The sequence below is a fragment of the Podarcis melisellensis genome (assembly GCF_964234715.1).
Source record: "Podarcis melisellensis genome assembly, chromosome: 10".
Taxonomy (NCBI): Eukaryota; Metazoa; Chordata; class Lepidosauria; order Squamata; family Lacertidae; genus Podarcis; species Podarcis melisellensis.
Genome location: NC_138542.1, coordinates 11,473,070 through 11,617,248, shown reverse-complemented (window position 1 = coordinate 11,617,248; position 144,179 = coordinate 11,473,070). Strand labels below are relative to the sequence as shown.

General features: G+C 45.8%; 1 protein-coding gene and 2 long non-coding RNA genes across 3 annotated transcripts; 1 reads left to right on the top strand and 2 right to left on the bottom strand.

Moving 5' to 3' along the window:
- Nucleotides 1-42,932: 42,932 nt before the first annotated feature.
- PIM3 (Pim-3 proto-oncogene, serine/threonine kinase) lies at nucleotides 42,933-49,081 on the bottom strand. Its single transcript, XM_081929084.1, has 6 exons — nucleotides 48,347-49,081; nucleotides 47,612-47,721; nucleotides 47,393-47,443; nucleotides 46,535-46,898; nucleotides 45,048-45,224; nucleotides 42,933-44,718 (listed from the first exon to the last, which is right to left on the bottom strand). The coding sequence occupies exons 1-6, from the start codon at nucleotides 48,429-48,431 to the stop codon at nucleotides 44,534-44,536; spliced, it is 972 nt and encodes a 323-aa protein (XP_081785210.1). The 5' UTR covers nucleotides 48,432-49,081; the 3' UTR covers nucleotides 42,933-44,533.
- Nucleotides 49,082-49,596: 515 nt separating this feature from the next.
- Nucleotides 49,597-74,601, top strand: LOC309379702. The gene is made up of 3 exons (XR_014172609.1): nucleotides 49,597-49,668; nucleotides 65,085-65,273; nucleotides 73,548-74,601. It is a non-coding gene; the product is annotated as an uncharacterized lncRNA (long non-coding RNA).
- A 25,895-nt stretch (nucleotides 74,602-100,496) lies between these two features.
- Nucleotides 100,497-105,266, bottom strand: LOC309379703. Its single transcript, XR_014172610.1, has 2 exons — nucleotides 105,083-105,266; nucleotides 100,497-101,165 (listed from the first exon to the last, which is right to left on the bottom strand). It is a non-coding gene; the product is annotated as an uncharacterized lncRNA (long non-coding RNA).
- Between the last annotated feature and the right edge of the window lie 38,913 nt (nucleotides 105,267-144,179).

Genomic DNA, 144,179 nt, shown 5'->3' with positions numbered 1-144,179 from the left:
TGCAAAAACAGCTCTCTGTATTGATGTTTATTGGCACAGGTAGTTTGATCCATGTGAGATGTCCCCCTCCCTTTATATTGTCATACAACAGACTGTTCAATAACTCTAATTTGGTCATTAAATTCTTGCCATCGTTGCCCTTTTCTAATGATTCTGACAAAATGCTGTCTGCAATCAGCAGGGCTCGGTCGTTGTGGGAATAATTTGAATAAATAATCAAGTCTGCAGCTCATCCATCACTTTGAATGATTTCTCTGCTCTCCGTTCCCCTCGTCATGGCACTTGGCAGGTCACTTGGTATATAAAAAATGCAAACGGCGGTCGGAGGCAGCCCAAAGTTGCTGAAATGGCCAAGTGAACTGTACGCCTTTGTGCAGTCTGCTAGGCTTCACTTAGCAGTTCACCACTTGCAATGGTCTAGGCCTGCAGTCTCTGCATCCAACTGATTTTTAAGTGGGAACATCAAGCAAAGGCCTCACTAGCATCTTGGTCATTTTGCTTCATGTTCAAGGGAATTATAAGCCACAAGGAACAATCCAGGGTGACCTAATGGGACTGTTTAGACCCATATATATCCATTGCTTGGCAATGGAACTCCTCAGATGGGACGCTGTCTTGGCTATACAAGGGAATGGGCTTTTAGTCTTGCAGCTCCAGCACTCTGGGATCAACTGAAACTGATTCACCTACTGAATCAATTAAAATTAGGCAAGAACTTAGACATTGGAGACTAGTCCATTAGGACAAATGGGACCCTGCTCTACTCACCTCAATCTGCCCTCAGTCAGTCCCTCACCTGACTGCATTTTTCTTACAACTAGGGAGTTTCTTACAACTAGGGACTGACCACCAGCTTTCTCCTCCTTAATCTCAGTTGCCCTTGTAGGGAGAGAGAATGGGGACAAAATTAGAATGAGTTATCTCTGCCTATCACTGGGCTCTCTTATCTTTGACCCTTCTGCATCGAGCATCTGGATATTTAGGTGACCACCGAAGACATTTTTGTTTAGGAAGTCTTTTCTTGAAATTTGACACAGACATTTGATTGAACCATAACTGCGCAGTCATATAAATGGTTTTAGGATCTGTAAAAGGGTAAAAGAGTATTGGGAAATGATTTATAATGAATTGAAAAAATGTTTTAAAGTACTTTTAAAAAAAACAAAACCAAACCAGAATCCTTTTTGTTGGGGATAATTCAGATGGAAATTCCTAGGTGTCAATAAAGGCTATTTATGTATGCCACTACTGCGGCCCATGTTTTGTTAGCTTAAAAATGGAAAACGAACAAGGTCCCAACTAAAAAAGAATGGCAACTTAAACTGATGGAATATGCGCAGCTTGTGGACCTAACATATTGAATAAGAGAACAAGAAGAACATACGTTTAAAGAAGATTTATTGAATATATGGGGGGGCTGTGTACACTTAAAAGGTTGGCAGCATTAAGATAAATTCAACAGTGTAAACAAGTTTTGACAGATGCAATAATGGAATACTGAATGGTTTACTTTATGTAAAATATGCTGGGATTTACGATATGCAAAATGAACCATGGAAAGAGAAGAAGGGAAGTCATTGGCATTTTAAGGTTGCTTAACGAATATTTTAAATTGTAAAATAGAAAACGTAATAAAAATTATACACACACAAAAAAGAAATGGTTTTATCAGGTGTTATCGAAAGCTACCCATACTCAGAGTAGACTCACTGAAGTTCATGGATGTGGATTTCAGCACTTGTTACTTATTATTGCATGCAAATGAAGAGAGGAGGGATGGGAAGAGACAGCACATGGAATCATTTTTTTATTCTTGGTCCTATAAACTGCAGTTTGTTAGATCAAGATCATAACAGATGAATTCAGCTGGTGAGTAACCATCAATGCATGCCAAGCTGGTTGTGTAGTTTTTGCTTTAATCAACTTAGGCCTTGAGTCAAGCCAAAATGCATTTCTGTGCCAGTATGTCAAAGAGTATTTTCTCTCTGTGATTCTAATTGAAGCAGAAGCAATATAATAAAGATTTGAACTATTAATCCAGAAGGTATTGAAGCCTCTTGTCAAACCAGTGTGTAATTTGCTAGGAGACACACATCCTTGTTTAGCCTTTGTTAGGAGACAGTGATGTATTTCAAATCTCAGCGTATCAAAAATGCCAATACCTGAAATAGGTGTATTATTCAATGTAATGTTCTACAAAGCGTGTTCTCCATAACAGAGAGCACGTGTTGCGGTTGGGGAAAACAGGCCACACCATAGTGACTAGGCAAAATTTGGATTGGAGAACCCAAGCCTGTAAATGGTTAATTGGGTTGCTGGGGATTTTTGACTGTTGCAAATTTGGAGGAGGGGTCAGAGTCTTTAAATACAAGGGACGGACGTGGGACGTCCGCTTGGCCATTTTGCACCGGATCAAGGAGCAGCTACGCTCGAGACGGTTGTATTCGTGCCTCATTATTCCCTGATTTTCTCCCTCCTTCTTCCTTCTGTTCTCACTTTCTTCTTCTTACCCGTTATTTTAAAAACCCATTCTTGGGGGGGGGGCAGGGCTGTATCGGGCAACTTCCCCCTTTAGTCGGGGGGGGGGCTTTGCCTTTCGGCTTCTAGGCCCGAAGCTCAGGCCGCGGCCTCCGCGTTCGCCGAGCGCGGCCGGGCCTTTTCTCCTCCCTGCCGTCGGGCTGCGCCGCTGCTGCGGAGCGCGGCCGGGCCCTTCTTTTACCGTCTTCCCCCCACCCCCTCTGTTGGTTCCGGGGCCTCCGCTGCTGCGGAGCGCGGCTGGGGCCTTCTCCCTCTCGCCTTTCCCCCACCCCCTGTCTGATACCGCGGCCTCCGCCGCGGAGCGCGGCTTGGCCCCTTATTCCTTCCCGCCTTCCCCCCAACCCAGGTGGGTGCCGCAGCCTCCGATTCTCCCGGTTTCGCTGCTGCAGAGCGTGGCCGGGCCCTTCTCCCTTCCCACCTTCTCCCGGCGGGTGCCGCGGCCTCCGCTGCTCTGCGGCCTCCGTTGCTGCGGAGCGCGGCTGGGCCTCATTTTTCCCTCCCGCCTGCCCCCCAACCCAGGTGGGTGCCGCGGCCTCCGCTGCTCCGCGGTCTTCGCCGCTGCGGTGCGCGGCCGGGACCTCCTCCCTTCCTACCTTTCCCAGCGGGTGCTGCGGCCTCCTCTGCTCCGCGGACTCCGCTGCTGCGGAGCGCGGCTGGGCCTCTTTCCTCTCCCGCCTCCCGCTCTCGGGCCGCGGCCTTGGCTGCTTCGGAGCGCGGCCGGGCTCCCCCCCCCCCGCGCGCTTGCCGCGGGGCGCTTGACCCCTTTGTCTGGCCGGGGGGGAAAGAAGGAAAAAGAAGGGGAGGTTCTCCCCAGCGCTCCTCAGACCTCCGTTTAGACACGCTTGGAGTGTCTTGGAGCGACTTCATTGGAGCTGGCCCCGTAGGCCCTCCAGTGGCTGCTGTGAGCCAGTGCGGCTGCCTGCTCACGAGCTCCCCCGGTGGCCAAGCCTGTATTGCAACTTCTCTTGTTAGTTGGCTAGGCCTAATAGCACCACCTGCTGGTTGGCCTGTTTTAGTGCACCAACTGGCTGTTTTGATTTACCGGTGGCCTAATCAAAGAGGTGCCTTCGCTACGTGTCATTTCGTTACTTAATTTTGTTTTATTAAGTCGAATTTGTAATTGTTGGTGCACCGTGGGCTCTGATTCGGTAGTGGTTATTTGGTCATTAGGTACCTGTGTGTGTCTCGAAATAATACCAGGCTTCTGTCCGGGGGGTGTTTGGCCTATTATCTCCAATCATCCATCGCAGGGTCATAACTTTCACTACCCCAGTGATCCCGGAGTGGTTATTTGATTTCATTTGTCTCCAATCTAGCAGGTATGGCTCCAAAGAAGGCGTCAGCCCGTCCGGGCGCGTCTTCCACCGCAAAACGGCCTATTAGAGGCCCTTCTCAGGCGCTTCGCTCACCAGCTCCCAGTCAGCCAGTGGGACGAATGCAGTCCTTGATGGCTAGCATGGCCGGCGACCCAGCGGCCCTGTCACGTTTTGCGGAGGACTTGGATGGCTTTCTTCAACAACGTGCCAGTCAGCCTTCCACGTCTGCAAGGCATTTTCACCCAGTGGGGGCGTCCTCCCCTGTTTCCTCAGCATCCAGCGAAGATGAGAGAGAAGGGTTATTGCCTGGGGGTGCGGGGGCGGAGTCACAGTCGTCTCAGCCTCATTGCTTACCTGTTGCTCGTGGCCGTTCGCGTAGGTCGAGCCTGGCCTCTAGAAGGGCCTTGGGGAGGGGGAACCCCCCGGTATCTTCCAACCGCCGGGGTAGGATTGCCCAACCTCCCGCGGAGCTCATGTCGGCTCCTGGCACCTCACGTGTTGTTTCTTCTCCATCTGCTTCAACAGCAGTCCAGCCGAATCTTGATTCTGAGTCTTCTATTGAAGATAACTTACCTGTCCCTGCCAAGAGGTCCTCAGGTGGAAAGCGTCACCGCAAGAGGTCTTCCCGGAAGCATGCAAAGCGAAGGAGGGACGATACTTCTTCGTCATATACCGGTACGTCATCTTCGGGTTCTGACGAGGAGTCAGGCACCTCGAAGGAACTTTATTGGGGTTTTGGAGAGGCGGCCTCTGGGCTTCCTCGGTGGGCTTGGGAACGGAGGGCCAACACACACAGGGCAAAGTATGGTGCGGTGCAGGAGTGCAGGGATGGTGTCTTGGTACCTGATGTTAAGGTATCTACCAACTCTGCCAGAGACATCATCCCGGGTACACACCTGGCATCAAAACTGCGGTCCAGGATATTGAATGGTCGTTACGTTGACATGTTTAAGCTGGCCCCACCTTCAGAAGATCAGGAGAAAGGGAACTCTTCCAAAAAGCGATCTGCTTCTGTCTCGATAGACAGGACATTCGAACACTGGCTTGATGGTTTCCAGGTGTTCGCTGGCGTAGTCACGGCGGCTTATCCTCGGAGATCTCTTCATTTAATTGTTTATCTATTGTTCGCTCCGCTTTCACCAAAGCTGGTGAGAAAGCCGCGATCAAATATGATGAGAACTTCAGACGCCGCGCAGCCAAGATTCCCTCGGCCCGTTGGGACCGTAAAGATCTTGATGTGTGGACCACTTACGTGGCCCCACTCATTGATAAAAAGACGCAGGAGCAGCCTAAGGCGAGTCCAGGGGGTTTCAAGCCTGGCCGTCGCTTGTATTGCTGGGATTTTAATAAAGGGTCCTGTCAGCGCCAGGGGTGCAAGTACGCGCACCGGTGTGACAGATGCAATGGTGCGCATGCCGCCTCTTCTTGCTTTGGAGGGCGGCGGCCCTTTCGAGGGGGAAAGGGGGGATCTCAACAACCCCCCAAGCCTGCTCCCTCGGCAGCTTCCGGCACAGGGAAATAGTGTACTCACTTCTCTGGCTTACACCCCTGTTCGGCTACAGGCCCTTAAGTTGTGGTTACAGTCTTACCCTGATAGGGCCGCTGCAGGCTATTTGAGTGATGGTTTTTCTTTTGGTTTTCGGATTCCGGTAGCCATGCCACCCGTGGCACGGAACCCGGCTAATCAGAAATCTGTTCGAGAGCTACCTTTGGTCGCTCGTAAGAAGATAGCGAAGGAAGTGGCCTTGCAACGCATGGCTGGTCCTTTCGCTACTCCCCCATTTCCGAATTTGCATGTATCCCCATTGGGTATCGTGCCAAAAAAGGCCCCTGGTGAGTTCCGTTTGATTCATAATTTGTCCCATCCTAGGGATACATCAGTCAATGATGTTATTCCTCCTGAGCTTTGCTCGGTAAGGTACGCCTCTCTTGATCAGGCGATCAAGATGATTCGACGTTTCGGCCAGGCGGCTTTATTGGCTAAATGTGATGTCGAATCGGCATTTCGCCTTTTGCCAATTCATCCCGAAGATTTTTGGCTGTTAGGTTTCCAGTTCGAGGGCAATTATTATTTTGACAAAGCTATGCCTATGGGCTGTTCAATAGCGTGTGCCGCTTTTGAATCCTTTAGCACCTTTTTGGAATGGGCCCTCAAGTCTAAGACTGGACTGGGTGGGGTCACTCATTATTTGGATGATTTTTTATTGGCCTCGGCTCATGACGCCGGCGATTGCTCGGTGCTATTGCAAGCCTTTGCTGACCTTACTCAGGAATTGGGGGTTCCGCTTGCCGCGGACAAGACGGAAGGGCCGTCGACTCAGCTCACATACTTGGGTATCCTGTTGGATACGGTTTCTCAAACCTCCAGCTTGCCAAGTGACAAGCTGGCGGCCCTCAAAAGGATAATAGAAGAGATGCTTCCTTTGAAGAAGGTATCTCTCAGGCAGCTACAATCGCTCTTGGGACACCTGAATTTTGCGTGCAGGGTGGTAGCTCCTGGGCGACCTTTTTGTTCACGCCTGGCCCGGCTTACGGCGGGGTTGAAGGCCCCTCATCATCGGGTGCGCCTCTCTAAAGGGGTAAAGGTCGATCTGGGTATCTGGTTGGAATTCCTGGAGGAATTCAATGGGGTATCGTTATGGCAAGATACGTTGAACTTGCACAATGACTTCCAAGTGCAGTCAGATGCTGCAGGCTCCCTAGGCTTTGGCCTCTATTGGAAGGGCCGATGGTGTGCTCAGCGTTGGCCGATGGAGTGGCAAGGTGGAGAGATTACGCGGGACTTAACTTTTCTCGAGTTTTTTCCCATTGCAGTGGCAGTGCATTTGTGGGTCGAGGAGTTCAGGAACCGTCGTGTCTGCTTCTGGACTGATAACCAGGCGGTGGTGACCGTGCTGGCCAAATTGTCATCACGTTCTTCCAGGGTGTCGGCCCTCTTGCGGTCCTTCGTATTGCATTGCTTACGTTTTAATATAGTATTTTCAGCGCGTTTTATTCCTGGGGTGTCTAACGAAATTGCTGATGCTCTGTCCCGTTTTCAGATGGAGCGGTTCAGACTTCTGGTTCCAGAGGCGCGGATACGTCCGGAATATTTCCCGGATCATCTCTGGAACCTTGGCAGCAATTAGTTTTGCAGGGAGTAGCGGCATCAGTTTCCCCTTCTACTATTAGATCTTATACGAAAGCTTGGGATGATTTTTTGACATTTACGCGTCAATCTGATGGCGTGTTTGAGGGGGTCTCACCCTCTTCTTCGCAGGTTTTACGATATTTGGCACACTTGTTTCAGTTGGGGCGTGCAGCCAGGACAATTAGGATGCAGGCGGCTGCTATAGCATTTTTCTGTAAGACATTTTACGATAAGGATCCTTGTGCCAAGTTTGTCGTTCGCAAAGCCTTAGAGGGATGGGGTAGACTTTGTCCCACCCGGCCAAGAAACAGGCAGCCCATTTCATTTGATCTATTGTGCAATATGCGCAGTAAGTTGCGGGTGGTGTGTTGGTCCCGGTATGAGGCTCGCCTTTTCTCGGCTGCCTTTTCTATTGCATTTTTTGGAGCATTGCGGGTGGGGGAACTGGTAGTGGAGGACTGCAAAGGTAGTAATCCTAGGGGCCTTTTCATTCAGGACGTGCTGCTATCCCCTGTGGAATTGCGTATCACTATCCGGCATTCAAAGACGGATCAAAGGGGAAAGGGGGCCCTCATCCGTCTTCCAGCTTCGGGTAAAGCAGGCCCTTGCCCTGTAAAAGATCTCACTAAATACTTGGCGGTACGCACCCCAGGGGAGGGGCCTTTGCTTAGGCATGAGAATGGTTCGCCCCTGTCTAGACACCAGTTTTCAAAGGTAATGCGTAAGGCGATTCTGGCTTGTGGCGGCACAGCCCGAGATTTTGCCCCCCATTCCTTTAGGATAGGGGCCGCCACGACAGCGGCCCACTGGGGCTTGTCAGCAGGCAGGATAAAGGACTTGGGCCGTTGGAAATCGGATGCGTTCAGAAGTTATGTTCGCTGATCGTGGTGTCTTACACCCCTTTTATTTTACATTTCATTTAGGTTTAGCGGTGGTTCGCATTTGGATGGTGGGGCACAGTATCGTCCATTGGGCTGGCATCGCTGCACGGCAATCTGGATGGGGTCCAGATCTCGGCCTTCCTCCGCACGTGCGATTGTCCTGGCTGTCTAGACGAGGAATGCGTTGGTCGGAGTTCCTGCCTAGTATTCGGAGGCAGTTGCTCCTGGAGGGGCCGCCAGCTGCTATTGTGGTACAGTTGGGAGAGAACGATATGGTGTCCATGGACTGTTTGTCGCTACGTGCGGCAATTTTGGGTGACTTGGAGACGCTGCGGGCAATGGTGCCAACAGCAATGATTTTTTGGTCGAAGCTTTTGCCACGCTGCGTCTGGAGGGGCAGTCGTTGCCCGGCCGCCACTGAAAGGGCCAGAAGACGCATCAATTTTGCTGTGGCCAGAAAGGTTGTGGAGCTTGGGGGTGATGTAATTTCCCACCCCGAGATTATTTTTCAGAGGCCATCCTTTTTTAGAGATGATGGCGTGCACCTTTCCGCTTCAGGGAATGAGGCTTGGATTGGTGCGGTGGCGACCAAGCTGAGGTCTTGGTTGGGGTTGTGAGTGGTTTGGCGGTGAGCTGAGGGCTCCATGGCGGTTAGGCATTGGTTAAATTGGTGCTTGGAGGGGTAAGTGCCTATCCCTCCAAATGATGCGAAGGGAATTCCGTTAAAGGAATCCAGGGGCTTGCCATTCATTTCGTCCTTGTCCCCAGAGTCGGACTTGGGCCGTGCAAGCCCCACCGGAACATGAGGGTGAGAGGTGATGGACTGTTTCCCGGACTCATTTTCTCACCCAATACTTGTTTCCCACGCTGGCTTCCGTTGGTGACCGGAAGGGCCAGCTCTGTCCTTGAGGGCAAGGACAGATAGTCATAACCAATGCCTAAGCAACCACTCACATTTTTGTATTTCAATAAAGTTGTGGCCAAAATTATGCCAAAAACCTTAAACAAAAATTCTTGTGTGAAGTGTGAATTTTTGGTGGGTGGCACTGTGGGACTCAACACGCAAAGCGTGTTCTCCATAACAGAGAGCACGTGTTGCGGTTGGGGAAAACAGGCCACACCATAGTGACTAGGCAAAATTTGGATTGGAGAACCCAAGCCTGTAAATGGTTAATTGGGTTGCTGGGGATTTTTGACTGTTGCAAATTTGGAGGAGGGGTCAGAGTCTTTAAATACAAGGGACGGACGTGGGACGTCCGCTTGGCCATTTTGCACCGGATCACCCGCCCTCCCTCCCTTTTATAGGGTGGTTTTTTCTGATCGTTTGACCTTGCTATGCCTGTCATGGGGTCGTTCGCCTTGGTGCGGGGGCCTGGTAGGAATTTTGCCATCTGGCTGATTGGCTGGTGCCATTTGGTTTTCGCCTACTGCGTAGCAAATCGTCACAACTTGTAAGGTTGGCGGTTAGGCATTGGTTAAATTGGTGCTTGGAGGGGTAAGTGCCTATCCCTCCAAATGATGCGAAGGGAATTCCGTTAAAGGAATCCAGGGGCTTGCCATTCATTTCGTCCTTGTCCCCGGAGTCGGACTTGGGCCGTGCAAGCCCCACCGGAACATGAGGGTGAGAGGTGATGGACTGTTTCCCGGACTCATTTTCTCACCCAATACTTGTTTCCCACGCTGGCTTCCGTTGGTGACCGGAAGGGCCAGCTCTGTCCTTGAGGGCAAGGACAGATAGTCATAACCAATGCCTAAGCAACCACTCACATTTTTGTATTTCAATAAAGTTGTGGCCAAAATTATGCCAAAAACCTTAAACAAAAATTCTTGTGTGAAGTGTGAATTTTTGGTGGGTGGCACTGTGGGACTCAACACGCAAATTGATAACATACAACCCAGCAAATGATTTAAAATACCTGTGCTGCCAACCCTCTCCAGACTTCTTTTGGCAGGTGTTTTACAATGAATTGCCATAAAATAATAAAAAAGACAGAAAATGCTATTTCCTTAGAGTCTGTAAGTTCATAAAAAACAAACTAATAAGCCAGCAAGGTATGAAGTATATCACAGAATGGCTGATAGCTACAGATGGAAAATCATCATAAAAATGACATACTTTTTTGTTTGCTCAATATTTCACTTTACGTCTCATTGCTATTAAATAATTCCCAGCTTAATTTTCCTACTGTCCTAAACCCAGACACCGATAGGGGGGGAATGATTCCCACATTTATTGCATTTCTCTGCTTACACCCTTAAACAAAACTTTCAGCCACTTTTCTGGAAATATTCCCTGTTTCGTTTGCCTTGCAGGACATGGGAACCCAATAGACATATTTCAGGCACTTGGAGCCGAATCTATTTTTGTGGCAGTGTAGCTCATAAAACTTGCTAATTTTAGCACACTAAGCAATGGGACAGCATGCAGAGAAACCCAAAATGGCATAACTCCATGCAATGATGGATTTCTATGCAAACGTACTAGATTTCACCGTATTGAACTCGTTCAACCCAACTGGCTATGGCCAATTTTGCAAATTGGGGCTGCAACCCCGCATATACTTACTTGTGAGTATTTTCAACTCATTGGACCTCTGAGTAAACACGCTGAGTAAACATTGGATGTTCAGAGAGCACAACTAAATAAAACCACAAAATCTTGCATCCTAGTTGTTACAAAAGTTGGGTACCACCCATACTCTCTGCCAAGTGGTAGCAAGATTCCATGGGGTTCCAGGCACTCACCCAGGGCCCACAATCCTTTGGAGAATTGAGGCATGGCAGAGACTGTCGTAGCTTTAAGAAATATAGTTTACTCACCTATTTACACCTTCAGTCTGCATGGAGGGAGTCCAGGTTTTACAGTATGATCGTTTCAAGAAGAGCTTGTCTCCCACAGCATCACAGCCATGGAGTCCAAGGCATCTCTCCCAGCCTGCCTTCAGCCAGCCTGCCCAAGATGGACCCCAGTCTTTTCTCTCCCTTCTTCCCAGAATACCTTGCTTAAAAAACAAACCAGCAACACCTCTTTTCCGGTCAAACATACACACTATCGCCTTGGCAACAGCTGTCTCCCCAGACCAAGGGATTCCTTCCTGGTAGCCCCATCAATCCCTTTTGTCACGTTAACAGATTTGCTCTTTGCTAGGCCAGCCAGGCTGCTTTGCAGAAGCCTGCCCAGGGATTCCTTGTTTGGCACAGTTCTTCAGCATGTACTTCCATCCATAGCCCAATTAATCAAAATCCTACCATTTATTAATTTCTAGGGTTTTGTGTGTGTGTGTGTGTTCTTCCTGAATCTATAACAATATTTTGGGAGGGGGGATTCTGAGGATGTTTTTGTTAGGAGCGCTCTACTCTCGTGTAGGACCCTGGTAGAGACACATGCCCAACTGGTCGATCGTTTGGGAGCTTCAAAAGCTTTCTTCTGCCTGAACAACACAGCAACTAATGCCAAAAGGCATTAGCACACTTAGGGATCCGCAGAGGCTCCGCAGTTTTCGTAACAAAACCAATAGCACAGCATTTAGGCTAATCTACATTTATTTACATATAATACACTCGGAGCATTCTGCCTTAGCTCCTTCCTCTTTCTCATCAGACAGCAAAGAGAAAGAACAAAGGACAATAGTCCCACTTCACAGAACACAGTAACACAAACATCCTGTCTCCATCACGTCCCACACTGTGGAATGAAAACATACACTGTCATGTGATAGACAACAATCCCATGACTAGAGACACGGAGAAGGCATCTCAACAGTTTTGTGTTTTTCCCCACTTTTGGTGGGGTGGGATAACGAAAATGGAAACTTTCACCCATGTGAATCAAATGGGATGGCGTGTGGCTAACAGCTCTACAGAGCCGTGCCACTGCATAATTATCGGGCAGTGGTTTCTTAAGTCTTTCACTGCAATAGATTACTGCAATGCATTATACGTAGGGCTGCCTCTGAAGATGGTTCAGAAATTTGAGTTGATGCAGAATTCAGGTTGCAAGACGGTTTGAGCATATTACACTGATCCTGGTCTGACTGCACTGGCTACTAATTAGTTTCTGGGCCCAATTCAAAGTGCTGGTTTTAACCTATAAAGCCTTAAATCACTCAGGACTGCAATACCTAAAGGACTGCCTCTTTCCATGTGTACCTATGTGGACCCTGAGATCGTCTTCTGAGGCCATCCTTCGTGTGCCTCCTCCTCGAGAGGTCCGGAGGGTAGCAACACGAGAACAGGGCCTACTTACTTACTTTATCAAACCTTTATTAGGCATTATGGAAATAAAACCTTAAAAGAGAAAATAACATATAAAAGCCTTGAAATATATATAAAAAAGGCAGCAGTTTGCTAAGTACATATATATATATATACATATAGAGTCAGTGGTTTTCCTTGTTAACCTGCTCCTTGGAGGACTGCTGCCAAAAACTCGGCTACCCCCGCCGTTACCCTTTGGTCAACGTCGGATAGGTAGAATCCCACACATTCACCTTGCTGCGGTTCCAGACCACCCAAAAGAGGGGACAGCACGCGTTGACGGAGCGTACTGTACAATGGGCAATGAAGGAGAATATGCTCTACAGTGTCCGGGACATTCATAGAGCATCTGCAGAGTCTCTTGTTTCTAGGAATGTTTTGATATCTTCCCCTGACAAATGCTGAGGGAAAAACATTCAAGCGGGCCAGCATAAAAGCCCTACGTTGGGCTGGGATTATTAGTTTAGTGACGTAATTGGCTCTGCTATCTAAGATATTTAATTCATAGAATATGGGGGAGCAAATTTTGTTTACAGCTGCCATAATATTTTGTCTCTCGACATCCTTTAGTCTAGTTAGGATATTATGGGAAATATATTGCTCATTAGAATTGTACAGGGACTCCAGCTCGACGCCTAAAGATTCAATCTTTTTTTCGAGGTGCTGATACCATCTTGATTTATAGGAGTCTTTGAGCAAATCAGCGAGCAGACTTGATGGAGGGCAGCGGAAGTGGCAGCGTAACCAATACTTTATTGAGGTGGACCATGCCCAATATTCCATTGTGTGTATGCCTATTTCTGCACACATTGTTTCATATTTGATCATAGCTGGGAGTCCAAGAATACGTCTCAGAAAGCTAGAGTGAATCTTTTTTAAATCATTGTTATATGCTTGGACCCATAGCGGGATTCCATAGAATATCTGGGATTGCACTTTTGTTTGAAATATCTGATTTGCCGCAGGAATAAATTGATTACCTTTCTGATAATGAAAACGGGCAACTGCTGATGAGATGCACTTTGCCTGTTTTATGGCATTTGTGCGATGGGTTGCCCACCCTAAATTGCTCTGGAATAAGATTCCCAGATACCTATAGATTTTCACTTGTTGGATTTCTTGCCCTCTTATTTTCCATTTCTCTAATTTCCAACCATTCGAGAAGACCGAAATTTTTGTCTTCTCATAGTTTATAGAGAGTTTGTTACATTCGCAATAGAGGATCAGTGAAGATATAAGACGTTTTAGACCCAAGCTCGTTAAGGATAGTAGGACAGCATCGTCTGCGTATAGTAAGAGAGGAACTGGTTTCTGATTAAGTTTAGGGGCATGTGATTCTATTTTTTGAAGGTAATCTGGCAAGTCTGATAAAAATAAATTAAATAGAAAGGGGGCAAGAATGCACCCTTGTTTTACCCCTTTCGAGATTGGGATGTCTGATGAAAGGTGACCTTTGTTGTTAAGTTTGACTTGACAGGTATTGGAAGAGTGTAGATTTTGCATTAGAATCAATAGGCGCTGATCAATTTTTAATTCTGCGAGTTTCCTCCACAACTTTGGGCGGTCAATTGAGTCGAATGCACCACGAAAATCTACAAAAGCAGCGTATATCTTAGATTGCCTTTGGGATCTGTATTTTCCAACCAGATGCATAAGAATAAGACAGTGGTCTAGTGTAGAGCAACCTTTGGAGAAACCTATTTGTTCTTTCCCTGGTAAATTTAGATTTTTCATCCAGGTAAGGAGTTTAGATAAGAGGTGCTTAGCGTAGATTTTCCCTATCACTGATAGAAGGCTTATCGGTCTATAATTCCTTGGTTCTTTTGGGTCGCCATTTTTAAAGATTGGAATAATTATTGATCTTAGCCATATCTCAGGTATGATCCCATATTTATCTATAAGCGTAAACAGTTGGGCTAAGGGTTCTGCCCACCAATCTATATAGGTCTTAAATAATTCTATTGGTAGACCGTCTGGCCCAGGAGATTTCCCCGATTTGAAATTTTTAACTATCTCTCTAATTTCCTCTTCCTCTACCCTTGGCCACTCCTGGAGTTTAATAATTTTATTTTTAGTGGTTTCATTTCCTTTAAGTTCACTATGTAGATTGTTAAATACAGATGTAAAGTATTGGGACCATTTGGATTCTGCAATTGGTGGTAGAGTTAGTTGATTTTCGGCTTTCAATCCTCCATACACTAAGTTCCAGAACGCTTTGTTGTTTTTACTCTGAATTGAGTCAAATAATTGTAGCCATTTTTGGGTTGCGTATTTCTGCTTCTTTTCGGCCAGAATGTAATGATATTTTCTTTTTTCGTCAAGATAAGAGGGCTCTAGTTTAGTGCGATTATTTTTAAATGTTTGGCGCAGTTTTCTTTTTAGCTGGAAACATTCATCATCAAACCAAGGGCTAGCGGTATGTTTAAGTACCCAAACTTTAGGTGGAGTACTAAGCTCTACAAACATTTGGAAGATTTCATTATAAATTTTCGGAATATCACTGTAGAAATTAGTGATCTTTAAGTTGGATAATACTTGTTTTCTCAAGTTGGCTGTAAGTTTTTGCCCCACTGCTACACTCATTTCCTGGGACCATTTTAATTGGGTCATTTGTTTGTATTGAGAAGGTTCTATGGTATTGTACTTAGTGATTTTGGTTTCGTCCTTTAAGTTAATAGACAACGATAATGGCTGATGGTCGCTTTCAGTGCGCGTTCCAATTTTGAAGTCCATGATCAAGTTTATAATATTATAAGGGACAAGAATATAGTCGATGACGCTGCATCCTCGGGGGGAGAAGTATGTAAACTCCCCGCTTCTATCGCCTTTTGTTGAACCATTTACAATCTGCAAATTAAAGTTGTTACATAATTCAAGTAGGCGTAAGCCTTCGTTGTTAACAACCCTGTCTCTGGAGAATCGTCCTATTTTCAGGGCATGTGCGATATCATTATCAGTATTCCAATTTAGTTTGCTACATAGTTGTTCATTGTTGGTTCCTACTCTGGCATTAAAATCACCTGCTATTATCAGTGAGGCATTTGGGTATTTATCGGTCAAGTTTTCTATATAAGAGGTTAGTTGTGACCAGTTTTCACTGCTGCTGTTATTTTTGGTTGGGGGGATATAGACATTTACAAGTAGCAAAGAATCTTTGTTTTGGGTTAAAAGTAGAGCTTGTGCAAGTGGTAAGCATTCTTCTAGTTGCTTGATTTCAAACCCTAAGTTGTCTTTGATCATACAACAGAACCCTGCTTTCGGCCGGCCCTTCGTGTTTGTTTTCGATGCGGGTTTCGTATAGGAGGTGAATCCGTTGATTTTGATATCTCTAGTTGACCATGTTTCTTGTAGAAGTATTAATTCAAAATCTTTAAAGAAGTTCATTAGGTCTGGGTCTCCGCCTTTGTTTCCCCATCCTGCGATATTCCAGGACAGCAAGCGTAGGGTCCGTTTTTGAGTTGGTGGCTGGTTGACAGCATTTAGTCATTCTAGTTCTGTTATTAAGTCTAGCGAGGGATTTTGTCTTGTGCAGATACAGCCATTTGTCGCTGCTTTCGGTGGGGAACATGGTGGTGGATCTCTTAGATTTTTTTTTAAAGTGCGGGAAATTAAAGTTTCCTCCCTTTCTTGATTTTCTTCCTTAACTGTTCCTTGTTCCTGAGAAATTTCTGTGGCTGGTGGGCTGTTATGGACAGTTGGACTGTTTTCAGTCTCTACTTCCATTTCTTTGGCCTCATTTGGTGTTGAGCTCAGTGTGTCAGGTCTGTTGGAGGTCATCTTTTGTTCGGCAATGTTAAGGTCCTTTGTAGTACTTAAAGTAGAGGTACCTATTTCGTTTGGAGCTAATATTTGATATCTCAGCCAGGAATTTGTGGTTTCATTACTGGAGTTTTTCCTTGCCATTTCATATTCTAAAGGCGGCTGGATTTGAAGCTCTGCATCTATACATTTGAAAGTTCCATTAGTAGCTCTCTTTTTGACTATGCATTTTGGGGAAAAAGCTGGTAAGTGTAAGGTTTGATTGTGTGTTGTTTCTACTGCATTTTGTTGACCCTGTTGGTGAATTTCGGTCAACCTGGCCTGTAGTTTCGTCAATTTACTGAGTATGTTTATTTGGAGAACAGGGCCTTCTCTGCAGTGGCTCCCCGTCCACCGTCCATGGAATGCTCTAACCAGGGCAACTCGCCTGGCGCCTTCATTATATACCTTTAGGCGCCAGGCAAAAATCTTTCTTTTCAACCAGGCCTTTGATTGATTGGAATTACATCTTATGCCCTTTTATTTTTATTTTTTAAATTATTATTATTATTATTATTATTATTATTATTATTATTATTATTATTATTATTTCCTTCGAATTCCTATGCCCCACAAATAACCCAGAGATGCATTTTAAATAAAGGCACACATTCTACTCATGTAAAAATATGCTGATTCCCGGACCGTCCGTGGGAAGGATTGAGAAGGCGATTGGGCCACATCCGATCCCCGGGCTATAGGTTGCCTACTCCTAATCTAAGGGCCCAACCGACATGAAGAAAGTGTGCCTGTTCACACAGAATTATTCAATAATAATAATAATAATATAATTTATTATTTATACCCCGCCCATCTGGCTGGACTTCCCCAGCCACTCTGGGCGGCTTCCAAAAATTTTTAAAATACAGTAATCTATCAAACATTGAAAGCTTCCATAAACAATTCAAGAGCTGTGTTGGACTTATATTCCAAAAATGTTGTTGACTAACTCTCGGAAAGGCTTTGAGCTGGTGTGACGTTAGCAATGAGTCACCTGCTTCAGGATCCAGCACATTTGAGTCACCCTCCTCCTTTGTCCAGCTACCCAGGCTAATAGCGACAGATGTGATTTTTCCTGCTTTGATCACAATGAAATGTTCCGGTGAGCCCAAGTCTTTTGAATGTCAGACATTTGAGACTAATATATGGTCTTTGTTTGACAACGCTTGGGCTGATCCGCATCCCGTTGAATGGAAAATAATGACGCAGACAATATTTATGAGATGTGGTAGCATTTATTGGCCTCTTCTGTGATAAAAGAGCATTAGTTTAGCCTGACAATACTTGCATAGTTATTATATAGATTTCCCCACCCCCAAATAAATAGTAATAGGATATCTGATTCTTTCAGGTGATCATCTGGATTGATTGACCAAAGATATAAATATTGACTGAGGTAATGCTTGAGGTCGATATCACCTTGAAGAGCAACAAATCTCGATCTCCAACGATAGACAGTCGATTCAATGCAGAAACCTATATGAGCGAAAGGTTACTATTGTTGGCTAGTTACGTATGTGAAGGCTGGGCCACTGAGAGCATGTTGCTCCCCCCACTTATTGTTTAGGTGAAAACGCAAAATGGAAAGTAGTTATGGGAACTTGGTCACAAAGATGAGAAGCAGGGGTGGATTCAGGAAGAAAGCACATGTTTCAGATGTTTGAAACAGTGAGCTTTTGAGTGCACCAGGCAAAAGTATCCACAGCAACAATATATCATCATCATACAAGTCAATGGGGTGACCACACTCGCAGTTCTAGTAAATTCACCTCAAAAGTGTAGTTTCAGAGCTGTGAAAGAAGCTGAAAAGGACTCCCAGAATGAAGGAGCAGGTTCATAGCTTGGGAGTCCTCCTGGATCCTCAGGTGGCCTCAGTGGCTCAGAGTGCCTTCCATCAGCTTCAGCTGGTGGCCCATCTATGCCCCTATCTGGACAGGGATAGCCTAACTACTGTTGTCTATGCTCTGGTAACCTCAAGGTTAGATTAGTGCAATGTGTTATATGTAGGGCTGCCTCTGAAGATGGTTCAGAAACTTCAGCTGGTGCAGAATTCAGTGGCCAGGTTGCAAGACGGTTTGAGCATATTGTCAGCATCGCCCTTGAGCCAGTGCACCAACTGGACTCATGCACCTCAACCCCAACTGGGCTAGGCGAGCTGGGTAGCACTGCCAGAGACCACCTTTCTCACAGGAACAGGTCACAGTGCTGTGGACTCACAGCTTAGAGCTGAGAGCACCGGATTCACTGTCTCAATAATACAGTCGTTGTGCAGCAGAGTTTTGCAGAGTCTTGCAGAGTATAAACCACTCGGAGAGCAGCTGTGTAGAATATCTTCCTTTTATTCTGTAACTACAACTATGATACAAAACTATATACAGAGCTGAATATTCTAAGCATAAATCAATGCTACACTGAGAGTCTGCAGCTGCTCTTAGCAGCAACCTTATCTCTAGACACGATCTCTAACACTCACTCTCTCTCTGATACACTGACAGACTGACTGACTCTCACACACACATTGATGTGGTGCTGGGGCAGAATAAGTAGATAGCAGAACACGCCTCCTCCTCTCTGGAGAGTCAGCAGAGACCATAAGGAGATTCTTGGGTATGGGAGGGGTGAAATCTCCTATCCTGGTCTGACTGTACTGGCTACCAATTAGTTTCTGGGCCCAATTCAAAGTGCTGGTTTTGACCTATAAAGCCTTAAGTGGCTCAGGACCGCAATAACTCAAGTACCGCCTCTTCCCATATGAACCTACCCGGACCCTGAGATCATCTTCTGAGGCCCTCTTTTGTGTGTCTCCTCCCTGAGAGGTACGGAGGGTTGCAACACGAGAACGGGGCCTTCTTTGCAGTGGCTCCCTGTCTGTGGAATGCTCTCCCCAGGGAAGTTCGCCTGGCACTTTTATTATACAACTTTAGATGCCAGGCAAAAACATTCCTTTTTAACCATGCCTTTGGTTGATCTTATTGACATCCAACACCCTTTTAGAATATGGTTCCTTTTTGGGGGGTTTTATTGGGTTATGTTTTGGGATTGATTTTATATGTTGTGATCTTGTTTGTGCCTTGCCTTGAGACTTCCACGTATAGGGCTGTGTATAATTTAAATTCATCATCATCAACATCATCAAAAGGCTGGAGTAGGTTGCAATGTTTGGCCAGTGTGGTGTAGTGGTTAAGAGCGGTGGACTCGTAATCTGGTGAACCGGGTTCGCTTCCCCGCTCCTCCACATGCAGCTGCTGGGTGACCTTGGGCCAGTCACACTTCTGTGAAGTCTCTCAGCCCCACTCACCTCACAGAGTGTTTGTTGTGGGGAAGGAAGGGAAAGGAGAATGTTAGCCGCTTTGAGACTCCTTCCGGTAGTGATAAAGCGGGATATCAAATCCAAACTCTTCTTCTTATTATTCTTTGGGGCTTTCAGCTTGTGGTGTGGGGAAAGTTAGCTACATGGGGACATTTACCACACCATGAAGGTGCGGAGCTAGGGAGAGGCAGGCAGCTAGGGACGCTTCTTGCACAGGCAGCTAGCAACTTCGCCCCCCCCCCCACGCTCACTGCGCGGCAGGCAAGCAACCAAGGATGCTCCCCACACAGGCACCTAGCCCCACCCCCATGGGCTAGCTAGCCCCGCCCCCGCAGCGCTCCGGGGGCTTTGCCCTGACAATGCCGATCCTGAATGTATTGGATTTGTGACCATTATGCTCATTTGCCTTCAGTAGCAGTAAAGCTCTGCTGCATGAAATACCAATTGCCTCTGGTCTATTTTTGGGGAACTCTACAACGTGTTTAAGATTGCTAACTATACGTTGGAATCTGCTCTGGATCAATATTGAATAGAATTTCATAACATAATTTCCTTGTCCCACCTTGCTATTATTATTATTATTATTATTATTATTATTATTATTATTATTATAGCAGAGACATCACCTTGCCAACAAAGGCCCGTATAGTTAAAGCGATGGTTTTCCCAGTAGTGATGTACGGAGGTGAGAGCTGGATCATAAAGATGGCTGATCGCTGAAGAATTGATGCTTTTGAATTATGGTGCTGGAGGAGACTCTTGAGAGTCCCATGGACTGCAAGAAGATCAAACCTATCCATTCTGAAGGAAATCAGCCCTGAGTGCTCACTGGAAGGACAGATCCTGAAGCTGAGACTCCAATACTTTGGCCACCTCATGAGAAGAGAAGACTCCCTGGAAAAGACCCTGATATTGGGAAAGATGGAGGGCACAAGGAGAAGGGGATGACACAGAACGAGGTGGTTGGATAGTGTTCTCGAAGCTACCAGCATGAGTTGGACTAAACTGCGGGAGGCAATGGAAGACAGGAGTACCTGGCGTGGTCTGGTCCATGGGGTCACGAAGAGTCGGACATGACTAAACGACTAAAAGACAACAACAACAATTATTATTATTTGAAGTTCATTCCTCCTGCTTGACACAACCACTGGTGAACCAGGAGGCCACAGCCTTGCATCTGGTCCCGCGCAACAGAGCATGGTGGAACGAAATCCGCCGAGATGGTCATGGCAGCGCCAGCTATTCTTAGCCAGTCAGCACTACCTGCAGACAGAGACCGTTTTGCTCTGACTGCCACTCTGCAGGACTGAAGTTGGAAGTCACATGTAAATAGATGGGCTGGAAATGGATTCATTAATTTTTCATTAGACTCAATCTCAAAATTACCCAAAGATTTTACAAGGACTTTTCAAACTCTCATTTGGCCCTTGGCTTTTAAACAAAATGAAAGCTATTGATTGATGTTCTGGCCGGATGCAAATGTACCCATCAGCCCTGAATCAGTTTTATTGGTAGAGATGCACTTTCGGATGGCTGATGAAGGAAGCTACTAAAACAGAAGGCTGCTCTAAAGCTCCGTTGTAAGGTTAATTCTGTGTTAATTGGAGCAAGCAAACAAGAATTTTGAGACGTGTGTAAAGCACTTGGCATATTCACTTGGACCTAAATAGCACTGACTTACTTATATACTTATTTAAAACGCCCTCCCCTTTATAGGATAAAGCAGCTTACAACCTCCTCCCCCCAAAAAATACTTAAATCCAGTGATTTTTTCGGGGGGGGGGTGTGTGTGCAGGGATACACACACCCCTAAACATCTTGTGAATCTTTGTATTTTTCTCCATTTACTGTACAGTGGTACCTCAGGTTACATACGCTTCAGGTTACAGACTCCACTAACCCATAAATAGTGCTTCAGGTTAAGAACTTTGCTTCAGGATGAGAACAGAAATCATGCTCCGGCGGCACGGCGGCAGCAGGAGGCCCCATTAGCTAAAGTGGTGATTCAGGTTAAAAACAGTTTCAGGGTAAGAACAGACCTCCGAAACAAATTAAGTACTTAACCTGAGGTACCACTGTATTTATTCTTCCCGATCTGAACTATAAAATGGTGATTTTCTTGAGTCAAAATGAGAGTACCCCTAAACATTTCTTTTTTAGAAAAATAAGCACTGCATAAATCACAATTATAAGTTAACCTTGCAACAAAACAGTTAATTTTGCAGAAATAAAAGCAAAGAGTAGGAATGAAAGATGACCTCTTAACCGAGGATACATTTGCTTGCGTAAAACTAACATGGTTAGGTTCTATTTGGTCTTTATTCAGCGTTTATTCTGACTTGCTTGCAGATGGGTTAGATGACAATTAGTGTTCATCCTGATTTGTTTGCAGGGTGTTTACATTATTATTACCATCATTTCCCATTTATATTCCACTCTTCCTGCCAAAGTAGCCCAAGGGCGGCAAACACATCAATAATATCCCCCCCTCCCCAGCATTCTAAAAACATTTTGAAAACATCTGAAAGCAGGAACACTATCTCTAAGCCACTAAATGCCTGGGTAAACAGTGATGTTTTTAAGTTCCTCCTGGAAATCAACAGTGAAGGAGAGAGATGCATCTCATGGAGGAGGAGATTTTGCAAACAGGGAAACATCATTGTACAAACCCTTCTCATTGATCATTTCTTCAGTTTCCACTTTCCCATTCATTTCTATGCTACTTTCCTAATGGCAAATTATATATATATATATATATATATATATATATATATATATATATATATTCTGTTTTTATTACACAAACATACATTTTTCCAGTATGTGCTGGAGCAGTACCTATTTATCTACTTGCACTTTGACATGCTTTTGATCTGCTAGATTGGCAGGAGCAGGGACCGAGCAACGAGAGCTCCCCCCACCCCCGTCGCAGGGATTTGAACCGCCAACCTTCTGAACAGCAAGTCCTAGGCTCTGTGGTTTAAACCACAGCGCCACCCGCGTCCCTATAGCTTAGTGTATATAGGGTCAAATAAATTCATCTCCTTTACAGTTGGTGGCTATCTTGGCTACATAGTTTACTCTAATTTTCTTAGCGGCAGTTGCAAAGAGTGCTACACGCCAGGTCACATACTTATTAAGCAATAAAATAGCCAGAAATGTGAATATTATTGCATCTATTAGCTTACAAACATGAGCTGCAGCCTCTCTAGGAAAAAGGACAGTACTATCCAGAAGTGTAGAGCCTCTTATTTATGATGGACTGCATTTAGATCTATTGATCCTGCTCAGGTAGACTAGAAGCAATTAGGTTTGTTACTGCTCTATATACTGCAGGCCTATGATGCTGTCCTTTTTTCCCCACAAGTCAGTATAGGAAAAGCAGAACATTAGTGGGCGCGAGGGAAAGCAAACAGTGGCTAATGTGGAGAGATAATGGAACCGCTCACATTCTGGGGACTTGGATAGGTGAAATAAATAAACAAGACAAATCTTGAACATGTTCAATATATTTTTGCTCTTAAAAAACGTGATTTAGGTCAGAATAACATGTTGGGAGCAGAAGTGACTCGCCCTGGGGTGGCCTGGGAGAGAACCACAATACAGTGGAACCTCGGTTTACATACGCTTCAGGTTACATACGCTTCAGGTTACAGACTCCGCTAACCCAGAAATAGTACCTCGGGTTAAGAACTTTGCTTCAAGATGAGAACAGAAATGGTGCTCCTATGGCACGGCAGCAGCAGGAGACCCCATTAGCTAAAGTGGTGCTTCAGGTTAAGAACAGTTTCAGGTTAAGTACGGACCTCCGGATGGTAAGAGCATTAAACAGATGCAGTCGTATGAAGTGATATTGCCAAAGTTGCAAATCCTGGGTGTCTCAGAATCCAAAGTGCCCTGGATGCAGCGGCGGAGCAAGCCGATCGGGCATGTGGGGCGGCGCATGTGCCTGATGCTCGGGGGTGGGGCCAGCTGCCTGTGGGGCGGGGCCAGCTGGAGCAGGATGCCTTGTGGGGCCTCCGAGGGGTCTGCCTGCCTCCTCCCACTCAGGCACCCTACAGCTGGGGGGAGGCGGCTAGCAGATCGTTTGGGGCAGCGAGGAGCCTGTGGGCGCCCAAGCCACCGTGTCACTCCCAGGAGAGACACATGGCATGCTGCAGGTCCCGCGGTGAGTGCCACCTGGCATTTTGTCACCCCCCTCAGTGGTGACATCTGGGGCCGCTCGCCCCCACCGCACCCCCTTCCTCCGCCCCTGCCTTGAAGTTCTTGAAATTTAGGTTGGGTTTTTTTCTGGATTCCAAACCTGCGACACACATAAATGCACGTCTGCAATTCAGAATCATCTCTCTGTGTGAGTAGTGATTAAATTACTTGGTAAGAACTATTGTTTTGTTTATCTGCTTCTTGGCTGCCCCCGTGGGAGGGATCGGAGACAAAGGAATGCAGTCTGTCTAGGATAATGGTGTTGTTCCGAGTAAAGTCCAACACACTCTTTCTCTCCTATACTATGTCACCCCTGCATTAGCCAATCTGAGCTTTCTGATTCTCAGCTTTCTGTTCCACCACGCTGAATGCCCGCCTGGTCCTGGAGCCAGTGTGGTGTAGTGGTTAAGAGCAGTAGTCTTGTAATCTGGTGAACCGGGTTCGCTTCCCCGCTCCTCCACATGCAGCTGCTGGGTGACCTTGGGCCAGTCACACTTCTGTGAAGTCTCTCAGCCCCACTCACCTCACAGAGTGTTTGTTATGGGGGAGGAAGGGAAAGGAGAATGTTAGCCGCTTTGAGACTCCTTTGGGTAATGATAAAGCAGGATATAAAATCCAAACTCTTCTTCTTCTTCTTCCTGGGAGAGGTGAGGTCAGGAATGCTTTCCAAGGTCACTGAATCTGTCAGCTGTTGCTTTCCTGGTGCTGCTGCTTCTTCCCACTGTTCCTCTTCTAATATTTCCCTTAAAAAAAATTAACAATTTCAACATATCAAAATATCAAAACATCTCATATTCATTATTCCCCCCCTTCTCCTCCACCTCCCCATCAAACCCTCCTTCCCTCCCCCTCTTCCCTCAGCTCCTCTCTCTGATTTTTTAACACATATTATTCTCTGCATACTCTGAAATTGTATAAATCCGTATATTATCTGTCTGCTATGTTAACAATCAATAAATTTGTGCATGTTTATTCAAAACCTGCCAAGGAATCCAGTTCATTTTGTTGTCTTTTTAAGTAAGTTGTGAAAAGTTCCTATTCTTCTTTGAAGTCACAGTTGTCCTTATCTCGCAGTTTATATGTTAAGTTTAGCCAGCTCTGCATAGTTCATCAATTTCTCTTGCCACTGTTCTTTTGGCGGGGTTTCCTCATTCTTCCATCCTTGTGCTATCAAGACTCTTGCCGCTATTGCTACATACATAAATAAATTCTTTATTTTCCTTGGCAGGTCTTGTCCTACAGTCCCTAACAGAAATGCTTCTGGTTCTTTTAAACAAATGTCATTTTAAACATTTTCTTCAATACATTATATATCATTTCCCAATTTTTTTTAATTTCTCTACATTCCCACCACATATGATAAAAAGTCCCTTCCTTTTCTTTACATTTCCAACATTTGTTTGATTCGGTGTTATACATTTTTGCTATCATATAATTTTCTTTCAAAAGAGCACAATCTGTAAATTTTAAATCTGTTTTCCACAGTTTTCCCCAATCCTCAGATTGTATAAAGGTAAAGAGACCCCTGACCATTAGGTCCAGTTGTGACCGATTCTGGGGTTGTGGTGCTCATCTCGCTTTATTGGCCGAGGGAGCTGGCGTACAGCTTCCGGGTCATGTGGCCAGCATGACTAAGCCGCTTCTGGTGAACCAGAGCAGCGCACAGAAACGCTGTTTACCTTCCCACCAGAGCGGTACCTATTTATCTACTTGCACTTTGACATGCTTTCGAACTGCTAGGGCGGAAGGGCCGGGAACAAGCAACGGGAGCTCACCCCATCGCGGGGGTTCGAACTGCTGACCTTCTGATCGGCAAGCCCTAGGCTCTGTGGTTTAACCCACAGCGCCACCAACGTCCCGCTTCAGATTATATATTATGTTGTAAATCTACACTGTCCTACTGTTCTTGGGAAGGTTCAGGAGAAGGGAGGGGATCCCCACCATTCCTGCTCAGCCCAGCCTCTGACACCCAGTGATCCAATTGTGCAGCTGTACTGAGGCAGCACCAGGTGTTGAAATTTTGCACCCCTAACAATTTTGCGCCCTGTGCCTCCCCGCTACACCACTGAGCAGGTGTTTCACCCCGGTCTGTGGCCTTTTCCAACCTTTGCCTGATGATATCCCAATGTCCAGACTGGATATTTCATTCGGAACCTTCCAGCAATTGATATAAGGAGACAAAGCTACCAAAAAATAAAAATAAAAAATGGGTGCATTTTCCTTATCCCACAGTTGTCTAAAAACAAGTTAACGTATTCCTTGAGACCATCTGCCACATTTTTATCATCCACTCGTCCAAACTTGGAAGCAAGCTGTTCTCCCAATATTTTGCCAATAATAATCTAGCTGTCAATAACAAGATGCCAATTAATACATCCTTTATAGGATGCTTTATATATTGCCCAACAGAATTACCGGCAGACTTGACGTGGTCTCGTTACAAACTACTTCTCTGATAATTCCTAAAATACACTCCCAATACATTTTCACTCCAGTACATGAAATAAGTTGCCGCTCAGAAATCTCCAGCCGTGCAGAGTTCAGATGTCATCTATTTTATTTCAACTGGCAGGTGTGTCGTACAAATAAAACAAAAAAGGCAGGTGTTTTCTTTCAGCGAGACATTAAAACTGATAATTATATCCATCCCAATCTATGCACATGACTAATTCCCAGACTTCTGTCCTATAATTTTGCATTTCATATTTCTTACCTCTTTTTTTATCGGGCTTGCATGCATTTCAGAGAACAGACTCTTATAACGCTTCGTACTTACTGACATAGTGTTCAAAATCAGTCAAGAACCTCATATAAATTTTGCTGTTGGGGCAAAAGTCTTCACTGCTTCCCCTTCCCTGATTTTGAGCTTAAGGGGCAAATTTTATGCAATAAATTCCATGTCACAATTCACAGATGCGAAAGATTTGCTTATCCCAATCTTATCAACAGATAACCACACTTTCCACCTTGACCTCACCAATTATTACCAAGTGGCTTCTGTAAAGCAGCTGCCTATTAAACATACATTGAAGCTCATATTGCCAACAGTATTATTTTGAATATCATTGCCCTTCAACTCCCACCTCATGATTTTCTCCTTTACATACCCACAGACTAAGAGCTCACAAGCAAGTGGGCTTCACTCTGTGAAAACTTCTGCCATTATAAATTTGTTCGTTTCAAATGTGCCGTCGTTTTTACCTGGGATTAGAAATTCTAGCCTCACCAAATTTATTTTAACCAGGGATGAAACCAAGTTCAGAGTCCTTCTACACTAAAATCCACTCCAGGTTCGCCAAAGCGTTTGCCATTTCAACAGCGTAAATTTGGAATAAAAAGAAAGTCATTTCATTGCTTCTGTTGCATGTCGAAGCCCCAAGCCACCCCCATGAGAATAAAGACACAAGGACACAGAATTTTAGGTTAATGTTAATGGGCAAAATTTAGGCCCCAACTTTAGTGTTTATAGAATGTGAACGGTACAGTGGTACCTCGGGTTAAGAACTTACTTCGTTCTGGAGATCCGTTCTTAACCTGAAACTGTTCTTAGCCTGAAGCACCACTTTAGCTAATGGGGCCTCCTGCTGCTGCCACGTCGCCGTGATTTCTGTTCTCATCCTGAAGCAAAGTTCTTAATCTGAAGCACTATTTCTGGGTTAGCAGAGTCTGTAACCTGAAGCGTCTGTAACCTGTGGTACCACTGTATTGGCTTAGGCATTGGCATCAACAGACTATATCTGACTCGTGCCCGCCTTGCAGGGAGTCTGGTAAGGCGAAACCACCAGTAGGGGGAGCCCTGCCAATGTGGATCGACTCGAGCACCCCCTGGGTTTCCGCTGGGGTTGTGGCATGGACCTAGCCCCTCTCCGTGCTTCAGACAAGATCCACAACCCCAGATTCCTTTAATGGAATACCCTTAAGTGTGGAGGGGCAGGTGATGACCGTCCCTCCTGTCCCCCACATCGCTATTGCAATGCCTAACCGCCAAACCTTACAAAATTGTGAAGATTGCTACAAAGTAGGTGAAAACCAAGTGGCCGGTGCCACTTTACCAAGTGGAAAAAATCCTGCCAGGCCCCTCAACAGCGACCAACCACAGTCCATAACAAGGCCAATGATGCAACCTGGGAAAAGGGTGGGAGGTCGGGAGATCCGCGGCGCACGGCTGAAAAGGGTCGATTCAGCGTTGCTCTGTGGTTTAAATTGCCCCGGCCATGCCCCCCAGCCGCCTGATTGGCTGCTTGGCTAACTGGAGTGTCTGGGCCTCCCCAGCGTAAGGTGGGACACAGTCCCACCCCCCACGCTGAGGGGGGAGGCTTGGCGGCTCGCCCGCAACACGCCCCCACAAAGAGGTGGAGCTGTTTTTTTTTACACTATCGGGGGTCAAAAATTTCACTCGGAGCAATCTCTTTGAATACTAGGGTTGCCATATTTGAAAAAGTTAAAATCAGAACACTTTTTTTAAGAAGGAAAACCCAAAAGTTGTTGATGCAGCAGTGATTTGTTTTTATTTAAAAAAGATAATGATAAACATGCATGCTTTTGAGTTGGCAGAAGAGGTAAAGCCACAGCACTCTTAGAAAAAGGATTATGGTAGCCAAAAAATATTCTATTCACTTTGGGAGGTAGGCAATAATTTGGTTGCTCACCAGAGAGTCAGCCACTTTAACCAGAAATTAAAGATGCTGTGTTGTTGTTGTTGTTGTTTTGTTTTGTTTTGTTTTAATAATTAATCTCTATTCCTTAATGTTTTCTTGATCCAGCAAAGCTAATTCAGAACAATCACAGCACTGAGGAGGAAACCAGGTGTCTAAACAGGTAATTTGTTTTTTCCTAAAGCCAAATTGTTAGGTCATGCAACTTCTCCTCTTTAAAGCAGCTTAGGGCAATTTGCTGCAGAAACCTCTCCCTTTTTTCGGTGTTTGTGTGTGGGGGATGCTTTCATACAAGCAGAAAAACTTACCAAGATGATTTCTAAGCACTTCAGAAAGGCATGTGTCCCAGAGGAAGCAGAAAGGGAAAGAAAAGTTGGGAAAAGCAACAGCAAACCTTCTTGTTCTCCAATTTCAAAATTAATGTTAGAAATTCTTCAAGAGGGGTGTAGGAGAGGGCAAACCAGAAAGGGAGAAATTTGATTTTCTCACTTCCTGTTAATATCAGGCTATAGCCTGATGTTGTGTTCTTCCCTTATTTTGCCAGAAGAAATAGGAAATTGTTTATTGGGGTGTCCCTCCCCTCCCCCTGCAGAAGGGGATATTTTGAGTGGAAAACACCTGGCTTTCCTGCTCTGCAATCCAATCATAACAATTATGATCTCCCAAGAAGGTCATTTATTTGCTCGCATTCCACCTGTTGCGGAGTGTGAGCCTATGAGAAACGGCCCTTTGAAATCAATACTGCCTGACGATGGTGCTCCAAAATATTTATTTCTCTCTGCTGATCCATCAAATGTGTCAGCTCTAGGGAGGATGCCAAAAAAGAAAAGGGGGGCGAATAGCCCCCCCCCTTGAGCAGCCGATAGCAGCTTTTGCCATTGCTAAAGAGAAAAGCAAGCATTTGTGGGGGGGTTTTCTTGACACAATAGACTTAATTTCTTGTTTGAAGATGCTCTGCCTTCAGGGAGGTCTGCCTAACAGTGTCTTTGGAATATAAATGATTTGGGAGGATATAAAGATAGCAGCAGCAATGTGGCGTTGGACTGTGTCTAGACAATATGCATCATCAAATTTGCAAAGATCACACAATGGGCCAGGGCAATTCTGTATCGGGAGGGAGGAAAGAGAGAACTCAAGGGGGGGGGAAGCAGTCCGGGTAATTTTCCTAACTCAATTACTCCTGGGGGGAAAACACCCCTCTTCAATAATTAAGAAGTATTGATTTAAATTTCAGGGGAGTATATTTTCTCTGCTTACCAAATTCCAGAGGAATTGGGAGGAACTGAGTGTGCCTTTTCTTTTCGTAAAATAAAATTGGTGCATGTGTATTTGGTCACATGTCGCATTGGCAACTATGCCAAGAAGTGCTGTGCTGTCAACCTGCCAGTCATCTGAACAGGGCAGTAATAGGACACTCTGCAGAGAGCTCCCATGTGAGAAAATTCCTACAGAGCTACTGGGACACAAACAAGACTTTCTTCTTGATTTTAAATAGCAGGGGGTAACTTCTGGAGTTGTAGGACTGGGCGCTGTGGTGGAGGAAAGAGCTGTAGCTCGTTGGTAGTCGAATGCGTTGCATGCAGACAATCGCAGGTTCAATGTCTGGCATCTCTAGGTAGGACTGGGAATGACTCCAGACTGAATCTCTGGGGGGCTTTTGCTGCTGAATGTAGACAGAATTGAGCAAAATGGACCAATGGTTTGACTCAGGGTAAGGCAGGATCCATGGGACACGGATGGCGCTGTGGGTTAAACCGCAGAGCCTAGGACTTGCCGATCAGAAGGTTGGCAGTTTGAATCCCTGCAACGGGGTGAGCTCCCGTTGCTTGGTCCCTGCTCCTGCCAACCTAGCAGTTTGAAAGCACGTGAAAGTGCAATAGAGAAATAGGTACTGCTCCGGTGGGAAGGTAAACGGCGTTTACCTTCTGGGTCCCCAGATGTTGTTGAACTACAACTCCCTTCATTCCTAGCTAGCAAGGCCAGAGCTCAGGGATTATGGGAGTTGTAGTCCAACAACATCTGGGGACCCACAGGTTGAGAACTGCTGTGTTAAAGGGATCTGGGGGTGTGGATTCTGTCCGATGCACAGATGTGGGCTAGGGCCATGTCACAACCCCTACAGGGACCCCCTGGGGGCCCCCATTTGATGTAAGCCATAGGGCTCCCCCTAGTTTACCCTTAGATGGACTCCCTGCAGACAGGCAGGAGCCAAAATCTAGCCTGGCTTCACCCCAATGCCTAAGTCAAACCACTCACATCTGTAACCAATAAAGCTGTGGCCTATTTGAACCCATAAACCAACATACTCGTGTCTGTGTGTTTATTGTTCATCACAGGGGCCTTGGCATTCAATAGGTGGCACTAGAACCAATGACTAAGTCTAGTTTTGTCTCCATCCTTCTCTCTACTGAGTTATGCAGGGATGGTAGAAGAGGAAGCTGACAGACATTGTCACCCCCTGAAATGGACACATGTTGACTTCACAACAAGCTGAGCTACTTGTTTGAAGAGGCCCCGGAGCCTGCATGGAGTAGTGGAATTAGGGAGACACCACCTTGCCCCAATGCCTCAATGCCTGGAGCTAGCTCTGGGCATTTGGCTGGCCCTGAGACGACACCTCTTGTTCCATGTGCAATTTTGGCTCCCAGTCCTACGATTTCAGTGCTTATCTTTCTCATGGTAATGAGACGTCGCCCCATTGCCTTTAGCCATCCTGCCTGGAGCTCCTGTCCTTGTTCTTCCCAGCACATAGCCATTCCTGAACTTCAGCATTTTCTCCTCTTCTCTATTGCTCAGCTCCTGACTGTCGGTTCATCGAACCTTTCGTTCAGTCGCCTTCCCTTGGAGCTACCTGCCTCAACCTCCTGGTTCTCAGCCTCCTCCATAAAGCTTTAATCCCAGCCAAACTGACAACATTTCTTTCCTTCAAAGAAACTGATCATCATGCATCAGGAAAGTCTGTTCCCTGAATCGCTGGAATGTGTGAGAAGAGGATTCTATGCCATCACACCCGCTCAGCCAATTGGTGTCGAAGTCTTCAGCACCGCGAGCACAATACCTGATAGAGTCGGTGTAATTATACATGAAAGAATGTAACTCTCCTGCATGTGTGACATATGCGAGGAACTAATTTAATTTTCTAATGAAATCTCTGCTAGGATTGTACGTGTCTGCAGTTTTTGCATGAGCAACATGTAATCATTTGAAAATAATTCCTCCCCCCCCCCCCCAGTTTCAGGTTTCTAATTACGAGACTCAGCTGCTTGATGATCTGCTTATGTCTTTGGAAAGTACATTGCCTTGCCAGGCTATCATTTACCCTAATTTGGGAGCAAGGACGTGGTAGCATAAGGACGAAACTCTCCCTTGTCTCTTTAAATGGAATGTTTATGAATCAATCAAGAAGTATTTTCAATCTGTTCAAATTGGAGTTCCAGGCTAACTTCCTGGACCTAATTTAAGCTGGAGATGGGGTGAAGGAGAGACAAACAACCAAATTCTAAACAACCAAATTCTTGTGATTCTTCTTTCCTTAAGAAAAAGTGCAGGATGCCAGGAAACAGGGAATTACCTTCACATGTGGTGGAGGCGTAAATATGTACAATTTTTCTGCCAAAGGGTGTTTAAGGAGATAACAGAAATCACTGGGTAAAAGCTGACCAAAAGTCCAGAGGTAGCATTATTATCAATTTATGGTGGGCTGGAAGGTTTGCAGGCCATGAAGGACTTGATCACCAATTTATTCACAGCTGCACGAATTATTATAGCAAGGAAGCAGAAGGTGTCAGCAGAATATAAAATGGAAGAATGGTCTAAAGAGGTGTGGGATATAGCTATTAATGATAAATTAACATGTGACATTAAGGTAAGATGGCGAATATGCAGAAGAAATGGTTTTGAGGAGATAAGGAGGGTGTTTGTAGAATTTGTACTGTTAAAACGGAAAGGGGTCAAACCATCGCAAGAGGTTTTGAAATTTTGGGAGGTTGGATAGTTACAATGGAATGGTCTCGGAGGTGGGGTGCACATTTTTATTCTTATTTATTTATTAGTATTACTTTGTCACAAAATAGAGTGCGTATTACCTTGTCCAGCAAGGAAGCTACACATCTCCAACTTAATAGATACATCTGCTAAGGGAAGTGGAAGGGGTCACATTCTTAATTGGAGACACTACTTATCTCCAATGGGACATGGGTGGCGCTGTGGGTTAAACCACAGAGCCTAGGGCTTGCTGATCAGAAGGTTGGCGGTTTGAATCCCCGCAACGGGGTGAGCTCCAGTTGCTCGGTCCCAGCTCCTGCCAACCTAGCAATTCGAAAGCACAAAGTACAGGTAGATAAATAGGTTCAGCGGGAAGGTAAATGGCGTTTCCATGTGCTGCCCTGGTTCGCCAGAAGCGGCTTAGTCATGCTGGCCACATGACCCAGAAGCTGTACGCCAGCTCCCTCTGCCAGTAAAGCGAGATTAGTGCCATAACCCCAGAGTCATCCGTGACTGGACCTAATGGTCAGGGGTCCCTTTACTTTAACCTTTACATATCTCCAAGATGCACAACTAGACCTGGTTATTAGTTTTATCACTCTGATTTCTCCCCCATCCCCCACCCTCTCCAAAGATTTGAGTGTGAGAAAATGAAGAACATTCAGGGACAAAGTTGTGAAATTTGTGGATATGACTGGAAGTGTTATTTTTTTTAAAAAAAAACAACAACTGAGGAGTGCAATTATATGAAAGTAGGAGTGCTTTCTAAGCTTCTGTTGGACTGGTATTGCTAGACTTGGAAGGAGGACATTGGAAACTCCTTGGGGGATGCTTATGTCCGTGTTCAGAAAATACAAGACTTTCAAAGAGAGGCTAATAGCAATGATTGTGCTTCAGGTCTACTTGCATCCTGGTTGGCAGAGGACAGATCTATAAGGCCTGCTCCCATTTACTTTCTACAGTGCTACATTGTTCGTAGCAGCCATTGCTCACCTGGCTTCCTAATGCTGGTTGCTGAGATGGAGAAGGACAGGAAGCTTGGTGGTGGGAGCATCAGGTGGGCAAGCTAACTTCCTACAACTCCTACAGTCAAGTTAGTGCCAAATGTTTCCTTTGGGCCACATCAGTGAGCCTTGTCGTCTTGGCAGTCCAGGACCTCCATACATGCTTCCTAAGCTTGTGCCCAAGGGAGTTACTGGTTTCTACAGCCACAGCAGGCACTGTGATTCTCCAGTGGTTTGGCTTCACCTCCGGAGGTGCTTTCAGTTAACTCCTGAGACAGATGGATGCCAGGGCAGCTGTCCACCAGCTCCATCTGGTATGCAGGCTGAGAACCTACCTGCCCGCAGACTGTCTCGCCAGAGTGGTGCATGCTCTGGTTATCTCTTGCTTGGACTACTGCAATGCGCTCTATGTGGGGCCACCTTTGAAGGTGACCTGAAAACTACAAGTAATCCAGAATGCGGCAGCTAGACTGGCGACTGGGAGTGGCTGCCGAGATCATATAACACCAGTCCTGAAAGACCTACATTGGCTCCCAGTACGTTTCCGAGCACAATTCAAAGTGTTGGTGCTGACCTTGAAAGCCCTAAACGGCCTCGGCCCAGTATACTTGAAGGAGTGTCTCCACCCACATCATCCAGCCCGGACACTGAGGTCCAGTGCTGACGGCCTTCTGGCGGTTCCCTCACTGCAGGAAGTGAGGTTACAGGGGACCAGGCAGAGGGCCTTCTTGGTAGTAGTGGTGCCTACCCTGTGGAACACCCTCCCATCAGATGTCAAGGAAATCAACAACTACCAGACTTTTAGAAGACATCTGAAGGCAGTCCTATATTGGGAATTTTTAACATCTAATGTTTTTAGAATTTTTTATGTGCTGTAAGCTGCCCAGAGTGGCTGGGGAAGCCCAGTCAGATGGGTAGGGTATAAACAATAAATTATTATTATTATTATTATTATTATTATTCCAACAACTTTGAAAAAAATGCAGAATGTCCCAGGTTTATTTCCTGGCATCTGAAAGAAGGGCTGGGAATGTCCTCTGTCTCACAAACTGCTGCCAGCACCTTGATCTTTATCACAGAAGAGTTTCAAATAAAAAAGCTCCCTATCAGCAAGCTTGCCTTTCATTTGGACTTGGCATTCGTAACATGCAAACTTTCTCCCCTCTCCTGATAGAGGCAGCCCCTCAAGTGTGCCTTTAACTTGTTCTATAATTGGCATGCAAAAAAGGCACAGGAGCAAAAAAAAAAAGGGGGGGAGCTCATTGATCTGAGACTTGGTTAAATTAAGAGGTGCCATCAGTTTGCCCTGATTTAACTAGATCCATTGGAAAATCAATTAATTTTATTTGATCGGGGTAATTTTAATGCGGACAAGTGCTGAATAAGGATTTATGGATGATGTGTCTAGTTTGACAGGAATTTAGGAATCCGCTATCAATTGCCAGCATTGATCTGGGATTATGTAGCCTCGAAGCTTTGGAGACGGTGGGAAATTTTGAAACTAAGCAGTCATTTTATGGCACTATTGCTGGGCGCAGTCCACAAAGCTGCTCTCTGTGGCCTTCTCAAACTTCTCTGCAACCTGTGCAGATATTAATGCAACCATCCTGTATGATAACTTTCACAAACTTGAATAATAAAACCATAGAATTATAGGGTTGGAAGAGACCACAAGGAACATCTGTTCCTATCGCCTGCTTTGCAGGAATCTTTTGCCCAATGTGGCGCTTGAACCCACGAGATTAAGGGTCTCACACTGAGCTATCTGAGGTTCGAGTTCACTGGTTTGGACTACAACTTTCATCAGCCAACCCAGCTCTGCTGACTGGGGTTGATGGGAGTTGTAGTCCGAGACAGCTAGAGAGGACCAAGAACCTTAGGAGCTGTAGTTCCAAAACAACTGGCTGGGGCTGATAAAAGTTGTTATCCAAAACCACTGGGGGGGGGGTACCTGGATGGTGTCAGCTGCTCCATGCCGTCCCCTGAAAGCAGATAGTTTTGGAATATTTGGAATATTGTTTACGATAAGATGGGGGGGGGGGGAGTTCAAATTAACATTTTTAAAGAAACCAGAACCCTTTCTGTTAGGAATCTTAGGTAGAGACATTCCGAAAAATATAAGAGAAATATTTTTATATGCAACAGCTGCTGCCCATTTATCAATAGCATCTAATTGGAAAGGGGGAAAGATACCAACGCTAACAGAATGGCAAAATAAATTATTAGACTATGTGGAAATGGCTCAACTAACAAATAGGTTAAGAGGTAACACCAAACAAGCTGATTTCTAAGTGGAATTAGAAGGTCAAATTAACATTCTAAGTTAAACTAATTTAAGAAAATATATATATATATATATATATATATATATATATATATATATATATATATATATTGTATGTGTATGTGTGAAGTTAAATCTATAATGACATTTTAAAAAAGAAAGCAGAGATGGGGAAGAAATTTGTTTCGGCTTGCACTGAAATGCGAGCTTGCCATTTGCACTTCCCGATACAACTGAAATTTGTATTTCTCTGAATTTGGCCGTACTGGTCTCCAGCCAAGCAATAGGTGCAAAAACGCACATATGAGGATAAAGCGTGCATATTAATATTAGTGAAAGGAAAACACAAAAATGCATCTTCGGGGGAGTTGCTTTACGATAATGTGCATTTTGATAATTGCATCGGAAATGTGTAGATTGGGAGAAATGCACACTAAAATGTTTGACACATTTCCTTGAGGATTTCCCCCCCCAAAAAATAAAAATGGAAAACTGACGTGGAAGTATGGAGAACTCACTGGAAAAATGAAAAATTGACTGATTTGGTCATCCGACCTGAAAGCAATCTCTACCGAACTCAGTGGGACATACTTCTAAGTTGACAAGCCTAGGACTGTGTTGTTAGTCACTGAAGCTTTGCTATATGCCAGCAAACTTATCAGTTTCAGCACCACTAAAAAGTGGCCATCCCTAATCCAAATACAAAGGAGTACAGTGGTACCTTGGTTCTCAAATGCCTTGGTACTCAAATGCCTTGGTTCTCAAATGCCCCAAACCCGGAAGTAAGTGTTCCGGTTTTTGAACATTTTTCAGAAGCCGAACGTCCGATGCAGCTGTCGGCTATTGTTTCCGGGGCGCCTGCACCAAACAGAAACTGCCCCTTGGTTTTTTTATTTCAGAAGTCAAACGGACTTCCAGAACAGATTAAGTTTGGTGCTTTTGTTTTTGCTATTTATTTTGCATTTTTGTTTTTGAAGCTTTTTCAGTTCATTTGTTTTTGTGACTGTGTGGAACCCAGTTCAGCTACTGAATGTTTGATTGATTGTGTGACTGCAGAAATGGATAACAGCCCCCCATCCAAACAATGACTACCATCAGTGCAGGTAAGGAAATAATACTAATTTTATTTTTTATCTTATTTATTTTATAGTATAGTACATTGATTACTGCTTTCATTTTATGGATCAATGGTCTCTGTTTTAGGGGTTGTTTTTAAAAGTCTGGAATGGATTAATCCATTTTGCATTACATTCTATGGGAAAACACGCCTTGGTTTTGGAACGCTTTTGATTTGGAACAGACTTCCGGAACGGATTAAGTTTGAGAACCAAGGTACCACTGTATGGTAGAATTTTTCTCAGTTGCATCCAAAATTCCCTCTTCTACACTATTAAAATACAGGAACATTACCTTCTTTTGTTTCTCCTCTCCCTGCTCCTAAGGCTGGGTAATAAATATAACTCAAATAAAACACATTTGCTTTTGTTTTCTAAAAAAAAAAGGGCGGGGGGAATCCCGAGCTGCTTCCAGGAACCCGGAAGTATTTCCCTTACTGGTTGTGATGGTATTGTTACCCAGCTGATCAGAATAATACTGAGCACCGTGCAACTCAAGTGAAGCATATATCTCATTCAACTTAAGCCGAAGACGTAAGCAGGGAGGCAACTCTGAACTCCTGTTGAATTCAGACGCACTGAAACATGTGCTCACCACAAGGTTTCTAGGTCAAATATTCCAGGGTGACGAATGTCTGTGGGTGACCGCACACATTACCGTAGCCGGAACGTCTGCTACGAAGCTAACTCATTCGTCAAATTCCTTTTTGCAAACATGATGTACTGATTGTGGAAAGGCAGCCAGGCTCTTTGTTTTTGAACTCAGGACAGAAGCGTCGCAGGTAAATAGATGTTGTCTACTCAGTTTCCGCTGTGCCCTAGAAGATGTTTAAAAAGAAAATTGCAGCATTGTTGTCTATCATTTATTCATAATGGAATCCTTTCCTACCTGGTGGAACATTTCAGAAGCCGGCCTACGCTGCTTTTTCCATTCTTAAAGACACCTGTCTACAGGTGTCTGCAAAACAACCGTGGCTTCCAAAGTCAATGTGCTTCGGTTGGACCAACAGAGGGCGCTAAACTACCATGTGGAAGGCAGTTTAGTTGCTTCGTTATGGCATTATTTTGTCGAAGTAAACATTATTATTATGTAAACGCACTAGGAAGAAGAAGAATGAAGAGACATGGCTTTGGAGATGTATTTGTGGCAAGGGGAGACGGGGACGACGAAACCCTGTGCTTGACAGCTTTTCGTAGTGGAAGCAAAAGTTTGTCCCAGTGAATAGCTCAGTTGGTTAGAGCGTGGTGCAGACAATGCCAAGGTTGCAGGTTCGAACCCTGTATGAGACAGCTGCGTTGCGGGGAGTTGATCCTCAGGGTCTGTTCCAATTCTGCAATTCTCTGATCCTAAAGACTGAAATTGACTATATCGAAGCTGTTAAACTGACTGGTGGCAACTGTCGAAGCCAACAGTCCTTGGACAGATTAGACAAGTGTGGGAGTGATTCCAATGTAAAACCCACATTTCAATAGGAACAGCACAGGGGGCTGTGAGGTCCTTGCAAAATTGGTTGGACGGCAGAGCTTTTCCGTTCGGGTTGCTGTTTCTTTCCCTCAACCAGCTCTGGTGCCTTTTGAAGCAGTTTAGCAGGTGATGCTGAAATGATATAAGCCTAAGCTGCTAAATTGCTAAGTGTCAAGATGCTGTGGAAGGTGCCGGAGCAGGTTGCTCAGCAAAAACCGAACAAATGTGGGGGAAAAGAGAAACTGGAATAGGATTGGCCAGTAAGAGGTTTCACCTGCTAAATCCCATCAGGCACATAGCTTCTTGAACTGGCACAATAGTCATCATCATCATCATCATCATCATCATAAAAATTGTTATTTATACCCCGCCCATCTGGCTAGGTTTCCACAACCACTCTGGGCAACTCCCAACAGAATATTAAAAACACGATAAAACACCAAACATTAAAACCTTCCCTAAACAGGGCTGCCTTCAGATGCCTTCTAAAAGTCAGATAGTTGTTTATTTCTTTGATATCTGATGGGAGGGCATTCCACAGGGCAGGTGCCACTACCAAGAAGGCCCTCAGCCTGGTTCCCTGTAACCTCACTTCTTGCAGTGAAGGAACTGCCAGAAGGCCCTCAGAGCTGGACCTCAGTGTCCAGGCTGAACAAAGGGGGTGGAAATGCTCCTTCAGATATACTGAGCTGAGGCCTTTAAAGGTCAGTACCAACACAAAATGCCAGGGTGTGGAAGGCACCCCGCTTGTCTTTCCTCCTGAGATCCAGGGTGGTTCCCTTTTGAAGGAGGACACAGCTGTGTATGCCACACAGCCTGCATTGTGCCCCCTTATCCAGGTTCCCCCTCTCTGGTGAAGTGCAGGATACTGTCCCGTGTTGCAGCAAGATTTAAACGCCGGGGAAGCAATCTTCACTGCTTGATCACCTGCATCTCAGTTTCCGTGGGCAAAAACTAAATAAAAAGGGCCCCTGGACGGTTAAGTCCAGTCAAAGGTGACTATGGGATGCAGACCTCATTTCGCTTTCAGGCTGAGGGAGCCGGTGTTTGTCCACAGACAGCTTTCCAGGTCATGTGGCCAGCATGACTAAACCACTTCTGGGACAACAGGACACCGTGACAGAAGTCAGAGCGCATGGAAACGCCATTTACCTTCCCGCTAGAGCGGTACCTATTTATCTACTTGCACTGGTGTGCTTTCGAACTGCTAGGTTGGCAGAAAGTGGGAGCGAGCAACTGGAGCTCACCCCGTCCTTCTGATCGGCAAGCCCAAGAGCCTCAGTGGTTTAGACCCCAGCGCAACCTGCGTCCCTCTTTTCCATGGGCAACTGGTGATGCACTCACATGACGTCCCCGTCCTTTCCAACTTAACATTCGGAAATGGGAGAAGTCTGGGTTGAGAAGGGATGCTCAAGGTTTGAAAGTGGGAGAGATGCGGCTGTTACAGTATGCGCTTCGAGGTAGATTTGTGTGTGCCAACTTAGCCGCCATGTAATTTAACACTGACCTAGAAAAGCTTGATGCACATATATAATGACGTTGGCTTTCCACAGAGCACAACTAGGAGGGAAGATCAACCTCCACAGTGAAACTGCTTGGAGGGGATTTCTGCTTATCTCCCTCATCTACCACACCTTTCCTTACCAGCTACATTATAGGAGTGGTTTTTGTTACAGGTAGGCAGCCGTGTTGGTCTGCCGTAGTCGAAGCAAAAAAAAAAAAAAATCCTTCCGGTAGCACCTTAGAGACCAACTAAGTTTGTTATTGGTATGAGCTTTCGTGTGTTTTTGACATCTTCATTCTCATACCTTTAGCTGACAGGGGGAAACTGCATACAGAAAACTAAAAAAGAGAGAGTAGATGCCCATTTAAGTTAGTTCCTGATATTCAGCAATTTTTGAAAGCTTGAAATGGTTGGCATTCAGTGTGTTTCGATGGTTGGCATACAGTGTGTCCATAAATTGAGCTGGAAGATGACAACCTTCCCTTCCAAGAGCAAACGGGAGAAGGGATTATTTCAGGATTTGAATTGGGGCAGGGCTGCTAAGGTAATCGAGACAGGATTTGCTCTGTCAAAATAAAGCCCTCCTTTCCCTGTAAATCAGCAATACAAAACTTGTCGGGCCATTTAGTTTTGTAAGAAATAAAAGGAAGAACTCCAGTGTTTCAAAGCCTCATGAAGGTATCAACAGTTCTGCTGGATTAGCACTAATAATTCCAACTGAGAGCTATTCTATGAGGGCATCGAGGAGTTTCCAAGACTTTTAAGTGCTTAAAGGTAAAGATAAAGGGGACCCCTGACCATTAGGTCCAGTCGTGACCGACTCGGGTTGCGGCGCTCATCACGCTTTATTGGCCGAGGGAGCCAGCGTATAACTTTCGGGTCATGTGGCCAGCATGACTAAGCCACTTCTGGCGAACCAGAGCAGCGCACAGAAACGCCGTTTACCTTCCCGCTGGAGTGGTACCTATTTATCTACTTGAACTTTCAAACTGCTAGGTTGGCAGGAGCAGGGACCGAGCAAAGGGAACTCACCCCGTCACGGGGATTTGAACCGCTGACCTTCTGATCAGCAAGTCCTAGGCTCTGTGGTTTAACCCACAGTGCCACCACCAATATGAGCATCTCTTCAGGAGCACTGCAAATGTACTGGAAAGGCACGTGCTACCTGTCCTATCTCTCCGCCCAGATAGACAAACAAACTTTGCATATGGAAAGCTTGCGTGACAAGGAAGGGTTTTAAGGAGACTTCTCCCTGTCGTGCAAGGTGGTTGTTTGAAAAAGGGAAAGCGTTTATAAACGTTTGCAGCCCACTAACTGGAGTAGCCCCTCTGAAATTGACAACCCCATGTGTGTCATGTCCGCCAATTTCAACGCATTGACCGAAATTACTGGGCGACTTGAAACCTCCAGACACAGTGCCAAGACAGGTCTCCTCAGAGCTGGTACCCCAGAGGTTCGACTTTGGATGAAACCTACCAACCCTTGAGGGGCCATATGGCGTTTCCCCTCCTAGGTGACATCATGCTGGGTCACAAGGAAAGGGTTAAATGAGTGTGAAGTGATTGGCAAGTGGGAACCCACGGGGAGGAGTTGGAGTTAGAGTTGTGAAGAAGTCAGTCAGGTGTTAGAGAAGAGAGAGGGAGGATAAGTCTGTGGGTTGGGATAGTTTGATGTGAGAGAGTGAGAGAATCTGTTAAGAGGAGTCAAATAGACTGTTGGGATAATCAGTTAGAAGTTATTAGGAAGGTATACGCCGGTAAAGGTCTGTATAGTAAAAGCTATGGTTTTCCCAGTAGTGATGTATGGAAGTGAGAGCTGGACCATAAAGAAGGCTGATCGCCGAAGAATTGATGCTTTTGAATTATGGTGCTGGAGGAGACTCTTGAGAGTCCCATGGACTGCAAGGACAAACCTCTCCATTCTGAAGGAAATCAGCCCTGAGTGCTCACTGGAAGGACAGAACCTGAAGCTGAGACTCCAATACTTTGGCCAATAGCGCAATATTTCAGAGTATATAATATGTAAGGGAAAAAGAAGGGGTTTGAGTCCGCTGGTTTATAATGTGCAGAGGGAGGTGGGAAGAAATGGGAAGTGACAATGACACGTACAGTTTGAAGTGTCATAAAATGAGCAAGAACAGTGTCTGTTTTGAAAGAATACTAGGTTTAAAAAACGAAGAAGTAAGGAGGAATGGTTACAGCTGGCATGAGAAGAGAAGACTCCCTGGAAAAGACCCTGACGTTGGGAAAGATGGAGAGCACAAGGAGAAGGGAATGACAGAGGACAAGATGGTTGGATAGTGTTCTTGAAGCTACCAGCATGAGTTTGACCAAACTGCGGGAGGCAGTGGAAGACAGAAGTCCCTGGCGTGTTCTGGTCCATGGGGTCATGAAGAGTTGGACACGACTAAACAACAAGGCCGGTAAAGAAACTAGATTAAGAAACAGACAAGAAAAATTATCTGAAACCATAAACTTGTTAAAGCTTCTAAAATAAACTTGTTTGTTTGGTTTAATGTTAACAACTGTCTGGACTCTGTGTGTACCCAAGAGAAACGGGTTGGTGACAGTGGGGAAGCAATCACAGTGGTGGCACAGGGGTCAATAGACCGTCAAACGTCCGGGGACGCTGTGTGATCCTCACAGGCCAGTGTCCAGGAACTCTTCCTCTGTTCATTTTTGAGGGCAACCACCCCAAAAAAGCATCTGCGTTTGGAAAAAGTACTAACAGACCCATTCTGTTTGTGTGGGAAGTTTTTAAGACCCCTGCTTTTCCTTTGTGGGAGCGAGGTGGGGCAAATACCACCAGCTGTCTTGACTCTGTGTAAAGCTAGATTCTCTGTAGGAGCAAGCGTGGGAACAACTTATGGGATTTAACCAAGTGGCCATGGTTAGGACCATGGGCTACCAAGCTGCCCCAATGGGCTTCCCACTAGGGAGAAGTATGGCAACCTTGCGTTGGAGAAGTATTTATGCGCAGCCCAGTGAGTGTGTATTGATTTCAGGTGACATCACACTTGTGAAGGCAAAGGCACACGAGGATCTCATGCCGTTGCTTGAAATCATGCGAGGATAGAGTAATCTGGCCTGCAGTGCTGGCGGCCGCCATTGTGAAAGAGTAACATCAGGCCAAGCTATTTGCTTGCGGCCATTTGTGAGGTGGCCCAGTTCCCATTACTCTCTAGGAGATGTGGCAAACTTTTCTGGCCCTCCAGATGTTGTGAAACTACAGCTCCCAACACCCCAGGCTCTTGGCCCTGTTTGCTAAGGCTAATGGGAGCTGTAGTTCAGCAGGGACCGTAGATAGCTCAGTTGGTAGAGCATGAGACTCAATCTCAGGGACATTGGGCAAGATTCCTAGGTTATCCTCGTGTTCTGCTATTCTATTATTCTAGGATATGGAGGGGCAAAGGTTCCCTTGCAGTCCCTTTACAAGTATTGTACCGAGAACTCTGGACAGCTGAGTTCAAAAGGAAGAAGCCACACGGGTTATCTACAAAAAAGTTTAATTGAAATACCTGTATAAAAAAATATGATCTCCATACATTTCACACTGTTAAACAGAAGAGAGAGAGTGAAAATTCATATCCAAGTTGCATAAAAGCAACCAGATCACAGAACACACGGCTATTAAAATAAATTAAGGTTTATGACTCTGCCACGCTTCCTTCCAGAGCCAATGCACAAAGACTGTATAATGTCAATAATTTAAAACCCTTCCAAACAGCATTACTTTACAGTTCTGGTATGTAAATAATACCAGACAAAAAGGCATACTGACTAACTTTTAAAGTCACTCTAGTTCCCTTAAATTAGACTTTGTACAATTTTCCATCTTCCAACCCGAAATGAAAAAAACAAAAAACCCAAAAAACAGGTATGGTCAGACTTTTTAATTCTTCTTCTTCTTCTTGAAACAAAAAAACAAACAAAAAATGGAGAAAGAGACAAGAGAGGAATGCAAAAAACTAGTTGTGGACCAACCACTCCTGTCACAGGAGCAAGAGAGATAAAAAGCACAGTGTTGGAATAATTCTACACAAATAAATTAGCTAAAATAAATATAGTCACAGATTGAGACTGTGAGAGGTCTTCTAAACTCCAGACAATAAATAAAACCGTATAATACATGGGGAGGAGGAACAAAAATTTACAGAAACACATTATACAGGTATGGAAAAAAAAACCACACACAAAGTCCTTGAATATTGCATTGATTGTGCATTTAACATGCCCATACATACATTTTTTTTTTAAGACTTGCAGGTTGGGGGGAGTTGAGAAGGGGCCTTTTTGTGTGTGTTTGTGTGCCCAGTGGAAGAGATGATGAAATGAAGTTTTGAGTGAGTGTTCCTGATAAAATAGCTGAGAACATGTGCAGCCTATTGGAAACAGAGTGGGGAGAAGCAGAGGTCGTCCTGGAGGGGGGAGTCGGGGGAATGGGGAAAAGCGTGGGGCGGGGGGGGGAACAGGGGACCGGGAAGGAGTGAAATGTCTGTGTTCAAGTATTCCATCGCCAGAGGACGGGACTACTTCATTCAATCACTGAACATGTTTTCCCAGGGCATCATAGAAGTTGCTCTCCGCAAGCACCTTTTGCAGCGGTGCTCGAGGGAACAGGATCCTATCATGCGCGGGGTCCTCTTTGGACATACACAGCTCAAAAAAGAAAGTCCCACTGAAGCAGCTTTCAAAAAGGCACTCAAAAAAGCAAATAAAATCTAGTCCAGGCTCTATGAGAGCAAAAAGGTTTTCACCGTGTTATTTTTAAAGAGGTCACTGCTTTTGCCTTAAGGGAAAAAAAACAAAAAGAGGGCAGTCTTTGACTAAGTACTGGCCCCGCAAACTCCCAAACAACAGCGTTTCCAAAGGAAATTTCTCGTTCCAAAGCAGAAACCGGCAAAAAGGGGGGGGGGAATAAAAAAATCAAGTCCCTCCGACAAAGATTCAGACTACAGGATAATGAATGCAATTTTTTCCCCTAGCCCCTCCTACATATGGCAGCAGCAGTAGCAGCACTCTGGTCTCTGCCCCTCCCGCCCCGCCCCTCTCGTGGCTCCGCCCCTCCCACCGCAAGGTCCTCGGCAATTTCACAGGCTCTCGTTGCTCGAACTTGTGCTGGAAACATCCGTGTCAATGGTCCGTAGCCGGATGTCGCAATCCTCTGACTTGGCGACATCCGACTTGTGCATCCAAGGGTGGTCAAAGATCTGGTCGAGGGTCGGCCGGTCCGAAGGCCTCAGCGAAAGGCACCATTTGATCAGCTGTTGACATTCTGAAATGCAAAAAAGGAAGGCGAATGAGGAGGAGAAAGGGGTTAAGGTCCTATGCGGTTGTTTTCAGATTACAAAAAGGCCAAGAATTCGCAATGGCCTATGGGAGAGGGCCCCCCCTCTATGCCTTTTAGGGGCCCCATGATAACAGATCAAAACAATATTGATTTAATCTCGGTTGACAACGTGATCAGTGGTCAACGTCTGTTTTGGCTGGTGATAAAATTGGCTAGTTAAAACGGTTTGCCGGTAAAATTAAAAACGTATTGGGAGATAATTTTGTGATTTCGACTACCAGGGGGGGGGGGCGTTCCTCCGACACCTCACTTACCAGGTGAAATTCTTCTCCTGAAGTATAGCCTCCCCCTCAAGATTTCTTCGTCTTGCTCGAAGGGGATGTCGCCGCAGACCATATCGTATAGGAGGACGCCCAAAGACCACACAGTGGCGGATCTCCCATGGTACCGGTGGTACCGGATCCATTCCGGAGGGCTGTATACTCGTGTCCCTGCGAGAAAAGACGGCAAGATTTGTTTTACGTTGGGCTGAACTTTCCTTCGAGATCGTACAACAACCTGGGCGCATGTGCGTATATTTTTAAAAAACGAGCCCTGTTTTTGTTTTTAAAAATCCACACCACGCACGCCACACGTAGGCTGGAAAATTCTAGAGCTTATATCATGCCTAGTATTAGGTCACATTTTAATCTGGCCCCCGAGGTGGTTCTATTCCCTCACAGCGGATAGCGCAGATCTCCCATCAGCTGACTGTTTACTAACATAAAGCTCGCTTTCCCAGAGCACGTGGCGTCTGCTGCACCGCACCAAAAATAGACACAAAGGACAAAGGGAGAGAAGAGAAAGGGGAGGGAAGGGAAACAGAGAGAAAAAAAGGTGAAACTCGGGTCTCGCTTGCTATATATAGCTAATCAGCTTTGATCGGTTCCGAAAGCCCGTTCAAACCGGCCACTTTCCTTGTGAAAATAAATCAATGGGGATAATTCTCTCCTTTTTTTTAAGCAGCAGAGAAATCTGCCTCTCTGCGTAAGAGGTTGCTAGCAACTGCCCTCCCTCTGCACTGAGCTGTTACTTGGATACCAAATAAAAAAAAAACCCTCAGTTCGTGATGATGAAGGTCACATGACCAGGAGGCTCCGGTTTCACAACAAACAGATGCTAAATGCTGCAGCTGACTAGAGAGAGAGGCGGGTAGGGAAGGAGCCCCAATTGATATCTCTCTCCCTTTCGCCCCAGGGAGGAGGGGGGAAAACAAAACCCCTTTCCCCACCCATAAGGGAAAAACAGCAACAGTAAGTTTGAGAAGCCAAGTCTCCTTTTAACTTGAAAGAAGGGAGGGAGAACTCCCTCTCTCTCCTCCTCAATCTGCAATGCAGGGTTTTTCTAAAGCATCGTCTGGGAAAGAGGAATGGGGAAGGGTGGATGGGTTTGGAAGGGGGGGATATAAACCCAAGAGGGTCACAGATGGAAAGGTTGGCAGAGGCAACGCCTGAGTCAACCGTAAACACGCCGCCCTCTAGGAAAATGCCTTTTTTATCCTTCCGAAGGCAGGGGAGGAAAAAATATAATTATATATAAAGTGCTGCGTCACAGCCTGGAATCGCTTCTCTTCCTACGCAACTCGCCGCCCCCCCACAAACCGCCTCTGGTGCGAAGGATTTAATTGCCAGATCTGTTACTGGCTGCTACAGCAGAAATATCTCGTTGGTGGTAGGTGGCAAAAATGTGACTAAGAGAGAGGAGGGAGAGAGAGAGAGGAATGAGAGAGATTGAGAGGTTCTGGGTGGGAGGGGGAACCTACCATCGAAATCTGTGTAGACGGTGTCCTTGAGGAGGGCTCCGGAGCCGAAATCGATCAGCTTTAGCTCCCCTGTCCTCAGATCCACCAAGAGGTTCTCATCCTTGATGTCTCTGTGGACCACGCCACAGCTGTAGCAATGGCGAACAGCCTCCAGGACCTGTCGGAAGAAGCCCCTGGCCGTCTCCTCGTCCAGGGCTCCCTTCTCGGTGATGAAGTCAAAGAGGTCCTTCACCAACTCGGGCCGCTCCATGATGATCAAGTAGCCGTCGGGCCGCTCGTACCAGTCCAGTAGCTTGATGACCCCGCGGAACCCGGACCCAACTTTCTTGAGGAGAACGATCTCTAAGGGTACCATAACTCCACCCTGAAAGCAGCGGCAGGAGGAGGGAAGAGAGAGAGAGGGGAAAAAAAAGGAAGACATGATGAAGCTTTTGGAATATCAAGAAGGGGAGGCGGGGAAGCAAGGGAAACCCCCCCTTTCTTGGCCATCTGAAAAAACCAATCGCGGGGCTTCCTGCAAATGGAAACTCCAGCAGAGCAGGGAGGCTGGAGCGAAGGGGAAGCCCAAAGACTGCTCTCTCTCCTGCCGCAGTCAAAAGGGGAGGGTGGGAGGGGGGGCGGGAGGAGGAGAAACCCCGCCAAATCTCCCCCCTCCCCGGAAAAAACGTAAACAATAACAGAGGCCGGAGAGGAGGAGGTGGTGGCGGCGGCGGCAGCAGCCTGGAGGGAGGGGAAAGGGGACCCCCACAAAACAATAGCTAGCCCTCCATGATAAATGCAGTTGAGGGGGGGCAGAGAGGGGGAGAAGCAGAGCAAGGGATATAACAAGGGTTTTTTTTTGCGATTCGGGATACTTACAATCGTGCCCCATTCCGTCACCCTCTCCCTCACGACGTGTTTGACGGCAACCTGGGGGCGAGGAGAAAAAGAGGGGGTTAGGGGGAGGTCGGGTGGCAAGGGGACATTGCCTCGCTGTGGGGGGGCCGTGGCTGGGATTTCCAGCTACGCACGGTGGGAGGGGGGGCTGCGGGGGTGGAAGCAGCAACAAAAGCCTCGTGGTCGGGAGTCTCGTCTTACCGGCAAGCCATCGGAGATGCGATTCCCTGCATAGACGGTGCCAAATCCCCCGCTGCCCAAGACGGAGCCCACTTGATAGATCTTATCGAACGGCTCCTTCTCCACTTTCACTAAGAGGCGGGAAGGAAACAAGAAGGGGGGTTAGAAAGGGGGCGACGTCTGGATGTATCGACGAGGGCACCTTAGGGAGAAGGGGAGCCGTCTCACTCCAGGGAGAAAACACACACACACAACAGACCGAAACCGTCCTGGTAACAAGAGCCACCCATGAAAAGGTCGCAAGTGGAAATCACCCAAACCACAAACTCCAGCAGGGAGGAAAGCCAGTTGCAAACAAGCCCGTTTGACGTGGGGAAGGGGTTTTCACGTGCCCTTCGCCTCTGCCATCCTCGGGAGGAATTCTCTCCAAACGCCACCACTCCCAGGCATGTTGATAGGTAAGGATGCCCCCAACCCAATCCCCCGACGTGGGGTGGGGTGAAATAAAAACCACACAAAACCCAACCGCGAAAACTGGGTTATCCGGAATCGGGTGTGTTTCTATACCCGCAAAATAGCAGAAAATCTAGCCCCACTGCCGAGATCCTGGTCAAAAAAGCTGCCGCAGCCCCAGCGACGCAGAAGGCTTACAGAGCACATACATCTCTCTCTCTTCCCGCGCAGGGAAAAAAATAAAAATAAAACCGACCCCCCCCCTCGGGGAAAAAGGAGAAGCAAATGTCACGGGTTGTTTACCTGGTTGGAGGATCTTGACGGGCAAGTGGTCCATGCTGGTTGGGTTGCAGAGGTGAGCGAGGGATCCGAACTTGGAGAGTAACATCTTCCAAAAAAAGGGGGGGACGGCTGGAAGGGTGGGGTGGGGGCAGGAAAAAAGGGGGGAACCACCACCGCGATGCGGAGATCCGACGCCCCCCGCTCCCCCTCGAGGTTGTCAAAAGTCAATGGGCAGAAAACGGAGAAGGGGAGGGAAAAAAGGGGGGAGGACGATGAACAACACCCCCTTCCCCCAAAAAAACAGCTGATGAGCGCAGTTGAGAAAGGCCAGCGACGGAGGATCTCCCAAGACGGAGATCGCGACTTGGAAGCAGCTGTCGAGGGTGGTGGGGGATCTTGCAGATCTCTTTTTCCCCCCCTCTCTGATGGAAGAAAACACCCTCTCCAAAAATTTATTGGTTCCCGGAGACGAGCAGAGAATCCCAGACGAAAACAGAGGAGGAGAAAAGAAACAAAAAACCCCTATATATGTATATATTTATTATAAATATAGAAAGAAAAACAATGATCTCTGTTGCTTGGTCCAGGAGCCACGAATTGTTGTTGGTTTTTTGGGGGTGGGGGAAAAAAAGGATCCCACGCGAGACGAAAATCCACTCGGCTGGAGCCCGCGCGGCTCCGAAGTCAATCCAGCGCCGCAAGGGAGGCGCGCAGTCCCGAAGCAGCAGAAGCAGCAGAAGCAGCAGCTATTCAGCCTCTTCCCGGCAGCGCTCGCCTCTGTTCTGAACCCTTCGCTCCGCGGCGCCGCCTCTTCTTAACTCTCGATATTTCGTTGCGCACCCGCACATTACGGTAATATCCCTCCGCGGGGGAACTGGCTGGCGGTAGGGACGCGCGGTGTCCTCCCCCGCCCCCACCCTCTAACCCAAGATCTCCGCCGCTAGGAGTAGATCCAAGAGGTGGGGTGGGGGGTTGCGGCTGGCTTCTCTCTCTCTTTTTTTCTCGGCGAGCTGGGGCCGCTGCGGCTTTCGGGGCGGCCGCCGCCCCCGGTGCTCCCCGGAACTATTTGCTGATAGTAAGAGAGACGCGGAAAGTTACACCGTCTGAAAAATTCTCATCACCGGAGGCGGGGCGAGGGCGAGAAAAAGGGAAGGTTCTCATCTCATCTGCATGCGCTGGAGCGCGGCGCCCAATGAGAAGGGCGGCTTTTCTCGCCGCAGCCAGTGGAGGGGAGCTGGATTTGCATATGCATGAGCGGGAAGAGGGCGGCTTACGAGCGCAAGGGCGGGAATTCCTCGGCGCGCCTTTTCTCGGGCGGCGATGGGGAAGGTCATTCTCCGCGGGTTAGAGACGCTGCGTCTGCAGCGGGGCGGGGCGGGGGGAGGGCAGGCGGGCATGTGTGTGTGGGGGGGGGAATAGACAGCCAGCCGCCATCATCACCAGGCTGGGATAACGCGCAGTGGGCTGGGTCCTTTGCATTATATTATTATTATTATTATTATTATTATTATTATTATTATTATTATTAGTGCTGCTTTTGCAATTTGCAACCCCAACTTCCACCCCTCCCCCCCCCAAAAAAAGCAACCCGCGCCATTTAGCAGCTCCCTTCCACGGATCGCGAGCCTTGCTGCCGCAGCACTTGACTCCTGCCAGGCTCTACAGTCGCACCTTAGAGATGCATTGCACTCGGAGCGCTCATCTCCCCTCCTAGGAAACTTGCAGCCAGGCGCGTCGTGGTGCGATGCCCAAAGCGCCAGGAATGTTATTGCCCGCGCACATGCGCGCGCTGTTTTGCAACCCGTAAGCAATGTTGTGATTTAAGGCTTGGGAGGCGGGGGGAGAGAAGTCTGCATCGTGCTTTTTCTCCAGGGCGGTGCATCTCTCCTTTCAGTTTGTCCCCGTTTTATTCAGAGGACCCCATGTGCGAAGATTTGCAACATGTGCCAAAATGGAGCTGCCTGTCTTGATGTTGCACATACCAGCTCCACAGGAAAAGAAAAAAAAAGATGCAACCTTGTTTGAGAGCTTTTTAAAAAAGGCTCTTGTGCATTGATAGCTGCACTGCTCTCATTGCCAGCACCGTATTAAATTCTGCACATTATATCTGCGCTTGCATTTTTAGACGGGGGGGGGGAGCGCCTGGCACGTTCCCTCCCCCCAGCAGATTTGGGACCGAAATATACCAACTGTTTAAAAAGCACGGTTATTTTGCCTGGCAGCGCCCGCCGCTGAAACTGTACCCGGAGCCACCCACCCACAAAGAGTCTCAGAGATAGCCAGCAACATGCACGCGCCGCAGCGTCTCACGTTTGAATTCTTGCTTGTCCTTAATAGGCGTCTCATTGACGTCTGGGGCAGAGCCCGTGCACTTTCCTTCCTCTTCCGCAGGGGGCGCCAAGGCTACGAGGAAAGGCTCGCCCGCCTCCCGACGGGCCAAAGGAAAGCCACATGGCTGCGTATTATATATCATGAGCTGCCAAGGCTCACGCGTTTGGAAAAGCAGTTTACACATTCCGGTTTAATTTCTAAAGCACTGGGGACAAAAGTCGGGGGGAAACCCTCCAGTTTTTATGCAGAATGCTTTTGCAGCCTGCTTCTGCAAGAGATTTGGAGAGCTGGACTGGCAGAACCCAGTAGTTCCCTTGCAAAGAAGAGGAGGGAGTCTTAAGGGATGGTCATTTTGTACCTCGGGTTACATACGCTTCAGGTTACAGACGCTTCAGGTTACAGACTCCACTAACCCAGAAATAGTGCTTCAGGTTAAGAACTGTGCTTCAGGATGAGAACAGAAATCGTGCCCCGGTGGCGCGGCAGCAGCAGGAGGCCCCATTAGCTACAGTGGTGCTTCAGGTTAAGAACAGTTTCAGGTTAAGAACGGACCTCCGGAACGAATTAAGTACTTAACCCGAGGTACCACTGTAATTCATTCCAGAGGTCCGACTCTGGCCTTTCTCCCTCCTCTGGTGCCCTCTCACATCTCTGCCTCCCAAAGGTTTGTCAAGAATGTCTAGGCAACACAACGACCATATACATACATAATAGGCAATCTTTATTATAGAATTCCTTCAAACCATAAAAAGTTCAAAATGAAATCTTTAGTCTCAAAGTCTCTGAAAATCTTTAAATAAAGCAAGGTACCAAACTTTGTACAGTGAAAGACAAGCTGTGAAGCTTTGTGCATTCAACAATTATGATGTCCAACACTGGACAGTGATTCAGGATATTGACTACTGTTTCGTAGAATTCTTCATCAGCGTGGTGGGTGGATATAGAATGCTTCGTAAAGGTAAAGGGATCTCTGACCATTAGGTCCAGTCGTGGCCGACGGGTTGCGGTGCTCATCTCGCTTTATTGGCCGAGGGAGCTTCCAGGTCATGTGGCCAGCATGACTAAGCCGCTTCTGGCGGACCAGAGCAGCGCACGGAAACGCCGTTTACCTTCCCGCTGGAGCTGTACCTATTTATCTACTTGCACTTTGAGGTGCTTTCGAACTGCTAGGTTGGCAGGAGCAGGGACCGAGCAATGGGAGCTCACCCCGTCGCGGGGATTCGAACCACCAACCTTCGGATTGGCAAGTCCTAGGCTCTGTGGTTTAACCCACAATGCCACCCACGTCCCTTAGAATGCTTCATAAACCCATCTTATTTTGAATGAATGTATATAAATGAAAATATCAAATGCTGTGGCACAGTGTTCATGTAATAATGTAGTCACTGCTTTGGCTACAAGCTCCGCAGGAGAATGGTGCCTCTGGGGCTGGCCAGGCCCCTGTGGGGCAGTGTGAAGAGGCATCTCTCATTGGGGTGGGGAGGAGGAGGCAACTCAGGGCAGCAGTTGCTGCTGCCCAGAGGACAGGGGTGAAGAGAGGAGGCTGGGGGAACCCTCCACAAGGGAGGAGTGAGGAGCTGCTGGCCCTGCAGGCAAGGGGTGACATGACTGGGCTCCTGAGCCCCACAACGGTGCCACAGAAAGCATGCAGTTGGTCAAGGGAGCCATGGACCCCCAAAGCTTGAAAACCTCTGCAGTATTGGTTTCATCTGCTGAATCTGCTGGAGCCTATCTTCACACGCATGGGAAGTCCCTAAGAAGAAGAAGAAGAGTATGGATTTGATATCCCGCTTTACCACTACCTGAAGGAGTCTCAAAGCAGCTAACATTCTCCTTTCCCTTCCTCCCCCACAACAAACACTCTGTGAGGTAAGTGGGGCTGAGAGACTTCAGAGAAGTGTGAGCAGCCCAAGATCACCCAGCAGCTGCATGTGGAGGAGCGGAGATGCGAACCCGGTTCACCAGATTACAAGTCTACTGCTCTTAACCACTACACCACACTGGCTCCAGGGTTTGAGACCCATCAGCTACCCTCACCTGGTTTAGTTGGCCAGTCAAAGCTCTTCTCCAGATCCCGCCACTGTTGCATGCTGACAGCTTCTGACCGTAGAAGGAGCATGATGTGTCTCCCACCAGAGGATCTACCCCTCACGTAAGACTCCATACAGGTACCTACCAAGCATAGGTATCTAACAGGAAAATAAAGTAGGAAGCCTAGCTAACGTATATTCGGCTTGGGAACTTTTCATGCTCCTCATTCTGAAGTAAAAAGGTAAAGGACCCCTGGATGGTTAAGTCCAGTCAAACGCGACTATGGGGTTGCCACGCTCATCTCACCTTCAGGCCAAAGGAGCTGGCGTTTGTCTGCAGGCAGCTTTCCGGGTCATGTGGCCAGCATGACTAAACCGCTTCTGGCTCAACGGAACACCGTGACGGAAACCAGAGCGCACAGAAACGCCGTTTACCTTCCCGCTGCAGCGGTACCTATTTATCTACTTGCACTGGTGTGCTTTCGAACTGCTAGGTTGGCAGGAGCTGGGCCAGAGCAATGGGAGCTCATCCCATTGTGGGGATTTGAGCTGCTGACCTTCTGATTGGCAAGCCCAAGAGGCTCAGTGGTTTAGACCACAGCGCCACCTGTGTCCCTTTTCATTCTTTATGTCCCTAAACAAGAGACAACTGGTGGCATTGGTATATTTTTGTATGCCGTATGGCTCCATATGGGTTAAGGTTATTCTTCCCAGTGATTTCCCAAACTTGCTGATAGCATTAGCTAGCAGCATTTTATATAATGCTGATAGTATTGTATCAAATTTAAACCAGCCAAATCATATAGCAGATGGGGCGTCCTCGGCTGCAGCCATGGCAGATCAGCCACCCCAAAGGCCCGGGTGAAGAGGCACGACTTCAGCTGATGCAAAGCCCATGCGCCGATTGTGCCATCTGTCATAAGCAAGCTTGCATGAAGCCATGTGCTCAGTTAGCTCCAGGCAAGCAAACAGAAAAGTTATTGTAAACTGAGTGAAAGAAACAAAAAAATTTCCCTCCCCCATACCTTCCAGGTTGCTAGATGTGCCTTTCTATTGTTGTTCGTGGGCAGTGGGGTAGTAAAAGTGCTTTTATGGGCTAGTGTGTTTTTAAAAGGTGTTATTTGCAGTGCTGGGTATCACAACAACAGGGACATTCTGTAGGGCATCCATTGCCCTTTTTATAATGTGTTGGGGTGTGTGTGTGCTTATTGGGTTGCTTTTGTTTTGATTGCGTATTTCGTGTTTGCATGTTGCGATTTTATCCTGCAAACTTCCTGAGAGCTGCAGGTATAGGGTGGTATAATGATGATGATAATAATAATAATAATAATAATAATAATAATAATAATAATGGCAAAGTTAAAGAAATAGAAATATGGATTGGTTGAGAGCCAAATGGGTATGAAGCTAATCTCATCATTAGAAAACTTGACTGTATTTTTAATATTAATAATTAATATTCACATAAGAGGGGAATTATACTGCAGCATGCAGAGGGAAATACGGGATTAAATGTCTCCTCTGTGTTGGATCAGATGAGTGGCCAATCTAGGCCAGCATCCTTTTCTGACAATGGCCAACCAGGTGCAGGATGGGATCACGAAAGCACTCTCCCCATCTGCGGTTCGCAGCAACTGGTTTCTAGAAGCAAACTGCCTCTGGACAGCAGATATTGTGCATAGCCATCAGGGTTTGTTGCAGCTGGTAGAATTTTCCTCCCATGAATCTGTCTCCTCCTCCAGGTCATCCCTGCCTCTCAAAACATTGCTGCTGGCATTTCCTTTCTAAAAGTGCAGGTAAAGGTAAAGGGACCCCTGACCATTAGGTCCAGTCTTGACCGACTCTGGGGTTGCGGTACTCATCTCGCTTTATTGGCCGAGGGATCCGGCGAACAGCTTCCGGGTCATGTGGCCAGCATGACTAAGCAACTTCTGGCGAACCAGAGCAGTGCACGGAAACGCTGTTTACCTTCCCTCCAGAGCGGTACCTATTTATGTATTTGCACTGGTGTGCTTTCAAACTGCTAGGTTGGCACGAGCTGGGACCGAGCAACGGGAGCTCACGCCGTTGCGGGGATTTGAACCACCGACCTTCTGATCAGCAAGTCCTAGGCTCTGTTGTTTAACCCACAGCACCACCCGCGTCCCTTTAAAGTGCAAACAATGTTTCAAACGATACGTTTAAGGTGGCATCCTATTTGCCCAGGATCCCGAGGAGAGAAAGACAAGACTCTGTGCCGTCTTGAGAAAGAACGAGTGGAGCTAGGGCACATTCACGCACACACAGGTTTTAACGTAGGAATCTGAGCCAAGTGGAGAAAAGAGCGACGGAATCATCTCGGACTGTGACCCGGGGTTGCTGCGACCGCAAGACAATGTACTTGTTCCTTGCTAGTAGCCGAGCACAAATGATTAACTGGCAAAACCGGGAACGGACTTTGCCAGTGGTGCAGAGGCAAATGCCATAGTCAACCCTCATGACTTAACACTAATTTCGCTCTTGATAACGAACCGTATCAGAATTGGGCACACAGTACACCTTGATAATGTGGTCTTTGATAACAGGCACCATCAAATTCCCTAAAGATTATAACTAAGGGTTTGGGAGCCCTATAGTAGGAATCTGTTTTCTTTAGTGGATGCCTAACCCTCCGATCGAATTAGCACACGCTGAAAAAACACATAAACAAAGACCAGTGCTGTTTTTCTAGAGAAACAGGTGTCGGAACTCACCATGAACACCTCCATTGTACTCTTACAATGACGCCCACCTGAGAGGTGTGGGAACAGTTCCGGCAAGTTCCGGCTGAAAAAAATGCCATACCAAATCGCATCATTGTGCAGTTGGAAAAACCAATGTTTGTCCTACTTGGAACAGACCCATTAAGATCAACAGATCTGTGTCTATTTAGATCTGTGACTCTATTCTGAGCAGTACTCACATTGGATAGTATGGACGCAACTGGTGTTGTGGTCTAAACCACCGAGCCTCTTGGGCTTGCTGAATGGAAGGTTGGTGGTTCGAATCCGAGCAATGGGGTGAGCTCCCTTTGCTCTGTCCCAGCTCCTGCCAACCTAGCAGTTTGAAAGCACACCAGTGCAAGTAGATAAACAGGTACCCCTGCGGCAGGAAGGTAAATGGCATTTCCATGCTCTCTGACTTCTGTCACAGTGTCCCGTTGCACCAAAAGTTGTTTAGTCCTGCTGGCCACATGACCCAGAAAGCTGTTTGTGGACAAATGCCGGCTCCCTTGGCCTGAAAGCGAGATGAGCGCAGCAATCCCATAATCGCCTTTGACTGGACTTAACCGTCCAGGGGTCCTTTACCTTACTTTCACATTGAATAGTGAAAGTATATAACACCCATTTTCTGCATCGACAGAACGCTCAGTGCATAGCACAACACTAGGGTTGCCTTATTTTAAAAAGTGAGAATTCGGATGCAAAAGTTGTCGACCTTTTTTTGCAAAATCTCCAAAAGGATTATTGACATTTTTGAGGTATTTTTAATGGAGATTTCCCCCAAGCCCCAATGGGTTGTCATATGCCTGGTTTCCCCTGGACTCTTTTACCAGTTTTCGGAAATTCTGCCCTGACGCTATTTCTGACGGATGAATCCCGGGCAGCCCTGGACAACACTGCTCTCTTCACAAAGAGATAAAGTGATGCTTATTAGGACTATTCTTCTGCAAATGGAAGGTTGATATTGATGGAAGGTGAGCAGAGACAAAATCTTCAAGAAAGGATTTTTAAAAGTTTGAGACCTTCTGTTCTATGTGCAACCCCGGAGGCCTGATCTTGTTTTACAAACCTTATTGTAGATCGCTTTTAAAGGAAAGTGTGTGAAACGGTCATGTTCTGCTTGATGATCTGATTGCAGGTCACCTGAGTGTGTTTCAACCTTATGCCACCTTTCCTTTAGATGGCATGGCCGGTTGTTGCTTAATGTTTTATCCATAGATAACTAAGGTATGCTGCCTTTGCACATAAGCAGCGCATGACATCTACTTACATAACTTTCCGTGGTGCTTTTATTTACTGCTCGTGACATGGCTTGCAGCTTCATTTTATAATATCTGTGCTTGTTTCACAACCATGGTTGAAACTGCCTTCTTTATACTGCATTCCTCGTGGCATTGATATCTAGAGAAGAAGCTGGGCACATGGCTGGATAAGCATTCGGGAAGCTGTAGCATGTGCCACAGCCTTTATTTTTCTAAATAAGCTTTATGTAAAACTTGCCCAAAACTAGTCAGTCCCTCAGACCACATGCTAGGGCTGCAACCCCATACACACTTAGTTGAGATTAAGGCTGCAGTTCGATACCCACTTCCCTGGGTGTAAACAGCTATCACAGTGATTCAGAGGCACAGAACTTGCGACTGGATGCCTGATTCCCGAGAGACGCCACTCTTGGAAGAGACATATCCTGTGACACTGGGTGTTAACCAAAAGGTTGGTGGATCGAGCCCACGCAGCAGCAGGATTCCCGCACTGCAGGGCGTTGGACCAAATGACCCTCAGGCTGTCTTCCATCTCTAGGATTCTGCAATTCTATCTAGCATCTGAATCGGGTCATCAAAACCTGGTAGCTCTCCGACAGTGAACTAGCCTTTGTCAGGCTTGTTGCCAAATAAATGACACCCAAGGGAGTTGCCCCTTCAGGAATCCTGTGGTTAAGGGCACTACCCAATTTAATTTTGATTTTTTACTAGCAGGAGGACGGATGTTAGGGTGCACGTGTTTCTTAACACCGGCTGAAAAACCAGTGCAGTCAAATTGTAGGAGAGGAGGAAGTCGCCAGATGCCTTCAGAGTGAGAGCATGGACCTGGCGGAAGACTGGAATGGCCTTCCCTAGATGCGAGACAGGATGTTTTCTTGTGTGGCAGCAACTGGGTCATGCATTTTTAAGAAAACCACTGGTTCTCATGTTGGTCAGATACCTTCTGGGATAATTAGCTGCAGATTTTATCAGGATGTGTTAGTGTTCTGTCACTGTGTATATAGTTTTTACAGTGGGGTGTATTGTTTTACTGTTTACATCGGAGGTGAGGCACCTCAGGCCTGGGAGCCCAAGGTGAATTTTCTGTTGCACCACCAGGACTCTCCCCAGACCTTCCACCCCCAAGCAACATGCTTCTCAGAAGAAGGTAAAGGACCCCTGGATGGTTAAGTCCAGTCAAAGGCGACTATGGGGTGTGGCGCTCATCTCACTATAGGCCGAGGGAGCCAGTGTTTGCCCACAGACAGCTTTCTGGGTCATGTGGCCAGCATGACTAAATGATTCTGGTGCATTGGAACACCGTGACGGAAGTCAGAGCGCATGGAAACGCCATTTACCTTCCCTATTTATTTACTTGCACTGATGTGCTTTCGAGCTGCTAGGTTGGCAAAAGCTGGGACAGAACCGCCAACCTTCTGATCAGCAAGCCCAAGAGGCTTAGTGGTTTAGACCACAGTGCCACCCGCTTCCTCAGAAGACAAGGGGTTGCGGCCCTTGGGATTAGAAAGGTTTCCCACTCCTGTTATAGAATATATCCTATTGCACAAAGGTGAGAGTCATATCCATTGCTCCTTCTACTTTTGTAGAACCCATCACTGATATGTGAACTCTGGAAGGCTGCTCATGAGGGAATGTGGCCTTCAAGGCCACCCCACGATGTGTTTGGTGGGAAATATTTGCGGAAGGAGGAACATCCCCATTTCAGTGATCATCGGATCAAGGCCTTGTTCTACACCAGGCTTCCTCAACCTCGGCCCTCCAGATGTTTTTGGCCTACAACTCCCATGATCCCTAGCTAGCAGGACCAGTGGTCAGGGATGATGGGAATTGTAGTCTCAAAACATCTGGAGGGTTGAAGTTGAGGAAGCCTGTTCTACACTGTCATCCTTTTTGGTTGCTCATCTGCATAGGTGCTGCTGTTCATGGCTAGTCTGGTAAGTCATAAGACCCCACTCATCCATACTCTGATCGTGAATGGGAGTGCAGATATTGTGTGTATTTTGGAGACTTGGGGGGGGCAAGCTTGGGAGGAGTTGATCTGGCCAAGGTGTGCCTGCCCAGATTCTCTGAGCATCACCATCACAGGCTGCAGAGATTGGGGTGGTTCACAAGAATTACCGACGAAAGAAGAATGGAGGATGAAATTGAGGGATTATGCAGAATTAGGTAAACTAACAGGAAGGATTTGAAACCTGCGGGATCAGAGATTCTTAGAGGACTGGAGTAAATATATGAACTATTTGAAAAGTAATTGTGATGAACAGGTCACGTTAGTAGGACTGCAATAAGTTTTGTAAGGTGGATAATTTGAAATATTACAAGAAAGACTATGAAAAGAATTATTAGTTAAGGACAATTAAACGCAATATAGAAATTAAGAAATGCAGAATAAGTGATGAAGAATGGAAAATCATCAGAGGTGTTGACGGAAGTGTAAAACATTGTATAAGATGAGAAGATATGTTGTATGACTGTTGGAACTGATATGTTAAAAAATCAATAAAAATGTATTTTTTTAAAAAAGAGAGATTGGGGTGGTTGACAGGACTTCCAGCTCCACCGCTAGGAAACATTTAGAGTTGACTGCGAGGGACTGCACCTGTCAAGGAGACAGTAAAATTGGTTTGGTGCTGCCCTGCCAATTCTCTGAGCACATGGAGGTGGTGCCAGGCATGATGTTCAAGGAATACAGATGTGATTTTAGTATCCGTGATGATGTTCCTTAGTTATGCCTTCGTGTACAGTATCCAGTACACAGGGGTACGCATACCACGGTGTTTCCTGAGTTCTAGATGGAAGCGAGCGTTTAATATGTGAAGTAGGAGTTGGAATCTAGCATGGTGATTGGTCAGTATTTATTTATTTATTTCCCCCGATTCGAATTATTAAATGGTGATTTTCTGGAGTCAAAGTGAGAGTACCTCTAAACTTTTTTTTTTTTTTAAAAAAAAAAGCACTGTCAGTATCATATTGCCATTGGTCTGGCACAACAAGGCAGACCCTAGATTTGATATTTGCTTTAGATGGTGGGAAAAGACGGTGTGAAAATAAGGTGGATGGATATCACCCAGTTGCCATGGTCAGGTCACTTCCTGGTGAAATCTGGACTCCCCCTCTGCCAGTCGTTTGGTTCTGTCCTCCACAGCAGGTGACTAATGGAATCCAAAGGATTCCTGAGTACTCTTGGTCCCCCCCCCAATGCATAGAGCAGATGATGCTCTCCTCTCACTGAGCAGTGGCAAGACATGTCAAGCTCTTGTCCTGTTCACCCCTGAATGCCCTCTCCAGCCTGTTTTGCACCTCGGCATACCATGGGACTAAATGTGATGAAACAGACTTGAAGGCGACGCTGGTGGCAATGTGGTCTAAACCACTGAGCCCAGGGCTTGCTGACCAGAAGGTTGGCGGTTCGAATCTCCACGACAGGGTGAGCTCCCGTTATTCGGTCCCTGCTCCTGCCAACCTAGCAGTCCAAAAGCACGTCAAAGTGCAAGTAGATAAATAGGTACTGCTCCAGTGGGAAGGTAAACGGAGTTTCTGTGCGCTGCTCTGGTTCGCCAGAAGCGGCTTAGTCATGTTGGCCACATGACCTGGAAGCTGTCTGCGAACAAACGCCAGCTCCCTTGACTTATAGAGCAAGATGAGCGCCGCAACCTCATAGTTGTTCTTGACTGGACCTAACCGTCAGGGGTACCTTTACCTAGAGTGCAATTGTTGAAAGATGAACGACAAAGCCAACCAAACATGAGTGAGAGCCCATAATCATGTCTACGCCATGGCAGTGAGGTCAGTCTTCTGACTCCATCACATCCTCAAGAAGCCATCTGGGGGTGCTCCTGGCTCCATCAGATATTAGAGACCCAGGTGGTTAGAGGTGCCTTTTATTACCTTCCTCTGATAAGATACCTGTGGCTCTTTTGGGACCTTAGGATAACCTGACTGCTCTTTGGAGGACTGAGGGCCTCTTACAGATACCATCATTAGAAGATCTGTCCATGCAATGTAGGAACAGGGTCTTTGGTGTGGTAGCACCTGATCCCTCCTGGATCTCCCCCCCGTTACAAATCAGACAGGTGCCATCTCTATTATCTTTTTGGCATTGAAGACCTTGCTCTTTCAGCAAGATTCTTATCCCAGTCTGATTGGACCTGAAATGCGTTCTAATGGCTGCTGTTTTCAATGTGACATTGCTCTGGGGCTTTTTAAGGGACACGATTCATAAACGAAATAGATAAATAACAGGCATTATTCCCACCAGATTTGGAAGACCTCACGTGCATCCGGAAAAACAGGGATATCGGCTGCATTCCAGAAATCCCTTTTTAGGGCGTGGGTAGCTTTTGTTGACATGCCTGGTGGTTTCAAAATGCTCCACCGCGATAGCTCATTCATGCTCGCCACTTAATGAATTAAAATCTCTGTGTGTGGCAGAGAGTCCCAAAAAATGTGCGCATATAGGCGAAACTTGAATGTTGTCCCTTGGATCAGATAAGAGTGACAGGAGGGCGTTTTCTGCTAGGCATCCCTTTGCTGCGGCTTTTCGCTTAACTATGGTTCAAATAAAAATGTGTAGCCCCACCCTTTTCCTTACCTTACTCAGCAAGGGCATAAGATTCTCCCAAATCGTTTCTTACAAGGGCGGACATGTAAGTTCGGTATCAGGTTTTTGTCTCCCTAATGCTTTTATAAACAGCACTTTGTGGAGAAGCATTAAGGAGTACCGATGCCTGAGGTTGCCAAAACGTTACTCACAGGGCTGAATTTTCCCTTGGGATCTTTACCGCCACCATTCCCTCTTTGGAGACCAGATTTTTGACATTTCTTTATTCCAATAAATGCTAAGTCCCTTTAAGACTTCAGCAGCCCACGGCACTGAAATAATACCAAAAAAAGAAGTTTCAACAATATACACGCCTGAATCTGTGAAATATGAGTACAGTGGTACCTTGGTTTAAGAACAGCTTAGTTTATGAACAACTTGGATTAAGAACGCTGCAAACCCGGAAGTAGGTGTTTTGGTTTGTGAACTTTGCCTTGGAAGCAGAACATGTTCCGCTTCCTGTTGAGTGTTCCCTGCTGCTTTGGGAAAGCACGCCTTGGTTAAACGCTTTGGTTTAAGAACGGACTTCTGGAATAGATTAAGTTTGTAAACCAAGGTACCGCTGTATGCTAAAATAAGAAAAACTCACCCAGATATGCTGGTGTCTTCCTAAATAGCATTTCCTCTGTGTAAAAATGCATGATTGCACTGCTTGGTGATGGTCTTTTTGTTTTGTTATGTAGAATTTAATTGAGACTAATTCAATACAGCAAGGTGCTTTTCTCTGAAAAGTTTGATAAGCTCCTGGAAGAAAAAACACACCCCTTAAAGAAGACTAGAAGGGAGGCCCATAGAGAAGGTATTGCTAAAGGAAAGGCAGCCTGGAGGGGACAGACTTTCAGATGTTCCAGACTGGGGATACACAGAGCTTTAAAGGTCAAAATCGAAACTGTGAAGCTGGGTTTAGAAACGAACACCATTTGAAATAATATTTCTGTGACTTATATCCTCGCGGCCAAATCTTCAGTGTCCAGAAAAAGGCTCAGATGTCATACCAGGTATAGCAGGAGGAAACTGCTTCAAGCCAGATATAATCATTCTCCTTCATTGCCTGCATCAAAGAAGCAATATTTGGGAAGGCTTTTTCCATTGCTACTGTGGACTGGAGAGGGCTAAAGCAAAGCGTGTTCTCCTTCATGGAGAGCACGTGTTGCGGTGGGGGCCACCAGGACACTCCAAAGTTGGGGGCGGGCTAACTGATCGTTGGCCACTGATGCGATTGGGGCTTCCCTTGTTGTTGGGAAGAAATTAATGTTGCCATTTATTGATTGACAGCCAGAAATGCTAAAACTCCTTGCACGAGGCTAGGGCTTCCTCTTTTCGCCCGTGCAGCGGATTGCCCGTCCCTCCCTCCCTAGAATAGGGTTGTTCGCTTTGACCTTGCTATGCCTGTCATGGGGTCGTCTGCTTTGGAGCGGGGGCCTGGTAGGAATTTTGTCCATCTGGCTGATTGGCTGGGGCCATTTGGTTTTTGCCTACTGCGTAGCAAATCGTCACAACTTGTAAGGTTGCGGTTAGGCATTGGTTTATGGTTTGGTTGGTTGAGGGGCATGGATTGGCTGTGCCTGCCCCTCTAATGCTGCTGCTGCAAGGGATTCCGTTAAAGAAATTGGGGGCTAACTATTGCTTGTCCACTCTGTCAAGGGGGCTCGGGCCATAGCAATGAGCTCCTGGTTGCATTTGGGGTGAGGGCAGGTTCCCTGCTCCGCGTAACCCCCAAGTGTATTCCCCCATTCTGACTTTCGCATCGTGCGGAATGTCAGTCTGTCCCCCATGGTGGGGGCAGATAGTCGCAACCAATGCCTAAGCAACCACTCACAAATTTGTATTTTAATAAAGTTGTGGCCAAAATTATGCCAAAAACCTTAAACAAAAATTCTGTGTGATGTGTGAGTTATTGGGGTGGACCTGGGGACCTCGACACGCAAAAGACCAGTCTATATTTGATAATCTCACATAACATGATAAATAGACTCTCACTGATGATGGAACGGTCTCCCTCAGGAGGTTGTGGACTTTCTTGGAGGTTAATAATAATAATAATAATAGTGTTCTTTTTTTTGAAAAAGAGGTGGCTGGTCTCACCTTGAGCACCTCCTTCGTTCTCTTAGAACGGCAATGGCACCCACCTGAGATGTTACAGAAATAAGTTCCAGCAAGTTCCAGCAGGAAAAAAGCCCTAACAACAACAATAACTTATTATTTATATGCTGCCCATCTGACTGGGTTCCCCCAGCTGCTCTGGGCAGCTTCCAACAAATTAAAACACAGTACGACATCAAACACTAAAAACTTCCTGATACAGGGCTGCCTTCAGATATCTTCTAAACGTCAGATAGTTGTTTACAGTCATACCTCATGTTACATCCGCTTCATGTTAACGTTCTTTCAGGTTATGTCCTGCGGCGACCTGGAAGTACCAGAAAGGGTTACTTCCGGGTTTTGCCGCTTGTGCAGCAGCGCCAAATTGAAACCTGCGTGTGCGCAGATGCGCCTCGGGTTGTGCTCTTTTCATGTTGCAAACGGACCTCCAGAATGGAGATACCACTGTAATTCCTTGACATCTGACAGGTGGGTGTTCCACAGGGCAGGCGTGACTACCGAGAAGGCAGAGGATGGATGGCCATTTGTCATGGATGCTTTAGTGGAGATTTCTGCATTCCAGGGGGTTGGACTAGATGATCCTTGGGTCCCTTCTAGGTCTGCAGTTCTATGATTCTATGATCTAAAGCAGGGGCCAGCAACCTTTTCCAGCTGTGGGCCTGTCCACCATCCCTCAGACCGGACAATATTTTTTTGGGGGAAATGAATGAATTCCTATGCCCCACAAATAACCCAGAGATGCATTTTAAATACAGTGGTACCTCGGGTTACATACGCTTCAGGCTACATACGCTTCAGGTTACATACGCTTCAGGTTACAGACTCCGCTAACCCAGAAATAGTACCTCGGGTTAAGAACTTTGCTTCAGGATGAGAACAGAAATCGTGCTCCGGCGGCGGGGTGGCAGTGGGAGGCCCCATTAGCTAAAGTGGTGCTTCGGGTTAAGAACAGTTTCAGGTTAAGAACGGACCTCAGGAACGAATTAAATATTTAACAAAAGGGACGTGGGTGGCGCTGTGGGTTAAACCACAGAGCCTAGGACTTGCTGATCAGAAGTTCGGTGGTTTGAATCCCCACAACGCGGTGAGCTCCTGTTGCTCGGTCCCTGCTCCTGCCAACCTAGCAATTAGAAAGCACGTCAAAGTGCAAGTAGATCAATAGGTACCGCTCCGGCAGGAAGGTTTCCATGCGCTGTTCTGGTTCGCCAGAAGCGGCTTTGTCATGCTGGCCACATGACCCATAAGGTGTATGCCAAATCCCTCAGCCAATAAAGCGAGATGAGTGCTGCAACTCGTTCACGACTGGACCTAGTGGTCAGGGGTCCCTTTACCTTTACCTTTACCACTGTAAAAGCACACATTCTACTCATGTAAAAACACGCTGATTCTCAGACCGTCCAAGGGCTGGATTGAGGAGGTGATTGGGCCGCATCCAGCCCCTGGGCCTTAGGTCGCCTACCCTTGATCTAAAGCGTGTATATGCTGTAAATCTCTCTTACTGTACGTGCGTAATAAAACATTTTGAAAAATGCACGGACAACATTTTTGTGATTGGCTGAAGAGATCTTTTAATCCAAAGTGGAATAATTGCCAGAGAGAGAGAAATAATCAGAGATCCTGTAATTTTTAAAGAGTGTAGTGACGCTGAGCAAAAAAATAGAACTTGTTTATTTTTTTATTTCTTCTAAATAGACACCAATGGCTTTAGCGGGAATCAGGGACTGTTTGTGCAGCTTGCCTGCTTCATTCACCTTTTTATGCTGAAGATTACAAGATCCTCCAAGGACTTTTCAACCGACTGCTCTTTCTGGTGGAGCCCAACGCCCTATGATCCCTGGAGGTGGCACAACTCCCGAACAACAAACATGAAAAGGAAAGCAGGTACACTGGATTTTTGGCAATGAGTTTATCAGCAAGGTCAGGGAGGAGCCCTCTTCTTGATGACTCACAATAAATAAGTAGGGCTGGGCAAGCCTTGTGTTCTTTGAGGTTTCTTTTGTGAAACTTATAAACCATTTATTTTCGCTTTCGCAGGCTTTGCAAAACTCAGAAGGGTTTGCTCCTCCTCTCCCCCCCCCCCCCATAATTATATTTTCAAGCTGCTTGGGCTTTCTATGTTTCATTTTTAAGGTAGACAGAAATCTCTGCTCACATCAAAATAATATCCCATTCCTAAGCGCACCAGCGTTGAAATCAATGGGAATTACAGTGGTACCTTGGGTTACAGAAGCTTACACGTTTTCGGGTTGCGCACCACGCCAAACCCAGAAGTACCGGAACGGATTACTTCTGGGTTTTGGCGCTCACGCATGCTCAGAAGCACTGAATCGTGCTTTGTGCATGTGCAGAAGCACTGAATCATGACCCACACATGCACAGATGTGGCACTGTGGGTTGCGAACGCAGTGGGTTTCGAACGTGCCTCCCCCACGGATCACGTTCACAACCCGAGGTTCCACTGTCCTGTACATTTCTGTGTATAAGACTAGGGGGTTTTTTTACTTTAAAATAAGGTTAAAAATCTGGGGGCGTCTTATACACGGATAGTGCATATGCCCATTTTCTAAATTTGGGGTCCCCAAAAGTCTTATATATGGGGGCATCTTATACACAAAAAAATAAGGTACTTCCCAGTTTACACTTAAGCAGTAGTGTGGATTTTTTGTTTCAGCTCTAAAAGTTCAACATTCTGATCCAATGTTGCAATGTTTCCTTCAGACCCTCCAAGTGACCCTATTTTCAAGGGGAAAGTCCTGGATTTACAGAACCCATCCCAGTTTCTGATTTGCTCCCAGAATGCCTCCTTTTTCCTTAGGACGTCCCTATTTCCATCGGAGAAATGTTGGAAGGTATGGAGTTGTCCCACCCCCCTGAGCCAAGGAGATAAGTAACACTGAAGGCAGCCCTGTATAGGGAATTTTAAAATGTTTAATGTTTTTATATATGTTGGAAGCCACCCAGAGTGGCTGGGGCAACCCGATCAGATGGGTGGGATATAAATAATAAAATCATTATTATTACGATTATTATTGTTGTTGTTGACAGCATAATCAGGAAGCAGTAGGGGCACACAGGATTTATTTATTTTTAAAATTTATGTTTTTCAGATTTATGCATTTCACTAATTTTACAATCATTTTAACATTTCCAAACTTGACTTCCTTCCCCCTCTTTCTGTGGTTCCTTAAATTTATTTTTAATATCTTCTGCATATCCAAGTTAACTTAATTTGCTCATTTATTCAGCTACTTTAAATATATACTCTTATAAAACTCCAGGTTATTACAACAATCCTGCCAATGTTTTCACCTGTTTACAATATATCTGTAAATATTCAATAAACCATTTCCATTCTTTTATAAAAAAAATTGTTGTCTTGATTTCTTATTCTTCTGGGAAGTTTCTCCATTTCTGCATATTCCATAATTTTTTATATCCATTCTTCCTTTGCTGGGACTTCTGCTTCTTTCCATTTTTGGGAAAGTAACATTCTTGCCACTGTAGTACCTTAGCATAGGTGAAGCTTTTTCCATCATTGTATTTCCATATTTGAAAAGGCTTAACCCGTTGAACGTCTGTCTGCCATGCAGATGATAAAGGCACAAGAAGTGTGCAGTCGCCCAGTGCCAACCCTAAAGCCCAGTCTAGGCTGCAATTCTCCACCCTCATATTTGGGAAGAAGCACCATTAAAACGAAGGGGACGCAGGTGGCGCTGTGGGTTAAAGCCTCAGCGCCTAGGACTTGCCGATCGAAAGGTCGGCGGTTCGAATCCCTGCGGCGGGGTGCGCTCCCGCTGCTCGGTCCCAGCGCCTGCCAACCTAGCAGTTCGAAAGCACCTCCGGGTGCAAGTAGATAAATAGGGACCGCTTACCAGCGGGAAGGTAAACGGCGTTTCCGTGTGCAGCTCTGGCTCGCCAGAGCAGCTTCGTCACGCTGGCCATGTGACCCGGAAGTGTCTCCGGACAGCGCTGGCCCCTGGCCTCTTAAGTGAGATGGGCGCACAACCCCAGAGTCTGTCAAGACTGGCCCCTACGGGCAGGGGTACCTTTACCTTTACCTTTACCATTAAAACGAAAGAAACTTCTGAGCAATTTGTTCAGATTGTAAGTTTTTGGTGCTTGTTGTTAGCTCCTGTATAGCAGGAGACATGGTTAAACCCTTTTGCAAACTCTTCATACTTTGCATTTCCCTTTGCGGTGGGTGAGAGAAATTCTTGAACAAATGCTTAGGCCGGATCTAGACCATGGGTAGGCAAACTAAGGCCCAGGGGCCAGATCCGGCCCAATCACCTTCTCAGTCCAGCCCGCAGACGGTCTGGGAATCAGTGTGTTTTTACATGAGTAGAATGTGTGCTTTTATTTAAAATGCATCTCTGGGTTATTTGTGGGGCATAGGAATTCGTTCATTTCCCCCCAATATATATAACAAAATCTGAGGGACAGTGGACCGGCCCCCTGCTGAAAAAGTTTGCTGACCCCTGAGCTAGACACATCAAAAATGTGATTCCGTTAAATGCATTGTAAACTTCATACAGGGAAATCCCATTGGCGAAAAGACGGGACTCCACAGCGCCATCTGGTTTCGCGGTGTTATAACGCAAAGCGCTTTCTCTTTACGAATGTAGCTGGGTCCTTTTTGGGTACAGCGGTACCTCGGTTCTTGAACGTAACCCATTCTAGAAGACCGTTCGGGTTCCGAAACGTTCGAAATCCGAGGCACAAGGGGCGACCTGCGAATTTAATAGAGAAAATTGAGAAAAATAACATATACACTCAGCGGAAGCCATTTGACTTCTGAGGCGTGCTTGAAAATGGAAGCATTTACTTCTGGGTTTACAGTGGCGTAGCGTGGGGGGTGCAAGGGGTGCCGGCCGCACCGGGCGCAACATCTGGGGGGGCGCACTCGCCACCTCCAGAGTCGCCGAAGAGCCTCGGGGCTCAGCTCCTTTGGGAGGAGGGGTCGGGCTGGGTGACCAGGGGGAGCAGCAGGCGCCAGCAAGGAGATCCAGAGCCGGAGCCTGGCCAGGATCGGGCGCGGGATGGGGCGCAAGAGGGAGGGGAGAGTCGAGCCTGTCCGCCCCGCGAGGACTGCTGCGAAGAGGCGGGAAGGAGAGGAGGCCCCTTGGGAGGAGCGGGCAGGTGCTGGGGTGGCAGTGCCGGGCGGGGGCCGAGGGGTGGGCGCCCCCCTGCGCGGGCATCGCCTCACCGCCGCGGGCTTGGCTGGGCGACCGGCCGAGGGGAAGCGCCAAACAAGGCCAGGATCCAGGCCCGCCCCGCTCTCCTTATTTGGCGCCCATTTCCGGCTCCCGGGTGGCCTCCTCCCACCCGCTCTCGCTACCAGTGGAAAGAGAGACGGAGGTGCAGCGGAACCCGCAGCCTTTGCAGGCGCTGCCGGCCGGGGGAGGGGAGCGCGGAGGAGCCCCGCGGGGCCTGGGCCTGGCCAGCCGAGGGATCTTGTGGCGAGGAAGGAGCCCAGTCTGCGCCCTCCTTCCCCACAGAGCTGCAGAGGGAAATCAAGGTTCTCCTGCTAGTTTCTCTTCTTCTCCCCCCCCCACTGCGTTACAACCGTGCCCCCCCCTCTCGGTGCACATAGCACGATTGCAATCTCTCACCCCCCCAAGTTAAACTAATGGAGCAAGCCAGAGCCAAAGATTTGTAGAACTGTGAATACCCGGCCCAGGCAGCAGCAAGAAGCTGGCAGCGGCGGCAGGTTAGGGGTTAGGGGCGCAAATTACTTGCCTTGCCCCGGGTTATGGGGCGCAAATTACTTGCCTTGCCCCGGGTGCTGACAACCCACGCTACGCCGCTGTGGGTTTACAACGTTCGGGTTCTGAAATGTTCGTTAATGGAGATGTTTGAAAACCAAGGTACCACTCTGGTAGTAATCTTTGAAGAAATAAACATTTAGAGAGTACCTCATCTCAGACAAACCTGCCACAGGAAAGATGTATCTGGTCGCTAGGAAAAAAGGAAGGTCAAACCACCAAGATTCCAAGAACCAGAAGGGGGGGGGGATGCACCAAAAAGCAGGGGGATGCAGCAGCTTTTGGGAGCCCTGGTGTCACAAAAACTCACCACTTTTTTAACATTTATTCAAAAGTTACAATACATTTTCAATCAGTATATCCCCTCCACAGACACCTCTGCAATGATGAACGCACTCCTCAATCCCAACTATGAGTTCACCTATTGGCTAGAAACACAGAAAGGTTATCCTAGAATCATAGAATCAAAGAAGTTGGAAGGGACCTAAGGACCCTCTAGTCAAGCCATTCTCAACCTGTGGGTCCCCAGATGTTGTTGGACTACAACTCCCATCACCCCTAGCTAGCAAGGCCCGAGCTCAGGGATGATGGGAGTTGTAGTCCAACAACAGCTGGGGACCCACAGGTTGAGAACTGCTGCTCTAGTCCAACCCCCTGCAAAGCAGGAATACACAAGCTGTCCCATACGGACAGGGCCATCTTTAGCATATGCGCCGCCAGGGTACAAAGATCAGCCCGGCTCCCCCAAATTTAGTTTGTGCTTTTTGTTGTTTAGTTGTTTAGTCGTTTAGTCGTGGCCGACTCTTCGTGACCCCATGGACCAGAGCACGCCAGGCACTCCTGTCTTCCACTGCCTCCCGCAGTTTGGTCAAACTCATGTTCGTAGCTTCGAGAACACTGTCCAACCATCTTGTCCTCTGTCATCCCCTTCTCCTTGTGCTCTCCATCTTTCCCAAAATCAGGGTTTTTTCCAGGGAGCCTTCTCTTCTCATGAGGTGGCCAAAGTATTGAAGCCTCAGCTTCAGGATCTGTCCTTCCTGTGAGCACTCAGGGCTGATTTCCTTCAGAATGGAAAGGTTTGATCTTCTTACAGTCCATGGGACTCTCAAGAGTCTCCTCCAGCACCAAAATTTAGTTTAGCTGCCCCCCATTTTGGGGGGGGAGGGGTGAACTCAAAGTTGTTGAGCTTTCCTTGGAAGGGGGGAAGCCCAAGTTGTTGACCTTTTTGGGGGGAGGAAATTCACTCACCTGTAACAATGATGCAGCGGAAATAACTGCTTTTGTTTCCTGACTTGTCGGGAATATTTGACGCTACAGAACAACAGAGCAACGGGGGGGGGGGAAGGGACATTTGCTCCATTGATTTTCACTGCCGCTGATCGAGAGGGACTGGTATACAGTAGGTATACATTTGGTGCCCCCCAGAATTCGGCGCCCTGGTGCCCCGCACCCCTTGCACCCCCGGGTAAAGATGGCCCTGCAAAAGCGATCAAACCTACAACCTTGATGTTATCCGTACCATGCTCTAACCAACTGAGCTAGGCTGGCTCATCTCACAGAAGTCACAAATGTAGAGTGCTACTTTATTTCTCGAGTATTCACATCCATATGGTGGTGCCTATACTACCTTATTATTTTCAGGATTTGCATCAATTCCCTCTGCCACTCTGGAACAGAGGCTTAGAATTATGCCATATTCTGAAAGTACCCGCCGCTGTGGTTTAAACCAGATTGAAGAGGCAGTTTATCATATACAATGGTACCTCGGGTTAAGTACTTAATTCGTTCCGGAGGTCCGTTCTTAACCTGAAACTGTTTTTAACCTGAAGCACCACTTTAGAGAATGGGGCCTCCTGCTGCTGCTGCACCACTAGAGCACGATTTCTGTTCTCATCCTGAAGCAAAGTACTTAACCCGAAGTACTATTTCTGGGTTAGCGGAGTCTGTAACCTGAAGCCTATGTAACCTGAAGTGTATATAACCCGAGGTACCACTGTAGTACCACTGTAGAGACAAAAACTTTGGGGCAAATTTTAGGTGGAGACAAAGAGAGGTTTGCAATTTATCCATTGGGCAGACAAGATGAATAAACGATGATGAAGACTGCACATTTTCTATCCGCAGTAACTTATAAGAGGACAAAATTCTTAAGAGAGAATGCTGTGTCTCGTCAGGGAGATTCAGAATTTTAAGTGTGTTTTGTGCTTCTGTTTATTTAGGTTTGGATGATTTTGTTCAGATTTGCATAGATCCCTTTTATCTCCTTCCATTTCATTTTTAATATTCGTTAAAAGAGGGACTTTCTAAAAAAGGGAACATGTTGCGATGTGCCAGGGAAATTCAGCACTTTAAAGTTTGTTGATGTTGCATTTTCTTCCAATCTAAGTTAACCTCCTTTGATGTTGCTTTCATACTGTTAAACTCTAGCAATGCTCTGGTGACCAACCACAAAAAAATTAATCTGAATCTCTGTTTATCGTGAAATAAATCTACCCAGATATTTTCATAATCTCCAAGTGTCCTGATTTTACAGAGACAGTCCCGGAATTACGAAAGCCATCCTGGCTTCTGATTTGATCCTGGAACACCCCAATTTCCCTCGCCAGCACAGCTGAGGCTGACCTCGGGGAGAAGGATGAGCCAGCGCTTGTCCCAAGTGATGGTAGATGCGAGGGAGCATCCCGGTACCTCTCTGTGGCCTCTCCTCCCTTGGGCAGCCTGCAGAGGATGCAGATGTTGAGACCCACTGTGACTTGCCAAGTCCGGGGGGCAGGCAGAGGGCAGGGCTGGGTGGGAAGAAAGGGGGAGCGGAACATAGCACAAGGAGTCTTAATATCTTCCATAATATTAATTATTGCACTCTCCTTCTGTCTGTTTTTCAATTGCCAAGCCAATAATTTTCTGCATTTATTTGCCGTTTCAAAAGTCTTTTGTTTCACCAATTTAATTTTCCATTCAGTTTCTTGATTTACTATTTGTGAATACTGTAATTGTTATGCCTTAATCTCCTTTTGAATCTGTTGATTTTTTTAAGGTTACATCTCAATTTTTTCTCTTTCTCCTTCAATTGAGACATTCCCCCCCCCTTTGCTCATTCTGTGCTTTCCTCCTAATTGAATTCTGTTGAATCAGGAAACCTCGCATTACCGCTTTACTTGCATCCCAACCGACCCTTGCTTCAATTCCAGGATTCTGGTTCAACTCAAAATAGCCCTTTAGGGTCTTCTGAGCTTTATTTATGATCAAATCATTTCTCAGTAAAGCATCATTCATCCGCCATCTAAAAGAACCCTGTAGAGACAATTTTAACTCTGTCAACACAGCGTTATGATCGGAACAAGTCCTTGGTCAAATCACAGATTTAGTCACTCTTGGGGTCAAGTCTTTACTTAGCCATATATAATCAAGGCGGCTACAGGATTAATTTGCATCTGAAAAAATGTGAAATCTTTCTCCATTGGATTCCACAATCTCCAAATGTTCACCAGGTCAAAATTGTCCACCATCTCAAAAAACGTCTTTGGTAGCCTCTGATTATTATTTATTTTAATGCTTTTGCATATCCATGTCTAATCTTTCCCGTTTCTAAAAACAAAAACAAAAAACATTGGTGTTTGTGTTTTCTTTTTGCAAATTTGCCACTGAATAAAATAAATTCAGGATTAAAGATTTTCCCTCTGCATTTCTTCTGTAACTATATTGTTCTAAACCCTTTGCCAATCCATAGTTCAAAATTTTACTACAAGTTTTCTGCCAAACCCACCAATGAATGTAATTGTTTACAATAATTTTTCAAATAAGCTATCAACTTTCCCCATTCTTGATTAAAACCTGCCTCTTCCTGGTTTCAAATTCTTCCTGCAAGTTTTGCCATTTCAGCATAGTTCATCAATTTTATCTGCCACTCTTTCTTGGTCAAAATTGTGCCTTCTTTCCATCTCTGGACTAGCATAATCCAGACAGCTGTGGTCGCGTACATAAATAGTTCAAATCTTGAGTCCTCTGACACAACACAAGAAGTAGCACGGCATGTAGGTTGTGATTTCTACATTACATTTTCGATGGATAAGAAAGTCATTCATTGGCAGCAACATGGTAGTTAATCCTGCAAAAGAAACCTGCTAAGTCATGTTCACTATAAAAGTAGTTGGCGTCAGGTACATAACTTCTTCAAAATGAGTTAATTCATTTTGTGATCTGTTATTAAACTTTCATCTATTTAGAACACGATATTTAGCTCAAGATAGGGACTGTAATTTGCACAGTGTTAACCCGGAGCGTAATAGATTTGCCCCAAATAAATTTCATTTAATGAACTGTGATCTGAACAGCTGTATCTTATAAACAAGCATTTTGCTTTGTTAATTTGTTTATTTATTTTCTTTCTTAGATCCCTGCCACATCTGAGTAACAGCGTTTGTGATGCTATGAAATAGAAGCCAGCGACTATCAAGAAAGCAAACGGCACGTATGAGGGTTTAACATTCAGACATAAGAATATCATTTCTTCTTGAATGTTACTGATAAAACATTGTTATTATGCCCCCGCAGAACAGAGTAAGAATCAATTATGGAAAAATGACAGGACAGAAAAGTTAACAGGTTTCACAAATCAGAAATCATCTCATGCCTGTTTCATGCCTTTGGCACGCTGCAGTTTGCCAATCAATGCCATTGATCCAGTGTACTAGAAATATTGTTTCCTGTCGTATATCCCATTGCAATCTCATAGATCAACAAGAGCGCCTCCTTCGCAATATCATGTCTCAAATCCAGCAATCTCTTCACGGTAGAGAAGCTCCGATGTGTACAGTTTCTGAATTTATGTTCCAAAGACACACATGTCTTGCTACCACCTTGATAAATAGGGAAATTCATTCAGCAGGAACACTTCATATTTAAACTTGTGGCTGCTAGGATTTTAGATCAGGGTGTAGCCATGCAGCACGTTTAGGGCAGTGCATGTTACGAAAAAGCATTTTGCTTTGCTGCCCCATAAAAGTGGAATTATTCCTCGCTGGAGTCTATACCAGAAGCACATTCTTCCCTTTGATGCAGAGGTGCCCAGTTCCACCCAACAGTGAGGGGACTTGTTGCATGATTATGATGTCACACGTGCGACACATACGTGTGACGTCACATGAATAGGAGAGAGGCTGTGAGGATGGGCAGGGCCTTCCACTGCTGCATGGAGGTTCGGCGGAGCCCTTTGCCACTGCAGCCCAGCCCCTCAAAATTGAGAGGGGCAGCTCAATCTCATCCACCCATACCTCAGGGGCTCTGAGGTGTCCTCAGCCCCACAGAGTTAGTGCTTGTGCCTTAAAGGATTCTGGGCATTGCCATTTGCTTCTCACAGAGTTACTGTTCCCAGCAACCCTTAACAAATTCTTTGGGGTGGGGAATGCGCTTTGGGTGTGCTTTAAAGTTGTACTGCTGACCTTACTGTATGCTTGTGAAACGTGGACAACTTATAAACGCCATCTCCAACTCCTCGAAAGATTTCATCTACAGCGTCTCCAAAAATTTTTTACACATCACTTGGAAAGACAGGCGAACTGATGCCAGTGTACTGGAAGAAGCAAAGATCACCAGTGTCAAAGCAATGATTCTTCAACATCAACTTTGTTGGACTGGTCATGTGTGGATGCCTGATTACCATCTTCCAAAGCAACTATTCTATTCTGAACTTGAAAATGGAAAGCGTAATGGTGGTGGTCAACAAAAGAGGTTTAAAGACTCTCTCAAGGCAAATCTTTAAAAATGAAGTATAAACACCGAACATTGGGAAACACTGGCCTGTGAGCGCTCCAATTGGAGAACTGCCTTTACCAAAGGCGACATGGGCTTTGAAGACACTCAAACTCAGGACACAAGGGAGAAACGTGCTAAGAGGAAGGCACGCTTGACAAACCCTCACCATGATCAACTCCCGCCCGGAAACCTATGTCCCCACTGTGGAAGGATGTGTGGATCCAGAATTGACCTCCACAGTCACTTAGGGACTCACTGTTAAGATTGTATTCATGGAAGACATTCTTACTTAGCTTTGAGTGATAGAAGGAGGAGGAGGAGGAGGGAGCAGATGAGCTTGGAAGAGGAAGAAGAAGAGGAAGAGGAAGAAGAAGAAGAAGAAGTAGTGGTGGTGTACACAGACTCTGACTTGTCGTGGGGGCCATTAGCAGGGTGAAATGGAGGCTGGGAATGCATTGATTCTAATCAAGTCATCCTGTCAATTCTAATGATTTTCAGTTTTCATTTTACCCGAGCATTTGGGGCAGGTTGGCTAAGGAAAGGGTTTGCCCACATCCACACATCAGTTGCCATTCCACATTGCCCTCATGGAAGCTGACTTCAGAAACGCTCAGTTTCCGCGCACGAGGACTGGTGGATGTGGCAAAGCCATTAATCTATTATTAAAGTTTGCGAGGGATTTTCTTCCCCGCTCCCAGCCATCGGAGACAGCAGTTTGGAATGCTTCTTGGGCCATTATGCTGACTCAAACGTACAAATGAATGTAGATATTGCCTAAAGTGGATATTTAAAGCAACTGGAATATTAAAGCAACTCCAAATTATACTGTGCATTGCCAAGATGTAGAAAAGAATCGTTTCAGAAGCCTTTGGTGCAATTAGTTTCATAAATTAGGTATGTAAAATATGCATTGTTGCATTTCTGCACTGTCTGCCTGTTTCTTCGTGAGAGGATTTCTCAATGGAGATAATGGCTTTTGCAAGACATTGATACGGGTAGCAGAAATGTTTACCTTTGAACATAGAGCCTAGTAGGGTGCTGGGGCTTTTAAATAAACTCCCCCCCCCAATAGATTTTATTAAGTTTCAACATTTCTAACATATACAGTCAAAACACAATTTTGTCTTTTATTTTTGTCGACTTCTCACCCTTTCCCCCATGGAGTTGTTTTTAATCCCCTTCTGCGGCATCCTGTCTATCAAATTATATCCACAATATTATAATCAATTACTTCTGTTGCTCATAGCAATAATAATAATAATAATAATAATAATAATATAATTTATTTGTACCCCACCCATCTGGCTGGGTTTCCCCAGCCACTCTGGGCGGCTTCCACAGAGACCAAAAATACACTAAAATGTCACACATTAAAAACTTCCCTGAATAGGGCTACCTTAAGATGTCTTCTGAATGTCAGGTAGTTGTTTATCTCTTTTACATCTGAAGGGAGGGCGTTCCACAGGGCGGGCGCCACTACCAAGAAGGCCCTCTGTCTGGTTCACGTGTTCATCATATTATAATATTTCTTGAAATAGTCCAAAAAAGACACCCATCATTTGATTCTCTTAGTTTTGCTGTTCATTTTGCTCGCTCTGCATAGTTCATTACTGCACTTATTAAAAACTTACAGTGGTACCTCAGGTTACGTATGCTTCAGGTTACATACGCTTCGGGTTACAGACTCCGCTAACCCAGAAATAGTGCTTCAGGTTAAGAACTTTGCTTCAGGATGAGAACAGAAATTGTCCTCCTGCAGCGCGGCAGCAGCAGGAGGTCCCATTAGCTAAGGTGGTGCTTTAGGTTAAGAACAGTTTCAGGTTAAGTACGGACAAATTAAGTACTTAACCTGAAGTACCACTGTATTTAAAGAAGAATCAATAAGTAGTTTTTAAAAAATAAACTCTTATTTGATTTTCCAGAATATAAACATACGACAAAACCAATTTCGCATCCAAATACCGAGATTAGTCTGAATCTCCTGACTTCCTCCCATCCCTTCCACGGGCCCTGTTGATCCTATTTTCAACTGCATATCAATACTTCTCCAATTTTTTTTTAAATCTTTCTAAGTTATCCATACATTCTGTTACATTACAAATGTGTTTAAAATCCTGCCAATGTTTTAACCTGCAAGAATCGATAAGTTTTTAACAGCATCGTTGGATGCAGCAAAAGCCTTTCATTACTGTGATGTCATTGCAAAAAATAGGCATTGTTGTAGCAGGGCCACCAGCTGAGATGTTTATTGCAGGCGAGAGGGCGAACTGCTCTTTCCTGAGCAGTTTCCCACAAACAGTGCTTCTGAAGGCAAGCCAGTGCAGCAAGTTTTGACTTGTAGTTTCACTGGTTTGCAAACTATTTCATACTGAAACTATGCGAGTTACTCAACTCCTGGAGCCAGATTGCGATCTGAGTTTTGCTGGTGCGAACCCGTGGTTCTGTCCATCGATAGAAAAGGGCTGAACTTATGTGAATCACAACTCAACTGTACCCAACCTCTTTGTGAGGGCGACGGAGAACAGGGGCGATTAGATCGATCAAATCAGAAAAGGAGGAGAGAAAAAAGACAACAAAGCGATGTTCATAATTATAACACATCAAACACCTTGAATTCTGGCTTTAAAGACCCAGCTTCTAGTAAAGCAATTACATAATTACAGAAGCCTATATTATAAATATATATCTAGGGTAGGTGTTAGCAGTGGGAAGATCTGTGAGCATTTTTACAGTTGGGTGGAGTGCAGGAGTGTGGTCAAAGCTGCAGGGTTGAGAGGAGGAAAGAATGTGTTGTGATTGTCAAAATGCCTGCTTCCTCTGCTCTGTCCTTCAGTGACATCAGAAGAGATTTATGAATGGAGAAAGAGAGGCACGAAGTTTGCAAGCCTGCGATGAACTGGATTTACTGTATCATTTGCAACAAGGGTTTGCACTTGTTGGAGCCAAATGCACACTCCTGCCAGGAATGTGAGATGCTTTTGCGTGTCGAGGTCCCCAAGCCACCCCAAATTAACTCACACTCCACACAGAAATTTTTGTTTAAGGGTTTTGGCAGAATTTTGGCCACAACTTTATTTAAATACACAAATGTGAGTGGTTATAATTATCTGTCCATGCCCCAGGGACAGAACTGACTTCCGGATTCCAGAGGAAGCCAGTATGGGAAAACAATATTGGGGATCAATGAAGCTGGGCAACAGACCCTCACCTCTCCCCACATGCTCCCAAGGGCTTACGCGGCCCAAACCCGATGCCAGGGATTTGGACGAAGGCATGACAAGCCCCTGGATTCCCTTGCAGCACACCAGCATTGGAGGGGTAGGCACTTACCCCTCCACCAACCAATTTTTTAACCAATGCCTAACCGCAAACCTTACAAGTTGTGATGATTTGCTACGCAGTAGGCAAAAACCGAATGGCACCAGCCAATCAGCCAAGTGGTTAAAATTCCTACCAGGCCCCTGCCCCCAAAGCAGGTGACCCCATGACAGGCATAACAAGGTCAAGCAAAATAACCCTCATTTCAGGGAGGGTGGGCTGGCGATCCGGTGCACGCAGCAAAAGAGAAAGTCCAAAGCTGCGTGACCTGTATTTAAAACCTTTGTGCCCCACCCCCAAATTGGCAACATGAAAATCTCCCCAGAAACTCAACCGCCCAATGACTGCCTGTGGTCACCCAAACAGATCTGCCCAGCAACAGTGGGGTGGCCTGCTAGACCTGCTATTAGGGAGAACACGCTTTGCTATCTTTCAAATATCCATTGCAGTGGGGCGATGTTCTTGACAACCAAGTTCTGTCCAACGTCAGTGAGATCAGAACTCACACCGGACTTTGTGAACCACCCTGTAGGATGTGCAAACTACGAATTGCATAATCGTTGTCTCAGCTAAAAGTCTGCCACAAGCGGCCTACTCTCCAGAACCCATCTATGTCGGAGAATCACATAAGATGTCAATTAAAAGCCCGCCTACAAGTCAGTTGAGGTGCTGGTTATTTGTGATAGTATGGTTTGGTAAAACAGCTAACATCATGTGATAGCTGCAGTTGCCCTGTGACTAATCTTTGTATGTACATGCCCAAGGAATTACAGATAAGACAGGATATGGAATAAAGGACCTTGGTCCAGTATACCTGAAGGAGCATCTCCACCCCCATCGTTCAGCCCGGACACTGAGGTCCAGCTCCGATGGCCTTCTGGTGGTTCCCTCACTGCAAGAAGCAAAGTTACAGGGAACCAGACTGAGGGCCTTCTCGGTAGTGGCACCTGCCCTGTGGAACACCCTCCCTTCAGATGTCAAGGAAATAAACAACTATCTGACTTTTAGAAGACATCTGAAGGCAGTCCTGTTTAGGGAAGTTTCCAATGTTTGATGTTTTGTCATGTTTATAATATTCTGTTGGGAAACCCAACCAGATGGACAGGGTATAAATAATAAAATTACTACTACTACTACTACTACTACTACTACTACTACTTGATGTTGGAATAATCTTGTCCCAACCGTGATGTACAGACCTGAAGACTGCATTCTCATTGCCTACTGGGGACGGCATCAACATTTTCCCCACAATGATTTTTATTCTTAAGTTGAGTGGAGGTATACATTATATCAAGGCAGGGATCCTTCACCAATGGAAAGTTGTTTTGGACAACATCCTTAAGATAACCCCATCACTTGCACTCTTAATAGGGTAGTAAATCCTGTACCCACTAAACCCATCACTATGTTGTTTATCAGAATGTAAAAGGTAAAGGACCCCTGGATGATTAAGTCCAGTCAAAGACGATTGTGGGATGTGGCGCTCATCTCGATTTCAGGCCGAGGGAGCCGGCATTTGTACACAGAATTTTCTGGGTCATGTGGCCAGCATGACTAAACCGCTTCTGGTGCAACGGAACACCATGACAGAAACCAGAGCACACAGAAAAACTGTTTACCTTCCTACCGCAGCGGTACCTAATTATCTACTTGCACTGGTGTGCTTTTGAACTGCTATGTTGGCAGGAGCTGGGACAGAGCAATGGGAGCTCACTCCATCGTGGGGATTCGAACCGCCAACCTTCTGATTGGCAAGCCCGAGAGGCTCAGTGGTTTAGATCACAGCGCCACCTGCATCCCATCAGACTGTACATTACCTCATTAAGCCCCATATTACCAGTTGTTTCCTCCACTCAAGCTTAGCCAATTGTGTTACCAAATCCAAAAAGTTGAGTGCTGGTGAAAATAGACACCTTCCACAGTCAAGTGAGCATGAACTCACACTTTAAGGTTTGAGTGTGATTCAGTTGGGTTCTTTAATTTAACCCGGACCTCTGGGGTAGCACAGAGAACTAAAAGACTGCCAGATATCGCAACGGTACTTTATTGTGAAATGCTTTATCATATAGTGCAAACATTGTCAAACCTCAGTTGTGTCATTCCAAAATCATTACAGAATTCTGTTTTGATAAAATGTACCGGCGTTCTTTTTTCATTGTATAGGATCTGCATGTATTAAAGAAAAGCTCTGGCACATTTCCTTGTGTTCAGACAGCTAGGATGCTTGTCCTCTGAAAAACCAATTGACATGGAAAATAATACTTACATGACATATCAAACATTTATAAGGCACTACTCAGACATTAATTTATTATCACCATGTAGTGCATTGTTGATATCATTATCCTCATTTTCCAGGCAAGGAAATGAAAGAAGAAAGACCTGAGTGACTTGCCACTAGCTATCTGGTGAGTCAGTGGCAAGGCAGAGAGCTAAGGATCAAAGACTTGAGTCTGTTTTGCTTAGCTAAGAAGTGCCTGAGGATTTTTAAAATCTCTACCAAGCCATGAACATGGCTCAGTAGCAAGTTAATGTGGTGGAAGGGTTTTCTTGGACTACAGTAGATTATAGGTACAGTATCAATATAATAAAGCTATGGTTTTTCCAGTAGTGATGTATGGAAGTGAGAGCTGGACCATAAAGAAGGCTGATCGCCGAAGAATTGATGCTTTTGAATTATGGTGCTGGAGGAGACTCTTGAGAGTCCCATGGACTGCAAGAAGATCAAACGTATCCCTTCTTAAGGAAATCAGCCCTGAGTGCTCACTGGAAGGACAGATCCTGAAGCTGAGGCTCCAATACTTTGGCCACCTCATGAGAAGAGAAGACTCCCTGGAAAAGATCTGATGTTGGGAAATATGGAGGGCACAAGGAGAAGGGGATGACAGAGGACGAGATGGTTGGACAGTGTTCTCGAAGCTACGAACATGAGTTTGACCAAACTGTGGGAGGCAGTGGAAGACAGGAGTGCCTGGTGTGGTCTGGTCCATGGGGTCACGAAGAGTTGGACACCACTAAACAACTAAACAACAACAACATCAATATAATGGGTATAAACTATAATGGTACCTTGGTTCTTCACAGCTCAGTTGTCGAACAAATCGGCTCCCGACTGCCGCAAACCTGGAAGTAAGTGTTCTGGTTTGCGAACATTTTTTGGAAGCAAAACGTCCGACGCGGCTTCTGCTTGAGGACAGAAAGATCCTGCAGCCAATTGGAAGCCACATTTTGGTTCTCGAATGGTTTTGGGAGTCAAATGGACTCCCAGAACAGATTAAGTTTGAGATCCAAAGTATCACTGTATTTGTACATCTGGGATGCAGAGCAAAGCAGAGGTGTGAGGCTCCATATCCAAACTTCAAACATGTCTCTCTACAACTGAGTTTTTATTTATCCTCTGGTCATTCTCACATACCCAAAGTAACACAATCAGAATGGCGTTTATTTACTTTGCTACCTAGGGCCAACTTATCTCTTATGCCAACCTAGTGAATATCAAACACTGCCCCCGCAAAACCTGTATTCATATCTCTGACAACCGTTTCCTCCTAACTTTGCATAATGATTAACCAGGTCTCAGAATATGTAAGACAGCTCCTATATGGCTTCTCCCCTGCTTATTTCTTATATGTTTGGCTGACAGCATAGTTGTTGGAAGGCATGGTGAATATTTTGTTGATTCTCATTTTTAAATTTTGGAATATTTTGTAGTGAAAAATAAATCTTCATATTTTTTTTCTGGCAGTCCCCCCCCCCCTCTCTCTCTCTCTCTCTCTCACACACACACATACACACACACACACACACACACACTATTATTCTGCCATTAAAACTTAATGGCGAACCATTTACAGATATTCCACAACCTGCACTACGTAAACCAGAAACGGTGACGGTTGTATATGACCAGATGAGATCCACCATACATATTAAGCTGAGCAAAAATAAAGATCAACGAAATATTCTCAGAGTCCTGTAGTGATTTCATGCTCTTTATTGCAGCTTGTAAAACAGTGATTCAATTGCCCCCCAAACCTCAGGCTTTTATATACATTATTTACACAATGAGTCCCGTCTGATTGGCTGATTCTGCTTCCCTCCTGGAGCCTGATTGGTCTTTTCCTGCAAGCAAATCAGTTGTTGCATTCTAGGAACCTACTTGCCTTTTGTTCTAGGATCCAAGCTTAGTACATAACAATCAACAAAAGTGGAAACTCTACAAATGTCAATGATATACAATGCCGCACGAAAGATAAAGTACGCTGGAGTGCAAACATTGCAGAAGTAGCCGGCAAATTTTGCTTTGAACAGTTTGGGCTTAGATAGTGCAACTGCTGCAGCCGTTCTGTCTGCCTTACCTTCTAGGAGAGTCAATTGTTCTCAGGTGTCAGCAGGTTTGCTCAGGTGTCCATACATAGGTTAAAAAGGTAGGTAAAGGACCCCTGGATGGTTAAGTCCAGTCAAAGGTTGGGGTTGTGTCGCTCATCTCGCTTTCAGGCTGAGGGAGCCAGCGTTTGTCCACAGATAGCTTTCCGGGTCATGGGGCCAGCAGGACTAAACCACTTCTGGCACAACGGAACACTGTGACGGAAACCAGAACACACGGAAACACCATTTACCTTCCCGCCACAGCGGTACCTATTTATCTACTTGCACTGGTGTGCTTTCGAACTACTAGGTTGGCAGGAGCTGGGTCAGAGCAATGGGAGCTCACTCTGTTGCGGGGATTCGAACTGCCAACCTTCTGATTGGCAAGCCCAAGAGGCTCCTTCCAGACCCTCCAAGTGTCCCTATTTTACAAGGACAGTCCCAAATTTACTGATTTGCCCCCCCCTTTTCTGATTTGATCCCAGAATGTCCCGCTTTTCCTTAGGACATCCCTATTTTCACTTGAGAAACAATAATTTTATTATTATTATTCATCAGAGAAATAATAAGAATTTTATTATTTATACCCCACCCATCTGATTGGGTTGCCCCAAACACTCTGGGAGATACATTAAACATTAAAAAAATCTCTATAGAGGGCTACCTTCAGATGTCTTCTAAACATTGTATAGTTACTTATCTCCTTGGCTTGAGGGTCATATAACTCCATACCCGCCAACACTTCTCTGATGAAAATAGGGACCTCCATGGATGAGTATAAATGCAGTAGATCAGGCAATGCAAGCTAATTGTGAATAATTATGTCTGTTCATTTGCAAACCATAAAGCAAGTTTCTAATTCATTAACTATCTACTGTTTCACTGACTAATCAATTGATTATGAAAAGTTCGTGCAGAACATTAGCCTTCTTCCTGTTTATATAGTTCACTGTTATATAACTTTCATATATATTTGAATACAGCAGCGCTTATCAAGATTAAGGACCTGATTTGGGCCTGTAATTACAAGGACATTTCAAGGAATTTGTCCTTCACCTGTTGTTCGGGGGCGGGGGGAATGCTGTCAAATGTATGGACTTTGATAAACTTCAAAACAGCCCCTGGTACTGCAACTGATAAGCTCTGTCCATTTTACTCCCACAATCCTAAGCACGTTCAGTTCCAAACTGGCAACCACGGTTTGTGTTCTTTTCAAAAATATATTTATGAACATTTAAAAACTGTTCAAACGTCTAAACACAATTCAAACCTTTCAAACCAACCTAAAAAACAGATGTAACCAAATCACGTGCCTGGATAGGATATTACTTGGTTGGCTGTCTTTCAGTCATAATAATAGTAAATTTCAACAGAACCTTAGCATTGTAACCTACAAATATTTTCATATGATAATGAAAACAGATCACATGCTACAGATCACAAACCCAAAGATCAGAACTCATTTCCTGGGTTTGCAGGTAAGGTTATAAACTTTCTAAAATTTCTGTACAGTACAGTATAACTTTATCACTATTTTTTAAAAAAATTCTTCTTCTTTAATTGCAAGAAACCTGTGAAGCATCAGTGAAAGCAAAGTGTTCCAAAATCCCCCCCTTTTGATTATTTTTTAAAAATTGAGACAAATTACAGACCGTCTCTAATCAAAATGTTGTTGAAAATGAAAGTGAGAACAATGTCACCAAGCCACATGGCAGCATTTTGTTCTAAGCTAAATGTAGCTCTGCCACCAGAGATTGTCCTGTTCTCTGAACAGCATCAAAATGATGCTCTTGGATACTGCAGTCTGCCAAATATTATCTGGGCTTTTTTATTTAGAAGGACCACGTGGCATTTCTGCTTCCTCTTTCCAGAGCATGATTATTCTTGCGATCGCCAGTGTCTCCTTCGTCTGCCCGATGAGGAGCTCAGAGACCAGAAAGCCTCACAACACCATAACCAGACCCTCCAATTGTCCCTATTTTCCAGGGACAGTCCCGGATTTACACAAGAAACACGAGTGGTGCTGTGGTCTAAACCATTGAGCCTCTTGGGCTTGCCTATCGGGAGGTCGGCAGTTCGAATCCCTGCGATGGGGTGAGCTCCCGTTGCTTGGTCCCTGCTCCTGCCAACCTAGCAGTTCGAAAGCACACCAGTGCAAGTAGAAAAATAGGTACTGCTGCAGCGTGAAGGTAAATGGCATTTTCCATCATGGCGTCCTGTTGCACCAGAAGCGGTTTAGTCCTGGACAGCTGTCTGCAGACAAACACCGGCTCCCTTGGCCTGAAAGCGAAACCCCATAGTCGCCTTTGACTGGACTTAACCATCCAGGGGTCCTTTACCTTTACCCTTTTTTGGGTATAGCCAGTGCCGGATTTACATATAAGCTAAACAAGTTATAGCTTAGGGCACCAATCTCTTGGGGGCCCCAAAAAAATTTAAAGGGGAAAAAACCTGGATGCACCTTTCCAAAATATAAGATAAAAAAAAATTACTTCGATAAAATACATATTTTATTATGTGCAAATGGCTTTAGATACCTATTAGGTCCATAAATTACCATATAGCATATATTCAACACAATATGACAATTTGTTGTTGACAAAGGACAGCTGGACATATAAAGGGCCCCATTACCTTCAGTAGCTTAGGGCCTCATCAAACCTAAATCCAGCCCTGGGTATAGCTCATGAAATATCTCGTTGAGAAACAGCTCCTTACAGTAAGGTGCAGAGATCGCCAGGCAGTTTAGCAAAGGTTCACAAAACAGAACAAGAGATAGGAGGGAGATTTATAAATTGTCAGATCAGACTTGAGAATTCAAAGCTGCTTTCAGAAGAATTCTTTTTTTATTCACTCTTGGGTGTCACTAGCAGAAGATTGAAAGGCAAATGGTCTGCTGTGTTGCAATTCCCTCTCTGCCGGAAAGTCTTCGCATTAAGTGTGTGTGTGTGTGTGTGTGTGTGCGCGCGCGCGCACGCGTGCATTGAGAGCCCAGCCCCCAGATTTTTTCTCTTTCCATTTCCCCACCCAATAATTTGAGCCCTGGTGTTCGACCAGCAGGGAGAAACTTATTTAAAGTGCTTGCAAGGAGCAGCAGTTACTTTGTTTTTCAGTTTTCCTGCAGCGAAACATTGCAGCAGACCTGCCGATCTTCTGTAGTCCATTACCGACACAATGGATGAGCAGTGGTTTGGTCATGAATCATACAGGGAGCTAATAGCAATATCCTCTGTATTTTATGTAGCTCACACCTACATTCACCAAGACTGGTGAGGTCCATTCACAAGCGCAGGAATAATTTTCTACTTCAAATGTTTAGGGAGGGGATACTTAGTTTGGTATTCTTCACAGACTGGATTGGACGGTGTCATAGCTGTTTGTTTGTTAGTTTTTAAAATAAACATAAGCTACTTTTCTGCCGGGAGGGACGCCGGTGGCGCTGTGGGTTAAACCACAGAGCCTAGGACTTGCTGATTAGAAGGTCGGCAGTTCGAATCCCTGCGATGGGGTGAGCTCCCGTTGCTCAGTCCCTGCTCCTGCCAACCTAGCAGTTCGAAAGCACGTCAAAGTTCAAGTAGATAAATAGGTACCGCTCCGGCAAGAAGGTAAACAGCGTTTCCATGCACTGCTCTGGTTCGTCAGAAGCGGCTTAGTCATGCTGGCCACATGACCCAGAAGCTGTACGCCGGCTCCCTCGGCCAATAAAGCAAGATGAGCGCCGCAACCCCAGAGTTGTCCATGAGTGGACCTAATGGTCAGGGGTCCCTTTACCTTTACCTTACTTTTCAGCCATCACACAACTTTGGGTAATTATCCTTGCCGACTTTCTTAAGAAAACACTTCAACTGGCTTTTTAAGCAACATGCTGAGCCTTGAATTGTTGTTGTTTTTTTAAATGGTGTCGAAGGAAACTTTGCTTAAACACAAGGAGAAAAAGACTGTGTTAACGGATCTTCCACCATCTCCATCTCTGCCCAAAGAATGTGGTGCTTGCATGATTTGAGAATATTGTATGATGAACACTGCAGAAGTGATTAGTTCAATTTCTCCATTCCGATAAATCCCAGGAGAACAAAGAAAAACCTTGCTACTGCCCATTAAATAACAGGAAACATACGGCTCAGGAAATGTTAACATGTTTGGATAAGCCACCCTTCCCCCCTTTTAAGGACTAATAATGCAAAATGATTGGGGCCAAGGCATTCCCATTTTGTCTGCTGGTGTGTTTATTTTGCCTAAAAACATAATGGACCAAAAATCTTGCTATCATTAAGCCCTCAACTGTGCTGACAAAGTGCATTATAGCAAGCAGAAGACGTAACACGTACATTTCCCTCCATTCAAATGGCGCCTGAAACATGAGGCAAACGTCACTGATGCTGCCTGGTGCAAGGAATGCGCATAGCATTTCAAGTCGCTTTATATTAGGCATTTGAGTAATGAAATTGTGAAAGATGTTGCTTTTTTACATTCATAATTATAGAGGAGAACAGATGGTGAAGAGGTAGTTCAAAGTAATAGAGATCAATTAAGTTAAACGATCGTGTTGCCAGCCATCCTTGAAATGGAGGTGAGCTGATTTCTGTGGTTCTTAGGTAGAAAATAATAAGGCAAAAGTATGTGGCCTGCTGTATAGTTCTTTCAAAACATCCTTTAAGTGCCAATACAATTTGCAAGCAGAGTTGGTGTTTGAAAAGATAACAAGATATTCAGCCATCAGGCACGCTTTCATTTCAGTACAGTGGTACCTCTAGTTATGAACTTAACTCGTTCTGGAGGTCCGTTCTTAACCTGAAACTGTTCTTAACTAGAGGCACGTTTTCACTAATGGGGCCTCTTGCTGCTGCCACGTCGCCGTCACACGATTTCCGTTCTCATCCTGGGGCGAAGTTCTTAACTCGAGGTACCTCCTCCAGGTTAGCGGAGTTTGTAACCTGAAGCGTTTGTAACCTGAGACGTTTGTAACTCGAGGTACCACTGTATTGTTAAAAGGGATGGTCTAGAATTTGGGCCAGTGGGCATATGTGGAATTTTTCAAAATGGCTGCTGTGGAGACCTTGCATACTTCAAAATGGATACCGGGGAGGACATAGGTAACAGGAAAGCGTGTTCTCCTTCATGGAGAGCACGTGTTGCGGTGGGGGCCGCCAGGACACTCCAAAGTTGGGGGCGGGCTAACTGATCGTTGGCCAATGATACGATTGGGGCTTCCCTTGTTGTTGGGAAGAAGTTAATGTTGCCATTTATTGATTGACAGCCAGAAATACTAAAACTCCTTGCACGAGGCTAGGGCTTCCTCTTTTCGCCCGTGCATTGGATTGCCCGTCCCCCCCTCCCTAGAATAGGGTTGTTCGCTTTGACCTTGGTATGCCTGTCATGGGGTCGTCTGCTTTGGAGCGGGGGCCTGGTAGGAATTTTGTCCATCTGGCTGATTGGCTGGGGCCATTTGGTTTTTGCCTACTGCGTAGCAAATCGTCACAACTTGTAAGTTTTATGGTCAGGCATTGGTTTATGGTTTGGTTGGTTGAGGGGCATTGTTTGGCTGTGCCTGCCCCTCTAATGCTGCTGCTGCAAGGGATTCCATTAAAGGAATCGGGGGCTTACTATTGCTTGTCCACCCAGTCAAGGGGGCTCGGGTCACTGCAAGAGCTCCTGGCTGCATTTGGGGTGGGCTGAGGGCAGGTTCCCTGCGCCGACGCTATCCCAAGTGTATTCCCCCATTCTGACTTTCGCATCGTGTGGAATGTCAGTCTGTCCCCCATGGTGGGGGCAGATAGTCGCAACCAATGCCTAAGCAACCACTCACAAATTTGTATTTTAATAAAGTTGTGGCCAAAATTATTGCCAAAAATCTTAAACAAAGAATTCTGTGTGATTTGTGAGTTATTGGGGTGGACCTGGGGACCTCGACACGCAAATGGATATTTCCTAAGACTGTTCACAGGTCTTACTGGCAGGCCCGCTGGCACCTGTTGCCCTGCAATGGCATACCCTCCAACAATTTTCCATTGAAATTAGGGATGTCCTATTCTAATTATTAATCCCCAATCCATATGACTGGGTTGCCCCAGCCACTCTGGGCGGCTTCTAATACATATAAAAGCATGATAAAACATTAAAAAAATTTACAGGGCGGCTTTCAGGTATCTTCTAAAAGTTGCATCTTCTTGGCTCGGGCCGGGGGGGCGGCTCTGATTGCTGATATTTTCACCCCTCCCATTGCAAGAATCTCCAGATCTGATGTTTTGAGAAAGGAGGGGGCGGAAACTACTCTTCTCCTCATCCACTCCTGATTGACTGCCTGACTCTGTGTGTGGAGAGTCTTATCTATGTAGTGACTATGTAGTGGGATCTGTAACACTCATGAAAGCCAGTAGTTCTTTAGTTTGTAGTAGCTATTAGAAATGAAAGGAGTTATGCTTCACAGCTAGCTTCCGCGTTATTTATACTCTGCTGAGTCTGGTGCTCACAGTGCACAGTTGTGAGTCCAGGGCACTGAGACCTGCTTTCCAGAATTGGAAGGTCTCTGAAAGTGCTCCAGTCACCTAGCCCAGTCGGGGCAGAACCAGTTATTGAGCCCAGTTGCTGACATCCATTGAAAGGCGTACTGACACGGATAACTCCAAACCCTCTAATATTTCTCCAATGAAAATTGGGATAGCCTAAAGAAAAGCGCGACATTGCGTGTCGAGGTCCCCGATCCACCCCCCAAAATAACTCACAACGGACACGTAATTTTTTGTTTAAGATTTTTGGCATGATTTTGGCCACAACTTTATTAAAATACAAACTGTGAGTGGTTGTTTAGGCATTGGTTAAGACTATCTGTCCCCCCGCCTGGGGACAGAACTGACTTCCGGGCACCACCGAAAGACAGTGCGGGGGAAAGCAAGTAGGGGAGAAATGGAGCTGAGTCACAGACCCTCAATTCTCATCCGCATGCTCCCCGAAGGCTTGCCGGCCCTAGTCCCATTCCAGGGATTGGACGAAAAGATGGCAAGCCCCAGGATTCCTTTAACGGAATTCCCTTTCCGCAGCAACCATGGAGGGGCAGGCCCAGCCTATCCTAACCCCTCCTCCACCAGATTTATAACCAATGCCTAACCACAACCTTACAAGTTGTGACGATTTGCTACACAGTAGGCAAAAACCACCCAGCCAGCCAATTTGCCAGGTGGAAAAATTCCTACCAGGCCCCTGCCCCAACGACAGACGACCCCATGACAGGCATAGCAAGGTCAAAGCAACAACCCCTTATTCTAGGGCGGGTGGGCGGGTGATCCGTTGCACGCAGCAAAAGAGAAAGTACAAGGCTGCGTGCAGAGTATTTAAACCTTTTACCCCTCCCACCAAAATTGCAACATAACTTTCCCCCAGCAACTCGGCAATCCAATCAATGCCCCCTGGCCATCTTGGAGAACTTACCCAGCAACAAAGGAGGTGGCTCGGTAGACCCTACCGCAACACGTGCTCTCCCTGAAGGAGAACATGCTTTACAGGATCAAATCAGAAACTGGGACGGTTTCTGTAATTCTGGGATTGGAAAACAGGGACACTTGGAGGGTCTGAGAGTGCTTTACAGAAAATGAAATGTCCCTTGATCCTGGTAGGAAATGACAGTTCTGAGCATCTTCAGAACCATGAGCTTTGCTGCTGGACCATTATCCTGTCTCTCTAACAGACTCCCTGGAAAATAGGGACACTTGGAGTATCTATGTTGGTGGCCCGTCATCTGGGGAAAGAGGGTGTATCAGTGAAATATTATCTAGCCTATGGATGATGTACCTGAGAGCACTTGTGGGTGAGATCTGGGCTTGCAATGAACCATGGGGGGAGATTTGGAGCTGAGCACTGCTTTCCCTTCCCTTAAGCCACAGGATGCCTGAGAAGAAGCAGAGATTAAGCCTTATAAGTGGCAGCCCAAGAAGAACTATGCTAGAGGCAAACTGCAGGGTGGGCGGGCAGAGAGAACAACACTTGCTGTGTGTGTTGAAAGGAGCAGCATGCAGCTTCTCACAATCCAAGGCAACTCTGCGAGATGCAGGCCGACAGTGTCATGTTCTGATCTATCCTCCCTTCTCAAAAATCAAGTCTTGTGCATTGGAAAAATATAACCTCTGCACAAGCAGGCTGCGTCCAGTGATAATTGTCTCAGAGAGATGGCTTCTATCCTCCCATTGCCCTCCGGGTAGGTGTCCATGCTTTGAAAAGATGTCAAAAAATATAAGCTTAACTAGTTCAACATTCTAGTACAGTCATACCTCTTGTTATGTTTGCTTCAGGTTAAATCTCTTCAGGTTGCGTCCCATGGCGACCCAGAAGTACCGGAAAGGGTTACTTCCGAGTTTTGCCGCTCACGCATGCGCAGACGCTCAAAATGACATCATGCGCAAGCACAGAAGTGGCAAATCGTGACCTGTGCATGCACAGACACGCAGACACAGGTTGCGTTCTGCTCATGTTGAGAATGGGGCTCTGGAACGGATCCTGTTCGCAACCAGAGGTACCACTGTATATAGGGAGAATGGCGATGGGTCAAACCTGTCATTGTTGAATTTTCATGTGGCATGACAGCCATGAAAGGATGGAAACAGGATTTAGAAGGGGGCAAGGCAGTCAGCTACTGAAAGGTGAACAAATCTGCATTGGTTTAATTCAGGGGTGCGAACCTCCGAGCTGCAGGCCTCCCCACTTGTTTTCCCTCAAACCATGCCGTCCTGTCCCACACCTGCCATATGTGGTGCGAGGTATGGGCACTGCTATTTTTCTAAGAAAAGAGTTATGGGAACTGAAACTACCCTTCAGATTTGCACATTCCCAAATTTTGTGATGTGGTTCTCTGACAAAAACTGAGCACGGAAAGAGTGTACATTAGGGGAAAAGGAGCACGAAAAGGCTCATACCCATTATAAATAATGTATTATATTGGAAACAATTGCTTGCAAAATTGCATACATGAGGAAAGTTGTGTAAAAAAATGTGTGTATTTGATGAATCACTTGTCTATCGGACTCCTTTTTTATGAGGAAATGGGGCAAGCTGATGGGAAAATTGAGAAACAAGAAATGCAGGTTTGTCCAACCTAGCTTCCAATATTGTTTGAAGTGGTTTTAATGGTTTTAACTGGGTTGGAGAACTTGCGGACCTTCATTTGTTGTTGGGCTCCAACACTCATTAGCTCTGCCCATCATAGCCAGTGATGGAGGTGATGGGAGCCATTGTCTAACTACATCTGGAGGGTAACAGGTGTCCCATTTTTGCTTTGAAGTATTGCTGTTTTCCAGAAAATTGCAGATGCAGCTGGCTCTCTTTGTCAGTTGTGCAAGAGGCAATCTGTTCCGTAGATGATGAGAGGAAATCCTTGCTGGTTGGGTCACAAAGCTCTTTGCCCAGATGTTGGGAGCCATTGATGAAACGGATCTTAGTGGGTGGCGCAAAGGGCATTTTCTACATGTGCCTCCTCCCCACCCCCAAACATGGGCAAGCATTTCCCTGCAACTCAAAATATTGTGTCCCAAACCAACTGATGGCTTCTCCAGTAGAAAGAAGTAACTCAACCCCCCTTGCCTTATCATTTATTGCAAAGCTACAACGGATTTTCATAAACGGGTATGATGATAAATGACTTCTGAAACTTATAAGCACACAGAGACTTGAGAAGATAAATGTACCAAGTTATGACAATCTCTTCTTTCCCCCTTAAATAGGAATAGATAGAAGGATGATATTTGATATTTTGCTTCTAAGACCAAGTTCCCCTGCAATCAAGGATGTACAATGGAAGTTTAAATTTTGTTCTCTCTCTCTCTCTTTTTTGCGTCTGATTAAATATGTTTCCAGTGAATCCTGAATATTTTTCATTAGTATAAACATTTCTAGTATGTTGTTATAGCACATTTCTCCCTTTTGTCCTGAGTTCAGGCGTCTTCAAAGTCCATGGCACCTTTGATGAAGGCTGTTCTCCAACTGGAGCGCTTGCAGGCCAGTGTTTCCCAGTTGCCAGTGTTTATACTACATTTTTAAAAGATTTACTTTGAGAGAGTCTATAAACCTCTTTTGCTGACCACCGGCATTACGCTTTCCATTTTTAATCCCGTAACTGTTCCTATCCATGGCTAGATAGGAATGTAGAAAGTTATCTTTTGTTAAGAAACAACATTGGTCCATCTGGCTCCATCAGTTTGGTCTGTGCCCTCCAGATATTTTTGACTCCCACTCCACCAGAGCCAATAGTCAAAAATGATGGGACTTATTTGGGGAGAATGGCATTGTAAGAAAGAGGGGATGCAAAGGAATCTTAAAGTGATCATTCTACTGCATGGACTCACCGGTGCATTTTGGTTTGCAGTTTACTCAGAGGCTCGGAACATGACACTTCCAGACTACTGTTGCATAGGAGGAGAGGAACTTGTTTAACTTCATTTCATGCGTACAGCCATGACTGGAATGGTAAAGGGAAAGGCACTTGAATTATGGGGTGAAAGGTTGTGAAAGGTCGGGACTCCTTTAATCAACTTCACAAGTTCACAAGCTCAATACCTGGCTTCCCCCAGTTTTAGCCAAACCCTGGTTCCCCTCTAAAAACAATGAGGCTGTCATAAAGCTAAGATAGCCTCCTCTACCTCAATTATTATTATTATTATTATTACACATTTATTCAAAAGTTACAATACAGCTTTGCCCAAAGCTGTATTTGTCCAATCGACTCCTCAATCCCTCATCACTGTCATGTTCGTTCACCAAATACCCTCAATAGGACCCCAACAGCCAATCTGATCTACTAGACATTTTCAATTAACATACAGTGGTCCCTCGGGTTACAGACGCTTCAGGTTACAGACGCTTCAGGTTACAGACTCCGCTAACCCAGAAATAGTACCTCAGGTTAAGAACTTTGCTTCAGGATAAGAACAGAAATCGTGCGGCGGCAGTGGGAGGCCCCGTTAGCTAAAGTGGTGCCTCAGGTTAAGAACAGTTTCAGGTTAAGAACGGACCTCCGGAACGTATTAAGTTCTTCACCTGAGGTACCACTGTATCATCTCCACAGACACCTCTGCGATGATGGTGGCATGAAAATATCCTGTTCTTCTTCGATAAAAGAGAAAAAAGAGAGAGAAAATTAGACACCTCATACCTGTAAGTTGATCGCTGAAAGGGAAGCTGCCAATGCTAAGGAAAAATGGTGTGAGTTTGTCTCCGCTGTTATTTGGGAAGATATAGTAGTCCTGGGGTCAGTTATTTCACCTTGATCACCTAGTATACTCCGTGATCACCCTACTTGCATGCTGTGGTGGTCGTTCTCCGAAGGGAGGACAATAATCACCCCATCGTTCTTTGCAACTGGGAGAAGAGACATCTTGTGTCTTGCCAGGATCTTGCAAACTTTCCTACACTTCCAAAGTTGGGCTACTAGAAAAGCAAATTACTTTACTGAGCTACCTATTTGATTGATTGATTGATTCTATTTCTATGCTGTTTTTTATTCAAATAATCCCAAAGTGGCTTACAAACAAAAGATAAAAATAACATAATGGAACAGCACAAATACAGCACAAATCGTAAAGCATACATAACAAATCACCAGTGAAACAATCACAAATCACAAATAAAACAATTACCATCTGTGTAACACGATTAACAAAAGAGCTAAACTTCACAGTTAGACCAAAAATCATATTATAGGATTCACAAAGTATGACAGCATTCACATCTATAAAACAACATTAACAACATTAACAAAATAGCAACAAAACAAACAAACAAGGCCGTGTTGAATTTGCCTATCTTGTTGCATTCTTTGAGAAGAAAAATTGCCAATTCTGTACACCTAGAAAATAACGGGATTTAATTTTTGTGGTCCCATTAGGCCCTTGAATCAATAACTGATGCTATGGGGGATCAAGTATTACAGGGCAATTGCTTTATGACCCAATTGCCATCCATAGCAAAGCTTCGTGCAATATGTAATATATTTGAAAATGTTGTGTGTGTTCCACAAGCAGAGGTGCACATTTCTGGCTGCTGCTCTGAGTGCATACCCTCCCCAAGTCTAAGTATGAAGAAACAACCAAACTCCCACAGATCAACATTCCAAGCCCTTTGGAATGCACTGGAATGCTGCTGGCTCACGGATGGAATGTTTGCCATTATTGTGAGTAGACCGGATGTCCAAAGTTTAAATAATTTTGTTGAAGAACTGACCCACTTTGAGATTCCTTCAGTAGTCTGTGTAGCCTTGGGTACAAGTGTACCAAATTACAGCTTTTTGAGGTAGACATTTGGGGGTTGACATTATGTCCTCTCCGGCTTTTGGGAGAAACTAAAAATATATCACCCGTTTCGTGATTAGGGTGAGGTCAGCTTCCACCAAGCTAAGAAGGTGACCACTTGAAAATAATAGCAAGGGGAACACAAACCGGAAAGGTACTGGTTGGTGTCCATGCTTGGCATGCAGAAGGCATCAGACTCAATTCCTGGTACAGATGGGCGGGGTAAAGGTAAAGGGTAAAGGGACCCCTGACCATTAGGTCCAGTCGTGGCTGACTCTGGGGTCATCTCGCTTTGTTGGCCGAGGGAGCTGGCGTACAGCTTCTAGGTCATGTGGCCAGCCTGACTTAGCCGCTTCTGGTGAACCAGAGCAGCGCACGGAAATGCCATTTACCTTCCCGCTGGAGTGGTACCTATTTATCTACTTGCACTGGTGAGCTTTCGAACTGCTAGGTTGGCAGGAGCAGGGACCGAGCAATGGGAGCTCACCATGTTGCGGGGATTTGAACCGCTGACCTTCTGATCGGCAAGTCCTAGGCTCTGTGTTTTAACCCACAGCGCCATCCACGTCCCTTGATGGGTGGGGTAGAAACAAACAAACAAATAAATAAAATAATAATTAAATTACACCCCCCCTGCAAACGTATCAGGAAGAATTCTCAATAAACAGGTTGCCAGGAACCTCAATCTCAAACCCAAATCTCCAGCCTCCTAAAACAGCTCTGTAGGGCCAAAAAAAGAGACTGTTCCAAACACAAATCTGAGAGAGAGGGGGGGGGGAGAGAGATCAGGTTTAGAATACCTGCAAATGGATCAAAAACAAAAGTATGATTATTACACATATCTGAGGAATTCCTGAACCTTCAGTGGAACGAAAGACGAAAACTATCCGCCCCTTAGGGATGACTTGAATTAAGCTTTGGTGATCACTACCATGCTTTCATCAACACCCTTAGCAACACCCCAATGTGAAGATTTAGAATTTCACTCTTCTCTTCAGCTTACAGATGAAACCTGGCAGCTCTGAGGGTGTAATTAGAAGAGCAAGGTTGAAAGCCAAGAGTATGAAAGCCAAGAGTCAGCATCTAGGAGAGAGGAGCTGGCAGAAAAAGCTCACTTGTGCCAGGAGAAAATGCTGTATTTAGAGAAGAGCAGAGCTACTCTGCCAAAAGCTGGTGGCACTTCCATCGTTCTATGTTGGGATTGTTTATGACATAGTAAATACTCTGTGTGGGATGTCATGTGGCAAATGAGCCATAAGCCCTGAGAAACTGCACAGTTTGCAAATTGAAAGCTTTCTTTGTAACATGCCGGGACCTTGAACCAGGGACTCTGTTGCACTATCAGGGCAGAAGGAATGTACACACTGATGTCTTTCTGCTTTGCGGCAGGATCAGGTGACCTGAGGAACCAATAAAATACCAGCTGCCTCTGGCACCAACTCTATAAGGCCGAAGTGTCCCCAGCCCTCCCTATATCTGTGGGAAGGGGTCCGATTAAAGTGCAGAAACCAAAATGCTTGTTTACAAAGCTATTGCACTACCAACCTCCAACTCCTCAAAATATTCCGTCAATGGTGTCTCCAAATTTGTTTACACATCACTTGGGAAGATAGGCAAACTAATGCCAGTGTAGTGGAAGAAGCAAAGATTACCAGTGTCAAAGCAATGATTCTTCAACATCAACTTTATTGGACTGGTCATGTTATGCAGATGCCTGATTATCAGCTTCCAAAGCAACTACTCCATTCTGAACTTAAAAATGGAAAGCGTAATGGTGGCGGTCAACAAAAGAGGTTTAAAGACCACCTCAAGGCAAAACTAAAATAAAAATAAAATAATGTAGTATAAACACTGACATCTGAGAAACACTGGCCTGCGAGTGCTCCAATTGGAGAACAGCCTTCACCAGAGGTGTCATGGACTTTGAAGACATTCAAACTCAAGACGAAAGGGAGAAACATGCTAAGAGGAAGGCACGCTTGGCAAACCTTCACTGTGATCAGCTCCTGCCCAGATATCTATGTCCCCACTGTGGAAGGATGTGTGGATCCAGAATTGGCCTCCACAATCACTTATGAACTCATTGTTAAGACTGTGCTCATGGAAGACAATCTTACTCAGCTACGAGTGATCACCGAAGAATGTTTTTTTTTCCTGTGAGGCTGGGCAAGGCTCTAGCTCCATACAGGGTGAGGATCTACAGGTACATACGGCTGAAAAAGCCCTGGCTCTGGTTGAGGCCAGCCTAACCTCCCTGTGGCCCAGGATCTCCCATATGTTTTTATTTGAGGACCATAAGGTCCTTCGTGGGACATACCAGGAGAGGTATGAGGTCCTGTAGGTATGAGGGTCCTAGGACATAGATTCAGGCAGGCTAAAGAAAATATTATACCACACAATATGTAAGGTATTTGCACAAAGAGTGGTGATGACCTCTAATTATGAAGGCTATAAAAAAGGAAGGTCATCCAATCTCTGCTTAAAAACTTCCAAGGAAGGAGAGTCCACAACCTCCCAAGGGAGATCATTCCACTGTCGAACAACTCTTCCTGTCAGAAAGTTATTCCTGGTGTTTAGTTGGAATCTCCTTCTTGTAACCTGAAGCCTTGGGTTTGAGTCCTACCCTGCAAAGCAGGAGAAAACAAGCTTGCTCCCTCTTCCATGTGACAGCCCTTGAGATATTTGAAGATGGCGATCATATCTCTTCTTTTCCAGGCTAAACATACCCAGCTCCTTCAACCTTTCCTCATAAGGCTTGGTTCCCACACCCTTGATCATCTTGGTTGCCCTCTTCTGTACAACATCCCTGCTTGTCAACATCAACATATATGATGGATGTTTGGTGTAGGGTAGATGGTCATGGGTCAGCTGAAGTGGACTCATGAGCTAATTAGGAAGGCCATTTGGCAGGTCTAATTAGGCCCACAGGCCAGTGTATTTCTGCCCCAGTCCACACTGATTAACAGTAGCTCTCCAGGGTTTCAGAAGGGGGTCTTTCCCAGCCCTACGTGGAGAACTGACCCTAGGATCTTCTGCATCCAATGCAAACTATGGACCTCTTCTCCTTGATGTTCTACTTGTAGGCCTTCCAGAAGGAAGCTAGTTGGCCACTGTGAGAAACTAACTAAATGTGGAACTAAATGAACCATTGGCCCGATCAAGTTGGGCTTCTTCGTGTTCTTCTGAAGATGCACAGACACACAGAATGTCATCAGAATGCATGCTTGATATCGTAAGAAGCTTCCACTCATAATAAAAATCTGACAAGCTCATAAACACAGATAGAACATGTAGCAGCTCCCCTCCTCTCTTTTTTAATACAAGGAATTTTATAGCCACAGTAAAGATTTAATGGTTAAGTTTTTCCACACACACACATATGGATAAAAACATATCACGGTGAGAATAAATTAAGTGATTCATATAAGAGCATTTCAATCTTTGACATATTTTTCTCAAAGTGAGAAGACGCCAGAACACATTACTCACCTGTTCATGTAATTATGAAGCTTGAAATATATAGCTGGTGTCAAAGGATGGATTAAATTCTACTTATAGACTAATCATGTTTCTCCTGTATGTCTTCAAAAGGTTTCATTTCGAGAATTATTATTTTCATGCTGTTATGTAATTGCAATTTGAAGCAAAAGTTGATTGGTTTTACAGAAGTATATTTTATATAAATCCCATACTTAAATTCTTCTAAACCTATTCAGGTTCAAGGTGGGAGGGAAATGCCTGCTCTTGCGAAAGATCACACTTTCATTCCACTTCAAGGAGGTCCTCTAAACTCAATTAGCCTCGCTTAAGACCTTGGTTAATTCAGATGTATGCGCTGTTTAGAACATACAAAGTTGCCTTTTCCCCAGTCGTACCATTTGTTCATTCTAGCTCAGTTTATTTTGACTATCAGGGCTCCGATATGGTCCAAGGTTCAGGCCTTTCCCAACAGTCAGTCCTTGAATCTTTTCAGCTGAAGATGGCAGGTGTTGAGAGCATGGCAAAGAATACGCTCAGCCACTGAGTGATGTTCTGTCCCCAATGTTGATGGAATGTAGCTGGAATTGCACAATGCATGTTACCGGTGATGGCCATTTTGGTGTGGGGGTTCCGTTCCTGCAATAAGTGAGCCCTGCCCCGTTATGCCTTGTTACACCCCTCCATTACTGTTCTGCCCCCATTATTCCCTCTTCCGGGTCCAAAAGGACCCACACATCGGCAATCACTCATAATTTGGACATGCCTAAAATGGTTGCCGCCTGTAGTTTGAATGAATAGCTAGAAGGCCTTGCCTTGTGTATTCTACATGTGCCAAGACACAGGTGGAATCCTTAAACTCATACAGCAACCCCTGTTGGATGTGCCTCACACAGAGAATGTTTCTTTTTAACTGGTATGTATGTGCATACATGGGACGTGGGTGGCGCTGTGGGTTAAACCACAGAGCCTAGGACTTGCCGATCAGAAGGTCGGCGGTTCGAATCCCCATGACGGGGTGAGCTCCTGTTGCTCGGTCCTTGCCCCTGCCAACCTAGCAGTTTGAAACCACGTCAAAGTTCAAGTACATAAATAGGTACTGCTCCGGCGGGAAGGTAAACGGCATTTCCATGCGCTGCTCTGGTTCGCCAGAAGCGGCTTAGACATGCTGGCCACATGACCCGGAAAGCTGTTCGCCGGCTCCCTTGGCCAATAAAGTGAGATGAGCACCGCAACCCCAAAGTCGGCCACGACTGGACCTAACAGTCAGGGGTCCCTTTACTTTTTTATGTGCATACATTCCCACTTCATGGATCACTGCCTTGTTGTGGTGAAGGGGCTTGAATAACTCCAAGAAACTATGAGCTATGCCATGCAGGGCCACCCAAGATAGACAGGTCATAGCCAAGAGTTTGGACTAAATGCTATCCACCTGGAGAAGGAACTGGCAAACCACTCCAGTATTTTGCCAAGAAAATTCCATGGATATAAAAAAGTGGAAGCCTTGATAAGAAAGGGAGAGTTCCCAGGGCGTGCTCTGGTTCATGGGGTTACGGAGAGTTGAACACGACTAAGACAACTAAACAACAACAAACATGCGTACATTTGTAGGCCTCGCCCACACGCTCTGCCTCTTCTCTCAGATTGTGTGGGTATGCCATACTTATGCACAATGTATATGCACAAGAACTTTTGGTTCATGCTAAACACCCTCCCCTTGAGGGTGTGTGTGTGTATGAGCAAACCAAGCAGCCACTCCTCCCAAGTACAATGGGAGCCTTCCCCGAATATTTTCCCCACATCTCGGCACTGTGCTGTGGGACATTATTTGCACGAAGCAGCCTCTAGCGCAGTTTTGCCTGCTTCCACCATGTCTGCTGTATATGAAATCAGCCAGAATTCTGCAAATGCAATTTATTAAGGGTGCAGGGAGTTGTTAGGAGACCCCCCAGTTGTGGCCGACTCTAGGGTTGCAGCGCTCATCTCACAGGGAAAGCCAAAACTGTTTCAAGAGGGATGGTAGTGCTTTAAATGTATGTTGTGAATGTGGCTTCACAGTGCAATCCAATTCATATCAACTCAGAAGCTGATCCTGTTGAACTCAGTGGGACTTACTCCCAGGTAAGTATTGCAGCAAAAAAGAAAAACGTGTGTCTGCGTTTCTGGATTTTATTCAGCAGATGCCCATTCTCCAATATTCCTGCATCAAAGCCATGACCCCACAGCTCTTGCTTACGAGATATGTCTTGTTTCATTCCATCTTTTCAAGCAGGGTGCTTTTCACCACATCCTCTGAAGCTTGCAGAAACGTTTGTCAGGCCAGTGCATGGTGTGGGATTAACGCCATGCCCTGCAACTTAGCATCCTCCATTCTGCGTGGTCCTGTCTGCCATTCCTGGAGACCTGATCGATTGCAAGCTGCCTTTCCGAAGCCAGAATACAGGAAGCTTCCGTGAAGGCATGCCTGAAGTGCAAGAGAACAGCTCCCTAATCTTTCGGCTAAGCAGGAATCGCCGAGGGCTAACCTTCCTATTGTTTGAAGCTGCTGCCGTTAGCTTGACTTGGCAGCCGAAGGTCAGATGCAAACACCAGTGGAATCTGGAACTCTGACTGCTCACGGAGCTGTAATGCTCATTCATGCTGATAGCATGGACCAAGCTGGCAAGGCACATGTCTCAACCCAAGTAGTCAATGCTAGCAGTGCGCAAAAGGACAGATTCACCAACTCAGCTGCTTTGCTGCCAGAGGGTTTCTCTTCTGGTCTGTTGATTTCACTGCTGCACCCTCCCCCCCCCGTCTCTCCACAATCTATATTGGGCAAACTTTTTGAAAAGCAAACAAACATCCACTGCAGAGTACCAAATATTTTCTTTTCAATACAGTTGGCGTACGTGTGTGTCTGAGACACTGAGTCAAGGGCTGGGGCAACATAGCTGTCAACTTTTCCCCTTTCTTGTGAGGAATCCTATTTGGAATAAGGGAATTTCCCTTTAAAAAGGGGAAACGTTGACAGCTATGCAGGGCAACTTGATGCAAACCAACCAATCATTTAACAAAGTCGGTGGCTACAGAAAGGCTTGATTTCTTCCCCTTGCGGAGCTAGGCTCTTCATATTAAAAAAAAGGGAAAGGTTTTTCAGTTAAGCTTGGTTGCTTATACAAAAGCACTCATCAAATTGCTTGCTATGAGAAGCTTCAATTTTGAGCAGGCGAACTCCATTTCTGCAATCCTGCACGCTTCTATCAAACTCATCTCCTCCGACCTCCGGTTCCTAATGTGCCTCAAGCGTGTAAAGCCAGGTCATTAGCAGGAAGGAGAAAGGGAAAGCTTTTCAAATGCGCTCATTTTCTGATACAAAATGTAGCTCGTTTAAAAATTCACTTTTCGGTCATTTTCTTGCCGCTTCTCAGAAGAATATATTGCATCTCTGGGGATAAAACGCTAGTCGTTCTATGAAAATAAGATTTCTATCCCTAAGTGATATCTGAGCCAAAAGATTGCACATGGTCTGAGTGGAAGCATAGGTAATTGCAGTGATTATATAGATAATCCAATCTATTAATGTTTAGGACAGTTTGGCTAGGCCCTATTATTTGATAACATGAGTGATAGGGATGTGAATATAACAACAGCCCTGCGGGGTCACAGGCTTGCAAGAGACATTGGAAGAGCCATACTTGACTGATGGCTCAACCAGACCAGCATGCAGCTTCCTTCTAACCCAGGCGTGAACAACTTGGTGTCTTTCAGATGCTGCTGTACTATAACTCCTATCGTGCCCTATCATGGCCATGCTGGTTGGGACTGATGAGAGCTGAAGTCCAACAAAATCAGTACCACATTGGCTTCTCTTGATCTAACTGGATGCCTCTGAGATGCTCACAAGCAGGACCTACAGTCCTCTCCAGGTGTTGCTCTCCAATAGCATGGTGCCTCTGGAGACACTTTGGCCCAGTATACCTGAAGGAGCGTCTCCACCCCCATCGTACAGCCCTGACACTGAGGTCCAGCTCCAAGGGCCTTCTGGCAGTTCCCTCACTGTGAGAAGTGAGGTTACAGGGAACCAGGCGGAGGGCCTTCTCGGTAGTGGTGCCCACCCTGTGGAACGCCCCCCCCCCCGCATCAGATGTCAAGGAAATAAACAACTATCTGACTTTTAGAAGACATCTGAAGGCAGCCCTGTTTAGGGAAGTTTTTTATGTTTGATGTTTTATCACATTATTGTTGTTGTTGTTATTATTGATATTCTGTTGGGAGCCACCCAGAGTGGCTGAGCTGAGAAAACCCAGCCAGATGGATGGGGTATAAATAATAAATTATTACTATTATTATTATTCATATAGTCACAATGAAGGAATGCGGGTGGCTTGCCGATCAGAAGGTCAGAGGTTCGAATCCACGTGACGGAGTGAGCTCCCGTTGCACTGTCCCAGCTCCTGCCAACCTAGCAGTTTGATAGTGCAAGTAGATAAATAGGTACCAATGTGGCAGGAAGGTAATCAGCGTTTCCGTTCGCTCTGGCTTCCGTCACAGTGTCCTGTTGTACCAGAAGCGTTTTAGTCATGCTGGCCACATGACCTGGAAAGCTGTCTGTGGACAAACGCCAGCTCCCTTGGCCTGAAAGCAAGACGAGCGCCGCAACCCCATAGTCACCTTTGACTGGACTTAACTGTCCAGGGGTCCTTTACCTTTCTTTTTTTTTTACAGTCCTGATGACTAGGAACCATTGATAGACTTGTATTCTCTAAATCCTCCAAACTGGGCCTTCATGATGCATAAAGTTGTTCAGTAAGAAAGCTAAAGGAAATAAGGCGATTTTGCTGACCACCAATTCCAGCAATATGAAAAGAAACAACCGCAAAGATGCATAGCAACACTGTCAAAAGAGAAGGCATTTACATATGTGTTATGGATTAAATTTCAATTTTTTAGGTTAAAAAAGATCATCCCAGTCAACTGAGTAGTTAACATTTCAGAAGAAAATGAAATGTGCTTCGCATTTTTAAACAACTTAGACAAAGTTTCCCAAACTTGGGTCTCCAGCTGCTTTTGAACTACAATTCCCATCATCCTCACTAACCTCTGGTCCTGCTAGCTAGGGATGATGGGAGTTGTAGTCCAAAAACAGCTGGAAACTCAAGTTTGGGAAACCCTGACTTACAGCACGATCCAGGCCAGAGTTAAAAGCTGATCATATGTGTCAGGGGTTCAGGAGCAGAGGCACAGGGGAGAGAGGAAGCGGAGAGCGAAGGGGAACAATCCAAGGGCAGCGTAGGTGAGGATGACAGTGGGGCGAGAGATTCCATGAGCCTGTCCAGCGATTCGGAAGATTCCCAGAAGGGGGCACCGATAGCCAGAGCAAGGGGGGTCCCGGGAGGGACGCACCAGAAGCAAGGGGCCAGCGGTGACTCCCAAAGCAGCAGCTGGAGATCGGGACCAGTTTCCCCACCAGAGCGTAGCGGGGGGGGGGGGAAGAGTCCCATGTGTCAGGACTGGCTTCCCCTCCAGGGGGAAGAGAAGATGAGTCAGGGCTGACCACGCCCCTATCGCTGAGTGAGGGAATGGAGGGGAAGTCAGATCCAGCTAGCCCCCCGAAGGGGGAAGCAGTGACAGGAGCAGTGTAACGGTCAGGAGGAAGGTTGCCGGCTGGGCGCGCGCGCCAAGTTCAAATACACAGGCGCGTGGGACAGCCGGGAGCGCGGATTGGGAGCCAGGTCCTAAAGCACGCCGGAGGCAGGGGGAAGAATCCGGGGACTCTTCAGCATCAGAAGAGTCCAGAAAGGGCAACACCCCAGCGGGTAGACGGACCCAGAGGAGAAAGGAGCAAAGGAGGAGGTGGAGCAAGGCTAGGGTCTTGAACTGGTGTCTGGGGGGAGGAGATTCAGACGGAACTTCAGTGGTCTAGGGTTGAGATGTAGAGCTGCTTTGGAATCGAAACTGAACCTTAATAAAGACTTTTGTATATAACAAGAACTGGCGTTGGTCCTCTGTGAGCTGGGACCTTGGGCAGCTCTGACAATATGCTCCAATTTTACCATGGGGCTGTGGTCAAAGAAGGCAGATCTACTCTTGTGCCTACTCTCAAATTCATTATGTTCTCCCCTTGCCCCCAACACTCCAAAATCAGTTCTTTGTCCTGCTGTCATGCCTTTGTGTTCACATGTGCACTCTGGCAAATAATTCATACATGTGCACCAACAGTAAAAAGGGCTCAGCTGATCTAATTTATTTGCACCTGGCCAAGAGCATAAGGTTCTTATTGCGCCTATACAGTGGTACCTCGGGTTAAGTACTTAATTCATTCCGGAGGTCTGTTCTTAACCTGAAACTGTTCTTAACTTGAAGCACCACTTTAGCTAATGGGGCCTCCTGCTGCCGCTGCACCGCCGCTGTACGATTTCTGTTCTCATCCTGAAGCAAAGTTCTTAACCCAAGGTAATATTTCTGGGTTAGCGGAGTCTGTAACCTGAAGCGTATGTAACCTGAGGTACCACTGTATACCGTTTGTCAGTTGGCAACCTTAACTGTGAGCAAATGGAGGCATTTCTCAGCCACGTGTAAGTCGAATCAGTATTGTTCTCATACATGTTTGCAAGGTCACTCAAGGATAATAATAATAACAAAAAAGCTGCTTACTATGCAGCTTGTGAAATTGGCATTTCTAAACCCACGTGGAACAAATGGAATCTCGTATTTAGCAGGTGTGATTGAAAAACAGGAGAGGAATGATGTTCTTAACCTGATTTGCTCCCTTCTGAAAGGGGTTCTTCAGGCAGGTAAAACGTTGTCTCCTCACATTTGATAACTGCCCGTCAAGGTCTATTTCTGTTCTCTCAGGTATGAATGATGACAAAAATAGCTTCTTCATCCAATCGCAACGTTCCAGAATCCATTTAGCACTGACACTGAATGTTTGAGGTTCCACGATGTAAATTTTAAAGGTGTGTGGAGAGAGGATAGATTCTTTCTCACCCTTCATTCGAAAGCTTCACAGATCATTTGAGCATTAGAGGTGACGGACAACCTCGGATCCTTTCAACCTCAGACTGGCGATTACAATATGTATTTTGGAGTTAAGACAGGTTGAATGGGAACATGCACAAACACTTTGCACATTCATGTGAGGGAAATCCAAAACAGCAGTTTTCATACTTTCTACCCCCAAGGCCCACTTGAGAAGGCTGCAAGTTACTGAGGCCCACCAGTCAGAGATCAGCGTTGGAGACAAGCCTATGCTATGGGAGGTGGAGTTTGGCAAGATCAGCTGTCAATGTCTGTCATCATTTCCTACCAAGATCGATTCCATCTTTGGAAATGGTTGTGTCTCGCCAGAGTGGTGCATGCTATGGTTATCTCCCGCTTGGACTACTGCAATGCGCTCTACGTGGGGCTACCTTTGAAGGTGACCCAGAAACTACAACTAATCCAGAATGCGGCACCTAGACTGAGAGTGGTCTGGTGACTGGGAGCGGCCACTGAGACCACATAACACCAGTCTTGAAAGACCTACATTGGCTCCCAGTACGTTTCTGAGTACAATTCAAAGTGTTGGTGCTGACCTTTAAAGCCCTAAACAGCCTAAACGGCCCCGGTCCAGTATACCTGAAGGAGTGTCTCCATCCCTATTGTTCTGCCCGGACACTGAGGTCCAGCTCCAAGGGTCTTCCAGCGGTTCCCTCACTGCGAGAAGTGAGGTTACAGGGAACCAGGCAGAGGGCCTTTTCGGTAGTGGCACCCACCCTGTAGATGTCCCTCCCACCAGATGTCAAAGAGAACAATAACTACCAGACTTTTAGAAGACATCTGAAGGCAGCCTTGTTTAGGGAAGCTTTCAATGTTTAACAGACTATTGTATTTTAATATTCTGTTGGAAGCCACCCAGAGTGGCTGGGGAAACCCATCCAAATGGGCCGGGTATAAATTATTATTATTATTATTATTATTATTATTATTATTATTATTATTATTATTATTTTGTGACAGTGTCTTCCTTGTGGCCAAGAGTTACACAGCTCAGCTTTCCTATATTATAGACCCTCTGAGTGACCCTATTTTCCAGGGACAGTCCCAGAATTACAGAAGACATCCCAGTTTCTGATTTGATCCCAAAAGTTCCTGCTTTTGGATGCCCCTATTTTCACCAGAGAAATGTTGAAGGGGAGGGAATAGGACATCCCTCTTTTATCGGAGAAATGATGGAAGGGATAGTAATAGGATGTCCCTCATCTTACTCGAGAAATGTTAGAGGATATGCTACAACTGGCACAGATATTGGCCCTGGAGGTATTGTGACATTTTAGGCAGAATTTTCTGATCCAGAGACCTGATGGCATTTACTGGTGCCCCAGACTCTGAACATTATCTATTCTGAGTAAAACTTAGCAGAATACTACCAATAAAAGGTAAGGCCCAAAGCTCAGATTTCTCTGATGGAAAGAGTCTTTTTTTAATGGAAGGGATCTCTCTATGCCTGGGTGACTTATTTTATCAGAGGCATGGTTCCATACATGGAGATGCTCTGAGCATCTCAGGCTGCATTGCTATGCAGTAATCTCCATTTGATTTACGCCCCTGACCTCAATGAGTTGTTTTGCACTCATTTAACAAAGCAATCCAAATACATGTTTATTCCATATTAAGTCCCATTGTTTTCAAGGATTAGGCCTGGTGCCTTACACTATCCCTCATAGAGTTTTGTTCTCTGTTTTCCAACCTCAAAGAAATTTGTGAGACTCTTATATGGGCAGCAAGCAAGTAGATACTCTATTGTTACATCACATAGAATACAGTGGTATCTCGGCTTACAGACGCTTCAGGTTACAGCCTCTTCAGGTTACAGACTCCGCTAACCCAGAAATAGTACCTCGGGTTAAGAACTTTGCTTCGGGATGAGAACAGAAATTGTGCTCCGGCGGCGCGGCAGCAGCAGGAGGCCCCATTAGCTAAAGTGGTACCTCAGGTTAAGAACAGTTTCAGGTTAAGAATGGATCTCCAGAACAAATTAAGTTCTTAACCCAAGGTACCACTGTATTTCCCTGTCAACATAATTGTTCTTTCCCAAAGTATATTTTCCAGACATTGACCAAACTGCCTGTTAAAATTCCCACAACTTTCCTACAGAGCTGAGTCTGCTCTCCTGAAAATTCAACCGAAACTTTCTCTTTTTTTTAATTTTGCAATGCTCGTGCCCTCCCCGGTGGAGCCACCCTCTAATTGTATGTAGTAGACATGCCTCTACACACCTTTTTTAATTATCAGGTAAGGAAACCATGCAAAGGGCTGATCGCGAGCCAACTCCTCTGATAGGCTTTGTGGCTCTTCTCCTGCACTCTCCAGTTTACCAGTCATATCATGAAAACACAAAGGGAAATTAGATGACAGAAGGGAGATTTTATTTTTGGTGGCTAAGAGCACAAGCCTCAAACTGGAAAATCCCCAGTTCAATTCTCATCTCAGGTGCAAACTCTGCAGTTGGCCTCAGGCCAAACCACTTGTTCCCATTGGCAACCTGAGGAGAATAATAGTTTCCTAACAGGGCTGTTGCATCAGGATGTGAGCATTACAGGGCAGTATGCACAGCTGGCCTATGTAGGTGAATCAGTGAACTGCAGCTAGCAGCCTCGATATGAGGGAAGAATCTTCCAGCACTGGACCAAGGCCGTCCAAAGACATTTTGGCATGTGAGATGAACAACAAAATGGCACCCTCTCAAACCAGGGAAGAAGGGGTGAATGATGATCTACATCAGGAGCGAGGGGAAAACAAAGATCTACATTGGGAATAAGGTGTTGTTGATGGTGAAGTATGCAAACTTTTGAAAACTAAATAAACCAGGGCTGCCATACCTATGGAATTTCCCAGACATAGCCAGGATTCGCTCCTTGAAAATGGCGTCTGGGCAGAATTTTTGAAAGTCAGTTAAAGTGCCTGGGAGAACTCAGGCATATGGCAGCCATATTGGAAATGTTGATGGGGGGGGGGGGGAGAGAGAATTTCCTTAAAAATATCTAAAAAAACTAAACTGAAACTAAAAAGTAAACTAAACTAGCTAAAAAACATCAACCCAACACTCAACAACTTTGCCCAAAACAACTTTTGTGTCTGGATTTTCACTTTTTGAAATATGGCAACCCTAAATAAACATTTCTTTTTTAAAAAAAAAACACCAAGGCTCCACTTATTTTTTTAAAAAAATCCAAGATATAAACATCAGGGAAGAAAAGGCTTAATTCACCAATAGCTGCTGAAATTTGAAATGTTATTAGTAATCACACCCTCAACATGATTCAGATCGCTATTTGAAATGCCATGTATCTCCTCAACATTAGGATCCTCAAAGGCAATGGGTTTCGCAACCAACTACATTTCTTGAAGCTTCGCTTCTTCTCCCCCCGCCCCCAGCTCAACCCACAAGTGAGCGAGAAGATTCTGCCATTCACCAGTCACTCCTCACTTTGAAGGATGGCATTCTGAAAAGGAGACAGCACGTTTTTGTCCGATCCGACTGTATGTTGTGTCAGGCCGTGGGATGTGATCAGATAGAGAAGAATGCCTGCATTGTCCGGCAAGACAAATGCGACTTCTTGGATGTTATTACTAGCCCCTGAAATTAATGACAATTATTGATTTTGTTCCTTCTGTACTTATTTGCAACAGTTAGAAGTGGATGAAAAATACTGTACAAAATAGGTTTGCTCCCAAAAGTTAGACCAGTCCCCCCCCCCTATATATATAAAAGAAATCAGTGTAGACTGTCTGCGGCCCTCATTATCTATATAGGAAGGAACAAGGGTAGAAATCTGTCAGAATTTGCTGCCGCCTCCTTGGCTCTGGAAAAAACTGACAGTTCAGAAACTGCCTTTCATTGACACATATGCACAAATCTGCTTTTGGACCCAAGAGCACTGGGCAATTGTGGAGAGCAGGTCCCTTCCCATAGAATCAAGGACAACAGCAGTAAAATGTGTGCGGACTCCCTGCGTCCTTCGATCCCAGCCTTGCCCTTGAGGGGCAGGGACTAAAGGGCACACGGCCTCAATGCCGCCACTGAGTAAAGTGAGCAGACTTCTCATGCCACCCTCCTCAAGCTCCTTCGCAAGGCTGGGATCTGATCAGATCCCAGCTTCACAAAGTGGGGCAGGGCATCGCCCCGGCATCCATCTCTGGTTCAAGCCTTGTACATAGAAGGGAGACCACAACACTTCAAGGACCGCCTCTTTTCATATGAATCTACCCAGACCCTGAGATCATCTCCTGAGGCCCTACTTCATGTGCCTCCTCCATGAAAGGTCCGGAGGGTGGCAATACGAGAACGGGGCCTTCTCTGCAGTGGCTCCCCATCTGTGGAATGCTCTCCCCAGGGAAGTTCACCTGGTGCCTTCATTATACACCTATAGACACCAGGCAAAAACATTCCTTTTTAACCAGGCCTTTGGTTGATCCGATTTACATCCTGTAGGAGCCAGCGTGGTGTAGTGGTTAAGGGAGGTGGACTCGTAATCTGGTGAACTGGGTTTGCTTCCCTGCTCCTCCACATGCAGCTGCTGGGTGACCTTGGGCTAGTCACACTTCTCTGAAGTCTACAGAGCTATAATTCCCAGCACACTTAACAAATTACAGTTTCCAGGATTCTTTTTTGGGGGGAAGGGTGTGTGCGTTTTCAATGCATGGCATATATGCAGCCTAAAAAAAATAGCAATAGAGCCCACTGCAAATGCCTGCTCTGAGCCTCCAGTTTTTTTCTACCCCCATCATTCAACCAAGATACCGAGGTCCAGCTCTGAGGGCCTTCTGGTGGTTCCTTCACTGCAAGAAGTGAGGTTGCAGGGAACCAGGCAGAGGGCCTTCTTGGTAGTGGCACCTGCCCTGTGGAATGCCCTCCCACCCCACCAGATGTCAAGGAAATAAACAACTATCTGACTTTTAGAAGACATCTGAAGGCAGTGCTGTTTAGGGAAGTTTTTAACGTTTGAAGTTTTATCGTGTTTTTAATATTCTGTTGGGAGCCACCCAGAATGGCTGGGGAAACCCAGCCAGATCCAGATGGACGGGGTATAAATAAATTATTATTATTATTATTATTATTATTATTATTATTATTATTATTATTAACTCAGGCCAGGCAATCTGAGACGGCGACTGGCCCAAGGTCACCCAGCGAGCTTTGTGGCTGAGTGGGGATTCAAACCCTGGTCTCCCAGGTCCTAGTCCAACCCTCTAACCATTACGCCACACCAGCAATATCATGCTAGGGCAGCATTCCCCAACCTGTGGCCCTCCCATTCTCTGGATGGCCAATAGGATGTTGAGAGCTGGCAATATCTGGAGGGCACCTGGTTCGGAAGGCTGCCCTGTGGTATTGTGGGAAATTAAGAGTGGTCAGAAACAGCTGCAGATCATCAGTTATTTTATTGCATTTTTACGCTGCTTTTTCTTCAAAGAGCCTTGCCCGGTTCTCTTCTTCCTCGTTTAACCCCCACAACGACTCTGTGAGGTAGGTTCGACTGAGAGGCCAGTGAGTAGGAATCTGACCCTGGTTTCCTACGGGGTCCGGCTCACAAACCACTGTACCAAACTGGCTGTCCTTATATTCCCCAACTGTTCTCCAGAAGCCGGAAGAAGAGCGTGACTCAGAGACTCCTTGCCCAAGGCTGCCCCTCTAGAGATGCAATGTTTGGGTGGGTGTTCAATATGTCGTAATGAACGTCCTGAAGCCTCCGGTCACTCCTGTTGAGTTCTGAGATAACACCAAGGATATTATTTGCAGCTGGTACAGTGCCGAAATGGATCGCTGGGACCGGTCTAAAAATTATTGTCAGAAGGAAGAAGATTAATTTCATTTATGCTCTTTGTCATGTCTCGCTGACTTCCTGGCTCATCCCCACCCCCACCCTCCTGAGCGCGCGACCGCCAGACTGCTATCTCCAGTGAGCTGCCGCTGTCACTCTCAATTCACTTGCTGCTCAATTAAGCGTTATCTTGGGCATCTATCGATGCATCTTCTCCATATGACATCCTAGCCACCCGCCCCTCCTCTCCAAATCTAGCTGCGATCGTCACGGTTAGGATGTTGAGGAAGTGCAACGCTGAAATCAAAACAAAAAGTACGCAGAACGTTCCATGAACGAATAAAATTTCCACCTCAGAGTGTCGTTTATAAACAGAGCTGCTTTAAAAGCTGCCATGTGGTATGGTCTTCAAAAGTTGCCACAATATGTGTTAAACCACAGAGCCTAGGACTAGCCGATCAGAAGGTCGGCGGTTCGAATCCCCGCAACGGGGTGAGCTTCCGTTGCTCGGTCCCAGCTCCTGCCAACCTAGCAGTTCGAAAGCACCTCAAAGTGCAAGTAGATAAATAGGTACCACTCTGGTGGGAAGGTAAACGACGTTTCCGTGCGCTGCTCTGGTTTAACCAGAAGCGGCTTAGTCATGCTGGCCAAATGACCCGGAGCTGTACGCCAGCTCCCTCGGCCAATAAAGCGAGATGAGCACTGCAACCCCAGAGTCGGTTATATAATGGGTGTCACTGGACTGAAAGGTCATCAGTCAACTACCCTCCATGTGGGGATATGGGCTGGGCTGCCTGCTACATTTACGTCTTGCAGAGCTCCCCATTTACCCTGATGTGCCCCAGTTCCCCTGGCTGGGGGGGGGGTGTGCTGGGAGGGATACACACCCAAGGCCTAAGCCAAGGTCTTCCTACATTTGGAAGTTTAATAAAGTTGTGGCCTAATTTTTAATTCCATAACATTGTCAGAGTCTTTATTCCTTTCTTATAATCCCTGGGGGCTGGGGCTGTTGCCGCCTGGTCACGCAAAGGGGGCAGATCAAAGGTTTAAGAGTTAAGTATGAGGTGTGGAGTATCTTGCGAGGGACTGAAACTTGTAAAAAATAAATAAAAAACCATCAGCTAATCTCAGCCCATCCCTGATTCTAGTTCATCGTCTCCTTCTCCACCGTACATACTGAACATCAAAGAATACCCTCAAAGTATTGCTGAAAGGTAAATGGAATAAAGATCGAAAACGATAATATTTTTGAAGGGGAAAAAAAAGTGGCACAGAGTATGAACACAGCGCTGCAGATTACACATTCGAGACAGGAGCTGTAAATTAATAATACTACAATGCTTGCTCATTTAACAGATAAGCCTTAGACTGGCAGTTTAATTTGTATGCACAGTGACGACAAGGGCCATTGAGATCAAGGAGGGGTCTTCGTTGGGTAGGACTGTGTCAGGGAGATCCTTAGGAGAAGAACTCATATTTCAGGACCTTTTAAATGCACTATTCAATTTTACTTTGACAACCTCTGTTGGTGCCATTCCTGTTTCTAACCACAGAAACCAATCCCCTTTTCTCTCTCTCTTCATCTTACCGTCGATGGACCATCTTTGTCCTGCAGCCTTCAAGCCAGCTTACTTCCCTGGAGCTCCTCGTAAAACGTCTATTCATTTCCTCACCATTTCTTACTTGCCGTCAACAACATTGTTGTTTCGCAAGGGTGGCTTACACCAAAGCAGGTTTTCTTATCCCTATCTCATCCACGGATGAGATACGAGGTTCTCAGGCCTCATGCTGGCTTATACCTTCCTAAGCTTGTCATCAAACCTCTCCGTTCTTAAGGAAATCAGCCCTGAGTGCTCACTGGAAGGACAGATTCTGAAGTTGAGGCTCCAATACTTTGGCCACCTCATGAGAAGAGAAGACTCCCTGGAGAAGACCCTGATGTTGGGAAAGATGGAGGGCAGAAGGAGAAGGGGATGACAGAGGGCGAGATGGTTGGACAGTGTTCTCGAAGCTACCAACATGAGCTTGACCAAACTGTGGGAGTCAGTGGAAGACAGGAGTGCCTGGCGTGCTCTGGTCCATGGGGTCATGAAGAGTCGGACACGACTAAACGACTAAACAACAACAACAACAAAGCTTGTCATCCCCTATCCTATGATAAAGGAAATTATTTCCCATAATGAACTGAGAGGCAGTTCTGACATTCCACAATCAAGTCAATAAGAAGTACCCAAGATGTGCCAATGCATTAAAACTTGGGACCCAAGTTAAAGTAAGGGACCCCCGGACGGTTAAATTCAGTCAAAGGCGACTATGGGGTTGTGGCTCTCATCTCGCTTTCAGGCTGAGGGAGCTGGCGTTTGTCCACAGACAGCTTTCTGGGTCATGTGGTCAGAATGACTAAACTGCTTCTGGCACAATGGAACACTGTGACGGAAACCAGAGCACATGGAAACGCCGTTTATCTTCCCGCCGCAGCAGTACCTATTTATCTACTTGCACTGGCGTGCTTTTGAACTGCTAGGTTGGCAGGAGCTGGGACACAGCAACAGGAGCTCACCCCATCAAGTCAATTTGAACTGCCAACCTTCTGATCGGCAAGCCCAAGACGCTCAGAGGTTTAGACCACAGAACCACAGCATCCCTGGGACTGAAGTTGGGATAGACAACATAGGAACTTAGACTAGCCTGCTGCATCAAACCAGTGGTCCATACAGTCCATCTTCCTGTTCTTGCAGTGGCCAAAGCTGGACATTACTACAAGAGTGCCCTGCCCACCTGAGATTCCCAGCAACTGATATTCAGAGGCCCAATCAGGAAGTGGAGAGTTTGACCGAATATTACGAGGCAGCTCTACATATCTGCTGTGTATGCTTTTTTGCCAATTCTTTTTATTGATTTCCCATAATTTTTAACAAATTGTCACCAAATTAATACAAATCCAATACAAATTTAAAAGCTGACTCCCCACCCACCCCAGATGTCCCCTCTATTTTCCTCCCTCCTTTGTGGTCCCAATAAAATAACTTTTCCAACCATCATTTCAAAATACATTCACCCCTTCTCCTTATGCATCTCCTGTTCAATTACCAATTTTTGCTGTGGCTTTTATACATTGTTATAGCCTGTCCTCAAAATAGTTGAGTAGAGTAAATCCTCGTCTATCTATCTATAATAGTCGTTCATCAATTTTCAAACATTTCCTTCTGATACCTCTTGAGTAACGCTTTGCCTGAGAAAAGCAGATCTTGCTTCCTCCCAGACAACATACACACATTCCTCCTTAACATGGCCTTGATTTTTACATGGGTACAAACTTAAGGCCCGGGGGCCGGATCTGGCCCAATCGCCTTCTAAATCCAGCCCATGGATGGTCCGGGAATCAGTGTGTTTTTACATGAGTAGAATGTGTCCTTTTATTTAAAATGCATCCCTGGGTTATTTGTGCGGCATAGGAATTCATTCATTCCCCCCTCCCCAAAATATAGTCTGGCCCCCCACAAGGTCTGAGGGACAGTGGACTGTTCTCCTGCTGAAAAAGTTTGCTGGCCTTGAACATAGCTGTCTGACATCTGGCCCCAGTATTCAACAACTCAGCCTCACTGGTCTGGTGTGCAGAGGGTGAAAATGAAACCCCTAGATTTTTTTTTTAATAAATATATAATATGCATTCTTCCCCTCTAACACTGCCAATCTCCCAGTGTCACCCACCCTTCACATTTCGCCAAATTTAACCTTCAGTTTTACATACAACCAGTTCATTAATATATAAACACAATCCATATCTCTTCTAGTATATCCTAAAGGGGACTCCCATGCCTTTAAAAGTGTGGTGGTGGGGAATTCAATTGCTCTTTTAATTGCTGAAGTGTTTTATTGCACGTTTTAATCATGCTCAGCATTTATATTTTAATATTTTAATGGGATTGTTTTACTGCACAATTATGGTATGTTTTCAATTATTCAGTATTTTAACAACATTCTCCGTGTTGGATGCAGCTTGGAAGCCATCTGGGCATTATGTGGTGCTGTAATGGTTCTAGGGGTTGCTCGTGCGTAAGTTGTTGCCACACCTGGCTGGGTTACCTGGGTGAAGCCTTTCTGTCCGGACAGCCACCCATCCGTGGCTGTCTCAATCGCTGGCAGAATCCGTCAGTGGGCGTTTCTTGAACTTCTTCCAGCAAAGAAGTTCTTTGACGCCGAGTCTCCTCCTACTCTCCCTGCGCGGAAGTCTTCTGCACAGGGAGGGTGTGGGCAGCGGAGGACCCGTGCTCTCCCTGCTGGTCTCCGGTGAGGAGTCCTGGAGCCTCCTCTCCGATTCCCCCATCTGCCCCCCTTCTCCACTGGTGTTACGCTGATTTCCTTCCCCAGCAGATGGGCTGCCTCTCTCCCTACTGGGACCCTCTCCAGCATCCCTCTGGAGCCTTCCCTCCGCCTCTGGCTCCGATGGCAGTTCCCTGACAGGTATTATATTATTATTATTATTATTATTATTATTATTATTATTATTATTATTTGCGTGTTCAGACCCAGAGACCTCCCCCTAAATAAAAACACATTTGACTCAAATTTTAGTTTTGGTTTTTGGCAGGATTTAGGCCACAACTTTATTGATTACAGAAAGTGAGTGGTTGCATAGGCTCTGGTTTGACTAGCTCCCTGCACCCTTGCAGGCAGCGCTGACCCAGGGCACCAGCATAGGTCAGCCAAGGGTGAACACCTAAGGTAGGTGAAAAGCTGGGAACAGACTATGTTCACCCCCAGATGCCCCCCTGGACTCAGGCATGGGCACAACCCCCTCTCAGGGGTTGACCAAACCAGTTGAGTCCATGGATTCCTTTAACAGAATACCCTTCACATAAGGGTGGCGAGACCATTCTCCCATCCCTGTCACATGAACCAGTGCCTTACGAGTTGTGACGATTTGCTACATGGCAGGCGAAACCCAAATGGCAACAGCCAATCAGCCAAGTGGGGAAATTTCCTGCAGTGCCCCTGTCCCAGCAACAGACAACAAACGACGGCATAGCAAGGTCAATCGCAAAATGCCCTAGAAGTAGGGAGAGGTGGGCGGGTGTTCCGATGCACGCACCGAAAGAGGAAGCTCTGGGTCATGTGCATGGGTATATATAGGTCCCTCAATCTGTTTAGACTGCACCCCATTGGCCAGATTAAACCCAACAACAAGGGACCTACCAATCAGGTGTTGTGGCTATCCAATAGACCCACCCACAACACAAGGGTTCAGTCTTCAGGTCTCACCGCAACACGTGATCTCTTTTAGGGAGGACACGATTAACCATCTTGCTGATTAACCATCTACCCAACTAGCAAGTTAGTGCTATTTCAATTCCTCCCCCCCATGAATGAACACAATGTGTATTCCTGAAGTCCCACTTGACACCATGTTGCACTATGGGCATTTAATTTGTCTACCTTTTGGGAAACTGATGTCCACATGTAACAGAGCAAGTACAGCAGAACTGCAGTTAGAAATACCAGTGGATTCTTGAAAATGATAGCATCAAGAGATTAACACTGCTACTGAGCATCGTACTAGGAACTGAAATTATTTCTAGGAAGCAGTCACATGTTAAGTGAAGAGCTGAGTGCACTTAGTTAAAATGCTTACATCCTTTTTGTGTCCAAATGTATTAGGGGAAATGCAAAACATGTCCTAAATAGATATGTCTTAGCTAGCCTTCTTTCTCCAGATCATTTTTATTAATTTTCCAAATTCTTACAGCAAACCAAATTTAATTGAATTTATTACAATGTCTTAAAATCAGGTTTCCTGCTTCGGTTCTGAACATAGCTTGGTAGCTCAGAGGCAGAGGTTTTAGACTTTATTCTCTCTCTTGTTTAGTTTTAAGGCTAGTTGATTTGTATTGTGTTATACAATGGTGTCTGGATGGAATTTTAAAGGACGTACTTACTTATTGACACTATGATTGTCACTGTTCCTAATGCACCTTTTCCCTGGAAAGGTTATATTTATTGCATACCCTCCAACATTTCTCCAGCGAAAATAGAGATGTCCCCTCCAATATTTCTCCAGTGAAAACAGGGAGATTCTGGGTTCAGATCAGAAACTGGAATGGATTCTCTAAATCCGAGACTGTCGCTGGAAAACGGGGACACTTGGAGGGGCTGTAATTGTTGTACATCAGTGTGTTGCGAGACACTTTGGGCACTGTTTGTTGAGAGGAATGAAGCAATGAAGGAACATAGTTATCTTCCAATGGGGTATTGTTATGAATGCGTCATTGACTCTAAAATATGTGATCAGGAGCATAAGCCAATAATGGTTTACTAAGAATCATTGGCGCATCAATCTTTCCAATAACCACTTCCATAGTCAAGCTGTCAACTCAAGCTTCCAATTTTCATCATTGCTTTCATCATTGAGAAAGAACTTCTAATGCTGAAGACACTAATTATGGTCTTTGCAGGGGCTGAAATCAACATCTTTCTATTTGTAGACAAATAGGGCAGGTTTCTTGTCTCATCAAAGATCAATCAGATGTGTCGAAAGGAGGGTGGCATCTGATCTGCTACAACAAAAAGGCTGACATGGGTAATTAGGATTATCTTTGGCGTTTGCAGATGTTCATGATGTTACACGCAACCAGTTCCTTCTATAATGATTGGTACCGTTGGTAAATCTGGGGATGTTGTAAGAAACCTGACAATGCCATGTTGTACGAAGTTTTGCAATCAATGGTTTCTTCATGGCTGAAATCCTTTCTCCAGTCTTTGAGATATTCAAGTTGGTTCCTGACAGTGCCTTCCTGCCCTGATATGACCTCTGAGATCCCAGGTTTAATGTTGGTGCAGTGTGACCCAATTTGTAGACTGTTCTCTGATAATGATCTCCTTATACTCCTGCATTGAGCTTTGGCAGAAATTCAGAGGAACCTTCCGTGAAAACTTCCCTTAGCCCTGATGAATAAGGCCTTTATTAAATATCAACCGATTGCCCATCAGCACAATGGACGGCCTTTTCATTCTCCCATCTACTGTTTCTCCTCTTTAATTTCTGCATTTTATAAGATGGTGCATTGCTCTGGGGAAGAATGCATTTGTTCACGGGGAGCACGTGAGCGGCAAAGTTATTAGCAGCTTTACAGAAAAATATGGAAGCGATTGCAACTCAAACACTTCCTAATGGAGGGTGGGTGGTATTGTTTAGTCCTGAGGGCTGCACATGCTTTTGGGGAGGCTGCACACCAGTGGTGGTCAGGGCCAAAGGATAAAAGCAGACAGAGCAATGAATATATGTTTAACATTTCTACACTAGGCTAGTTTCTACGGGTACACACTCCACTTTACCCTCAGGGATGCGGGTGGCACTGTGGTCTAAACTACTGAGCCTCTTGGCAGAAGGTTTGAATCCCTGTGACAGGGTGAGCTCCCGTTGCTCTGTCCCAGCTCCTGCCAACCTAGCAGTTCAAAAGCACACCAGTGCAAGTAGATATATAGGTACTGCTGCGGCGGGAAGGTAAACAGCGTTTCTGTGTGCTCTGGTTTCTGTCATTGTGCCAGAAGCAGTTTAGTCATGCTGGCCACGTGACCTGGAAAGCTGTCTGTGGACAAACGCCGGCTTCCTAGGCCTGAAAGCGAGATGAGCACTGCAACCCCATAGTCGCCTTTGATTGGACTTAACTGTCTTGGGGTCCTTTATCTTTTTTTATCCTCATAGTTCAAAGACACATTCCAGGCATGGAAAAACACTCAAGGAGGTTGTGACGCAGGGACAACGAGGGTCGTGGCTTGGGAAGAGTCCAAGGGGTGGATAGAAAACCCTTCTCACGCAGACACAACCCTTCTATGTTTAGCATGGGACCCATGTGTGGATTATGATGTGATTATCCAGCAGATAAACAATCTTGTCATCTCACTATCACACACATGGATACGGTCAATCACAGCTTCTCATCACATATGTTTCAAACCATATGATTTTTTAAAATATATATATATATTATTAAAGATTTCTTGGTTTACAAAAATACGTGCATTGTCTCTTTTTTCATGTTGCGTTTTCTACAAATCAGTTTCATTTATTGTGAGACATTAGTGTTGCATTACAGTGTTAGGTTAGGAAGAAAAGAGGGGGAAAGAGGGGGAGGGGAAACGGTGGGTGGGGTGGGGTTGGGTGGCAAAGCTTCTATTCTTCTGCTTAGTGTATGTGTGGGGTACGTTTCCGAGCACAATTCAAAGTGTTGGTGCTGACCTTTAAAGCCCTAAACGGCCTCGGTCCAGTATATCTGAAGGAGCTTCTCCTCCCCCATCGTTCTGCCCGGACACTGAGGTCCAGCTCCGAGGGCCTTCTGGCGGTTCCCTCACTGTGAGAGGTCAAGTTACAGGGAACCAGGCAGAGGGCCTTCTCGATAGTGGCGCCCGCCCTGTGGAATGCCCTCCCATCAGATGTCAAAGCGATAAACATCTACCTGACATTCAGAAGACATCTGAAGGCAGCCCTGTTCAGGGAAGTTTTTAATATGTGACATTTCAGTGTATCTTTGATCTTTGTTGGAAGCCGCCCAGAGTGGCGGGGGGTGGGGTACAAATAATAAATTATTATTATTATTATTATTATTATTATTATTATTATTATTATTATTATTTTGTGTCAGCATCACTTGTGTGGGTTCTCTTACTATACATTTGTTGTACTTCCTTGGTGGTGAGAGAGGATGGGTGGTCAAACCATATGATTTAAACATCCAAATATGTATTCTTGGGGGGGGGGGACTGCACACTCGTTCCTATGCAGATGTGCAACGCCTATAGATTTTTCCCCTCCTCCTCACGGGGAATGTATATTGCAGCTCTGAATTTGGGCTGGAAAAGTCATACCGAGACAATCCCACCTGGCTTGTTACTTTGCTTTCTGATCTGCAATTAATAAAAGTCAGATCAAAAGCCTGGGATGTGGTATCTTATTTCCATTTGCTTTCCAGATCCTTAGAAATACCAGACAGATGTTTTAATTCACTGCATAAAAGCCCGTGCGAGAGCTGAGTATTGGTGGAGGTTTAAAGAAAGACTGTAGGCACGCAGGGCTGACCTTTTCTTTGAGTTGGCTTTCATGCAGCACACAGTTGTCATCCGACTAATTTTCCTCAAGCACTCATCTGGCATCCTTTAAATCAAGCCTGCATTTTCAATCCATAACCTTAATATGAATATGTATGTATACTGTGTGCTGCAATCTCACATTTCTGAGACTTCAAAGCATTTCTATAAAGATTACTACATGGCGGGGAAACCCGTCGGAAAGAATGTAGCTATACACCTGCGATCGCTTAGTGCTTTTCATCCTTCTGTTGGTTTGGGGAATGTACCATTCATTTCCTAGACACCCACACCCACCCCCCTTTTATGAATCCCGCAAAAATAGTTTGTATCCCACCTCTCAAGTTTTAAAAAGAAACACAAACCCACCATTACAGCTTCTATGGCAGGGGCAGGCAACCTACTGCATTCTGAAATAAGTTTCATTTGGCTTTACAAGTATAAAATTATAACAATACAACCATATACAGTGGTACCTCGGGTTACTGATGCTTCAGGTTACAGGCGCTTCAGGTTACAGAAATAGTACCTCTGGTTAAGAACTTCAGGATGAGAACAGAAATTGTGCCACAGCAGCGGGAGGCCCCATTAGTTAAAGTGGTACCTCAGGTTAAGAACAGTTTCAGGTTAAGAACAGACCGCCAGAACGAATTAAATTCTTAACCCGAGGTACCACTGTACATCCACATTTAAAGATTCCTGCAAACTTCCCACCTTCCCCTCCATGGGCCGTATTATTAACCTTTTCTACTGTATCTTTTCCAATAATCCTTATTTTACATCACTCCATTGTCTCCATAGTACTTGCTATGTTACAAGTATTATTGCAATCCTGCTAATGTTTCCATCTGCTTACAGTGGTCTCCAAGATAAATTCTAATTTCCCCCCATTATTAAAGTTTTGGTCTTCCTGGTTCCTGAGCTTTCCGGTCAGTTTTGCCATTTCATTGTAGTCCAACAGTTTAATTTGCCATTCCTCTATGCTGTATACTCTCTCTCTCTCTCTCTCTCTCTCTCTCTCTCTCTCTCTCTCTCTCTCTCTCTCTCTCTCTCTCTCTCTCTCCCTCTCTCTCTCTCTCTCTCTCTCTCTGTGTGTGTGTGTGTATAACACAATTTATTAATTTAAAATAAACCTGAAACAACAATATATGAAGAAAAAGCAAAACAAAAAAACCCATAATAATAATTTTAACCCCCCCCCCCGTAATTTTTGCTTGACTTCTCTCCTCTCTCCTTCTTGGTTTCATTGTTTAATGCTTGTTCACTCACGTCCTTTTAGCCTTATAATCTTAATAATCCATTTTTTTAGACCTTGTTCATCTTAATACATGTGAGTTATTTAGAGTTATACAGTCTTACCTCTTGTTACGTCAGTCTCCGGCTGTGTTTTTTCAGGATACGAATGTGACAAACCCAGAAGTGTATACTTCCAGATTTCACCATGTGTGCATGCACAGAAGCGCTCTGCACACCTCGTGTGCGCGCAGAAGCGCTCTATCGTGCTGTGCGTGTGCTCTAGTTGTGGACTTTTCACGGTGCGAACGGCACCCCGGAATGCACCAAGTCCGTAACTAGAGGTACCACTGTACACAAAGCTTTAAAGATGAGCATTAAACCTTTATTGTACAAGCCTGTTGCATTCAGGCGCATCAGATTATTTTTAAAGACTCTCATAACCAAATTTTGTGCATTCCTCATGATCATCTGATTGGCAATGATTTCTAAGGACCATTTTTAGGATGCAAGAATGTGGCTGGATGAGGGATTCTTGAGGGTTGCCAATGGAAATGAGAGTAATAAGAAACCTTATGGATTTGATGCATACATTTGTGAGTATGTAACAGAGGTGCAGTTTCTGGAAAATGTGTATAGCTTGACCCTTGGCTATAGTCAGCTGTGAAGATTTCAGAACAGAACTTTGCTATGAATTGCAGATGCTCAGAAAAAGGTGAGGCACCGAACACAGAATTTAAACTTGTTGACAATTTCAGCTTTCCGTTTTGAAAGAAAAGAAAACAAGTATCTAGTCCTCATGGCTACAAAGATGTGTATTTTCACAATGCCTGTTGAAATATCAGAACCCAGATGGGTAGCAGAATGGACTGCCTGGGCACATAGGATTTAAATTTGGAGAGCACATAAAGGTACGCCTGCCCATACGGGCCTGTCGTGTCCGACTCTAGGGTTGTGCGCCCATCTCACTTAAGAGGCCGGGGGCCAGCGCTGTCCGGAGACACTTCTGGGTCACGTGGCCAGCGTGACGAAGCTGCTCTGGCGAGCCAGCACCAGCGCAGCACACGGAAACGCCGTTTACCTTCCCGCTATAAAGCAGTACCTATTTATCTACTTGCACTTAGGTGTGCTTTCGAACTGCTAGGTGGGCAGGAGCTGGGACCGAACGACGGGAGCTCACCCTGCCGTGGGGATTCGAACCGCCAACCATGCAATCGGCAAGTCCTAGGCGCTGAGGTTTTACCCACAGTGCAACCCGCGTCCTTGGAGAGCACATAGCTCTGGTTAAAGTGGATCGAAGGTTGAGAAATTATAGGATGGCCTACAGGCTGTTCCTCTTGAACAGGTGTGGATGTGGAAACACCTGTTGTGGAAAATTTGCCGTAAGCATAATGCAAAACTCTTCCACAGGAACAACAGAGTATCCCATAGGCCTTCTAAGGAACAATCGATTTATATGCTTAGAGCAAATATAACTTCTCTATCCCTCCTCATGCACAATCACAACCCATGTCAGGCTGACCTAGTTTGAAATTTAACATATTGACTTCTCAGGGATGGTCCTAACAGAATTTCCTCCTCACATCGTCTTGCTGTGTGAGACATTCTAGGTTACTTCTCAGCCAGCCTGCAGCCAATGTCATTCTGACCACCTTGTTTTGTGACTGACCTGGAATGAACTCTGATAAGTCACAGCCATTTCTTTTTAAAAGAATACTGAAGTGGTGCATTGTGGGAGTCACATAGGGGAATCTAGGGTGTAACCTCAGGTAAACTTGACCCAAGTGGTTGCAGTGAATTTGGACAGCGTCCAGGAGGCAAGGGGAGTACTTACTGCAAATCATGCTCCTTTGAAATATTACGTCCATATTACATAATAATGTCACACGAAGGTTCAGAGGTGCATGATAGACACAACTCCTTATGCCCAGAGATGGAAAGAAGATAAAGTCCCTACTAGAGATGAAGGGCAAATTGAACAGTTGGACTACACCAAAATGGTGAAACTGACTGGAAAGCTCAGGAACCAGGAAGACAAAAACTAATAAAGAATTGGGGGGTGGGAATTATAATTTATCTTGGAGACCACTCTAAGCAGATGGAAACATTAGCAGGATTGCAATAACACTTGTCATGTAGCAAGTACTATGGAGACAATGATGTTATATAAAATATATATTATTGGAAAAGATGTAGTAGAAAAGGTTTAATATAAGGAGCCATGGAGGGGAGGTGGGAAGTCCAGAGATTCAGAGGAATCTGTAAATGTGGATGTGAATGGTTGTACAGTGGTACCTCGGGTTAAGTACTTAATTCGTTCCGGAGGTCTGTACTTAACCTAAAGCTGTTCTTAACCTGAAGCACCACTTTAGCTAATGGGGCCTCCTGCTGTTGCCGCACTGCCGGAGCACGATTTCTGTTCTCATCCTGAAGCAAAGTTCTTAACCTGAAGCACTATTTCTGGGTTAGCGGAATCTGTAACCTGAAGCGTATGTAACCTGTAGCATATGTAACCCGAGGTACCACTGTATTGTTATAATTATATACTTGTAAAATCAAATAAAAATATTTCAAAAAACAAAACAAAGACACAACCCCTTATAACCATCCCTGCCTTGGAAGGATGCTCAGTGCATTTCCAATCACTGCCAAATCCTGTCCCAAGAGAAATTTAATGTATTTGTTCCCATTGACACCTATGGCCTGGAAAAGTTTATGTATCTGCAGCATAATCCAGAGAACTGTGTGGACATCCATTAAGGAATGGGGGGATTTGCTAACCCCTTCTGACCTGCGTATTTGGGGGTACACCAAGCCTGATCGCAGGAACAAGCCACATATGCCTAGCTTTCTATCTGCCGGGCCACCTCTTGGCCAAGGGAGGTCCTGCTATCTCACCAGAGGGGGGGAAATGAACGAATTTCTATGCTCCACAAATAACCCAGAGATGCATTTTAAATAAAAGCACAAATCCTGCTCATGTAAAAACACCAGACAGGCCCCACAAATAACCCAGAGATGCATTTTAAATAAAAGGACACATTCTACTCATGTAAAAAGACGCTGATTCCCAGACCATCTGCGGGCCGGATGTAGAAGGCGATTGGGCCGGATCTGGCCCCCAGGCCTTGGTTTGCCTACCCATGCTTTACATAGACAATCACACAACATCCAGCTATGAATATTGACATGAATTTATGCCTGAAAACCCATTACTAGGATAATTAATTTTTTGAAAAGCAATTTATGCTGTAGTTTCAAATGCATTCACACCTGCCCACGTGTCTTACAGAACACAAACAAAGATGTACAGCACATGCGAGTGGCCATTCTCCTTAAATCAACATTCAGTGGCCCACCATGGCACATAGCTGTCAACTTACAGATTTGAAAATAAGGGACCAGCAGCCTCGAAAATAAGGGATCAGCAGCCAAAATAAGGGATTTTCCAAGCACAGGTATGTTCACCTTCTGAGCCCCTCCAAGCCAAAGGCAGAAAACCCAGCCAGCAGCCAAATGAAGCCTCAAGTGGTGGTTCCCACAGCGCAGCAACCCAGCAAAGGGGATGCAGCAAGAAAAACCACTGTCACCTCTCTGCTGGGAAGCGCTGAGCAAAGGCGAATCCCCAGGCAACGCGGTCGATTTGATTGGCACAAGGCATGCAAGCTCCACCCCCCAGTCATTCTAAGACTCCTTATTGGATGAGCAACGCAGCCAAGCAACACACTTGGAGTGTAATGGCCTGGGAATCCGATTCAGAGGTTGAACCGGAGGAATCCCAGCCTGCACAGGAGTCCCCGCCTCCAGGGCTGGCTGAACTGGGGCAGGGCCTTGATTCTGAAGCACCTGCACCTGTGCCGGATCCTCAGGAGCAGGCACCAGGTGAATCCACTCTGGCTCCAGAGGTGGCTGAGGACTCAGTGCCTACAGGTGAGTCTCCCCCTGGGCCCAGTAACCCTTCGGCCTCTCCTGAACTGCAGAGGCTCAGGGCAGAGAGGCGAAGGGAACTGGTTTCTCCCAGGAGGAGTGCTCGCCTTAAGGCCAGGAGAGGCGGGTCTCCTGGGGGCTGGGGCCGCCCCTGGCCTCAGAGAAGATAAAGGCCAGTCAGCCCGGTCCCAGGTTGCGGGAGCAACGTCATTGTTGAGAACCTGTTCCTGCCCGGACCCAGACCCGACCCTCCAGTGTTCCTGTCCTTGCCCGGCTTCCGGTTTCGGACCTCCCCCCGCTCCTTGTGAACTGTTTCCAGGCTAGTGACCCAGGACTGGACTTTGACTACGCCAACGGTAACCTTCCCCCCGGGACCAGCACATGGAGCCTCCCTCCTCCATGGCTAGGAGGGAGATGAGCTGCTTCCTTTGAAACCCAGGAAATTTAAGGGACATCATCAATAAGAGACAGCAGCAGGACACAGTGCTGGGATAAGGGACTTTCCCACCAAATAAGGGACGGTTGACTGCTATGCCATGGCAGCAAGAGCACAGTAGGACCTTCACAGGCCATGACAAGTTGAGTCAGGGACTCAAAATGCCCCTCCCCCTCCCCCCCGGTGATGGAGTTCATTTCCCTTTTTGGTGCAATGCAGCTCATGGCATCAGATTGAATACTGCTTCTCAGGTCAAATCAGTGTTTGTTCAGATGCTGACATGCCCCAGCCATTTTGCCAGAAGAAAGTATGCCCTTCCAAATGCACGAAGCTCCAGAGCCACTGGCAGAAATGCTGCTCTAGTTGGGAATCAAAGAGATCTCCCACCATGATCAGGCTTTCTTTGAGCCAGGGATGATGGAGGGTTCAGAATGCCGCACATTCCTATATGAGTCGCACCTGAACCGCATATCTTGGGGCAGTTTAGACCTTAGTCGACCATCAGATTTAGCACTTCTCTCAATGAGATGCTGCTCTGAGCAGTTCAGGCATAGCAAAAATGCAGACGGGTGCAAACCGAAGCTGCACGATGGGTGGAATGTCAGCAGTTCGAAAGCACACACCAGTGCAAGTAGATAAATAGGTACCACTGTGGCGGGCTGGCAAATAGCATTTCTGTGCACTCTGGCTTCCGTCACGGTGTCCCGTTGTGCCAGAAGCAGTTTATTCATGCTGGCCACATGACCTGGAAAGCTGTCTGTGGACAAACGCCGGTTTCCTCAACCTGAAAGCAAGATGAGCGCCACAACCCTATAGTCGCCTTTGACTGGACTCAACCGTCCGGGGGTCCTTTACCTTTACGTTACCTATACTAGCTTGTCTCCAGTAAGAGGGTGGGATTGGGGTGGGCTGGCTGGTGTAGTGCAAACACATTGGTGGAGCTTTCCAGCACTCTTGCCAGGGCATTTGCCAGGGCCCCACCTCTCTGCCCCTCTTTCCCGTTAAGCAACAGCAACCCACCTACTGGGAAGTGAGCATTGTGACTTTACTGCTGTGCTCCCTGAGCCCCCAGGAAGCCATAATAAGAATAAGAATACAGTGGTACCTCTGGTTAAGTACTTAATTCATTCTGGAGGTCCGTTCTTAACCTGAAACTGTTCTTAACCTGAAGCACCACTTTTGTAATGGGGCCTCCCGCTGTTGCCACACCGCTGCTGCATGATTTCTGTTCTCATCCTGAAGCAAAGTTCTTAACCTGAGGTACTATTTCTGGGTTAGCGGAGTCTGTAACCTGAAGCGTCTGTAACCTGAAGCGTCTGTAACCTGAGGTACCACTGTATATACTGCTCCTTTGTATTTCCATCCTTTGTCCACTACCCCAGAAATAGTACCTCGGGTTAAGAACTTTGCTTCAGGATGAGAACAGAAATTGAGATGTGGCGGTGCGGCAGCAGCAGGAGGCCCCATTAGCTAAAGTGGTGTCTCAGGTTAAGAACAGTTTCAGGTTAAGAACGGACCTCCGGAATGAATTAAGTTCTTAACCCGAGGTACTACTGTAAGGGGGAAAGTAAAATGTGAGATACGTAGAATGATTGAACGAGGGAGACATGAACAAAACCCGAGAAACAATAGGAACTAAACAACATGGCCTTACAAAGGGATATAAAGATGGCAGCAATTACACAAGAATAATTAGCGAACAGAAATAATTGGCAAATAAAAATAACCAACTAAAAGTAATAACTGGCAAATAAAAATAATGAACTAACAGAAATAACTGGCAAATAAAAAATAATTAACCAAACTGCTACTAGCCAATAAAGCATATATATTACTGAGCCTTAAATGGCAACCTCCTAAAACTCCCACCAGTTTAAAATAGTTAAAAGTGTATTAATTTCCCAGCTGCATAGTAATTTGGGCTAATGATTAAAGTGTGTGTGTGTGTGTGTGTTAGGGGGTGGGTTATAGCTACCTATCCAAGCAAGGATCTAAGGAACGGGTTCCTTTGGGTTCAGTGGGGAAACTGGGAAAGATTAATGCAGCATCGTGTGGACAGGATTCACAAAGTTCTAAAGGCAGAAGGTTCACTACCCTGCAAGGCTGTTGATAGGAGGAAAAGAAGTGAGAAGGCATGAAAGATGGGGCCACATGAGTGCCACAACCCCTGATTGGCTTGCTGCCTTGATCCTTAGCAAACTACTTCTGTCCAAATGTGGCAAGGCACCACTTTAGCTAATCGGGCCACCTGCTGCCCCTGCCCCGCCGGAGCACGATTTCTGTTCTCATCCTGAAGCAAAGTTCTTAACCCGAGGTAATAGTTCTGGGTTAGCGGAGTCTGTAACCTGAAGTGTATGTAACCTGACGCGTATGTAACCTGACGTACCACTGCATACACACACACACACATATATATATATATACTGTTTATATTATATATATATGTTTATATATATGGGCTTGCCCATCAGAAGGTCAGCGGTTCTAATCCCCGCAATGGGGTGAGCTCCCGTTGCTCTGTCCCAGGTCCTGCCCACCTAGCAGTTCGAAAGCATGTCAAAGTGCAAGTAGATAAATAGGAACCGCTCCGATGGGAAGGTAAACGGCATTTCCGTGCACTGCTCTGGTTCGCCAGAAGCAGCTTAGTCATGCTGGCCACATGACCCAGAAGCTCTCTGTGGACAAATGCCGGCTCCCTTGGCCTATAGAGCAAGATGAGTGCCGCAACCGCAGAGTCGTCGATGACTAGACCTAACGGTCAGGGGTACCTTTACCTTTTATGATTTAGAAGACTTGGGTTGTTCAATGGGAGAATAACAGCTCAGGACTGCAAAACCTCAAGGACCGCCTCTCATCATATAAACCAGCCTTTCTGAACCTGTGGGTCCCCAGATGTTGTTGGACTACAACTCCCATCATCCCTAGCTAGCAAGGGCAGAGCTCAGGGATGATGGGAGTTGTAGTCCAACAACATCTGGGGACCCACAGGTTGAGAACTGATGATATAAACCATGCCGGACTCTGCATTCATCATCTGAGGCCTTTCTTGTGCCTCTTCCGCGTGAAGTGTGCAACACAAGAATGGGCCTTTTCTGTAGTGGCTCTGTGTTTGTGGAATGCTTTCCCTAGGGAGGTTTGCCTGGTACCTTCATTATATATTTCAGGCATCAGGCAAGAACATTCCTCTTCAATCAGGCCTCTGGCTGATTCATACCCTACAGTCTTTTAAATATATTTGTGGGAAGGGGGGTTATTGTTTTTGTTGTTTTGGTTTAATTATTTACTGGTGTTTTATTCTGTGAACCGCTCCGAGATCTTTTGATGAAGGGCGGTACATAAATTTAATAATTGAGGTTGAATCCTGACAAGACAGAAGTACTGTTTTGGGGGACAGGGGGCGGGTGGGTGTGGGGGATTCCCTGGTCCTGAATGAGGCAACTGTGCCCCTGAAGGACCAGGTGCGCAGCCTGGGAGTCATTTTGGACTCACAGCTGTCCATGGAGGCACAGGTTAATTCTGTGTCCAGGGTGGCTGTCTACCAGCTCCACCTGGTACGCAGGCTAAGACTCTACCTGCCCGCATACTGTCTCGCCAGAGTGGTGCATGCTCTAGTTATCTCCCGCTTGGACTACTGCAATGCGTTCTACGTGGGGCTACCTTTGAAGGTGACCCGGAAACTGCAATTCATCCAGAATGCGGCAGCTAGACTGGTGACTGGGAGTAGCCGCTGGGACCACATAACACCGGTTCTGAGAGATCTGCATTTGCTCTTCAAAGTGTTGGTGCTGACCTTTAAAGCCCTAAACGGCCTTGGTCCTGTATACCTGAAGGAGCGTCTCCTCCCCCATTGTTCAGCCCGGACACTGAGATCCAGCGCCGAGGGCCTTTTGGCGGTTCCCTCATGGCAAGAAGTGAGCTTACAAGGAACCAGACAGAGGGCCTTCTCGGTAGTGGCGCCCACCCTGTGGAACACCCTCCCTTCAGATGTGAAGGAAATAAGCAGCTATCCTATCTTTAAAAGACATCTGAAGGCAGCCCTGTTTAGGGAAGTTTTTAATATTTAACGCTGTAGTGTTTTTAACACTTGATTGGGAGCTGCCCAGAGTGGCTGCGGAGACTCAGCCAGATGGGCGGGGTATGTATAAATAAATAAATAAATAAATAAGCAAGCAAATTGAGTATGGACTCTTTCTACAGCTGGAACCTACATGCTGGAACTTCCCTGCCCCATCTCAACCCACCAAAAGAACCATTAAAAGAAAACAGAGCTTGCATCAGAGCTGGATAAGTGGATGTGCTTAAAGAGCACATTGAATTTGCCTCAGTCAGTCTCCAAATGGTTTGTTTGTATGTGCAGCCTTGCTTTGCCATAGAGGGTTTCCCCACACAGACCGAACTTAGGGCCAAGTCGGTGCTCAGCTCCAAAGGGGAGAGGCAAAGAGCTGAAGAACTTGAAATGTAAAGCTTCTGCCAGGGTGGAGATCTTAAATCAATGGTTGCTTTCAGAAAGGATCGACATTGTTCCATAAAATGCACCCATGTTATTTGCGTGGTTTAGGATTTGGCGACTTTAAGAGGGCAGAAAGTTGGCTTTCTTCCGAAGATTCGGATGGTGGTATTCCCTCCTCAGAACCTGAACCACTTCCAATAATACTAGTTACAGTACAGTAATCATAACATGGAGTTTGGACACAGGGAGTGGGGGGTTTATATACAAATTATGAAGTGGTTTGGCTTTCCTCGGCCAATTCTGCAGACTCCTATCGCACAGCCTAACAGTATTCAAATGGCTATTTATATTTGTGTTCATGTCCTAGAGTAACACTGCCAGTACACTACAACCTCTCCATTGTAAATGTTTTCCAGCATGAACAAGCAAAGCTAGTTTCCCAGCCAAGAAACAGACTGGAGCAGGAAGTGATCTCAGCAGGCATATCCTTCACTTCTGGAGTTAATTTTGCTCGAGCCAAAAGTCATACGAGGACACAGGGAACAGCCTAACATTTAAAATGCAAGTCAATAAAATATGCCGCAGATTAAAAGTAACTTGGAGTCCATTAGAATCTCTTCCTCTTTGTTTGTTTTAAATCTTCACTTCTGCAATTAAAGTAGGAACATGCTCCCCCCCCCCCATGTATGACAGTATTTGAGTTATCAAGGAGTTAGTCGTCTATATGGACGGCGGCTAATGGATTGAGGTTGAATTCTGTCAAGACAGAAGTACTGTTCTTGGGGGACAGGGGGTGGGCGGGTATGGAGGACTCCCTGGTCCTGAATGGGGTAACTGTGCCCATTCAGGAGGCGCAGGTCAGTTCTGTATCCAGGGCAGCTGTCTACCAGCTCCATCTGGTATGCAGGCTGAGACCCTACCTGCCCACGGACTGTCTCACCAGAGTGGTGCATGCTCTAGTTATCTCCTGCTTGGACTACTGCAATGCGCTCTACATGGGGCTCCCTTTGAAGGTGACCCGGAAACTACAACTAATCCAGAATGCGGCAGCTAGACTGGTGACTGGGGGTGGCTGCCGAGACCGCATAACACCAGTCCTAAAAGACCTACATTGGCTCCTTAACTGTCCTGGGTTTCACTTTCAGACAGGAGTCCTCCTCAGGTCTTCCTGGAGATGCCAGTTACATTTCCAAGCACAATTCAAAGTGTTGGTGTTGACCTTTAAAGCCCTAAGCGGCCTCAGCCCAGTATACCTGAAGGAGCATCTACACTCCCATTGTTCTGCCCGGACACTGAGGTCCAGCACAGAGGGCCTTCTGGTGGTTCCCTCACTGCGAGAAATGAGGCTACGGGGAACCAGGCAAAGGGCCTTCTCAGTGGTGGCACCCGCCCTATGGAACGCCCTCGCATCAGATGTCAAAGAGATAAACAACTACCTGACATTTAGAAGTCATCTGAAGACAACCCTGTCCAGGGAAGTTTTTAATGTGTGACATTTTAATGTATTTTTAATCTTTGTTGGAAGCCTCCCAGAGTGGCTGGGGAGGCCCAGCCAAATGGTTGGGGTACAAATAAATTATTATTATTGTTGTTGTTGTTGTTGTTGTTGTTTTCAGTGACTTAATAGATGCAATGATACGGTGGCACAGTCCTCTCGGAGTGGGGGTGGGACTGTATCAGTGTTCAAAGTAGTAATTTGTATTAAGATGTTCCCACCTGAAAAATGTACATGCCAGGTGAAAAGCTGGTTTTCACTCAGTTTTTTTTTCCTTTTCTTGCAAGAGCTACAGTTTTTGAAATGGCCTGTTTCAGCCACAACCAAATGTGAAAATTGAGGTGGTGCAGTCTCTACTCTAAGGACTGTACCTACTAATTATTGTGCATGCAAATTAGGATTGGCTTTGCTCCTGATGGCTGCAGATACAGCTTATATGTAGTTGAAAGTGTGCCAGCCTCAGCAGTGTGCACACCTGTCACTAAATGTAACTTCTGGTTCAAGCAAACACCATGTGCAAAATCTGTGTGGTGCATGATTTCCTTCTACTCTTTAGAAGGAGAGGCAAAAGAGGAAGGTTCACAGAGATCAGGTGATTCCTGTGCATCTTCCTAGGTACATTAACCTGGGTCTTGTGTTATTTCTCAAGCACTTGGCAGGCACATGTGTGATTTCTTAGGCCTAGATCCGCATGCAGGACTGCAATACCTCTGTCTCTTCCCATATGAACCTACCTGGACCCTGAGATCATCTTTGGAGACCCTCCTTCATGTGCCTCCTCCGTGTGAGGTCCGGAGGGTGGCAACATGAGAACGGGGCCTTCTCTGCAGTGGCTCCCCATCTGTGGAATGCTCTCCCCAGGGAGGTTCGCCTGACGCCTTCACTATACGCCTTTAGGCACCAGGCAAAAACATTCCTTTTCAACCAGGCCTTTGCCTGACTTCATCTACGTCCTATACCCTGTTTAAAAATGCAGTCTCTTTTGGGTTTTTTTTAATTGGGTTGCTGGTTTTGTTTTGTTTTTATGTATTTTGTATGTATTTTATGGGATGCTGGCGGCGCTGTGGTGTAAACCACTGAGGCTTGGGCTTGCCAACTGGAAGGCTGGCAGTTCAAATCCCCGCGATGGGGTGAGCTCCCGTTCGGTCCCAGCTCCTGCCAACCTAGCAGTTCGAAAGCACGTCAAAAGTGCAAGTAGATAAATAGGTACTGATCCGGTGGGAAGGTAAACGGTGTTTCCGTGCACTGCTCTGGTTTCACCAGAAGCGGCATAGTCATGCTGGCCACATGACCCGGAAAACTGCCTGCAGACAAACATTGGTTCCCTTGGCCTGTAAAGCAAGATGAGTGCCGCAATGCCAGAGTCATTCACAACTGGACTTCACTGTCAGGGATCCTTTACTTTTTTAAGTACAGTGGTACCTCAGGTTAAGTACTTAATTCGTTCCGGAGGTCCGTTTTTAACCTGAAACTGTTCTTAAACTGAACCACTACTTTAGCTAATAGGGCCTCTTGCTGCTGCCGTGCCGCTGGAGCACGATTTCTGTTCTCATCCTGAAGCAAAGTTCTTAACCCAAGGTACTATTTCTGGGTTAGCGGAGTCTGTAACCTGAAGTGTATGTAACCTGAAGCGTATGTAACCCAAGGTACCGCTGTATTTTATATTTTATGTGAACTGTCCTGAGACCTTCGGGTATAGGATGGTATAGAAATGAAATGAAATATCAATCAATCAATCCACCACATCTATGCTATTTTCTGGTACTCTGTGGTGTCACAGTACACCTTTGTTGTATGTCAGGGACTGGCTGGATTATGAAGAGTGGTGGGACACTCTACCTGGAGAAGCCTACCTAGGGAAGCCTCAGAAGAGGAAGGCTGAGAGCCAGGGTGGTTGGAACATGGAGGACAGGTCAGAGGATGAAGGCGGGGGGGGGGGCACAATGGTTGCATGCTGAACAAGCCACAGGCTTGAGTGTGAGAGAGGAAGAAGACACAGAAAGCACTGCAGATGCAGGACAGGAAGCTGAGGAGGAGCTGGGGGCTGAGGCTGCAACAGGAACCTGCTGGTCCTACAGTTCAAAGCCCTAAACGGCCTGGGCCCAGAATACCTGAAGGAGCATCTCCACCGCCATCGTTCTGCCTGGACACTGAGGTGCAGCTCTGAGGGCCCTCTGGCGGTTCTCTCACTGCGAGAAGTGAGGCTACAGAGGCTACTGGTTAGGCAGAGGGCCTTTTTGGTAATGAAGGACTCAGAGACTTTTGCATGTAGCAGAATAACGAGCCCAGAGGTTTTTGGGGGGACTACCTGGCAAAGTTTAAGACTGCAGGGGGAAAAGTTGGATGGGGAGGAGACTTAGAGGGAAGTAGGAGGCCCAGACCATCAGTTCTGGCAACTGCTTCACTGGGGCCAGTCTCTGTACAGTGGTGCCCCGCAAGACGAATGCCTCGTAAGACGAAAAACTCGCTAGATGAAAGAGTTTTTCGTTTTTTGAGGTGCTTCGCAAGATGAATTTCCCTATGGGCTTGCTTCGCAAGACGAAAACGTCTTGCAAGTTTGTTTCCTTTTTCGTAAAACCGTTAATACCCAGGGTGCATTGCTTGAAGAGGTGCAGTTGCGACTTGACTTCGAGGAGCAACTCATAGCACGCGGTGTTGTAGCCGTTTTTGAGGACTTTGCTGATTTTTGAAGCTTTTCCAAAACTTCTTTTGCAGCCATTTGGTAAGTTAAACTTTTAAAACATTTTTGGGGGGTTTTGGATTTTGAGTTGGGTGTTTGGAAATCAAGGACTTGGTTCTGGGTTTGAATTTCTGTGTGGTGGGTGGCTGGGTGCTTTTGAATTTTTTGGATGTGAAGCACTGATTTTTTTTTCCTTTCTGAGTTTACGAAGGTAGGAGCTGTGCTGCCATGGGACCCAAGAAGAGTGCTGCTGCAGAGACCGGTGAGAGGAAGAAGGTGACGCTGGAAATGAAGAAGGAGATCATCCGGAAGCACAACAGTGGAATGTGTGTGACAGACCTCGCCAGGGAGTACGGCAGGAATCCATCGACCATCGGGACCATCCTGAAGATGAGGGAGAAGATCCTTGTGACTGATGCAGCCAAGGGAGTCACCAGGATCGTGAAGAACCGCCCAGCTGTTCTGGAGGAGGTTGAGAAGTTGCTGCTCATCTGGTTAGAAGAGAAGCAGCGTGCAGGGGACACAGTGACTGAGGCCGTCATTTGTGAGAAGGCCAAGGCCTTGCACGCAGACCTCGTCTGGGAACAGCCAGGAACCTCAGGCGAGCCAGAAGTCTTCAAGGCAAGCAGAGGTTGGTTTGACCGGTTCAAGGCAAGATCTGGAATCCACAGCGTGGTCAGGCATGGAGAGGCTGCCAGTTCTGATGTTCCTGCAGCTGAAGACTTTGCAGCAGAGCTCCTGGAGGTTGTGAAGACAGAGGGCTATGTTCCACAGCAGGTCTTCAACTGCGACGAGACCGGGCTGTTTTGGAAGAGGATGCCCCAAAGGATTTTCATCACACAGGAGGAGGCAAAGTTGCCTGGCCACAAGCCCATGAAGGACCGTCTGACCCTGCTCTTCTGTGCCAACGCAAGCAGCGACCAGAAGATCAAGCCCCTGCTGGTGTACCACTCAGAGAACCCACGGGCCTTCAAGAAACACAAGGTCAACAAGGAGCAGCTGAGTGTCATGTGGCGATCCAACAATAAGGCTTGGGTCACATGTGTGCTGTTTGTGGACTGGGTCAATCTTGCTTTTGGCCCTGTTGTCAAACAGTACCTGCTGGACAACGACCTGCTGCTGAAGGCTTTGCTTCTGATGGACAATGCTCCTGCTCATCCTAAAGGCCTTGAGGAGGACTTGTTGGAGGAGTTCAGCTTCATCAGCATCATGTTCCTGCCGCCTAACACCACACCACTGCTCCAGTCGATGGATCAGCAGGATTTCAAAAAACACTACACCAAGGAGCTTTTCAGGCGATGCTTTGAGGTGACTGATTGCACCACCATCACCCTGCAGGAATTCTGGAAGGACCACCTCGACATCGTCACCCGCTTGAAGATGATCACCACGGCCTGGAATGGGATCAGCCAGAGAAATTTGAATTGCGCTTGGCGCAGCCTGTGGCCAGACTGTGTGGCACCAAGTGACTCTGATGCACCAGAGTCAACAGTGGTGCAGGACATTGTTGCCTTGGGGAGGACCATGGGACTGGAGGTCACAGAGGAGGACGTCAGCGAGCTGGTGGAGGAGCACGACCACGAGCTGACTACCCAGGAGCTGCTCGAACTGCAGGCAGAGGCTGCGCAGGAGCAGGCCTCGCTGGAAGAGGAGGAAGCAACTGAGGAACGGCTGTCCTCCAAAGAACTGAGGGACATTTGCCTGAAGTGGAAGGATGTGCAGGCTTTTGCACAGCGGCACCACCCTAACAAGCACGTGGTACATGACCTTGCGAACACTTTTAATACGACGGTCATGTCGCCTTTCAGGGAGGTGCTGAAAAGGCGGATGAAGCAGCAGACCATGGACAGGTTCTTCAGCAAGAAGCAAAGAGTGGAAGAGGAGCCTTCTTTGAGTAGTCCCCCAGAGTCTTAGAAAATGTACTGTACACTTTGTTGATTTTAAAATGTTTTTCTGTCATGTTTAGAAACTTAATTTATTGTTCCTTCAATTTTTGAAATGCTCTTTACAGTATGTGAGACTTTAAAGAGCAGTTAATAAATTCTTGTTGTACCAAATTTGGCTTTGTTTGGACTTTTTTTGACCATAGGAATGCATTAATTGAATTTCAATGCATTCCTATGGGATTTCGTGCTTCGCAAGACGAAAAATTCGCTAGAAGAAAAAACTCGGAGAACGAATTAATTTCTTCTTGCGAGGCACCACTGTATTCTGTTTCCTTGACTAAAGAATCAACTTCACTGCTCATCTCTGATTCTCCAGGCTGACCTGCAGCCCTGACACTGTAGCACAGCAGTTTGGCCATGGGTTCAAATCCCACAGTGCTCTGTGCTTTACAACAGCATCCCATTGTCTTAGAGGAGAAAGAACCACATATATCAGTAACATCTTTGGAAAGCACATTTCAGCTCTTTTCTTATTTGGCAATGTTTCACTACTTATATTCTTCCTAAAACAGGCCCTTAACTGCTAAGAGCATGGTTATTGATAACTACAATGTTACCTTTAACTGTAATTTTATTATGCACACTAATTTTTCAAATCTGTTGATTTTTTCTGTAGTTTGATCGTTTTATGTCTACTGTTCCAATGACCATTTTTATCACTATTTTAAATGAGTATTTTATACCGTTTTTATACCGTTTCACACCAACCTCTTGTTTTAAGTGAGGTATAAATCTTTTAAAACAACAAATTAATAAACCTTGGGGAACTTACGATATGAAAATTTACGGAATTTCAGCAGCAAGTTATGGGACATGCACTGATTGGAAATGAAGCAGTTAAGTCTATCGCAAAATGTTTGCAGGTACAAATAGCATTGAAAGTGAGATCACGTATAACCACCATGAGCGCAAACCACCATATGTACGCAATAAAAAAGGATGTCTGGAGAAAAGGGGGGAGGGAGGAAGGAAGGAAGGAAGGAAGGAAGGAAGGAAGGAAGGAAGGAAGGAAGGAAAACTTCTACCTCAAAATAAATAAATAAATCTATTTTTCACCTTAAATAAAAGTGGTGAATATTTGGCACATCCCTGTATTTAAGACACTCCTATCTAGTCAACAAGTTACAAAGGATGTGGAATTCCTTCCTTCCTTTTCCTTATCTCAGGTAAGTTAAGAACTGATATCCGAGTATTTTGCAGATAAAGGTGGCTATCTGATACCTTTCTCCAACCCAGGTTCTTCAAATCCCACACTAAATATATCCGCTTCCCAGCTTCTATTTGGGAAGGAAGGCTGATCCTTCGGTTGTTGCCAAACCATAAGAGAAGCATAATAGATCACCTTTCTTTTAAGAAACTTTTTTTGGCTTGGAGTGGGGTTTCCTCTTCACTAGCATTTCATGAGAACCTTGCGAAAGGTGTAATTTCCATGCATAAAAACCTCCTTGAAATACAGAAATGTCCCACTTCCTTATTGCCTGGTTCGCTTGCAAGTTCAACTCTCAGCACTAATGTTACTCAAGTCGTTAATTTACCTGAGTAGATTATTATTTTTTTGTTATAAGCCCTTGATAGGGTCGGCTCATGTTTGCAGAAAACATGGAGATCAAGGGCTTCCCAGGAGATCTTGTGGTTATGTGTGAAAAGTGACACTAGCAAACAAAACAGAATGTTCTTCCAGAGCTAAACTGGCTGTCGGAGACGTTTACAGCTTTTGTGGCTAAGTTTTATAAGATTGTTGCTTCAGAAGAATGTAACCTGAATAACGTGCTGTTGTTGTTTTATAGAACCAGAGAAAGGTGGCACTTAGCAGCAGCAGCAGAGCTTCAGAGGTAATATACATGGGTGTGATACCCAACTAAGTCGACTCATTGAAATGGACTGAAGTTACCTCAGCACGTTGATTTCAACTGATTTGTTCTGAGCATGGCCACCACTGGATATTGTGACAGGGCTGAGTTCATAGAAGGTTGCACATGCACTCACAACTCATCTCCATTCTCTAAAGCCAGACCCCTAAAGCCCTAAATGGCTTTAAATTACAGTGGTACCTCAGGTTAAGTACTTAATTCATTCCGGAGGTCTGTTCTTAACCTGAAGCACCAATTTAGCTAATGGGGCCTCCCACTGCTGCCGTGCCACTGGGTTAGCGAAGTCTGTAACCTGAAGCATATGTAACCTGAAGCGTATGTAACCCAAGATACCACTGAACCACTTCAGGTTACATACGCTTCTTGTTACAGACTCCACTAACCCAGAAATAGTGTTTCAGGTTAAGAACTTTGCTTCAGGATGAGAACAGAAATTGTGCTCCGGTGGCACGGTGGCAGCAGGAGGCCCCATTAGCTAAAGAGGGGCTTCAGGTTAAGAACAGTTTCAGGTTAAGAACAGACTTTCCGGAACGAATTAAGTACTTAACCAGAGGTACCACTGTACAGGAATCTTGAACATGGCCTGGAAGCATATGGAAAGACTTTTGAGTACCAGAGTTATGTGTTGGCAATCGTCTGTCCCCATCAACAGTCTTGACACATTATTTGGCACCATTATTTGGATGCGGGTGGTGCTGTGGTCTAAACCACTGAGCTTAGGGTTTGCTGATCGGAAGGTTGGTGATTCGAATTCCCGGAACCGGGTGAGCTTCTGTTGCTCGGTCCCAGCTCCTGCCAACCTAGCAGTTCGAAAGCACGTCAAAAGTGCAAGTAGATAAATAGGTACCGCTTCGGTGTGAAGGTAAACAGCATTTCCATGCGCTGCTCTGGTTTTGTCAGAAGCGGCTTAATCATGCTGGCCACATGACCCCGAAAAACTGTCTGTGGACAAACGTTGGCTCCCTCGGCCAGTAAAGCGAGATGAGCGCCGCAACCCCAGAGTCGTTCGCGACTGGACTTAACTCTCAGGGGTCCTTTACCTTTGTCTTTAGAGCCTTTGGACCATGCTCAAGGGAACCCCCTGATATGCTCTATGGAAAGAAAGAAAAAAACTATTTCCTTGTTTTATATCTGTTGTTTTTCAAGCAAGTGAAAATTCTCTCTTGTGTTACAAACAGAAATAGTTATCTCTTCACTTTCTCCTGATTTTATAGACTGCTATTAGACCCCAGTTAAGAGTTTCCCTTTTCATCATAAAAAATTTAGGAGTCTCTTCTCATGGAAATGTATTTACATTCTGGATAGTTCTTCCATCTCTTCTCATGGAAATGTATTTACATTCTGGATAGTTCTTCCATCTCTACATTTTATTCTGAGATGGGACAGGCACAGTGGTACTCATATTTTAACGTGCAGGCACAGAAATGAATGTATAGAGAGACATTAAGAGGTAATCTGAATTATATTTCCTTCTGTTTCCCGGAACATTTTTGACTCAGACGACACCTTCAATATCACTATAAAAGCCAATGAAATAAAACATCATTCAGAATATATTGAGCAATAAATACTATGGTTGGATATAGTCAGTCTCTGACTGAAACACAGTTTACATAATTGAGGTGTAAAAATAACCAGAAGCTTTCTTTACAATTTTTTCAATGTGAATCTCTCTCACTCTGTGTGTTTTAATGTGTGCAGATTCAATGTACACTTCAAACCTAAAGAATGATGGGAATCCACAGGGGTCTTTCAAAAGACTGCTTCATCTTACAAAAACCGTATGGAAAAATCATTTTGCCGTGATTTGGGCTTTATTCTAATAACTTTCTAAAATGTTGTCTCTCACCTAATGAGCTCTAACATCCATAATTCATGGCAGCTTAGGCTGACAGCTCATGTATAAACCACAATTTTTCTGAATCACTAGGAGTGGGGGAACCTATTTTTTGGGGGGAGGAAGTAAGCTTTTAAAGGTCAGGTAAGCTTTCCTTCCATAGGAGTTAAACTGACCTCCATTCACAAAGTTTTATTAGTGAATTCTTTCATCTAATTTAGTTGCTACATTATTGAATGAACTATTGATAAGAGCCAAAGAAAGAGAATATATGGCCATGTTGAAGCTGGAAAGAAAGCACACATACATTTGAAAAGGACGTGGCTAATCTAATTCAGGCAATTATTTCTAACATGGTTACTTTAAGACTGACACTGGAAAGAATCACAGATTATAGCAAATTCATTCTGACAGCACCAAGTCTAATAGTTTTACCAACATCATGGTCTTCCTTTAATTTCAAACAGCCAGCTCCTTGCCTGTGGCTGTTGCTAGAAATGTTCAGCCTACGAGTAATCTCACCCTATTGAGGAAGTGGTCAAATGTTATTATTATTATTTTCACAAAAAGAGAGAGAAATGAATGGCTCGCAGCTTTGATAGTGTCTCTTAATGAACAAGCAAGAGACTAGGCAGTGCTTATGTTGAAGCCAACACTGAGCAGCTATGAATTATGCACTGGATATGAAAGCAAGTGTTTAGAGAGAGAGAGAAGAACTTCTTTGGTTTCACATTAGCATACAGCAGTGGCTCTGAAGTGCAGACAGCAATCATATGTTCTCTCAGAACACATTACAAAGGTCAGGCTGCCACCCCACAATTGAATTTGGTGCCTACTCATGCATCAAGCCATCAAACCAGCTCCCTGAATCCATGTCAGGGGCTCTGGCACTCATATCTCTGTCAGCCATGCAAATGCCTCTAATTTGAAGTAACTAGAATGGCAAAACAAAGCGTTCAAAGGCTACTTGCTGATTCACTAGACGTACTACGGCCATGCTCTGCCCACATTCTGAATCACCTCAGCTGGCTGATTAGATAGAACCGCTTCTGAGGACGTTCCTGGTACATCACAAATACTCATGTAATGGGCAGTGGTATCCAGAATAACTCAATATGCCACTTTTAATGTGGTCTAAACCGCTGAGCCTCTTGGGTTTGCCGATCGGAAGGTTGGCAGTTCGAATCTGCTCAACGGTGGTGAGCTCCTGTTGCTCTGTCCCAGCTTCTGCCAACCTAGCAGTTCAAAAGCACACCAGTGCAAGTAGATAAATAGGTAAAGCTGTGGCAGGAAGGTAAATGGAGTTTCTGTGCACTCTGGCTTCCGTCACAGTCCTCCATGTACCAGAAGTGGTTTAGTCTTGCTGGCCAAATGACCTGGAAAGCTGACTTCCGGAGGCGGCGCAAAACGGCAATGGCGGTCCTCTTTACTCAGTGAAGAGGGGCTCCGCGAAAAAGGGTCCTCCGCTACGGCGAAGCGGAGACCCATCCAGATAAACCGCAGGCAGAGCGAGCCTGTGGCCGTGGGACTCGGCGGGTGCCAGAAGCCCCCCCAGAAGCGAGGAAGGGACCTCGTAAGAGGCTCCGGATCGTGAACGGGGGAGCGGCGCTGTGAGTTCATCGCTCTTTTCGCGGAAGTGAAGCCGCGCTGCTGTTGCTGATGAGCGCCGACCTTTCTTCTTGAAAAACATCGAGATTGGCTGCAATCTACCCGTGAGTAAGGGGTACCAAAGAACTGATTAAGGATTAGCTTAAATTTGTCTATTTCGGCTGAAAATGGGAGGCGAGTAACAGGAAGTCCGCCTTCCGGTCCTGCTAATCGGAGCAAAGCAAAGAACCCGATGCGGGCTGAAGCGTTAAAAAGAGATCTTGAAAGAAGTAAGAAGGGGCATTAATAGACTGTGTGTTTCTAGAAATCGAAAAAGAGTGAAGAAATAAATGTTTTGGTTCAGTGTGCTAGAGAATCTTCCTCCTATTGTGAAGAGATGTGGAATTGAAGGGGATAACCGAGTTATTGGACTGCCAGTGTTGCAAAGGAGTACTGTCAGGATGCTGAAACTTTTCTCTTAACATAAACTGTTGCATTGATGGATACACTATCGCTTTAATACTGTCATCGAAACCTCTCCGTTACCTTGTGGCACTAATTTGAAACAGAACTTTCTGAAATCCTCCTTTCTGAACTTGGGGATTTCAGTTGAAGTAGGAGCTTTGATGGTGGAAAAGAAACTTTCTTTCCTTTGAAAACCCCCCCTAGTGGATTTGCGGAGGCATAGTGGCCTGGGAACTGTATCTTATTGGGATTTTTTGTGGTTTAATTGTTTATACTCTGGACTTGCCTTTCTCATGGATTGAAAGACTATTTGACCTTGAACAGCAGCTGGGGAATGAGTGGCCCAGCGAAAACAAGAGCAGCTAAAGCTAAGGAAGCTTTAGCTGAGGAAGCTAAAGAAAAGAAAAAAGACAAGAGAGCTGGACAGCTTGTCCAAACAACCTTGATTCATCATCGTAGATCCTCGGTGCCAACTGTGTTGACGGCGCAGGAGGAGGAAGTTGAAACGCCTGCTACAGAAGAAATGGCAGCTGGAGGAACTGATCCAGTCTTGAAACAAATTTTGGAACAATTGGCACTTTTGAATAAGAAGGTGGACGATCAGTCATCTAAAATTGATAGAGCTACATCTACTATCAGCAAGTTAACAGATCAGGTTTCGCAGCACACTCAGGCTATTGAGAAACTGCAAGGAGCTACGGCGGAGAACTACAAATTAGCTGCGGAAGCCAATCAAAAAGCTGAGCAAGTGTGCAAGAAGGTGGAAGAGATCAAAGGGGAAGTAAGACCTCTGAAAAGACAGGTAGGAGAACAGCAAGCCTACCTGTCAATGGTGGAACTGAAAAGTAAGGAATGTAATCTTAGGCTGAGGGCTGTCCCAGAGTTGGAACAGGGCAACCTAGAGAAATTCTTGACGGAGCTGTTTTCTAAATTCTGGGGGGTTGAAGAAGATAAAGATTTCAAGATTGTGACGGCCTTCAGACTGGGAAGATCGGTTAAAAAAGATAAGTCCAGAGACTGTTTGGTTTGTTTGAGAACAAGAGAGGAAAGAGACAAGATATTAGGCCAACACTTTAAAAAATCCCTGGAAGTCGAAGGTAAAAGGGCAGAAATTTATAGAGACATTCCTAAATATTTGCTGGACCTTAGAGCCACATACACAGACTTGGCCAAATTGTTAAGATACAACGCAATCCCTTATAGGTGGGAATTTCCTCAAGGTCTGTCATTCACCTATAAAGGAAAGAAGGTAAGAATTAAAACACCAGAAGACCACCAGAAGTTCCTACACGACAACGAGGAGGACCTCCAAAAGAGAGCCGTAGATTCTTGGCCTCCACCACCGGGATTACCACCAGGATCCATACCATCTGGAGGCGGCCCGGCACCACAGCTTCCGGAAAAGGAAGACAAATTAGATACCCAACTGTGATACCCAAGAAGTAGACCGGGATGTCTCTACAGCTTCTTAGCTGGAATATAAATGGCGGGAACTCTCCAGAAAAACGCAGAAAAGTATTTCATATTTTGAAAAAAGAACAATTGGACATTATTTGCCTGCAAGAAACACATGTGACAAGACTCCATAGAAAAGTGCTAATTAATAAAAGGTTAGGCCAAGAATTTATTTCATCGGATAAAGTTAAGAAAAGAGGAGTGGTGATCTATGCAAAGGAGAACTTGTCCCCAAAATTTGTATTTAAAGACGAACAGGGCAGAATTTTGGCAATTGAAATCCAGACACAAGGAGAAAAGTTTTTAATTCTAGGAATCTACGCCCCAAATGATGGAAAATCGGAATTTTTTAAGAAGCTGCATGAGATTATGCTGGACTATTTGGACTATAACAACATTATCATGTTGGGAGATATGAACGGTGTCGCCTCAGTGAATATGGATAAGTCACAAAGTGCTAATATAACGAAAGATGGCAGACTTCCAAAAACCTTTTTTGAAATGACTGACAATTTGGATTTGATCGACATATGGAGGATCAAGAACCCTCTAGGGAAAGAAGGAACTTTCTTTTCTGAGGCCCAT

Bases quoted from the DNA above. Each gene is read 5' to 3' on its own strand.
- PIM3 (XM_081929084.1), bottom strand. From the start codon at position 48,431: ATGTTACTCTCCAAGTTCGGATCCCTCGCTCACCTCTGCAACCCAACC. The intron at 47,444-47,611 runs GTAAGACGAGAC...CCTCGCCCCCAG, and splicing joins GCATCTCCGATGGCTTGCCG to GTTGCCGTCAAACACGTCGT. The intron at 44,719-45,047 runs GTAAGTGAGGTG...TTTGCATTTCAG, and splicing joins CAGGAGAAGAATTTCACCTG to AATGTCAACAGCTGATCAAA.